General features: G+C 39.0%; 32 non-coding genes and 49 pseudogenes across 32 annotated transcripts; all 81 read left to right on the top strand.

The window, feature by feature from the left end:
• Positions 1-30,628: 30,628 nt before the first annotated feature.
• LOC128658378 (uncharacterized) lies at positions 30,629-30,747 on the top strand (annotated as a pseudogene).
• Positions 30,748-31,110: 363 nt separating this feature from the next.
• On the top strand, positions 31,111-31,229 carry LOC128658338 (uncharacterized; annotated as a pseudogene).
• Positions 31,230-31,594: 365 nt separating this feature from the next.
• Positions 31,595-31,713, top strand: LOC128658355 (uncharacterized; annotated as a pseudogene).
• Positions 31,714-32,073: 360 nt separating this feature from the next.
• On the top strand, positions 32,074-32,192 carry LOC128658436 (uncharacterized; annotated as a pseudogene).
• Positions 32,193-33,016: 824 nt separating this feature from the next.
• Positions 33,017-33,135, top strand: LOC128658376 (uncharacterized; annotated as a pseudogene).
• A 359-nt stretch (positions 33,136-33,494) lies between these two features.
• LOC128658391 (uncharacterized) lies at positions 33,495-33,613 on the top strand (annotated as a pseudogene).
• A 348-nt stretch (positions 33,614-33,961) lies between these two features.
• On the top strand, positions 33,962-34,080 carry LOC128658437 (uncharacterized; annotated as a pseudogene).
• Positions 34,081-34,432: 352 nt separating this feature from the next.
• LOC128658388 (uncharacterized) lies at positions 34,433-34,551 on the top strand (annotated as a pseudogene).
• A 357-nt stretch (positions 34,552-34,908) lies between these two features.
• Positions 34,909-35,027, top strand: LOC128658398 (uncharacterized; annotated as a pseudogene).
• A 359-nt stretch (positions 35,028-35,386) lies between these two features.
• Positions 35,387-35,505, top strand: LOC128658334 (uncharacterized; annotated as a pseudogene).
• A 360-nt stretch (positions 35,506-35,865) lies between these two features.
• Positions 35,866-35,984, top strand: LOC128658330 (uncharacterized; annotated as a pseudogene).
• A 369-nt stretch (positions 35,985-36,353) lies between these two features.
• LOC128658322 (uncharacterized) lies at positions 36,354-36,472 on the top strand (annotated as a pseudogene).
• Positions 36,473-36,831: 359 nt separating this feature from the next.
• LOC128658308 (5S ribosomal RNA) lies at positions 36,832-36,949 on the top strand. Its single transcript, XR_008402153.1, has one exon. It is a non-coding gene; the product is annotated as a 5S ribosomal RNA (ribosomal RNA).
• Positions 36,950-37,314: 365 nt separating this feature from the next.
• LOC128658515 (5S ribosomal RNA) lies at positions 37,315-37,433 on the top strand. Its single transcript, XR_008402204.1, has one exon. It is a non-coding gene; the product is annotated as a 5S ribosomal RNA (ribosomal RNA).
• Positions 37,434-40,414: 2,981 nt separating this feature from the next.
• LOC128658373 (uncharacterized) lies at positions 40,415-40,533 on the top strand (annotated as a pseudogene).
• Positions 40,534-40,895: 362 nt separating this feature from the next.
• Positions 40,896-41,014, top strand: LOC128658403 (uncharacterized; annotated as a pseudogene).
• Positions 41,015-41,378: 364 nt separating this feature from the next.
• On the top strand, positions 41,379-41,497 carry LOC128658299 (5S ribosomal RNA). The gene has a single exon (XR_008402144.1). It is a non-coding gene; the product is annotated as a 5S ribosomal RNA (ribosomal RNA).
• A 361-nt stretch (positions 41,498-41,858) lies between these two features.
• Positions 41,859-41,977, top strand: LOC128658414 (5S ribosomal RNA). Its single transcript, XR_008402164.1, has one exon. It is a non-coding gene; the product is annotated as a 5S ribosomal RNA (ribosomal RNA).
• Positions 41,978-42,337: 360 nt separating this feature from the next.
• LOC128658482 (5S ribosomal RNA) lies at positions 42,338-42,456 on the top strand. Its single transcript, XR_008402175.1, has one exon. It is a non-coding gene; the product is annotated as a 5S ribosomal RNA (ribosomal RNA).
• A 360-nt stretch (positions 42,457-42,816) lies between these two features.
• LOC128658487 (5S ribosomal RNA) lies at positions 42,817-42,935 on the top strand. Its single transcript, XR_008402180.1, has one exon. It is a non-coding gene; the product is annotated as a 5S ribosomal RNA (ribosomal RNA).
• Positions 42,936-43,295: 360 nt separating this feature from the next.
• On the top strand, positions 43,296-43,414 carry LOC128658493 (5S ribosomal RNA). The gene has a single exon (XR_008402186.1). It is a non-coding gene; the product is annotated as a 5S ribosomal RNA (ribosomal RNA).
• A 360-nt stretch (positions 43,415-43,774) lies between these two features.
• LOC128658600 (5S ribosomal RNA) lies at positions 43,775-43,893 on the top strand. The gene has a single exon (XR_008402272.1). It is a non-coding gene; the product is annotated as a 5S ribosomal RNA (ribosomal RNA).
• A 360-nt stretch (positions 43,894-44,253) lies between these two features.
• On the top strand, positions 44,254-44,372 carry LOC128658305 (5S ribosomal RNA). Its single transcript, XR_008402150.1, has one exon. It is a non-coding gene; the product is annotated as a 5S ribosomal RNA (ribosomal RNA).
• Positions 44,373-44,733: 361 nt separating this feature from the next.
• Positions 44,734-44,852, top strand: LOC128658316 (5S ribosomal RNA). The gene has a single exon (XR_008402155.1). It is a non-coding gene; the product is annotated as a 5S ribosomal RNA (ribosomal RNA).
• Positions 44,853-45,213: 361 nt separating this feature from the next.
• Positions 45,214-45,332, top strand: LOC128658328 (5S ribosomal RNA). Its single transcript, XR_008402156.1, has one exon. It is a non-coding gene; the product is annotated as a 5S ribosomal RNA (ribosomal RNA).
• A 360-nt stretch (positions 45,333-45,692) lies between these two features.
• LOC128658339 (5S ribosomal RNA) lies at positions 45,693-45,811 on the top strand. The gene has a single exon (XR_008402157.1). It is a non-coding gene; the product is annotated as a 5S ribosomal RNA (ribosomal RNA).
• A 361-nt stretch (positions 45,812-46,172) lies between these two features.
• LOC128658351 (5S ribosomal RNA) lies at positions 46,173-46,291 on the top strand. Its single transcript, XR_008402158.1, has one exon. It is a non-coding gene; the product is annotated as a 5S ribosomal RNA (ribosomal RNA).
• A 360-nt stretch (positions 46,292-46,651) lies between these two features.
• On the top strand, positions 46,652-46,770 carry LOC128658363 (5S ribosomal RNA). Its single transcript, XR_008402159.1, has one exon. It is a non-coding gene; the product is annotated as a 5S ribosomal RNA (ribosomal RNA).
• A 361-nt stretch (positions 46,771-47,131) lies between these two features.
• Positions 47,132-47,250, top strand: LOC128658374 (5S ribosomal RNA). The gene has a single exon (XR_008402160.1). It is a non-coding gene; the product is annotated as a 5S ribosomal RNA (ribosomal RNA).
• A 360-nt stretch (positions 47,251-47,610) lies between these two features.
• On the top strand, positions 47,611-47,729 carry LOC128658385 (5S ribosomal RNA). The gene has a single exon (XR_008402161.1). It is a non-coding gene; the product is annotated as a 5S ribosomal RNA (ribosomal RNA).
• Positions 47,730-48,089: 360 nt separating this feature from the next.
• LOC128658397 (5S ribosomal RNA) lies at positions 48,090-48,208 on the top strand. The gene has a single exon (XR_008402162.1). It is a non-coding gene; the product is annotated as a 5S ribosomal RNA (ribosomal RNA).
• Positions 48,209-48,568: 360 nt separating this feature from the next.
• LOC128658408 (5S ribosomal RNA) lies at positions 48,569-48,687 on the top strand. The gene has a single exon (XR_008402163.1). It is a non-coding gene; the product is annotated as a 5S ribosomal RNA (ribosomal RNA).
• A 360-nt stretch (positions 48,688-49,047) lies between these two features.
• Positions 49,048-49,166, top strand: LOC128658420 (5S ribosomal RNA). The gene has a single exon (XR_008402165.1). It is a non-coding gene; the product is annotated as a 5S ribosomal RNA (ribosomal RNA).
• A 360-nt stretch (positions 49,167-49,526) lies between these two features.
• On the top strand, positions 49,527-49,645 carry LOC128658431 (5S ribosomal RNA). The gene has a single exon (XR_008402166.1). It is a non-coding gene; the product is annotated as a 5S ribosomal RNA (ribosomal RNA).
• A 21,420-nt stretch (positions 49,646-71,065) lies between these two features.
• Positions 71,066-71,184, top strand: LOC128658396 (uncharacterized; annotated as a pseudogene).
• A 356-nt stretch (positions 71,185-71,540) lies between these two features.
• LOC128658389 (uncharacterized) lies at positions 71,541-71,659 on the top strand (annotated as a pseudogene).
• A 1,233-nt stretch (positions 71,660-72,892) lies between these two features.
• On the top strand, positions 72,893-73,011 carry LOC128658375 (uncharacterized; annotated as a pseudogene).
• Positions 73,012-73,363: 352 nt separating this feature from the next.
• On the top strand, positions 73,364-73,482 carry LOC128658473 (uncharacterized; annotated as a pseudogene).
• Positions 73,483-73,837: 355 nt separating this feature from the next.
• LOC128658463 (uncharacterized) lies at positions 73,838-73,946 on the top strand (annotated as a pseudogene).
• Positions 73,947-74,301: 355 nt separating this feature from the next.
• LOC128658357 (uncharacterized) lies at positions 74,302-74,420 on the top strand (annotated as a pseudogene).
• A 358-nt stretch (positions 74,421-74,778) lies between these two features.
• LOC128658348 (uncharacterized) lies at positions 74,779-74,897 on the top strand (annotated as a pseudogene).
• A 367-nt stretch (positions 74,898-75,264) lies between these two features.
• LOC128658358 (uncharacterized) lies at positions 75,265-75,383 on the top strand (annotated as a pseudogene).
• A 358-nt stretch (positions 75,384-75,741) lies between these two features.
• Positions 75,742-75,860, top strand: LOC128658550 (5S ribosomal RNA). The gene has a single exon (XR_008402230.1). It is a non-coding gene; the product is annotated as a 5S ribosomal RNA (ribosomal RNA).
• Positions 75,861-76,223: 363 nt separating this feature from the next.
• LOC128658490 (5S ribosomal RNA) lies at positions 76,224-76,342 on the top strand. Its single transcript, XR_008402183.1, has one exon. It is a non-coding gene; the product is annotated as a 5S ribosomal RNA (ribosomal RNA).
• A 355-nt stretch (positions 76,343-76,697) lies between these two features.
• Positions 76,698-76,816, top strand: LOC128658352 (uncharacterized; annotated as a pseudogene).
• Positions 76,817-77,175: 359 nt separating this feature from the next.
• On the top strand, positions 77,176-77,294 carry LOC128658319 (uncharacterized; annotated as a pseudogene).
• Positions 77,295-77,804: 510 nt separating this feature from the next.
• On the top strand, positions 77,805-77,923 carry LOC128658386 (uncharacterized; annotated as a pseudogene).
• A 358-nt stretch (positions 77,924-78,281) lies between these two features.
• Positions 78,282-78,400, top strand: LOC128658301 (5S ribosomal RNA). Its single transcript, XR_008402146.1, has one exon. It is a non-coding gene; the product is annotated as a 5S ribosomal RNA (ribosomal RNA).
• Positions 78,401-78,763: 363 nt separating this feature from the next.
• Positions 78,764-78,882, top strand: LOC128658488 (5S ribosomal RNA). The gene has a single exon (XR_008402181.1). It is a non-coding gene; the product is annotated as a 5S ribosomal RNA (ribosomal RNA).
• Positions 78,883-79,237: 355 nt separating this feature from the next.
• LOC128658428 (uncharacterized) lies at positions 79,238-79,356 on the top strand (annotated as a pseudogene).
• Positions 79,357-79,866: 510 nt separating this feature from the next.
• LOC128658356 (uncharacterized) lies at positions 79,867-79,985 on the top strand (annotated as a pseudogene).
• Positions 79,986-80,346: 361 nt separating this feature from the next.
• On the top strand, positions 80,347-80,465 carry LOC128658526 (5S ribosomal RNA). The gene has a single exon (XR_008402208.1). It is a non-coding gene; the product is annotated as a 5S ribosomal RNA (ribosomal RNA).
• Positions 80,466-89,001: 8,536 nt separating this feature from the next.
• On the top strand, positions 89,002-89,120 carry LOC128658538 (5S ribosomal RNA). Its single transcript, XR_008402219.1, has one exon. It is a non-coding gene; the product is annotated as a 5S ribosomal RNA (ribosomal RNA).
• Positions 89,121-89,953: 833 nt separating this feature from the next.
• LOC128658336 (uncharacterized) lies at positions 89,954-90,072 on the top strand (annotated as a pseudogene).
• A 360-nt stretch (positions 90,073-90,432) lies between these two features.
• Positions 90,433-90,551, top strand: LOC128658401 (uncharacterized; annotated as a pseudogene).
• Positions 90,552-90,914: 363 nt separating this feature from the next.
• Positions 90,915-91,033, top strand: LOC128658393 (uncharacterized; annotated as a pseudogene).
• Positions 91,034-91,406: 373 nt separating this feature from the next.
• Positions 91,407-91,525, top strand: LOC128658392 (uncharacterized; annotated as a pseudogene).
• A 359-nt stretch (positions 91,526-91,884) lies between these two features.
• Positions 91,885-92,003, top strand: LOC128658347 (uncharacterized; annotated as a pseudogene).
• Positions 92,004-92,367: 364 nt separating this feature from the next.
• Positions 92,368-92,486, top strand: LOC128658326 (uncharacterized; annotated as a pseudogene).
• Positions 92,487-92,841: 355 nt separating this feature from the next.
• Positions 92,842-92,960, top strand: LOC128658332 (uncharacterized; annotated as a pseudogene).
• An 18,564-nt stretch (positions 92,961-111,524) lies between these two features.
• On the top strand, positions 111,525-111,643 carry LOC128658454 (uncharacterized; annotated as a pseudogene).
• Positions 111,644-111,999: 356 nt separating this feature from the next.
• On the top strand, positions 112,000-112,118 carry LOC128658323 (uncharacterized; annotated as a pseudogene).
• Positions 112,119-113,769: 1,651 nt separating this feature from the next.
• On the top strand, positions 113,770-113,888 carry LOC128658404 (uncharacterized; annotated as a pseudogene).
• Positions 113,889-114,209: 321 nt separating this feature from the next.
• Positions 114,210-114,328, top strand: LOC128658366 (uncharacterized; annotated as a pseudogene).
• Positions 114,329-114,688: 360 nt separating this feature from the next.
• On the top strand, positions 114,689-114,797 carry LOC128658438 (uncharacterized; annotated as a pseudogene).
• An 817-nt stretch (positions 114,798-115,614) lies between these two features.
• Positions 115,615-115,723, top strand: LOC128658421 (uncharacterized; annotated as a pseudogene).
• An 840-nt stretch (positions 115,724-116,563) lies between these two features.
• On the top strand, positions 116,564-116,682 carry LOC128658443 (uncharacterized; annotated as a pseudogene).
• Positions 116,683-117,038: 356 nt separating this feature from the next.
• Positions 117,039-117,157, top strand: LOC128658387 (uncharacterized; annotated as a pseudogene).
• Positions 117,158-117,520: 363 nt separating this feature from the next.
• On the top strand, positions 117,521-117,639 carry LOC128658364 (uncharacterized; annotated as a pseudogene).
• Positions 117,640-117,999: 360 nt separating this feature from the next.
• LOC128658353 (uncharacterized) lies at positions 118,000-118,118 on the top strand (annotated as a pseudogene).
• A 320-nt stretch (positions 118,119-118,438) lies between these two features.
• Positions 118,439-118,557, top strand: LOC128658382 (uncharacterized; annotated as a pseudogene).
• Positions 118,558-119,362: 805 nt separating this feature from the next.
• Positions 119,363-119,481, top strand: LOC128658354 (uncharacterized; annotated as a pseudogene).
• Positions 119,482-119,801: 320 nt separating this feature from the next.
• Positions 119,802-119,920, top strand: LOC128658617 (5S ribosomal RNA). Its single transcript, XR_008402289.1, has one exon. It is a non-coding gene; the product is annotated as a 5S ribosomal RNA (ribosomal RNA).
• Positions 119,921-120,282: 362 nt separating this feature from the next.
• On the top strand, positions 120,283-120,401 carry LOC128658442 (5S ribosomal RNA). Its single transcript, XR_008402167.1, has one exon. It is a non-coding gene; the product is annotated as a 5S ribosomal RNA (ribosomal RNA).
• Positions 120,402-120,761: 360 nt separating this feature from the next.
• Positions 120,762-120,879, top strand: LOC128658311 (uncharacterized; annotated as a pseudogene).
• A 360-nt stretch (positions 120,880-121,239) lies between these two features.
• On the top strand, positions 121,240-121,358 carry LOC128658453 (5S ribosomal RNA). Its single transcript, XR_008402168.1, has one exon. It is a non-coding gene; the product is annotated as a 5S ribosomal RNA (ribosomal RNA).
• Positions 121,359-122,853: 1,495 nt separating this feature from the next.
• Positions 122,854-122,972, top strand: LOC128658572 (5S ribosomal RNA). The gene has a single exon (XR_008402247.1). It is a non-coding gene; the product is annotated as a 5S ribosomal RNA (ribosomal RNA).
• A 364-nt stretch (positions 122,973-123,336) lies between these two features.
• Positions 123,337-123,455, top strand: LOC128658464 (5S ribosomal RNA). Its single transcript, XR_008402169.1, has one exon. It is a non-coding gene; the product is annotated as a 5S ribosomal RNA (ribosomal RNA).
• Positions 123,456-123,816: 361 nt separating this feature from the next.
• LOC128658475 (5S ribosomal RNA) lies at positions 123,817-123,935 on the top strand. Its single transcript, XR_008402170.1, has one exon. It is a non-coding gene; the product is annotated as a 5S ribosomal RNA (ribosomal RNA).
• A 2,115-nt stretch (positions 123,936-126,050) lies between these two features.
• On the top strand, positions 126,051-126,168 carry LOC128658435 (uncharacterized; annotated as a pseudogene).
• Positions 126,169-126,523: 355 nt separating this feature from the next.
• On the top strand, positions 126,524-126,642 carry LOC128658451 (uncharacterized; annotated as a pseudogene).
• The last annotated feature ends 14,577 nt before the right edge of the window (positions 126,643-141,219 follow it).

A 141,219-nucleotide genomic window follows, 5' to 3' on the forward strand; every position in this document is an offset into this window, starting at 1 on the left:
CGCCACTTTAGACGGGAAATAATAGAAGTTAGACTGGAGTATTGTCAATAGATGTGAACTCTAGGGAAATGACAAGTAGAGAATTGTGCAAACATGTTAGGATTGTTCATCAAATGCTAAAAATGTGTTTCATTTATTAATATAGGTGATGCTCTGGGCATTGGGTCCTGTAGCGAGTCTTTGCCATCTGGTTTTTAAAGAGGACATCAGATGGTAAGTATAAATGTATGGACTGTTGCTGGCATGAATTGTACACAAATACATCATATGGCATACATTTTCTAAACTAGTATTTAGTTTACACATTACTTAAAATGTAAATACTCAGAAAGGGATCCTCTAGCATAACTATCCTCTAGCATGACTATGGTTCAATGTCACACATTAGAGGTTCATCCTGCTCAATATGACTCATCTTCACACTTGATAGAACATAACACAAGATGCTACACATGCTTAGTAAGCTAGTGACAGAAATTTATTCTGAAATGGGGGGTGGGAGAGGGGTACAGAACTGATTCACACACTTGTAGTAATTTTTATTAAACTTTTTCTGCCATTAGGGAGCTGACTTAATCTAAAGACTGAAAGGGAAGAATTAGAAGCCTGACAGTGAAGATTGCCCAGACTGACAATGGAAAAAGCCAAGATTGAAATTGAAGTATACCAATGGGATCTGCTGACCTTGAAAACCATACAAAGACATGTTCACATGGTAAGTGCCAACTATTTGATAGAATAAGGCTGTGGAGGCATCCTATTGGAGACACTTAGATTATTTTCTAATTTTTAGATGGTATTTCACAGTCCTCTATTTTGGAAATGATGAATAAGGCACCTATTGAAGATCAACTGTTTACCCCTGAATTGACTTTCAAAGACCATGCATTATCCAGGTTGGTGTACCAATGCATGCTAGTTAAGAATCACAGGAAGAATGTTGAATATTAGTAGCTTACATACATTAGTCATATTTAGTTCATAATTAGATATTTAGGGATCACAATCAGACACTTAGATGATTTTACTTTTTTAGATGGTATTTCACAGTCCTCTATTTTATGAACTGATGAATAAGACACCTATTGAAGATCAACTGTTTACCCCTGAATTGACTTTCAAAGACCATGCATTATCCAGGTTGGTGTACCAATGCATGCTAGTTAAGAATCACAGGAAGAATGTTGAATATTAGTAGCTTACATACATTAGTCATATTTAGTTCATAATTAGATATTTAGGGATCACAATCAGACACTTAGATGATTTTACTTTTTTAGATGGTATTTCACAGTCCTCTATTTTATGAACTGATGAATAAGACACCTATTGAAGATCAACTGTTTACCCCTGAATTGACTTTCAAAGACCATGCATTATCCAGGTTGGTGTACCAATGCATGCTAGTTAAGAATCACCGGAAGAATGTTGAATATTAGTAGCTTACATACATTAGTCATATTTAGTTCATAATTAGATATTTAGGGATCACAATCAGACACTTAGATGATTTTACTTTTTTAGATGGTATTTCACAGTCCTCTATTTTATGAACTGATGAATAAGACACCTATTGAAGATCAACTGTTTACCCCTGAATTGACTTTCAAAGACCATGCATTATCCAGGTTGGTGTACCAATGCATGCTAGTTAAGAATCACAGGAAGAATGTTGAATATTGGTAGCTTACATACATTAGTCATACTTATTTCATAATTAGATATTTAGGGATCACAATCAGAAAAAGGAATACATATTATAGTTGATATAGAGGTATTTGAATGCACATGAAATATTACATTTATGTTCAGCATACATATATATTATTGAAATGTGATATACATTATTATGTAGAATTAGAAATTCATATATTTAAATTTATTTTTTATTACACAATAGAATGGTGTATTTTTTTTTTTTATTTAATTAATAAATATCTTGATAAAATGTTGAACAAAGTTAGAGCATAGACACAAGATGATTGTAAATGTATTTTATGAATATTTGACAACGTGTGTATTAACTTTGTTAAATTTTTTTTTTTATTATTTCAGATTGTCATCTGATGACTTCCAGGAATATTTTTTTGTTTTTGTTTCAGAAACTTTTAATTTTTTAAATGGTAATAATAAACATTTTAGTATTAAATACACTCTTTTGAACAGATTATAATAAATATCCAGATAATCTGTCAATAAAAAACAATTTGACTCCCATGACTGGTAGTTGGCTATTTGACAAGCACATGCATAAGATCAAATAATGCATTAATTTTAGAAAATCCACTGATTCAGAGAATATTACATTAAACTATCTTTTTTTAAATTAATTGGGGAGTGAGATCCATCGATGCTTTTCTTTTGAAATTCTTAGATGTTAAAATAATTTCGGATATGTAGTCAAAATTTGACATAAATTATTTGTTTTCACTTTTAAGAAGGGGAAGTGGTTCAATTACATTAAAGTGACAGTGTTGTTGAATGTAAAATTAATTTTATAAGATCTTGTATCTTCCTTAGGTATCTCAAAACATTATTTTCTAAATTCTTTTAATTTTTACATTTATAAATGTTAGGTCATTTAACTTGATATTTTTCACAAGCTAGTTATTGGATGCCAGGTTAATCGATTGCATTTTCTAGTGGAGTCATTTAACTATAGTTATTAATATTATGTAGTTTTTAAAATCTTACCTCTTGGGTTAGACATCACATATCTATATATAATTTTTATTCCCCTTTAGTTTATTTTGACAATGTTAAATCAACATTCCAAATGTTTTGGTCCTTAAAGGGACATTCACAAAGTATATTCTGTATTGATTTTTCAATAATTCATAAAAGAATTGAAACATATTTAGAAAGTACTATAGAATTACATTCAGTCTTTAAATATACTTTTAAAAAAGATACATCAATGCACATATCTTAGTCAATTACATAAGGCATCTATGTGCAACCAACAATCAGCATCAAAATAGCCTATGTAGATATGTATTTAATCCAAGAATATATAATTACAATCTAATGATTGAATACCAAAACATATTAAGTTGTTCAAATATTATAATCTTATCCAAAATGCATACATAACATATAGCTTAATGTCCCTCTAAGCTGAAGACTCCGAAATACCTCCTTTACAATATATATTTCAGTCAGTGTGTAAAACAATCCAGAAGTTAATCTAAATTTGCTTTACTCATATGTTATACTAATTTAGCAAAAGGAAGGTGCTTAGGTTTCTGATTTTTCAAGCATTATTGTGAAATGTTTCTTTAAAGGGACATGAACTCAAAATATACTTAAAGGGAGACAGTTAAAAAATTAATGATTTATACATTCTAAATGAGTATTCTATTTTAAGCAACTTTAAAAATTGTCTCATATTATGAATGCTCCTTGTGATGTTGCTATCATTACTTTAAAAATAAGGCATTAAATAGATAATTTATTTGCTTCAGTACTCTGGACAGAACTTGGTTTTTTTGGTTGGATTAATTTATCCAACAATCATCAAGGACAACCCAGGTTTTTGGAAACAATTGTCCGTAATCTAAAATATCATTATTGATTTGCAAAGAAAGATAACAAGATAATTCTTAACCTTTGAGAATCGGATTAAATTATAAAGTTGTTTAACATTTCAAAATGTGGTTTGTGTGTATTCTTTTAAGAACATTGATCAATGGGTATATTTAGATATGCAATAGCATTGTATGAGATGAGTTTGATGTCTAATATAGTCAGAAATTAAACATATGTTCAATACATCATTTTTAACAGAATCCCCTTGATTCAATCAAGCATTTTTTTTGTTTAATGACTGCTCAATTCTTCACATTTTCAAGTTGATTATTCTTAAAATTCGCTACAGATGTGATTTAGTGCTATCCCAAATGTGTTCACTAATATATATCTATATCATTCATAGAGAGAGTTGGTGTGGGGAGCCCAGAGGAATCCAGCACTGACACAGAGCCGCCTTTGCGGTCTCCTGGTAAGTCCATTGACTCATTTATATGTCATTGAAGGTGTATTGGTAATCAATATTATGAGCATGATTCCGATGAAGCATAACATTTGAAACAAACATATAATTTACTCCTCTGATTATATATTAATTTTCTTGGAATATTGAAAGATTAATAATTAAAACTTTCTTAGTCTACACCTTTGTTATTCAGAAGATGTATAGCATATGTTTGTTTCCATGTTAATTTTTGACAACAGTCATCAAGTGATACACACATGAGAAATCTTAAATGTTCTATGTACTATGCTTTTATGAATTTAAAATTAATACAAACAATACATCAAAAATCTGAATCATTGAGAATAACAAATCTAATGTCCTTTGTATGCTCCATCAAAATGATGTAAATCATAACTTTGGGTGTGTATATCGTTAATGCAACATTGATGTGTGTCTTTGATCAACAGTAACATATGTTATAATATCTGATCTTAACGTGTACACAACATGTTATGTTTTACAGAGATTGATTTAACATGTGTGACGGAGGAGGAAGAGGCTGCCTTGGAGTCTGATGGTATGTGAAATATATCTATCATGTTTCCAACATGTTGCTTTATTGGAAATCATTTTATTGAAGACATTCAAAGTCTACAGCTTTTGCACTTTAAAAAGGAATATTATTTGTCTGTTCAAATACACTACTGCCCCCTTTCTATATCAGGCAGCATGAAAATATGCTTGGATGTTTTTTTTTTTTTTTAATTTATAATTCATGCCATCATTATGTCACATGCATATTCCAGGCCAAAACACAATAATAATGTTATAATTGTACAGACAGTCATTGATATTCATCTGAGTGCCTATATGCATACCATATCCTCATTTCATAATTGTTTAGAAATTCAAACACACTTCTAAGTATATTGAAAACATAATCAATTTGAAATGCGTTGATTTGATTTCATGATGTATGAGATGTTAATATATTTGGATTATTTTTTTCAGATGGATCCTCCACCTCTGGTCATCTGGTTTCCGCCCCTGCCCAGTCCCCTGCCCAGTCACAGACCCCTGCCCAGGCCCAGACCCCGACCACTGCCCAGGCCCAGACCCCTGCCCAGGCACAGACTCCTGCCCAGGCCCAGACCCCTGCCCAGGCCAAGACCCCTGCCGGCCCTTCCCATTTGTCATTTCCTGTCCCTCTCAAAAAACGCCCCTTCCCTGTCCCTCCCAAAACATGCCCCTTCAACCCCCTTCGCCGCTCTCCCCGTATTATGGCCCGTACAGCTGCCCAGACCCCAACTCACCACTCCCCAGCAGTACGGCCTACCCCGGAGCAGCAGCTCATCCCTCCCCAACCCAATCCCATCCCTCCCCCCTGTCTCAACCTTCATTGTCCTGGGTGTCGGATTGTCCTTCCCAGGCACAGCTGTAAGTATCATTCAAAATCCACATTATAAGATACTTAAAGGTACACTGAAGGCAAATTGTTTCTATTGTGATTCAAATAGAGCATGCAATGTTAATCAAATTTATAATTTACTACTCTTATGAATTATTCTTCATTCTCTTGCTATCTTTATTGAAACAAAGAAATGCCTAGAATTAATTTTAAATAGAAAATAATTGTGGACATCATTTCTTTATTGTTGAATGAATGTATCCATCAACCAGCAGGGACAACCAAAGTTGATAAACAAATATGGCCTGCCCTATAAACCTACATTCTTGCATTCAAAAACTAGCTAGAGAATTCTAACATTTAAATAATATGTGTAATTTTTTCATATTTGTAATGTCATGCTCTATCTGAATCAGTCAATTAAATATTTAGGTTCAGTGTCCCTTTAATTTGATATCACTACATATACCAATCACCACTACTTGGATCCAACAATTTATGTACAAATGTTGATACATGATCTCTTGTCTAACCCAGTGGGAATGTAATTTCTTCAGGTTGCTATGTTTACACAGCTTGTCCTCAACGCCAAAATGTTTAAGGATAGGTGTGCCTACCACAGTATAATTAAAATATTTAAATTGCTAATGTAAGTACAATGTAAATCCTTTAACAAGATTTGATACACTCAAGCTGTATAAGTGGATCATCGAAAACCAATTAAAGGGGACAACATGTTTGAGTAAACGGTCCCTTTAATGATTTCGGTCTGTCTGAATAACATATTTAATGTGTAAAGAATCAATTTAAACAAATTGATGTAAAGAATGATTTGTCTTTATGATGACAATGTATCTTTGCTTATTTTTTCGTCTATTGTGTAATTATCCTTAATATTTGATTTATTCTTTATTTTAGGCTGTGACTCAACATGGCTCATGCTAGAAGGTATAGCACGAGTAGAGCAGGCCGTGTTGAGGAACGCAGCTGTCCTGAGAGGGATGAACGACACCATGCAGGCCCAGCTCCGGGTTCAGGATTTGACTCTGCGGCAGATCATGCTATTAAATTCAAGGCCTGAATCTGGAGCTGGACATGCACAGGACGATGAAGAGGATGACCAGTAAGTGGAGGATCTGGAGATGCTCCAAGGGCGCAGATAAGAATCCTCCGTCCACATGTTGATGTTTTTGTTATTGTTGCCATTTGGCCTTTTTTTAAGTTTATTGTTGTGCCTGTTGCACTCTTTTACCTTGTCATATGTCTCCAATGGGGCTATGCTGGCCCTTGGCAACTCTCTTCATGGACTGTGATGCAATCTGTTACCTTGTCATATGTCTCCAATGGGGCTATGCTGGCCCTTGGCAACTCTCTTCATGGACTGTGATGCACTCTGTTACCTTGTCATATGTCTCCAATGGGGCTATGCTGGCCCTTGGATACTCTCTTCATGGACTGTGATGCACTCTGTTACCTTGTCATATGTCTCCAATGGGGCTATGCTGGCCCTTGGCAACTCTCTTCATGGACTGTGATGCACTCTGTTACCTTGTCATATGTCTCCAATGGGGCTATGCTGGCCCTTGGCAACTCTCTTCATGGACTGTGATGCACTCTGTTACCTTGTCATATATCTACAATGGGGCTATGCTGGCCCTTGGCAACTCTCTTCATGGACTGTGATGCACTCTGTTACCTTGTCATATGTCTCCAATGGGGCTATGCTGGCCCTTGGCAACTCTCTTCATGGACTGTGATGCACTCTGTTACCTTGTCATATGTCTCCAATGGGGCTATGCTGGCCCTTGGCAACTCTCTTCATGGACTGTGATGCACTTTGTTACCTTGTCATATGTCTCCAATGGGGCTATGCTGGCCCTTGGCAACTCTCTTCATGGACTGTGATGCACTCTGTTACCTTGTCATATGTCTCCAATGGGGCTATGCTGGCCCTTGGCAACTCTCTTCATGGACTGTGATGCACTCTGTTACCTTGTCATATGTCTCCAATGGGGCTATGCTGGCCCTTGGCAACTCTCTTCATGGACTGTGATGCACTCTGTTACCTTGTCATATGGCTCAAATATTCCTTATTTTTACAAGATTATTTATAAACGTTGTTGATGTTTTCTTACATACTAATAAAAGACATGTCATTGCACGATTCTTTGTCCTCATTATTCATTTTATTGATTGAAAGCTCTAGTTTATCTGGTTGATCCTTAAAGGGACCTACCAAAAATAATGGATTTTCAAGAATCATATATGTAATACAATTGTAAATGACTTTAAGATTAACATCTCCAATGTCATTTTATTATTTGTCTTTATATATTTTTCTCAAAGCTTTATCATTGCATGATTATGATTAGCATAGTAATTCTTTTATATATGTATATATAGATTGTTTTTTGTGTATATATGTATATTTCAATTTTCACATCCATGTGTGTATTTAGAAACTCTGCATGAATTAATGCACCTTTAACAAATGATCTGAGGATTGATACAATGATATAATCCCTGTAAAGTGTTCATTTTATTGAAATAGTATTGTCTCTGTGTATCCTCTTTTTTTAAAAAAAAAATCATGTCCCTTTAAGTGATGGTGAGCACAATTGTTAATGAATGTATTTCCATTTCTAAAGCGTTTTTGTCCTTTTTACATGAACAAGGACATATAATCTTATTAATAAACAATCTTATTGTAATGTTGACAGCACATGTATTTCATTTTCAATTCTATCTTATTGTAAAAGTGTAACCAAATAAATCTCTGTGTGTAATGCGCATATTTTAGATGATGAATATTTTTTACCAAATATGTTAACCAAATACTTCTCCCCCCATATATGGCTATAGGTAGGCTGACCATATTTCAACTTGAATAAATGACACGTTTAATCAATACATGTGTTATTATTGTTATTCCAAAACAATCTAAACATATCTTAAAACATCAATGGCATATGTATTTCTCATGTGTATCTTTTAAATGTTAAAGATATACACCATAGCTATAGTTCAAGGGACAGTCAAGTCCGAAAAGATGATTCATGATTTCGTGACATTCCTAGATAGCAATCTAGACACATACTAGTTACTAAAATATAAATACGTTTCTTAGTGATATGCCAAGCTGTCAACTGAGTCCTTGTATTGGCTGCGTTTTTTCAGCGATCTCGGATGCGCCATGTTGCTTAAGACGTCACCTGCCCGGCTGTCCAATGATTCCTTTTATTGGATGGCGTTTTGACGCGATCAAGGATGCGCCTTTTTTTTTTTGGCGTTCTAACGTGATCAAGAATGTGCCTTTTATTGGATGGCGTTCTTACGTGATCAAGGAAGCGCCATGTTAATTAAGATGTCACATGCAAAGGTAAAAAAACGTCTGATTGTATTACGTAGTCCCGCAATATTTGTTTGTGCACGTTAAACACGTTTGTGAATGAAGCCAATTTTAAAAACCTTGCGAATATGGATTATTTGCATCATGTTACATTGTTGACCCGTAGCTGATAAAGACCACCACATTCTCTTTTGCTGGATGTCTGGTTGAATAAACGAACGAAAGCAAAATGTTTACATGCATATGATATTTCGAGGCAAGTGCAAATCTCTATAGTCCATGTTTTTTAATATGTTTGTCAACAATATGTTCCTTTTTCTGAAAAATGACTGTTGTGTTTAATGTTAAAGATATCTAATTCATAAATATGCGCTATTGTGTTAGAATAAAGTAATCAATATGCATTTATCTTTATCATATGCTAAATATATGATGCCGACTTCTTCTAAATGTAATTTCGTCGTATATTTTATTAAAGGTTCATTAGGCACTCACATTATAAATCAAATTTTTTAATTTGGTCTCTAGTTAGATAGTCCATTGTTTAACAAATACACGTTTCATTTTGCTTTAGTTCAAATAAAATGTAAGTAATTTTCAGACTCCTCGCCAAGCCTCTAAGTTTCATGTGAGTACCATCTCCAGCTTTCTCCTCTTTTGTGTATGATGGTGTATTGTCTTGTTTTACGGTTGTAATGGGGGTTCATCTATATTTTCAATAGAGCTAACCTGATTTTCTTTGAAAGTGTTTAAAGCTTTGTAATATTGATATCAGTATATGTTAATCTTGTTGTTTCTAGTAGTGTCTATTACATACAGTTCTGTAAAAATATAGTATACTGTCCCTTTAATGCAAATGTTGATTTTTGTATCATGTATGAGTTCCACATTGGTTAATCTCCAAATATATTATTGTTAGCATATTTTCACCCCCCACTCCTAAAAGGACTTTAAACCATATTCATTGTTAAAACAAATGTCTTTCTAAAAATAAATTAACACAATAATGTCTCTTTAAGAAAATAGACTTTATTTAACACGTCAATATAAATCTGATTTCAATATTTATTGTTTGAACAAGTACATGTAGATATACCAACAATCTTAAAATATATGTTAGCATATGTAATTTTGTTAAAGGGACAGTTTAGAAAACAAATAATGTTTTGCATTATTCTAAAAGTCAATTTTGTAATATCAATGATATCAAATGTTTCTCACCAATTAATCATTTGTCTGTGTTTATTTTAATTTGCTAGCTAAACCTATGAGGTTCGTGTGCTCATTTCTTTGAGCTTGAAGAGTGCATGTAATCATTATACAATTTGACCACTAGAGGGCATTTGGATAGCATTTGTATATGTAAAACCTTGTGCTCATACAGCATATTATTTACCATGTATTGATCATTGATATCTAAAATGTTGTTATGTCAGAACAACAAATAAGTGGTCATTTTTCATAGTCATAGATACAAGGGTAAGCACATAAGTCACACGTATTTCTCCATGTTTTGTTGTTTCCAACTTGATAATGCGTAATACAGTGTTTTCTTTGTAATCAATAATTTTCTGACTGTCCCTTTAAGCTGTGTTATTGGCATTCAAACAGTAATATGCCATCATGGATAATTGTAATGGTAATTTTGTTTGCGATTCGGGAAACAGTTTGGACATCACATCACAGAAACCAATCAATATCATGAACAAGGATAGGTATGTGATGATGTGGTTTTCACACACTTATAGCCCACACTCTGCAAACAATCTGCCTCCATGGACCCGGTCCCATAGAAGTAGATTATATACAGAGTGTGGTCCACAAGTGTATGAAAACCACATCATCACATACCTATCCATTACACATTAAATAAAAAAAACATTAAACATGAAAACAAATACTTACTTCCTCTTCCTTCCCCTCTTCCCACAGGGCTGAGGCTCTGGGAGGGGCAACTGCCGACTCTGACGAGTTCTCCTTGGAGATGTTGTGGGAAGAGTGGAAGGAAGAGTACTGGGACGACCAAGGTGAGGAGGAGAAGATGGCTGAGGAGGAGAAGATGGCTGAGGAGGAGAAGATGGCTGAGGAGGAGGAGATGGCTCGGCAGGAGGAGATGTCCCGGCAGGAGAAGATGGCCCGGCAGGAGAAGATGGCCCGGCAGGAGAAGATGGCCCGGCAGGAGAAGATGGGCCGGCAGGAGAAGATGGCCCAGCAGCAGGAGGCCCAGCAGCAGGAGGCCCAGCAGCAGGAGGCGGACCAGGAGGCAGACCAGCATGCGCCTCCCGGAAAAAATTAAACATCTCTTGGTGTAGATTAATGATTCTGTTTTGCCCTTGTTCGATTCTATTAAGTATGTTTATTATTTGGTTTTGGCCTTCAATTATTTGGTTTTGTCCATCAAGAATTCGAGTTCGGCCTTCTATATTTTGTATCCGGGAGTTACGCATCTGGTCTATGTAGTCCAGTAGAACCCGCACCTCCGCTATTTCCTCTTGTTGTGCTTGGCGGGATACCCGTGCACGGCGGGGTGCCCGTGCACGGCGGTGTGCGGGTCCTTGAGGGGCCTCTGGTTTCGCGGCCTCCTCCTCTGCTTCCGGGGCCTCTTCATCTGCTTCCGTGCCCTCTTCGTCATGGGGGGCCTCTTCCCTCTGAAGTGGAAATTCCTCCCCACCACTCTCATCCCGGGGAGATGGAGAAGGCTGTATTTGTTGTGCTGCCTCCTCCCCAGACTCTGTATATTTAAAAAAAAAAATGTATATATTAGCATATTTCCAAATGAAGCTTTAAATGACTTAGCTTACGATACAATTACAAATGCAGAATCATTAATCCACTTTGAAATCTAACAATCAATACGATTTCCGCATTTTCTAAACCGTGTTTGTGATATCTCTGGTCAATCTGAATGTTTTAGCGTTTGTTTTCAGTCTGTTTAAATGCACACCTAACCTATAGCCTAGATACTGATGTAACCGCAAAGTAATTGTGAATGCGTGTAAACAGCGTAATAGCATTAATCTGATCCTTAAAGGGACATGAAACCCAATGTTTTATCTTTCATGATTTAGAAGCATACATTTATAATCAACTTTCTAATGTACTTTTCTTATCTAATTAGCTTCATTCTCTGGATATTTTTTGCTGAAAAGCATATCTAAATATGCTTAGATGCTGATTGTTAGCTGAATATAGCTGCCTCCTGTGATTGGTTCACTGTGTGCATGGCTATTTCTTCATTAAAATATATCTCAAGAATGATTCAAATTAGGTAATATAAGTACATTTGAATGTTTTGTCAAATTGTATTCTCTACCTCAATCATGAAAGTAAAGGTTTGCGTATAGTGTCCCTTGAAATACATTCGTATGTGAATTTATTCTTCAATGAGCTTACCGTCAGATGAGAATGGCAGGTTCCCGGTATCAATTCCTCCGATACCGACTACATCCACCTTGGAGATGCTGGGCCGCAACATTTCCTCCCATCGGCAGTACTCGATTTCCAGGGCAGGGCCGCCACCGGTTCCTGCGGAATGTCGGGCCTCCAGGCTTAACTTTTTCTTGAGATCCATCTTACAGTCCCGGTAGCAATGTTTTATAGAGTCCATATCTCTGTTCCGGCCACCCACTGCATTGACTGCATTCCTTATCTCATGCCAGAGCTTCCTCTTCTCAGTCAGGGTGGTCTTCTGGTGCTGCAGCCTCCTATACCTGGCCATATAGGCCTCTACGAGGGCCTCCTTCTCCTCCATCGAAAACCTTGCCTCCCTAGTCGCCTTGGCCTTCCCCTGTGACGATGCCCTCTGTTTCCTGGACTGTGAAGCCCTACTCTGTCCGCCACTGGGCCCAGCCACTTGTTCATCTTGAACCAAGTGGCTGGTTCCACCCACCGCTTCCACCCCCGCTTCCTGCCCCCCTTCCTGCCCCCCTTCCTGCCCTGTTCCTCTCCCCCTCCCTCTCCTCCCCCCTCTACCTCTCCCCTGCCTGCCCTCCATCTGTTCCCTAAACTAAACCCCAACTAATCAAACAAAAAGTGAGTGTGATGAAATGAAAGGGGGTCAAAATAAAGAACAAAAAGACAAAAAAAGTGCTGAAAGTGTGAGAGGGATCTAAAAAAACAAAGAGGGTAAGGAGTATTTAAATAAACCAAAAGAAGAAGAAGACTAAAAGGAGGATATGTAAACTAAATGTAACTAGGGGATGGGTATGGGATGGGTATGGGGTATGGGATAAGAGTAAATGGGATGAAAGGGAATGGGACTACAGGGAATGGGGTATGGAGTGTAGTATGAGGGGGTATGGGGTATGGAGTGTATGTAGTGTTATTGATAAGTGTATGTATGTATTGAATGTGTTTGCGTGTAAATGTGTTAAGTGTACAGAAGAATCACTCGCTCGCTAACTCACACTACTACTAATTCTCACTAACTCACACTCCCACTAACTCTCAATAACTCACACTACCACTAACTCACGCTCCCACTAACTGACTCACACTACCACTAACTCTCACTAACAACTCCCACTACCAATAACTCACTCACGCTCCCACTAACTCCCACTCACTCACGATAACACTAACAACTGACTCTCTCACACTAACACTAACTCACTCACAATAATGCACAAACTCTCTAATCTTAAACCTCCAATCTCCAAAGACCCACCAGCAACACAGTCAAAGAAGCCATGCTTGTGTGGTGCTTATATACCCTGTGTAAATGTTTAATGATGTACCAATTTCCGTTGTAAATTGTGTTCAGGTGTGCTTTATTAGCAATTAATATTAGTGCAATGTGTATTAGTTGTGTGAATTTGCGCATGCTCATTTGGAGTTAGTATTTGTGGAATGTGTAGAATGCGATGATGTCATAGTGCTCGTTTTCTATAACATTGTCCAATAGTATTCTGTTTAAATGTGAATTTGCGATGGTGTGTTATTAGTGAAGTGTTGTATATGTATGTTTGTCCTAATATATAGTGATATTGAATGTGATTATTTTGCTAGTGTATGTATATATTTTTTATTCCTTGTTGTTATTTTGCAAATTTCCGCATCTTACAGTATATGCGTATTCCCTGTATTAAATTTTATTAAAAATCCCCCCGCTTGTGAATGTGTAATGCTTCTGTGCTTTGTTGAGTGATTGTTGTTGTGACATTTGTGGCGTGTTATTGTTGGCATTATGTGGTATGCGTCATATGACCGGGCTGTACGTATTTCTCGCGAGATCGAGTGTTAGGTGAAAAAAGAGTTTTTTTTGCTTTTCCATTGATCTCTATGGGAGACTGTCTAACGTGGGCAGGATTCCGCGTGTGACATACACGCGTTAGGAGCATCGTTAGATGGTCTTTTTTGTACTCTAAATACCGGAGTCAAACAATGCCATGGGTTAGACATAAACCATGCGTAGCGTTAGCAGGCCATCTACCGCCAAACTCCAAATCTAGCCGTTAGTTTGGAAAACTATTGGGCAATAATGAAATAAAGAGATTTCTGAAGTCCAATACTTAGCTAGATTGTATTTGATTTGAGTAAAGTTGCTAAGCATGCATTAACATCATTGGAACCACTGTTAAAAGTTGTTTCCCATTTGAATTATTATCTTCTCAATCTAGGATTGCCTATATTTCATAAAGTAATGCTTTATTAATTCTTGCAATTACAGGGAAAAAAAAGCCTATTCCTTGAAAAACAGCTCTCCCTAATTTTTTTAGGACTAACCAGTTTGCATTTTCTTGAGCATAGAAACCTTGATGGGAAGCAAACAGGCTGATATCACATTTTGCACAAACTCTGTATACCAAGTCATTCTACACAATTCCTTATTCATAAAACTAAGTTCAAATCAGTCTTTATTGAGCTTAATTACTGACATTCTCTTGAGGTTTCCTTGTATTAATTCAAAATCAAATGATAGTGGAGGGCCCTCTAGTGGGCCTGTAACAACATTAAGGGATTACCAACTTGAAGTCTGGAGAAATGCTAAGCTGTGTTTGCTACAATGTTGCAGGTTGGGAGGCGGTGTTTGTTCTTACCTTTATAGGGTCCTGCAGCAGTGAGTTCAGCCTCTTTCGGTTTCCAGACTTCAAGGAGAAGGTTTTTGAAGTTTTGCTGTGAAGAGTGGAGCATGGAGAGATCCAAGAGGAAGTCTGTGCCTCCCAAGCGATACAGGGAGGTGGTGGAGCTGTCTGCCAGGAAGAAAGGACCTGCAAAACAGAGACAAGAGCCTGAGTCTCAGGATCTGGTACCCCCCACATCCCAAAAGTCCCCGCCAGCTAGGCGATTTAATAAGGGAAAGGGAAAGAAAGGGGTTGGGTTGTGGGAGCCAGGCCCTAGTTTGCAGACCCAGGGTAATATGGGCCAGGAGGTAGGCCCCAATTTAGAGCTGCAAGCCCCAGGGGCTGGAGAGGCAGCTTGTGAGGTGCAGGGAGGGCCAGTGGATGGCCATGAGGCCTTGCAGGGAGTTCCGGTCCAATTAGGCACAGGCATCTTGGGCCAGTGTGCGGCCTTGCTGCCGGCGGCCATGGCGGCGGTCCTGGCCCTTGCGCAATCTCTTTCAAGTACGGCCACTGTAGGCCTGGCGCAAGGCTCGGGTGCCGCCGTGGTGGCCGGCGGTGAGGCGGGGGGTGTGAGGCCTACTGTTAGGGTTGCAGAGTGCGCAGCGGTATCGGCTACCTCTGATGGCGGCTCACGTGAGAACTCCTCCTCCGAGAGTTCAGCTGAGGGGGAGGAGGTTAGCGGCCGCCATCTTGGGAGTGAGGAGACATGGTAGAGGACACCCTTGCGCGACCGGAGCTCCACAGGTAACTTGGGGAGGCTACAGGTCGTGGGAGGGTCATCAATGGGGCCAGCGGTGCTTGAGAGGGGGCACTTACCTCGCGCGACTGAGGTGGTGGGTCCGAGTTGTGCACGTAATGAGTGTGGCGCAGATGGGAGGCAGTCTGGTAGGCCCTGGTCTGGGGCGCATGCGCAAGCAGGGATGAATCCCGGTCGGGTGGAGAGGGGCTCCGATGTTGTGGTGAGAGTGGATGAGAGGCCTTGCATTAGTGCGCAGGCGCGCTCACATGAGTATGTTTGTGATGGGCGCAGGCCCACGGAGGTTGCGGCGAGAGTGAGTGGCATGGCTGGAGGGCATACAGGTAGGTCAGGCCGAGGTGCACAATCACTTGCAAGAGATGAGGAGGTTTTGATGCGAGGGCACACAGCCTCAATCGAGGGGGATAATAGGCCACTGGATGGGCCGGGTTATCAGTATGTTCCACAAGAGAGGTGATGGTAATCACGGGGGGGTGGGCCCATGCGGGGATAACCCCTGGTCATGTGCAGGCAAATCAGGTTATGTCTGGGGACCATTTGAGACAAGTTGGTATGGAGTGTGACAGGCAGTATGATAGGGTTCAGATCCAGAGAGGTGTGAACGAGGACACAATTAAGAGGGCAGTAGAAGCAGCGCTGTGTGAAGTAAATAGCGTTAGGCCCCTGCCTGGGTTTAGTGATCATGCCCGGGAAGGGGTAATACAGGAGCAGGTTATCAGGAGTGCTGTGGCTAGCGCTTTGGGCATGAATGCTGGAGCGAGACAAGGGGGTGAGAGGGCGGGTGCTTCTGTTGATGCACCTCCTGTTGAACGGAGTACTCCCCAAGTTGTTTTGTCCCAGCAGGTTCCTGACAGGATGGAAGCACCAATGGAATCTGGATCTACGAGCGCCCTGGTGGTGGCAGGGCCCAGCAGCAGTCAGATGGGTGTAACGCCGCAAGTACCAGCAGGAGCAGAGACGCCAGGAGACAATGAGTGCCATGCACCTGACACTATGCACACTGACACGGGGTCTTCCACGAGTGGGTCAGATTCCAATAGTGGGGAGGATCTTGGGTTAGTGGGTAAAGGACAGCGCAGAATGTTCAGGTGGATGAAGAAAATGGCGGCGGCTCAGGCTAAGGACAGGGCAGGTGTCAAAGGCCAGGCGATGGAGGTTCAAGGGGCGCAGGGGCTAGGGGGCGCTATGGCCCCGTCGGGCCCAGTGCCACGTAAAGTGGCGGTGCAAGGGGACACTTACCCCTGTTTAGTACACTCGCTTTACGGCTATCTTAAACAGAAGGTCATAAAGAAGATTCAGGAAGGTAAATACGTCAACGTGTTTGACCTCTCCCTGGATGCATATAGGGCGAAAGAAAGGGCATCTGATGGTTCAGGCCCGAAGAGGGTGTGCAGGCCGGAGACATACGAAGAATGGCTGAAATGCTTTCAGGTCTTGGCCGCGTGCTATGTGGACAGGTGGCCCTTGCAGGGGCACAACCTGTTTAAGTACCAGGATACCATTGAGGATATCCATACGAGGTTTAAGGAAGGCGCATGGCGGGAGTATGACATGGCCTTTAGAAGGAAAATGGTGGGTAACACCTTGCTACATTTTGGCACACAGGACATGCACTTGTGGTCCAAACTGGGTCTGGAGGGAGGTTCGCCCTCCCCCGTGGCGGCACGCCAAACACAGCAGCGTCAGGGCGTACGGCTCGGCAGGCGAGGTAGGGAATGTTGGAAGTTCCAAGACAAGCAGTGTGACAGGGGGAGCAGCTGCTCCTTTCATCACATCTGCAAATTCTGTGTGGGGCCCCACCCTCGAGCAGAGTGCGGGAGAAGGAGAGAGCAGGGCCAGACCAAACCCGCTCCTAAGTCTGGAATTACGGTCAAGGGCACCAACCCCGCTTAGGTTGCCGGCCATGCTGATATGGCTGGCAAATTACCCTGACCGGGAGGCAGCTGAACTGCTCAGGTCGGGGTTGGAGGGGGGGTTTCATATCCCAGTTACTGGGAGGGTTGTGGGCTCGATGGTACATAGAAACTTGAAAACAGCCTACGAATTCCTGCATGTGGTGAGGGAGAAGTTGGCTAAGGAAGTCGCTCTGGGCAGGGTATCCGGGCCATTCGCGGTTTGCCCATTGGAAGATCTGGTAATCTCACCATTGGGGGTCATGCCCAAAAATGAGGAGGGGAAGTTCAGGTTGATACATCACCTGTCTTTTCCTAAAGGAAGCTCGGTCAATGATGCAATCGACCCCGAGCTGAGTTCAGTCCATTATCAATCTTTTGATAAGGCACTGGACATTGTCAGGGCATGCAGGCCAGGTGCGCTGTTAGCGAAGCTCGACATCGAGTCAGCTTTTAGGCTGTTGCCCTTACACCCCTCAGCATTCAGACTGATGGGCATGAAGTTTGAGGGGGCGTATTATGTGGGCCGGTGCTTGCCGATGGGGTGCTCCCTGTCATGCTTGTTGTTCGAGTGCTTCAGCTTGTTCCTCCATTGGGTGGTATACAAGGCTTCAGGTGGGGGCGCATTGGCCCACTACCTAGATGATTTTCTATTGGTAGGTAGAGCAGGTTCCACGGATTGTGAACAGCTCATGGGCGTTATGCAGGATATGATGAAGCGTTTTGGCGTCCTGCTTGCAGACAATAAAACACAGGGGCCTTGCACGTGTCTCACCTTCCTGGGGATTGAAATAGACATGGTGCAGGAGATATGCAGGTTGCCGATGGAAAAGGTGACGCGTATGCTGGCTTTGGTACGTGCAGCCAGGGGACTGGACAAGTTCCCCATCAGGAACGTCCAGTCATTACTGGGCCTGCTGAATTTCATGGGACGAGTTATACCTATGGGAAGGGTTCTTAACCGTTGAATGGAGGGCCTTTTATAGGGCCCTACTGGTCACGTGAAATGGGCCCGTGTCACATCTGAAGTGAGAGAGGACCTGGCGGTCTGGGATAGTTTCCTGGAGAACTTTAACGGGGTGTGCTTATGGAGACGCCCTTCGGTATCTAACCAAGTGCTGAACCTGTTCACGGATGCAGCAGGCGGTTTCGGTTATAGGGCATACCTTGATGGGGAGTGGAGCGCAGCTCCATGGCCACGGAGTGGGTGGATTCAGGTTATGTAAAAAACCTGACACTATTGGAGCTATTCCCCATAGTCGTGGCAGTCGAAATTTGGGGTGATAGGTTGGCCAATAGATCAGTGGTGTTCTGGACGGACAACCTGAGTGTGGTGTACGCCATTAAAAGGTTGTCTGCGTCTTCACCAGCCGTAGTGTGTTACTTGAGGCACTTGGTGTTGCGATGTTTGCAGAGCAACATCCATTTCACCGCCAAACACGTCCCGGGAGTGCAGAACGTTATTGCTGATGCACTCTCTCGATTTAAATGGGGGCAGTTTAGGGAAGCAGCACCCATGGCGGCGGAGGAGGGTCTAACATGCCCATCTTCTCTTTGGCAGTTGTTGAAGATTGGGTGAGCATCTTGCCATTAGTTAAGGCATCTTTGGCGCCAAGGATGGGGTCGACGTACAGGAACCACTGGAACAGCTGGGAAGCTTTCTGTCTACAAAGGGGCATGCAGGTACAAAGGGCCACAAGGGTGCAGGTGTTAGACTGGTTAGCACAGCTGAGGCGTGAAGGGGTCAGTAGGGCAGGTGCAGCCGGGAGGCTATCGGTTGTAGCCTTCTTTAACAAAGCGATGGGTCAAGTGGACCACTCAGGAGCCTTCCTGGTTAGGAAGGTGTTGAAGGGGTGGGGAAGGATGGCCCCCCAGGCAAAGGACCGGAGGGAGCCCATCACTCAGGACAGGCTGAGGCTGCTAGCCTTAAGCGTGGTATCTGTGTGCAAGTCGGAATACGAGCAGCTGCTATTTAGGACAGCATTCGCCATGGCATTTGCGGGAGCTCTCCGTGTGGGTGAGCTGGTGACATCTGCTAAGGTGAGAGGCTCAGGGGGAGTGTGGTTGGAGCACGTCCGGGTGACGGAGTGGGGTCTCCTATTGTTTGTGCCAAGGTCAAAGACTGACCAAGAAGGCACAGGGGCTTGGTTGCCCCTTATAAGGCAGGATTGTGAGAACTGTTGTCCGGTGCATTGTGTGGAACAATACCTTACGGTGCGGCCATCAGGGGGCGAGCTGTTCTTTATACACGAGGATGGGTCGGCCTTGTCCGCGTTCCAATTCCGTAGGGTGCTCGCTAAGGCAGCAGAGAATGCGGGGTTGGACCCCAGCAGGATTGCTCCGCATTCTTTTTGAATAGGCGCAGCGACTAGTGCGGCACAGAAGTGCCTCCCCGCAGCGGAGATTAAGCGCCTGGGTAGATGGAAATCTACACAGTATAAAACATATATTAGACCAACGAAAGGGCAATGTTAAGTCGCATATTATGGCACAGGGAGTTTGTTGATGGGGTTTTATTGTTACGTTTGGCCAAGTAATGCGGGTTTATTGGTTCATGATGGTGTACTCTGTTTTACCATGTATTGTAAATGTGAAATCCCCTCCAGTTCGCGTGTGGATTGTAGGGCATTCATACATCCACTGGGCACACATCAGGACGCTGCGGTCGCCGGAGGGACAGCAGCTTGGATTCCCAACGTCCAAGGCAAGCTTCCGGTGGTTAGGGCGCAGGGGATTGTTATGGGCTGATTTGCCGGCGCTCTTGCAGGAGGCGCACAGATGGTGGGGGCGGCCTAATATTTTAGTGCTGCACCTCGGGGGGAATGATTTGGGGGCACTGCCCGCATTGATCATGATTAAAAGAATGTCAGCAGATGTGCATTGGGTGCACACGTGGTTGAAAGAGGTGACTTTGGGGTGGTCGAATGTGGTTGCTCGACTGCATTGGCGTCACTCAGAAGGCTGCATATAATGTGCGCAAAAAGGTCAACAGGGAGATGGGAAGGACGGTCACGGGCTTGGGGGGCTTCGTGATCAGGCATGAAAATATCACGGCCGACAAAAAGGACCTATTTAGGCCTGACGGAGTCCACCTGACGGACGTTGGGCTGGACATGTTCCTAAAGGACATCAGGGGAGCCTTATTGAGGGTTATTTAATCTAGTTTAGAAATGTTGATATTTGTAACCTGTTATTATTGTTGTTATTATTGTTGTTATTAAGTTAATAGGTGCCTGTTGGTTTTTGTTTGGCGGCAAGAGGTCGCTTGGCTCTTGTGGCGGGTGGTCAATGCCCTGGGGAGAGGGCATGAAGAGAGAAGAGTGACGGTCCAGAAAGAAGGGAGGGGTTATGCCCACCAGGCGCCGGCCTGGGGGTCCTCTCCCTTGCGAATGTGGGCCGAAGATCTCTCAACATCACAGCTCTCTCTGCGTGCCATTGGGCGTGTACAGCCGGGTGTCACGCTGCAGGTATCGGAAGGGGCCTTGACCATCTGCTAGTAGGGGCTAAGATAGGGAGAGATGCCGCCAACGATTTTTGATGACTACGAACTTGTTGCCAAGTTTTGATGTTAGGTTGATTAAGTGCCTAAGGGTAATTAGAGTAACGCTTAGGCACTAGTTAAAGCGTTTATTTAATAAACGTGGACCGTGACCAGTTCTTTCTCCCAACAATTGTGTGTGTTGTCTTATTTATATAGAGATAAGGCATTAGACAGTACGGAGGACGGAATAGGGGGTTTAGACCTTATGTGTTTCAGTATAACTGTCTTTTAAACAACTTGGTAATACATTTTGTAGAAAAAGTGAAGCAACCAGAATGAGTTCTATGTTCAAGAATATATGTGCCATGGTTTTCTTTGATAAATTTTAACTATGAGTACTCTGTGAATTTTCTATTTCAAACATAATCATTTTCTGTTCAATATCTGCTTTACTGAGCTTAAATGAGCTAAATACCTTACAATTTCATCCTTTCACAAGCTTTTTCATACTGCTTACAACTGCCACTTATGTAAACTGCAACATGAAACAAAATGAAAAAAAGTAATTTTTCAAGTGGTTTAGAACTAAACTATGATGTGCCATGGTTGTCTTTGGTAAATTTTAACTATGAGTAATCTGTGAACGTTCTATTTTAGGCATAATCATTTTCTGTTCAATATCTGCTTTACTGAGCTTAAATTAGCTAAATACCTCACAATTTCAACCTTTCACACACTTTTCATACTGCTTACAACGGCCCCTTATGTAAACTGCAACAAGTGGTTTAGAACTAAACTATGATGTTTTCTTTGATAAATTTTAACTATGAGTAATCTGTGAACGTTCTATTTCCAACATAATCATTTTTTGTCCAATATCCACTTTACTGGGCTTAAATAAGCTAAATACCTTACAATTTCATCCTTTCACACACTTTTTCATACTGCTTACAAATGCCCCTTATGTAAACTGCAACATGAAACAAAATGAAAAAAAGTACTTTTCCAAGTGGTTTAGAACTAAAATATCATGTTTAGTTCTAAACTTTTTAAAATTCTACCTATGTGTAAATTGTGAACTTTCTGCTTCAAATGTAAACATATTCCTTGCTCAATTGATGCATTTCTGAGCATAAATGAACTAATGTTCAGGAATATACAAACTGGTTAGTCCTATCAAAATTAGGGAGAGCTGTTTTTCAAGGAATAGGCTTTATTTCCCTGTAAATGCGAGAATTAATAAAGCATTACTTTATGAAATATAGGCAATCCTAGATTGAGAAGATAATAATTCAAATGGTAAACAACTTTTAACAGTGGTTCCAATGATATTATTGCATGCTGAGCAACTTTATTTAAATCAAATACAATCTAGCTAACTATTGGACTTCAGAAATCTCTTTATTTCATTGTTGCCCAATAGTTTTTCACACTGAAGATCTTACATTTGTTCTCACCATGTTATAGACCTTGAGTAACAATATTAAGGCTTAGAAAATTTGTACTTTTGCTTATGCTTTTTCATACTATTATTACTTTGTATAAAACTGCAATACCAAACACATTAGTACAATCTACTTTTCCATTTTGTTTAGTAATTAACTATTATGTGCCATACTTTCCTTTGCTAACATCAACCCCTATGCTAACTGTAAAACCTCCATCACAAATTTGCTCACTTCTTTGCTGAGATTTTCTCTACTGATCCAAACCAAGCTAAATTACTGGCATTCTCTTGTTGTTTCCTTGTAAAGTTAATATAGAATTCATAATACATCAAGCATGCAATACTCAAAGTGCTATGCAATTCAGTATATTGGTAAGAAGTTTTGCACAAGATGGAAAGCAAACAGGCTGATATCACATTTTGCTCAAACTGTGTAATACCAAGCCATTCTACATAATTCCCAACACTACTAGTATAGCGTATAGCACTGAAGTCTAAATACTAAATTCAAATCATTCTATATTAAGCTTAATTACTGACATTTTCTTGAGGTTTCCTTGTATTAATTCAAAATCAAATGTGTTTCAGTATAACTGTCTTTTAAACTCATTTTATTAGAAAAAATATAATCATTTACAGAAATAAAAGAAATATAACATACAATCCATTAAACAAAAACCCACACTCATGTCTGACCCTACACCTTACCTCAAAGTGCCTTAAAATAAATCCTTTGCAAACAAATTACTTTATATACTTAAACTACACCTCCACTTAACTTATCTACATACTTACCCTAAACCTAACACTATTCAAAAAGAAAAAAACTACTAAAACCATTTTTTCCATTTCTTAGATTTCCAGATACCTTCCGAGTCCACTTCACCAAGCTTCCATAAATCACAAAGAAAATACAAAAATAATTTCCTACGAACCATGCCCAGACATTCGTTTACTTCAACCACTTGCTTCTTAAAAAACAAAAAAATCCTCACATCCCATAAAGACTCTTTTACACAACATGCAATTAACCACAATAATCTTCTCTTAACTCTCTCCACACCACACAAACCAAACAAAATCATTTCAAAAGTAATCATCTGCATACCAGTCAAACCCATAATCAACTTAGACAAACCCTTTCAAACATTCTTTGCATACTCACAATCCCACAATACATGCACCACATCCTCAATCTTATTAGATCCATCTCTAGGACATATTTCTGAATTCAGCAACCATCTTCTCCTTTGAAACTCTCTTGTTGGTAAACAACCATGTACAGCCATCTACGCAACATCTTTCTGCCTATTAACCACTTCCCTACTACTTACACTCCTCCAAACTTCTACACTCTTACACTCAGTCAGGTCGCCTACCAGAACCACCTTTTCTTTTCCCATAATAATCATTCTCATTTTCTTCCTATCACACCATTCATCCATAGATACAGACATCAAATCATTCTTCCTAATACACAAGCTAATCCTTTCATAAAATCAAGGAACAAAAAAACTCACATGCTTACTATTATCTAACACACACAAACCAAACCGCCTCAAAACATTTCCAGCACGAAACCTCACAAAACATCCTGCCAAACAACTCTTACTACACAACCTCATAGAAAAACTTACATATTTCACTAACAAAAATATTTCTAAATTCATCAAATTCCTTCCTCCTTTCTCTTTAGCCCTCATAACTTTATCACGCTTCAATTTCTCCATCTTAGAATTCCAGAAAAAAACAAAAAACAAGCGCAGACCTCTCCTCGAAAACAACTCAGAAACAGGAAACACACAATTCAAATACAACAAAATATGGACTAACACAGCTTTAATAACTAAAACCTTTCCTTCCATACTCACACTACGTAATGACCATAATTCAGTTTTCCTTCGAACTTTCTCACAAACACTATGCCAACTTTCCTTTCCTTTCAAATCTTCATGAAATTTCACCCCCAAGACCTCAATTGCTTCATCAGTGACCGGCCAGCCACATAATTCTTTCTCCTTCCAACAACCAAAAAAATTACAAACACACTTGCTCCAATTAACCTTAAACCCACTCGACACACAAAAACATTCTACTTGAAGCTTAACCCTTCTCAAACTCTCCTGCGTCCTGCACACAACTGTAACATCATCCATGTAGCCTATCACTTTTAAACTCCTACCCCCACTCCCTGGCACATCCACACCCCTTATAATCTTATCATTTCTTAACTTCAATAACAATGGCTCAATCACAGATATAAAAATAAAAGGAGACAGGGGACTACCCTGCCTCACACCAGAATTAATGTCAATTACATCAGTCAAAAAGCCATTTGCAATAACCATACTCACAATTTCCTTATATAAACACTTAATCCACCCTAACATCTTCACAGGCATACCCATCCTATCTAACACTTCAAACATAAACTCATGCAACACACAATCAAATGCTTTTTCAAAATCTATGGTAGCCACTAGCCACTGCTACTGACTGCTTACATTCCTTAACATACCACAAAGCATCCCTCAAGCATACTAAACTTTCTGCAATCTGTCTACCTGGAACTGCACAACTTGTTGTTCCTCACCCACCAACTTCACAATAACATTCCTTATCCTATCTGCAACCACTTTTGCAACAATTTTATAATCAACATTCAACAACGATTTTGGTCTCCAATTACGCAAATCCTTCCTATCACATTTTTTTTTCATTTTTAAAGCAGTGAAGCATGCGTCATATTTACTGATAGTAGCAATATTCATTGAAAAAACTGTAGCTTGCAATTACTAAAAATTAGATGTCCATTGTATTAAAGATAATTATCTTTTGTAAAGACAGACAGGCAGGCAGGCAGAAAGAGGGGCAGGAAACTCTTTATCTATGTATATCTCTATATCTGTGTATACTTTTTGTAATGGGTTACCAAGGGATTCTGGGCCTGTACGGGCACTATTTATTAATTTATTTATATATTTGCCATCTAAATTTTAACCCCGTTTTAACTCTTCAATTTTTTACAGACTGTGAATGACAGCATGAGCAAGAACAAAAAGCGTTGGGAAGAATCACTCAGTGTCTACCTCCACACTGCCTTGAATGCACCCAATCCCGTCTGATCTCGGAAGTTAGGCAGGGCCAGGCCTGGTCAATACCTGTATGTGAGACCTCCTGGGAACACCAGGACCTAGATTTGGAGTTTTGTCGGTAACGAGCCGAAAAACTAAGGCCCGCGTTTTACTGGCCGCACCATAAAAATAACTCTGGTATCGAGAGTCCACATAAAGGCTGCGTTAGGCTCCAAAAAAGGAGCGTAGAGCATTTTTAACGCAGCTTCAACTCTCGATACCAGAGTTGCTTACGGACGCGGCCAGCCTAAAAAACGTGCTCGTGCACGATTCCCCCATAGGAAACAATGGGGCTGTTTGAGCTGAAAAAAAACCTAACACCTGCAAAAAAGCCGCGTTCAGCTCCTAACGCAGCCCCATTGTTTCCTATGGGGAAACACTTCCTACGTCTGCACCTAACACTCTAATATGTACCCCGAGTCTAAACACCCCTAGCCTTACACTTATTAACCCCTAATCTGCCGCCCCCGCTATCACTGACCCCTGCATATTATTATTAACCCCTAATCTGACGCTCTGTAAACCGCCGCTACTTACATTATCCCTATGTACCCCTAATCTGCTGCCCTAACATCGCCGACCCCTATATTATATTTATTAACCCCTAATCTGCCCCCCACAACGTCGCCTCCACCTGCCTACACTTATTAACCCCTAATCTGCCAAGCGGACCTGAGCGCTACTATAATAAATTTATTGACCCCTAATCCGCCTCACTAACCCTATCATAAATAGTATTAACCCCTAATCTGCCCTCCCTAACATCGCCGACACCTAACTTCAATTATTAACCCCTAATCTGCCGACCGGAGCTCACCGCTATTCTAATAAATGGATTAACCCCTAAAGCTAAGTCTAACCCTAATACTAACACCCCCCTAAATTAAATATAATTTAAATCTAACAAAATAAATTAACTCTTATTAAATAAATTATTCCTATTTAAAGATAAATACTTACCTGTAAAATAAATCCTAATATAGCTACAATATAAATTATATTTATATTATAGCTATTTTAGGATTTATATTTATTTTACAGGTAACTTTGTATTTATTTTAACCAGGTACAATAGCTATTAAATAGTTAAGAACTATTTAATAGCTACCTAGTTAAAATAATTACAAAATTACCTGTAAAATAAATCCTAACCTAAGTTACAAATAAACCTAACACTAGACTATCAATAAATTAATTAAATAAACTACCTACAATTAACCTAACACTACACTATCAATAAATTAATTAAATACAATTGCTACAAATAAATACAATTAAATAAGCTAGCTAAAGTACAAAAAAAAATAACTAAGTTACAAAAAATAAAAAAATATTTACAAACATAAGAAAAATATTACAACAATTTTAAACTAATTACACCTACTCTAAGCCCCCTAATAAAATAACAAAGACCCCCCAAAATAAAAAAATGCCCTACCCTATTCTAAATTACTACAGTTCAAAGCTCTTTTACCTTACCAGCCCTGAACAGGGCCCTTTGCGGGGCATGCCCCAAAGAATTCAGCTCTTTTGCCTGTAAAAAAAAACATACAATACCCCCCCCAACATTACAACCCACCACCCACATACCCCTAATCTAACCCAAACCCCCCTTAAATAAACCTAACACTAAGCCCCTGAAGATCTTCCTACCTTATCTTCACCCTGCCAGGTTCACCGATCCGTCCTGAAGAGCTCCTCCGATGTCCTGATCCAAGCCCAAGCGGGGGGCTGAAGAGGTCCATGATCCGGCTGAAGTCTTCATCCAAGCGGGAGCTGAAGAGGTCCATGATCCGGATGAAGTCTTCTATCAACGGCATCTTCGATTTTCTTTCTTCCGGATCCATCTTGCAGACCTCCGACGCGGAACATCCTCTTCTCCCGACGCCTACTAGCCGAATGACGGTTCCTTTAAGGGACGTCATCCAAGATGGCGTCCCTCAAATTCCGATTGGCTGATAGGATTCTATCAGCCAATCGGAATTAAGGTAGGAATATTCTGATTGGCTGATGGAATCAGCCAATCAGAATCAAGTTCAATCCGATTGGCTGATCCAATCAGCCAATCAGATTGAGCTTGCATTCTATTGGCTGTTCCGATCAGCCAATAGAATGCGAGCTCAATCTGATTGGCTGATTGGATCAGCCAATCGGATTGAACTTGATTCTGATTGGCTGATTCCATCAGCCAATCAGAATATTCCTACCTTAATTCCGATTGGCTGATAGAATCCTATCAGCCAATTGGAATTCGAGGGACGCCATCTTGGATGACGTCCCTTAAAGGAACCGTCATTCTGCAGTTGGACGTCGCCGGAAGAAGATGGGTCCGCGGTGGAGGTCTTCAGGATGGAGCCCATCGTCATCGGATGAAGATAGAAGATGCCGCTTGGATCAAGATGGTTGCCGGTCCGGATCGCCTCTTCTTCCCGGATAGGATGAAGACTTTGGAGCCTCTTCTGGACCTCTTCAGGCACCGGATGATGGATCGCCAACCCCCGCTTGGGTTGGATGAAGATTTTGGAGCCAGGACGGATCGGTGATACCTGGTGAGGTGAAGACAAGGTAGGATGATCTTCAGGGGCTTAGTGTTAGGTTTATTTAAGGGGGGTTTGGGTTAGATTAGGGGTATGTGGTTGGTGGGTTGTAATGTTGGGGGGGGGTATTGTATGGTTTTTTTTTACAGGCAAAAGAGCTGAACTTCTTGGGGCATGCCCCGCAAAGGGCCCTGTTCAGGGCTGGTAAGGTAAAAGAGCTTTTAACTTTAGTAATTTAGAATAGGGTAGGGCATTTTTTATTTTGGGGGGCTTTGTTGTTTTATTAGGGGGCTTAGAGTAGGTGTAATTAGTTTAAAAATGTTGTAATATTTTTCTTATGTTTGTAGATATCTTTTTTATTTTTTGTAACTTAGTTCTTTTTTATTTTTTGTACTTTAGCAAGTTTATTTAATTGTATTTATTTGTAGGAATTGTAATTAATTAATTTATTGATAGTGTAGTGTTAGGTTAATTGTAGGTAATTGTAGGTAGTTTATTTAATTAATTTATTGATAGTGTAGTGTTAGGTTTAATTGTAACTTAGGTTAGGATTTCTTTTACAGGTAAATTTGTAATTATTTTAACTATTTTAGCTATTAAATAGTTCTTAACTATTTAATAGGTATTGTACCTGGTTAAAATAAATACAAAGTTACCTGTAAAATAAATATAAATCCTAAAATAGCTATAATATAAATATAATTTATATTGTAGCTATATTAGGATTTATTTTACAGGTAAGTATTTATCTTTAAATAGGAATAATTTATTTAATAAGAGTTAATTTATTTCGTTAGATTTAAATTATATTTAACTTAGGGGGGTGTTAGTATTAGGGTTAGACTTAGCTTTAGGGGTTAATCCATTTATTAGAATAGCGGTGAGCTCCGGTCGGCAGATTAGGGGTTAATAATTGAAGTTAGGTGTCGGCGATGTGAGGGAGGGCAGATTAGGGGTTAATACTATTTATTATAGGTTTAGTGAGGCGGATTAGGGGTTAATAACTTTATTATAGTAGCGCTCAGGTCCGCTCGGCAGATTAGGGGTTAATAAGTGTAGGCAGGTGGAGGCGACGTTGTGGGGGGCAGATTAGGGGTTAATAAATATAATATAGGGGTCGGCGGTGTTAGGGGCAGCAGATTAGGGGTACATAGGGATAATGTAGCTGGCGGCGGCGTGCGGACGGCAGATTAGGGGTTAATAAGTGTAGGTAGCTGGCGGAGACGTTGTGGGGGGCAGATTAGGGGTTAATAAATATAATACAGGGGTCGGCGGTGTTAGGGGCAGCAGATTAGGGGTACATAAGGATAACGTAGGTGGCGGTCGGCAGATTAGGGGTTAAAAAAATTTAATCGAGTGGCGGCGATGTGGGGGGACCTCGGTTTAGGGGTACATAGGTAGTTTATGGGTGTTAGTGTACTTTAGAGTACAGTAGTTAAGAGCTTTATAAACCGGCGTTAGCCCAGAAAGCTCTTAACTACTGACTTTTTTCCTGCGGCTGGAGTTTTGTCGTTAGATGTCTAACGCTCACTTCAGAAACGACTCTAAATACCGGAGTTAGGAAGATCCCATTGAAAAGATAGGATACGCAATTGACGTAAGGGGATCTGCGGTATGGAAAAGTCGCGGCTGAAAAGTGAGCGTTAGAACCTATTTTGAGTGACTCTAAATACCGGCGGTAGCCTAAAACCAGCGTTAGGAGCCTCTAACACTGGTTTTCACGGCTACCGCCAAACTCCAAATCTAGGTCCAGGTGCGGTAGTTTTTTTTTTCCATTTTAAAAGCAGTGAAGCATGCGTCATATTTACTGATAGTAGCAATATTCATTGAAACAACTGTAGCTTACAATTACTAAAAATTAGATGTCTATTGTATTAAAGATAATTATCTTTTGTAAAGACAGACAGACAGGCAGGCAGAAAGAGGGGCAGGGAACTCTTTATCTATGTATACTTTTTGTCATGGGTCAGCAAGAGATTCTGGGCTTATACTGGCACTATTTATTAATTTATTTATATATTTGCCATCTAAATTTTAACCTCCGTTTTAACTCTTCAATTTTTTACAGACTGTGAATGACAGCATGAGCAAGAACAAAAAGCGTTGGGAAGAATCGCTCAGCGTCTACCGCAACACTGCCTTGAATGCACCCAATCCCGTCTGATCTCGGAAGTTAAGCAGGGCCAGGCCTGGTCAGTACCTGTATGGGAACAGCAGGTGCGGTAGTTTTTTTTTTTCATTTTTAAAGCAGTGAAGCATGCGTCATATTTACTGATAGTAGCAAGATTCATTGAAACAACTGTAGCTTGCAATCACTAAAAATTAAATGTCCATTGTATTAAAGATAATTATCTTTTGTAAAGACAGACAGGTAGGCTGGCAGGCAGAGGGGCAGGAAACTCTTTATCTATGTATACTTTTTGTCATGGGTCAGCAAGTGATTCTGGGCCTGTACTGTCACTATTTATTAATTTATTTATATATTTGCCATCTAAATTTTAACCCCGTTTTAACTCTTCAATTTTTTACAGACTGTGAATAACAGCATGAGCAAGAACAAAAAGCGTTGGGAAGAAGCACTAAGTGTCTACCACCATACTGCCTTGAATGCACCCGATCCCGTCTGATTTCGAAAGTTAAGCAGTGCCAGGCCTGGTCAGTACCTGGATGGGAGACCGCCTGGAAACACCAGGTGCGCTAGGCTTTTTTATTTTTCATTTTTAAAGCAGTGAAGCATGCGTCATATTCACTGATAGTAGCAATATTCATTGAAACAACTGTAGCTTGCAATTACTAAAAATTAGATGTCCATTGTATTAAAGATAATTATCTTTTGTAAAGACAGACAGACAGGCAGGCAGGCAGAAAGAGGGGCAGGGAACTCTTTATCTATGTATACTTTTTGTCATGGGTCAGCAAGTGATTCTGGGCCTGTACTGGCACTATTTATTAATTTATTTATATATTTGCCCTCTAAATTTTAACCCCGTTTTAACTCTTCAATGTTTTACAAGCTGTGAATGACAGCATGAGCAAGAACAAAAAGCGTTGGGATGAAAAGCTCAGCGTCTACCGCCACACTGCCTTGAATGCACCCCATCCCGTCTGATCTTGGAAATTAAGCAGGGCCAGGCCTGGTCAGTACCTGGATGGGAGACCGCCTGGGAACGCCAGGTGCGGTAGTTTTTTTTTTTTCATTTTTAAAGCAGTGAAGCATGCGTCATATTTACTGATAGTAGCAATATTCATTGAAACAACTGTAGCTTGCAATTACTAAAAATTAGATGTCCATTGTATTAAAGATAATTATCTTTTGTAAAGACAGACAGACAGGCAGGCAGGCAGGCACAAAGAGGGGCAGGGAACTCTTTATCTATGTATACTTTTTGTCATGGGTCAGCAAGTGATTCTGCGCCTGTACTGGCACTATTTATTAATTTATTTATATATTTGCCCTCTAAATTTTAACCCCGTTTTAACTCTTCAATTTTTTACAGACTATGAATGACAGCATGAGCAAGAACAAAAAGCGTTGGGAAGAAGTGCTAAGTGTCTACTGCCATACTGCCTTGAATGCACCCAATCCCGTCTGATCTCGGAAGTTAAGCAAAGCCAGGCCCGGTCAGTACCTGGATTGGAGACCGCCTGGGAACACCATGTGCGGTAGGCTTTTTTTTTCATTTTTAAAGCAGTGAAACATGCGTCATATTTACTGATAGTAGCAATATTCATTGAAACAACTGTAGCTTGCAATTACTAAAAATTAGATGTCCATTGTATTAAAGATAATTATCTTTTGTAAAGACAGACAGACAGGTAGGCAGGCAGAAAGAGGGGCAGGAAACTCTTTATCAATGTATACTTTTTGTCATAGGTCAGCAAGTGATTCTGGGCCTGTACTGGCACTATTTATTAATTTATTTATATATTTGCCATCTACATTTTAACCCCGTTTTAACTCTTCAATTTTTTACAGACTGTGAATGACAGCATGAGCAAGAACAAAAAGCGTTGGGAAGAAGAGCTAAGTGTCTACTGCCACACTTCCTTGAATGCACCCTATCCCGCCTGATCTCGGAAATTAAGCAGGGCCAGGCCTGGTCAGTACCTGGATCGGAGACCGCCTGGGAACACAGGGTGCGGTAGGCTTTTTTTTTCATTTTTAAAGCAGTGAAGCATGTGTCATATTTACTGATAGTAGCAATATTCATTGAAACAACTGTAGCTTGCAATTACTAAAAATTAGATGTCCATTGTATTAAAGATAATTATCTTTTGTAAAGACAGGCAGGCAGGCAGAAAGAGGGGCAGTGAACTCTTTATCTATGTATACTTTTTGTCATGGGTCAGCAAGTGATTCTGGGCCTGTACTGTCACTATTTATTAATTTATTTATATATTTGCCATCTAAATTTTAACCCCGTTTAAACTCTTCAATTTTTTACAGACTGTGAATGACAGCATGAGCAAGAACAAAAAGCGTTGGGAAGAAGCGCTAAGCGTCTACCGCCACACTGCCTTCAGTGCACTCAATCCCTTCTGATCTCGGAAGTTAAGCAGCGCTAGTCCTGGTCAGTACCTGCATGGGAGACTGCCTGGGTACACCAGGTGCAGTAGGCTATTTTTTTCATTTTTAAAGCAGTGAAGCATGCGTCATATTTACTGATAGTAGCAATATTCATTGAAAACAACTGTAGCTTGCAATTACTAAAAATTAGATGTCCATTGTATTAAAGATAATTATCTTTTGTAAAAACAGACAGACAGGCAGAAAGAGGGGCAGGGAACTCTTTATCTATGTATACTTTTTGTCATGGGTCAGCAAGTTATTCTGCGCCTGTACTGGCACTATTTATTAATTTATTTATATATTTGCCATCTAAATTTTAACCCCGTTTTAACTCTTCAATTTTTTACAGACTGTGAATGACAGCATGAGCAAGAACAAAAAGCGTTGGGAAGAATTGCTCAGTGTCTACCTCCACACTGCCTTGAATGCACCCAATCCCGTTTGATCTCGGAAGTTAGGCAGAGCCAGGCCTGGTCAGTACCTGTATGGGAGACCTCCTGGGAACACCAGGTGCGGTAGGCTTTTTTTTCCATTTTTAAAGCAGTGAAGCATGCATCATATTTACTGATAGTAGCAATATTCATTGAAACAACTGTAGCTTGCAATTACTAAAAATTAGATGTCCATTGTATTAAAGATAATTATCTTTTGTAAAGACAGACAGACAGGCAGGCAGGCAGAAAGAGGGGCAGGAACTGTTTATCTATGTATACTTTTTGTCATAGGTCAGCAAGTGATTCTGGGCCTGTACTGGCACTATTTATTAATTTATTTATATATTTGCCATCTAAATTTTAACCCTGCTTTAACTCTTCATTTTTTTACAGACTGTGAATGACAGCATGAGCAAGAACAAAAAGCGTTGGGAAGAAGTGCTAAGTGTCTACCACCACACTGCCTTGAATACACCCGATCCCGTCTGATCTTGTAAGTTCAGCAGGGCCAGGCCTGGTTACTAACTGGATGGGAGACCGCCTGGGAACACCAGGTGCGGTAGGCTTTTTTTTTTCATTTTTAAAGCAGTGAAGCATGCGTCATATTTACTGATAGTAGCAATATTTATTGAAACAACTGTAGCTTGCAATTACTAAAAATTAGATGTCCATTGTATTAAAGATAATTATCTTTTGTAAAGACAGACAGACAGGCAGGCAGGCAGAAAGAGGGGCAGGAACTCTTTATCTATGTATACTTTTTGTCATAGGTCAGCAAGTGATTCTGGGCCTGTACTGGCACTATTTATTAATTTATTTATATATTTGCCATCTACATTTTAACCCCGTTTTAACTCTTCAATTTTTTACAGACTGTGAGCAAGAACAAAAAGCGTTGGGAAGAAGAGCTAAGTGTCTACTGCCACACTTCCTTGAATGCACCCTATCCCGCCTGATCTCGGAAATTAAGCAGGGCCAGGCCTGGTCAGTACCTGGATCGGAGACCGCCTGGGAACACAGGGTGCGGTAGGCTTTTTTTTTCATTTTTAAAGCAGTGAAGCATGTGTCATATTTACTGATAGTAGCAATATTCATTGAAACAACTGTAGCTTGCAATTACTAAAAATTAGATGTCCATTGTATTAAAGATAATTATCTTTTGTAAAGACAGGCAGGCAGGCAGAAAGAGGGGCAGTGAACTCTTTATCTATGTATACTTTTTGTCATGGGTCAGCAAGTGATTCTGGGCCTGTACTGTCACTATTTATTAATTTATTTATATATTTGCCATCTAAATTTTAACCCCGTTTAAACTGTTCAATTTTTTACAGACTGTGAATGACAGCATGAGCAAGAACAAAAAGCGTTGGGAAGAAGCGCTAAGTGTCTACCGCCACACTGCCTTCAGTGCACTCAATCCCTTCTGATCTTGGAAGTTAAGCAGCGCTAGGCCTGGTCAGTACCTGCATGGGAGACTGCCTGGGAACACCAGGTGTGGTAGGCTTTTTTTTTCATTTTTAAAGCAGTGAAGCATGCGTCATATTTACTGATAGTAGCAATATTCGTTGTTAACAACTGTATCTTGCAATTACTAAAAATTAGATGTCCATTGTATTAAAGATAATTATCTTTTGTAAAGACAGACAGACAGGCAGGCAGAAAGAGGGGCAGGGAACTCTTTATCTATGTATACTTTTTGTCATGGGTCAGCAAGTGATTCTGGGCCTGTACTGGCACTATTTATTAATTTATTTATATATTTGCCATCTAAATTTTAACCCCGTTTTAACTCTTCAATTTTTTACAGACTGTGAATGACAGCATGAGCAAGAACAAAAAGCGTTGGGAAGAATCGCTCAGTGTCTACCTCCACACTGCCTTGAATGCACCCAATCCCGTTTGATCTCGGAAGTTAGGCAGAGCCAGGCCTGGTCAGTACCTGTATGGGAGACCTCCTGGGAACACCAGGTGCGGTAGTTTTTTTTTTCCATTTTTAAAGCAGTGAAGCATGCATCATATTTACTGATAGTAGCAATATTCATTGAAACAACTGTAGCTTGCAATTACTAAAAATTAGATGTCCATTGTATTAAAGATAATTATCTTTTGTAAAGACAGACAGACAGGCAGGCAGGCAGAAAGAGGGGCAGGAACTGTTTATCTATGTATACTTTTTGTCATAGGTCAGCAAGTGATTCTGGGCCTGTACTGGCACTATTTATTAATTTATTTATATATTTGCCATCTAAATTTTAACCCTGCTTTAACTCTTCATTTTTTTACAGACTGTGAATGACAGCATGAGCAAGAACAAAAAGCGTTGGGAAGAAGTGCTAAGTGTCTACCACCACACTGCCTTGAATACACCCGATCCCGTCTGATCTCGGAAGTTAAGCAGCGCCAGGCCTGGTTACTAACTGGATGGGAGACCGCCTGGGAACACCAGGTGCGGTAGGCTTTTTTTTTCATTTTTAAAGCAGTGAAGCATGCGTCATATTTACTGATATTAGCAATATTTATTGAAACAACTGTAGCTTGCAATTACTAAAAATTAGATGTCCATTGTATTAAAGATAATTATCTTTTGTAAAGACAGACAGACAGGCAGGCAGGCAGAAAGAGGGGCAGGGAACTCTTTATCTATGTATACTTTTTGTCATGGGTCAGCAAGTGATTCTGGGCCTGTACTGGCACTATTTATTAATTTATTTATATATTCGCCATCTAAATTTTAACCCCGTTTTAACTCTTCAATTTTTTACAGACTGTGAATGACAGCATGAGCAAGAACAAAAAGCGTTGGGAAGAAGCACTAAGTGACTACCGCCACACTGCCTTGAATGCACCCGATCCCGTCTGATCTCGGAAGTTAAGCAGGACCTGGCCTGGTTAGTACCTGGATGGGAGACCACCTGGGAACTTCAGCTGCGGTAGGCTTTTTTTTTTCATTTTTAAAGCAGTGAAGCATGCGTCATATTTACTGATATTAGCAATATTCATTGAAACAACTGTAGCTTGCAATTACTAAAAATTAGATGTCCATTGTATTAAAGATAAATATCTTTTGTAAAGACAGACAGACAGGCAGGCAGGTAGGCAGGCAGAAAGAGGGGCAGGAAACTCTTTATCTATGTATACTTTTTGTCATAGGTCAGCAAGTGATTCTGGGCCTGTACTGGCACTATTTATTAATTTATTTATATATTTGCCATCTAAATTTTAACCCCGTTTTAACTCTTCAATTTTTTACAGACTGTGAATGACAGCATGAGCAAGAACAAAAAGCGTTGGGAAGAAGTGCTAAGTGTCTACCGCCACACTGCCTTGAATGCACCCAATCCCGTCTGATCTCGGAAGTTAAGAAGGGCCAGGCCTGGTCAGTAACTGGATGGGAGACCGCCTGGGAACACCAGGTGCGGTAGGCTTTTTTTTTTCATTTTTAAAGCAGTGAAGCATGCGTCATATTTACTGATAGTAGCAATATTCATTGAAACAACTGTAGCTTGCAATTACTAAAAATTAGATGTCCATTGTATTAAAGATAATTATCTTTTGTAAAAGACAGACAGGCAGGCAGGCAGAAAGAGGGGCAGGAAACTCTTTATCTATGTATACTTTTTGTCATAGGGTCAGCAAGTGATTCTGGGCCTGTACTGGCACTATTTATTAATTTATTTATATATTTGCTATCTAAATTTTAACCCCGTTTTAACTCTTCAATTTTTTACAGACTGTGAATGACAGCATGAGCAAGAACAAAAAGCGTTGGGAAGAAGCGCTAAGTGTCTACCGCCACACTGCCTTGAATGCACCCGATCCAGTCTGATCTCGGAAGTTAAGCAGGGCCAGGCCTGGTCAGTACCTGGATGGAGACCGCCTGGGAACACCAGGTGCGGTAGGCTTTTTTTTTTCATTTTTAAAGCAGTGAAGCATGCGTCATATTTACTGATAGTAGCAATATTCATTGAAACAACTGTAGCTTGCAATTACTAAAAATTAGATGTCCATTGTATTAAAGATAATTATCTTTTGTAAAGACAGACAGACAGGCAGGCAGGTAGGCAGGCAGAGGGGCAGGAAACTCTTTATCTATGTATAGTTTTTGTCATGGGTCAGCAAGTGATTCTGGGCCTGTACTGGCACTATTTATTAATTTATTTATATATTTGCCATCTAAATTTTAACCCCGTTTTAACTCTTCAATTTTTTACAGACTGTGAATGACAGCATGAGCAAGAACAAAAAGCGTTGGGAAGAAGCACTAAGTGTCTACCGCCACACTGCCTTGAATGCACCCGATCCCGTCTGATCTCGGAAGTTAAGCAGGGCCAGGCCTGGTCAGTACCTGTATGGGAGATCGCCTGGGAACATCAGGTGCGGTAGGCTTTTTTTTTCATTTTTAAAGCAGTGAAGCATGCGTCATATTTACTGATAGTAGCAATATTCATTGAAACAACTGTAGCTTGCAATTACTAAAAATTAGATGTCCATTGTATTAAAGATAATTATCTTTTGTAAAGACAGACAGACAGGCAGGCAGGCAGAAAGAGGGGCAGGGAACTCTTTATCTATGTATACTTTTTGTCATGGGTCAGCAAGTTATTCTGGGCCTGTACTGGCACTATTTATTAATTTATTTATATATTTGCCATCTAAATTTTTTTTTTTTTTTTTTTTAAAGTTTTTATTGAGGTTGTTCCAAAAACCAGGACAGCTTATGCAAAATAATATCGTACAGAACATGCATGAATGGTACATTTCACATATACTACTTCCATCAAAATAAGTAAGATCTGTAGCATAGGCTATACTATGGAAGAGTCAGGAACCTCTTTTCTATAAGTATATGATAAAATAGATTAACAAGATATATTTCAAGCAACAATAACAATACATATACTGAGCAGGATGAGTTTCCTCACTTAGTATTTAAGTACCCTCTGTATTTACTTTAGGAGAGGAAAGTGGGAACTATGAGTGGACCTGTAAAAATGTAGTGAATGAACACTTATGCTGTTAAATAATATCAACATTAGGGGGGTCCTTTCTAGAATTAAATAATGTAGTAAGATATGTAGGTATAATGCAATGATCGGTAGATATAGAAACATACATGGTAAATAGAATGCAATAATCAATATATACATCTAAACATATATGGTAAACAGCAACTAGTAACCAAGAGGTCACTATTTTAATATTTAGAAAACACAGTAGAATATATAGGTATGGTGCAGTATATAAAACATGGTGGCTCAGAATAGGATGGCAATTAGTATGTCGAACAATAGATACAGTAAGGGCGCCATTCCTGTACTAACACAATATGATGTATAGATATGGTATAATATTTATTATGCGGTATGGGTAAGATAAACCGCGTAGAGAATTTTCCCAGATTGGGAGACTTATTGTGGGGGGTGGTGGGGGGGGGGGGGAGGTGGGAATTAGAATACAGTAGATAATTAAATGGTAAATATGTTCCATATAATGGTATCCATAAGTTTAGTAAACATAATGAGGATACTGAAGAAGAAAAGGGTAGCCTTGTTTATCAGCAGTAATGTCTTGCTAAACTCTCAAGTACAGGTAGGGGCTTGCACCTAGCTAAACTGAAGGGGAAGAGGGCTTTACTGCCTCGGCCGCTGGCAGCCCAACCCCCATATAGTAATATCACTAATGTTATCCTAAGGGCTTGGCATAGGAGTGAAGCAGAAAATTAAGCTTGGTGACCTATGCACTGCCAGAAGCAATATTGAGAGAAAACAGGGTGCGTATACAGGAAATTTACTCAGCTAACTAGTATGAATGGTCAGTCCTGCTGACCTAATTAGATAATAGATATTATGATGAGAAGCTGCATATTTCATGAACATCCCTGAGAGTGCAAAAGCAAGGAATCAGTGTAGCTAAGACAAAATGCAATATAACATCCAAGATAATCATATAACATAGCATCTAGATTCCACCAGCATTCTGGTAGGTGCACCTAAAACAGTAGACACATATGATTACATAAAGCTGGTCCCTATATATACTATAGAGTAGGATGGCCCTGTGTTAGAAAGTCACCCATGGGTGGACAAGGTAACCTGAGAAGTGATGTGTTATGAAATATAAAATACTGTAAACATGCAATATTGAGTACCAGAACCTGCATATAAGGTAAGAGCCTTTACAAAACATCACTACTAAAGTAGAGAAAAAAAAACGTTACATTACAAGTATCTCTCACTAAACCATAATAGCAATCACAACATTAACAAAAAGGTATAGTGGCATAAATGCTTAAATCAGGTAAGGGGTTGATAGGACATGTCTAGGCATCATTGGAGCAGTCTCATGTAGCCAGGCTGGGTGAGAGAAGTCACTATGATGAGAAGTGCCAAGATGGGGATTTCCTTACCCCACACCGGACCGAAAAGCTGGATAGAGTCTCCGGGTCACCATGTTGAGGCTATGGATCGTAGCAAATGGGTTATACCGGGTAAGGCAGTCCGGAGGGGAGAGAGGTTCAAGCAGGAGGTGGGAATGTCCATCCCTGTCTGCACATTGGTGCGCCGAGTGTTGTAGGAGAGGCTTTGGGGCACAATGTAGATCATACAGACCCGGTGTCAAGATGGGCAAGTTGGCATCATGCCACTTAGGGGTTCTGTCTATGCGGCAAAACAACAAGGCTGGGTAAAGCGCTCTAGATGCGGTCACACTAACCTGAGGTAAAGCTCCTAGAGTATCGTGAGCAGTCCCCAAACCTTCGGCTGGCATGTGATCACACTGGGCCTCTTTGTCATCAGGGTTGAGCGGTTGAATAGTGCGGTCTATGTTCCGTGTCACTGACTGCTTAGGCTCTGATAAAAAATGGCGTCCGGTTATAGCACTGCACCTCTCCAAGAAGACGTGTATTTGTAACATAATGCGATCTGCTTCCTCCATTCTTATGTAGATTAGTGACCTCTCGTCCCAAGGCTACCAAGTAGCAAGTTTGCAGGCTGTTACTGACAGCTAGAGGTATTAGGCAGACCACGAGGTAGATTCTGCAAATGGCGTGTCCTAGGTTGCACGCTTCAGGGTTCTGGAGGCTGGTATTTGTGGTAATGCTCCCCTTCAGTAAAGTTATTGATGGTAGCAGAGGCTTCACAACCTCCTTGGCAGTGAAATAGTTGAGTATTTGAGCACAGACAGTCGCAAATTTTATGTTTTATAAATCTTATAGATAGAGCTGCAGAGAAGTGCGACCGTCTGGCTTCACAGCTGGCTCCGCCCCCCCCGCCATCTAAATTTTAACCCCGTTTTAACTCTTCAATTTTTTACAGACTGTGAATGACAGCATGAGCAAGAACAAAAAGCGTTGGGAAGAATCACTCAGTGTCTACCTCCACACTGCCTTGAATGCACCCAATCCCGTCTGATCTCGGAAGTTAGGCAGGTCCAGGCCTGGTCAGTACCTGTATGGGAGACCTCCTGGGAACACCAGGTGCGGTAGGCTTTTTTTTTTCCATTTTTAAAAGCAGTGAAGCAAGCATCATATTTACTGATAGTAGCAATATTAATTGAAACAACTGTAGCTTGCAATTACTAAAAATTAGATGTCCATTGTATTAAAGATAATTATCTTTTGTAAAGACAGACAGACAGGCAGGCAGGCAGAAAGAGGGGCAGGAACTCTTTATCTATGTATACTTTTTGTCATAGGTCAGCAAGTGATTCTGGGCCTGTACTGGCACTATTTATTAATTTATTTATATATTTGCCATCTAAATTTTAACCCTGTTTTAACTCTTCAATTTTTTACAGACTGTGAATGACAGCATGAGCAAGAACAAAAAGCGTTGGGAAGAAGCGCTAAAGGTCTACTGCCATACTGCCTTGAATGCACCCGATCAAGTCTGATCTTGTATGTTAAGCAGGGCCAGGCCTGGTTACTAACTGGATGGGAGACCGCCTGGGAACACCAGGTGCGGTAGGCTTTTTTTTTCTTTTTTAAAGCAGTGAAGCATGCGTCATATTTACTGATATTAGCAATATTCATTGAAACAACTGTAGCTTGCAATTACTAAAAATTAGATGTCCATTGTATTAAAGATAATTATCTTTTGTAAAGACAGACAGACATGCAGGCAGGTAGGCAGGCAGAGGGGCAGGAAACTCTTTATCTATGTATACTTTATGTCATGGGTCAGCAAGTGATTCTGGGCCTGTACTGGCGCTATTTATTAATTTATTTATATATTTGCCATCTAAATTTTAACCCCGTTTTAACTTTTCAATTTTTTACAGACTGTGAATGACAGCATGAGCAAGAACAAAAAGCGTTGGGAAGAAGCATTAAGTGTCTACCGCCACACTGCCTTGAATGCACCCGATCCCGTCTGATCTCGGAAGTTAAGCAGGGCCAGGCCTGGTCAGTACCTGGATGGGAGACCGCCTGGGAACACCAGGTGCGGTAGGCTTTTTTTTTTCATTTTTAAAGCAGTGAAGCATGCGTCATATTTACTGATAGTAGCAATATTCATTGAAACAACTGTAGCTTGCAATTACTAAAAATTAGATGTCCATTGTATTAAAGATAATTATCTTTTGTAAAGACAGACAGACAGGCAGGCAGGCAGAAAGAGGGGCAGGAAACTCTTTATCTATGTATAGTTTTTGTCATGGGTCAGCAAGTGATTCTGGGCCTGTACTGGCACTATTTATTAATTTATTTATATATTTGCCATCTAAATTTTAACCCCGTTTTAACTCTTCAATTTTTTACAGACTGTGAATGACAGCATGAGCAAGAACAAAAAGCTTTGGGAAGAAGCGCTAAGTGTCTACCGCCACACTGCCTTGAATGCACCCGATCCCGTCTGATCTCGGAAGTTAAGCAGGGCCAGGCCTGGTCAGTACCTGGATGGGAGACCGCCTGGGAACACCAGGTGCGGTAGGCTTTTTTTTTCATTTTTAAAGCAGTGAAGCATGCGTCATATTTACTGATAGTAGCAATATTCATTGAAACAACTGTAGCTTGCAATTACTAAAAATTAGATGTCCATTGTATTAAAGATAATTATCTTTTGTAAAGACAGACAGACAGGCAGGCAGGCAGAAAGAGGGGCAGGAAACTCTTTATCTATGTATACCTTTTGTCATGGGTCAGCAAGTGATTCTGGGCCTGTACTGGCACTATTTATTAATTTATTTATATATTTGCCATCTAAATTTTAACCCCGTTTTAACTCTTCAATTTTTTACAGACTGTGAATGACAGCATGAGCAAGAACAAAAAGCGTTGGGAAGAAGCGCTAAGTGTCTACCGCCACACTGCCTTGAATGCACCCGATCCCGTCTGATCTCGGAAGTTAAGCAGGGCCAGGCCTGGTCAGTACCTGGATGGGAGACCGCCTGGGAACACCAGGTGCGGTAGGCTTTTTTTTTCATTTTTAAAGCAGTGAAGCATGCGTCATATTTACTGATAGTAGCAATATTCATTGAAACAACTGTAGCTTGCAATTACTAAAAATTAGATGTCCATTGTATTAAAGATAATTATCTTTTGTAAAGACAGACAGACAGGCAGGCAGGCAGAAAAAGGGGCAGGAAACTCTTTATCTATGTATACTTTTTGTCATGGGTCAGCAAGTGATTCTGGGCCTGTACTGGCACTATTTATTAATTTATTTATATATTTGCCATCTAAATTTTAACCCCGTTTTAACTCTTCAATTTTTTACAGACTGTGAATGACAGCATGAGCAAGAACAAAAAGCTTTGGGAAGAAGCGCTAAGTGTCTACCGCCACACTGCCTTGAATGCACCCGATCCCGTCTGATCTCGGAAATTAAGCAGGGCCAGGCCTGGTCAGTACCTGGATGGGAGACCGCCTGGGAACACCAGGTGCGGTAGGCTTTTTTTTTCATTTTTAAAGCAGTGAAGCATGCGTCATATTTACTGATAGTAGCAATATTCATTGAAACAACTGTAGCTTGCAATTACTAAAAATTAGATGTCCATTGTATTAAAGATAATTATCTTTTGTAAAGACAGACAGACAGGTAGGCAGGCAGAAAAAGGGGCAGGAAACTCTTTATCTATGTATAGTTTTTGTCATGGGTCAGCAAGTGATTCTGGGCCTGTACTGGCACTATTTATTAATTTATTTATATATTTGCCATCTAAATTTTAACCCCATTTTAACTCTTCAATTTTTTACAGACTGTGAATGACAGCATGAGCAAGAACAAAAAGCTTTGGGAAGAAGCGCTAAGTGTCTACCGCCACACTGCCTTGAATGCACCCGATCCCGTCTGATCTCGGAAGTTAAGCAGGGCCAGGCCTGGTCAGTACCTGGATGGGAGACCGCCTGGGAACACCAGGTGCGGTAGGCTTTTTTTTTCATTTTTAAAGCAGTGAAGCATGCGTCATATTTACTGATAGTAGCAATATTCATTGAAACAACTGTAGCTTGCAATTACTAAAAATTAGATGTCCATTGTATTAAAGATAATTATCTTTTGTAAAGACAGACAGACAGGCAGGCAGGCAGAAAAAGGGGCAGGAAACTCTTTATCTATGTATAGTTTTTGTCATGGGTCAGCAAGTGATTCTGGGCCTGTACTGGCACTATTTATTAATTTATTTATATATTTGCCATCTAAATTTTAACCCCGTTTTAACTCTTCAATTTTTTACAGACTGTGAATGACAGCATGAGCAAGAACAAAAAGCTTTGGGAAGAAGCGCTAAGTGTCTACCGCCACACTGCCTTGAATGCACCCGATCCCGTCTGATCTCGGAAGTTAAGCAGGGCCAGGCCTGGTCAGTACCTGGATGGGAGACCGCCTGGGAACACCAGGTGCGGTAGGCTTTTTTTTTCATTTTTAAAGCAGTGAAGCATGCGTCATATTTACTGATAGTAGCAATATTCATTGAAACAACTGTAGCTTGCAATTACTAAAAATTAGATGTCCATTGTATTAAAGATAATTATCTTTTGTAAAGACAGACAGGCAGGCAGGCAGGCAGAAAAAGGGGCAGGAAACTCTTTATCTATGTATAGTTTTTGTCATGGGTCAGCAAGTGATTCTGGGCCTGTACTGGCGCTATTTATTAATTTATTTATATATTTGCCATCTAAATTTTAACCCCGTTTTAACTCTTCAATTTTTTACAGACTGTGAATGACAGCATGAGCAAGAACAAAAAGCTTTGGGAAGAAGCGCTAAGTGTCTACCGCCACACTGCCTTGAATGCACCCGATCCCGTCTGATCTCGGAAGTTAAGCAGGGCCAGGCCTGGTCAGTACCTGGATGGGAGACCGCCTGGGAACACCAGGTGCGGTAGGCTTTTTTTTTTCATTTTTAAAGCAGTGAAGCATGCGTCATATTTACTGATAGTAGCAATATTCATTGAAACAACTGTAGCTTGCAATTACTAAAAATTAGATGTCCATTGTATTAAAGATAATTATCTTTTGTAAAGACAGACAGACAGGCAGGCAGGCAGAAAAAGGGGCAGGAAACTCTTTATCTATGTATAGTTTTTGTCATGGGTCAGCAAGTGATTCTGGGCCTGTACTGGCACTATTTATTAATTTATTTATATATTTGCCATCTAAATTTTAACCCCGTTTTAACTCTTCAATTTTTTACAGACTGTGAATGACAGCATGAGCAAGAACAAAAAGCTTTGGGAAGAAGCGCTAAGTGTCTACCGCCACACTGCCTTGAATGCACCCGATCCCGTCTGATCTCGGAAGTTAAGCAGGGCCAGGCCTGGTCAGTACCTGGATGGGAGACCGCCTGGGAACACCAGGTGCGGTAGGCTTTTTTTTTTCATTTTTAAAGCAGTGAAGCATGCGTCATATTTACTGATAGTAGCAATATTCATTGAAACAACTGTAGCTTGCAATTACTAAAAATTAGATGTCCATTGTATTAAAGATAATTATCTTTTGTAAAGACAGACAGACAGGTAGGCAGGCAGAAAAAGGGGCAGGAAACTCTTTATCTATGTATAGTTTTTGTCATGGGTCAGCAAGTGATTCTGGGCCTGTACTGGCGCTATTTATTAATTTATTTATATATTTGCCATCTAAATTTTAACCCCGTTTTAACTCTTCAATTTTTTACAGACTGTGAATGACAGCATGAGCAAGAACAAAAAGCTTTGGGAAGAAGCGCTAAGTGTCTACCGCCACACTGCCTTGAATGCACCCGATCCCGTCTGATCTCGGAAGTTAAGCAGGGCCAGGCCTGGTCAGTACCTGGATGGGAGACCGCCTGGGAACACCAGGTGCGGTAGGCTTTTTTTTTCATTTTTAAAGCAGTGAAGCATGCGTCATATTTACTGATAGTAGCAATATTCATTGAAACAACTGTAGCTTGCAATTACTAAAAATTAGATGTCCATTGTATTAAAGATAATTATCTTTTGTAAAGACAGACAGACAGGTAGGCAGGCAGAAAAAGGGGCAGGAAACTCTTTATCTATGTATAGTTTTTGTCATGGGTCAGCAAGTGATTCTGGGCCTGTACTGGCACTATTTATTAATTTATTTATATATTTGCCATCTAAATTTTAACCCCGTTTTAACTCTTCAATTTTTTACAGACTGTGAATGACAGCATGAGCAAGAACAAAAAGCTTTGGGAAGAAGCGCTAAGTGTCTACCGCCACACTGCCTTGAATGCACCCGATCCCGTCTGATCTCGGAAGTTAAGCAGGGCCAGGCCTGGTCAGTACCTGGATGGGAGACCGCCTGGGAACACCAGGTGCGGTAGGCTTTTTTTTTTCATTTTTAAAGCAGTGAAGCATGCGTCATATTTACTGATAGTAGCAATATTCATTGAAACAACTGTAGCTTGCAATTACTAAAAATTAGATGTCCATTGTATTAAAGATAATTATCTTTTGTAAAGACAGACAGACAGGCAGGCAGGCAGAAAAAGGGGCAGGAAACTCTTTATCTATGTATAGTTTTTGTCATGGGTCAGCAAGTGATTCTGGGCCTGTACTGGCGCTATTTATTAATTTATTTATATATTTGCCATCTAAATTTTAACCCCATTTTAACTCTTCAATTTTTTACAGACTGTGAATGACAGCATGAGCAAGAACAAAAAGCTTTGGGAAGAAGCGCTAAGTGTCTACCGCCACACTGCCTTGAATGCACCCGATCCCGTCTGATCTCGGAAGTTAAGCAGGGCCAGGCCTGGTCAGTACCTGGATGGGAGACCGCCTGGGAACACCAGGTGCGGTAGGCTTTTTTTTTCATTTTTAAAGCAGTGAAGCATGCGTCATATTTACTGATAGTAGCAATATTCATTGAAACAACTGTAGCTTGCAATTACTAAAAATTAGATGTCCATTGTATTAAAGATAATTATCTTTTGTAAAGACAGACAGACAGGCAGGCAGGCAGAAAAAGGGGCAGGAAACTCTTTATCTATGTATAGTTTTTGTCATGGGTCAGCAAGTGATTCTGGGCCTGTACTGGCGCTATTTATTAATTTATTTATATATTTGCCATCTAAATTTTAACCCCGTTTTAACTCTTCAATTTTTTACAGACTGTGAATGACAGCATGAGCAAGAACAAAAAGCTTTGGGAAGAAGCGCTAAGTGTCTACCGCCACACTGCCTTGAATGCACCCGATCCCGTCTGATCTCGGAAGTTAAGCAGGGCCAGGCCTGGTCAGTACCTGGATGGGAGACCGCCTGGGAACACCAGGTGCGGTAGGCTTTTTTTTTTCATTTTTAAAGCAGTGAAGCATGCGTCATATTTACTGATAGTAGCAATATTCATTGAAACAACTGTAGCTTGCAATTACTAAAAATTAGATGTCCATTGTATTAAAGATAATTATCTTTTGTAAAGACAGACAGACAGGCAGGCAGGCAGAAAAAGGGGCAGGAAACTCTTTATCTATGTATAGTTTTTGTCATGGGTCAGCAAGTGATTCTGGGCCTGTACTGGCGCTATTTATTAATTTATTTATATATTTGCCATCTAAATTTTAACCCCGTTTTAACTCTTCAATTTTTTACAGACTGTGAATGACAGCATGAGCAAGAACAAAAAGCTTTGGGAAGAAGCGCTAAGTGTCTACCGCCACACTGCCTTGAATGCACCCGATCCCGTCTGATCTCGGAAGTTAAGCAGGGCCAGGCCTGGTCAGTACCTGGATGGGAGACCGCCTGGGAACACCAGGTGCGGTAGGCTTTTTTTTTCATTTTTAAAGCAGTGAAGCATGCGTCATATTTACTGATAGTAGCAATATTCATTGAAACAACTGTAGCTTGCAATTACTAAAAATTAGATGTCCATTGTATTAAAGATAATTATCTTTTGTAAAGACAGACAGACAGGCAGGCAGGCAGAAAAAGGGGCAGGAAACTCTTTATCTATGTATAGTTTTTGTCATGGGTCAGCAAGTGATTCTGGGCCTGTACTGGCGCTATTTATTAATTTATTTATATATTTGCCATCTAAATTTTAACCCCGTTTTAACTCTTCAATTTTTTACAGACTGTGAATGACAGCATGAGCAAGAACAAAAAGCTTTGGGAAGAAGCGCTAAGTGTCTACCGCCACACTGCCTTGAATGCACCCGATCCCGTCTGATCTCGGAAGTTAAGCAGGGCCAGGCCTGGTCAGTACCTGGATGGGAGACCGCCTGGGAACACCAGGTGCGGTAGGCTTTTTTTTTCATTTTTAAAGCAGTGAAGCATGCGTCATATTTACTGATAGTAGCAATATTCATTGAAACAACTGTAGCTTGCAATTACTAAAAATTAGATGTCCATTGTATTAAAGATAATTATCTTTTGTAAAGACAGACAGACAGGCAGGCAGGCAGAAAAAGGGGCAGGAAACTCTTTATCTATGTATAGTTTTTGTCATGGGTCAGCAAGTGATTCTGGGCCTGTACTGGCGCTATTTATTAATTTATTTATATATTTGCCATCTAAATTTTAACCCCGTTTTAACTCTTCAATTTTTTACAGACTGTGAATGACAGCATGAGCAAGAACAAAAAGCTTTGGGAAGAAGCGCTAAGTGTCTACCGCCACACTGCCTTGAATGCACCCGATCCCGTCTGATCTCGGAAGTTAAGCAGGGCCAGGCCTGGTCAGTACCTGGATGGGAGACCGCCTGGGAACACCAGGTGCGGTAGGCTTTTTTTTTCATTTTTAAAGCAGTGAAGCATGCGTCATATTTACTGATAGTAGCAATATTCATTGAAACAACTGTAGCTTGCAATTACTAAAAATTAGATGTCCATTGTATTAAAGATAATTATCTTTTGTAAAGACAGACAGGCAGGCAGGCAGGCAGAAAAAGGGGCAGGAAACTCTTTATCTATGTATAGTTTTTGTCATGGGTCAGCAAGTGATTCTGGGCCTGTACTGGCGCTATTTATTAATTTATTTATATATTTGCCATCTAAATTTTAACCCCATTTTAACTCTTCAATTTTTTACAGACTGTGAATGACAGCATGAGCAAGAACAAAAAGCTTTGGGAAGAAGCGCTAAGTGTCTACCGCCACACTGCCTTGAATGCACCCGATCCCGTCTGATCTCGGAAGTTAAGCAGGGCCAGGCCTGGTCAGTACCTGGATGGGAGACCGCCTGGGAACACCAGGTGCGGTAGGCTTTTTTTTTCATTTTTAAAGCAGTGAAGCATGCGTCATATTTACTGATAGTAGCAATATTCATTGAAACAACTGTAGCTTGCAATTACTAAAAATTAGATGTCCATTGTATTAAAGATAATTATCTTTTGTAAAGACAGACAGACAGGCAGGCAGGCAGAAAAAGGGGCAGGAAACTCTTTATCTATGTATAGTTTTTGTCATGGGTCAGCAAGTGATTCTGGGCCTGTACTGGCGCTATTTATTAATTTATTTATATATTTGCCATCTAAATTTTAACCCCGTTTTAACTCTTCAATTTTTTACAGACTGTGAATGACAGCATGAGCAAGAACAAAAAGCTTTGGGAAGAAGCGCTAAGTGTCTACCGCCACACTGCCTTGAATGCACCCGATCCCGTCTGATCTCGGAAGTTAAGCAGGGCCAGGCCTGGTCAGTACCTGGATGGGAGACCGCCTGGGAACACCAGGTGCGGTAGGCTTTTTTTTTCATTTTTAAAGCAGTGAAGCATGCGTCATATTTACTGATAGTAGCAATATTCATTGAAACAACTGTAGCTTGCAATTACTAAAAATTAGATGTCCATTGTATTAAAGATAATTATCTTTTGTAAAGACAGACAGACAGGTAGGCAGGCAGAAAAAGGGGCAGGAAACTCTTTATCTATGTATAGTTTTTGTCATGGGTCAGCAAGTGATTCTGGGCCTGTACTGGCGCTATTTATTAATTTATTTATATATTTGCCATCTAAATTTTAACCCCGTTTTAACTCTTCAATTTTTTACAGACTGTGAATGACAGCATGAGCAAGAACAAAAAGCTTTGGGAAGAAGCGCTAAGTGTCTACCGCCACACTGCCTTGAATGCACCCGATCCCGTCTGATCTCGGAAGTTAAGCAGGGCCAGGCCTGGTCAGTACCTGGATGGGAGACCGCCTGGGAACACCAGGTGCGGTAGGCTTTTTTTTTTCATTTTTAAAGCAGTGAAGCATGCGTCATATTTACTGATAGTAGCAATATTCATTGAAACAACTGTAGCTTGCAATTACTAAAAATTAGATGTCCATTGTATTAAAGATAATTATCTTTTGTAAAGACAGACAGACAGGCAGGCAGGCAGAAAAAGGGGCAGGAAACTCTTTATCTATGTATAGTTTTTGTCATGGGTCAGCAAGTGATTCTGGGCCTGTACTGTCACTATTTATTAATTTATTTATATATTTGCCATCTAAATTTGAACCCCTTTTTAACTCTTCAATTTTTTACAGACTGTGACCCAGATAGCAAGGATAACTTGCCACAAACTTGTAGCTAACTTTGGCTGTAAGTCGGTATAACTTGCTGCAAGTTTTCACTGGCAAGTGTGTTTACTTGCATCATAATTGCAGCAAAAGTTCTAGTTGACACTTTTTCAACTTGCAGCATGTTTGCCTGGCAAGTCTCTAGCAAGAGAATTTCTGGCAAGTCAACTGCAAGAGCTCTGAAAGTTTGTTGCCAATTCCTGGCAAGTCAACTGCAAGGGCTCTGTAAGTGTCTAGTCAATTTCTGGCAAGTCAACTGCAAGAGCTCTGCAAGTGTCTAGTCAATTTCTGGCAAGTTAACAGCAAGAGTTCTGCAAGTTAATTACAAATTTCTGACAAGTCAATAGCAAGAGCTCTGCAAGTCTGCTGCAAATTTCTGACAAGTCAACAGCAATAGCCCTTCAAGTCTACTGAAAAAGCTCTGCAAGTCTGTTACAAATCTCTAGCAAGTCAACAGCAAGAATACTGCAAATCTTTAGCCTATCTCTGGCACATATATCACAATTAAGAGCAGTGTCTGCCACAAGAGCACTACAAATTTACTATTATTTACGTCAATCATATTTACAAATTAATAATAAAATGTTTTTTCCTGCAAAAGTTTATCTATGTAAGTTGTTTGTATGAATTTAATTGATCTTAAAGTTGTATCCATGCATTATCTGAGGTAATATATATTCATATATAAAACTAATATTATGACAGGTAATATATTAAAAGGGACACTAAACCCACATTTTTTCTTTCATGATTCAGACAAAGCATGTAATTTTAAGCAATTTTCTAATTTACTCCTATTATCAATTTTTTCTGTTTTCTTCCTATTTTTATTCGAAAAAGCAGGAAAGTAAGTTCAAGAGTCGGACCATTTTTGGTTCAGCACAAGGGTAGCGCTTGCTGATTGGTGGCTAAATGTAGCTACCAATCAGCAAGCGCTACCCAGGTGCTAAAATAAAAATGGGCCGGCTCCTGATCTTATATTTCTGCTTTTTCAAATAAAGATATCAAGAGAACGAAGAAAAATTGATAATAGAAGTACATTAGAAAATTGCTTAAAATTGCATGCTCTATCTGAATCATAAAAGCAAAACAATGGGTTTAGTATCCCTTTAAGTTGAATACTTGATGTATTCTTATATTAGAGTTATATTATAACACTAATATCATTATCTCAGGTACAGTATGGCCCCTTTTTACAGCACACCCCTTTAAGGCATTCCACTTATAAATCAGTCTTCAGTTCTGCCCATGACTATTATGTTTCATATTCTTACCTCCCTTTCAGTGTTTTTTTGGCCATGAGTTTAATTATTTTCTTTATGAATATTTGTTTTACAGATATCTCCATTTCTGTGCAGTTATAAAAAAAATATTATTGTATATAACTAACTGCAATTGTTACCAGAAGTTAAACTAAGAAAATCATATTTATTTTTTATTGATTTCATACTTTTACTGATTTTAATAAAATTAGCCTTTGCCTGTCTGGTAAATATGATCTGTTAACCTCAATACTGTATGAAGATAAAAATATTCACACAAAAATCAGTAAAAACAACAGCATTGACTCTTACAAAAGTAATTTAAACTTTTATTAGGCTTCAAATGTTCGAGGTATTAAAACATTTTAAATATGACATTGTAATAAACCAGAGAATAACTTATAGTATAGGCCTAGGGTACAAGTATAATGCTGATGCACAATAAAGTTGACAGAACAACAAAAATATAAGCTGATGTCCATCTGTATCTGTTCTATGATCTTGAATTTTGCACCGGCCTGTAAAAATAAAAACAAATATTACATAAACATGGGCATTCTGTGCTAATTGCTTATTCTACAGCAGAACTTTAATTTGTAGAACTAAAAGTAAATCTGACAAAAAAAAAAAAAAACCACGCCTTTATTTCAACTTTAAGGTTGTGATGAATACTAAAAAAAATTGTATTTTTAACTGCCATAAATTCTCATGTCAATGGAATTTTCATCTAGATATTAACATATTTGGCCACGGTCCTTATCAAACACATTTTTTGTCACTACCTGCTAATGGGATGCTTAGAACCTCTACTTTAACCCCTTAAAGACCAGCAACGTACCCTGTACATGCCTCATCTTTGAATGGGGAAGTGCTATTAAATGTGCGGACTCGCCGCCAGTGTTGAGGCCACGCTATTTACGATTACAAGAAGGGAGGGTAAAATAGCGCAGTGCCGCCACTTGTGGCAGGACACATGCTATTTTAAAAATAAATAACCCTTAATGAGCGGCAACATACATGGTACATTTCAGACGTTAAGGGGTTGCTATATTGAGACTTTTTTTCCTTAAGATATTAATATTTTACTTCTCTAGAAATCAATGTGGACTATTTGATACCCTACATTGTAATTTAAATTTTTGGTTCTGTTCCTAAACTTTTGGAGATAAGAGGGAAAGTCACAGTGTGCAGTTTATTTCCTTTTCAAGTATGTTTTTTTTCTTTTACAAAATATAAAGTAATGTGCTATCTAGATTTGCCATATTCTAAATCTTCATATCCCCACTTCCCTTCCCAAAGGAAAATGATATAGCAGAGTAGCATTTAGTAAGACAGTATTCTATTTACTTCTGTGATACTCCCATGCTATGTGAGGTGCTTGCTTATTTAAAGGGACATTTTAATTTATAAAAAAATACAAATTGTACCATTTTTATTTTTTAATAAAATAAATGCACTAGGTAGTATTTTGGGTGTGTGATAATTGCTGCATCGCTGCGCTACTTACCCCCTTCGTTGCACTTAGATTCTGAGCTCGCATAACATTACACTTTAGTTGTAATACCAGCTAATATTAGCGGGCGCTGGTATTACTCAGTGGAGCAACAATATTGCTTGCGCGCAAGCAATATTTAGCACTCCACTTGTAATCTTGCTCTTAGTGTTTACACTAAGAGCAAGATTACAAGTGGAGTGCTAAATATTGCTTGCGCGCAAGCAATATTGTTGCTCCACTGAGTAATACCAGCGCCCGCTAATATTAGCTGGTATTACAACTAAAGTGTAATGTTATGCGAGCTCAGAATCTAAGTGCAGCGAAGGGGGTAAGTAGCGCAGCGATGCAGCAATTATCACACACCCAAAATACTACCTAGTGCATTTATTTTATTAAAAAATAAAAATGGTACAATTTGTATTTTTTTATAAAATACACTACACTGTATTCTGGGGGCATTTGTGTCATATTTATAAAATTAACCAGAGATCTGATCTCTGGTTAATTTTATAAGCGCTAGTTGCTTCCACAAGCATACAGTAGCAATAACCAGACACTTTTAATGGCTGGTTATTTATTGTGTGCCCGCAAACGGGCAAATTTGCCCACTTGCTGGCATGCGATAAATTAGCGCTCCACTTGTAATCTAGCCCTAAATAAATGCTAGATAGAATGAAGCATTGAAAGAAAAGATTAGTCTGAGAATAACATGTAGATGTATTTTTTAAAGTTTTATTTGGTGTTTAAATATTAGCAAAATAAGTGTAAAGTTTTAGGCCTAGATTTGGAGTTTGGCGTTAGCCGTGAAAACCAGCGTTAGAGGCTCCTAACGCTGGTTTTAGGCTACCTCCGGTATTTGGAGTCACTCAAAATAGGGTCTAACGCTCACTTTTCAGCCGCGACTTTTCCATACCGCAGATCCCCTTACGTCAATTGCGTATCCTATCTTTTCAATGGGATTTTTATAACTCCGGTATTTAGAGTCGTGTCTGAAGTGAGCGTTAGACATCTAACGACAAAACTCCAGCCGCAGGAAAAAAGTCAGTAGTTAAGAGCTTTCTGGGCTAACGCCGGTTTATAAAGCTCTTAACTACTGTGCTCTAAAGTACACTAACACCCATAAACTACCTATGTACCCCTAAACCGAGGTCCCCCCACATCGCCGCCACTCGATTAAAATTTTTTAACCCCTAATCTGCTGACCGCCACCTACGTTATACTTATGTACCCCTAATCTGCTGCCCCTAACACCGCCGACCCCTGTATTATATTTATTAACCCCTAACCTGCCCCCCACAACGTCGCCTCCACCTACCTACACTTATTAACCCCTAATCTGCCGACCGCAAAGCGCAGCCACCTATGTTATCCTTATGTACCCCTAATCTGCTGCCCCTAACACCGCCGACCCCTGTATTATATTTATTAACCCCTAACCTGCCCCCCACAACGTCGCCTCCACCTACCTACACTTATTAACCCCTAATCTGCCGACCGCAAAGCGCAGCCACCTATGTTATCCTTATGTACCCCTAATCTGCTGCCCCTAACACCGCCGACCCCTATATTATATTTATTAACCCCTAATCTGCCCCCCACGACGTCGCAGCCAGCTACCTACAATAATTAACCCCTAATCTGCCGACCAGAGCTCACCGCTATTCTAATAAATGTATTAACCCCTAAAGCTAAGTCTAACCCTAACACTAACACCCCCCTAAATTAAATATAATTTTAATCTAACAAAATTAATTAACTCTTATTAAATAAATTATTCCTAATTAAAGATAAATACTTACCTGTAAAATAAATCCTAATATAGCTACAATATAAATTATAATTATATTATAGCTATTTTAGGATTTATATTTATTTTACAGGTAACTTTGTATTTATTTTAACCAGGTACAATAGCTATTAAATAGTTAAGAACTATTTAATAGCTAAAATAGTTAAAATAATTACAAAATTACCTGTAAAATAAATCCTAACCTAAGTTACAATTAAACCTAACACTACACTATCAATAAATTAATTAAATAAACTACCTACAATTACCTACAATTAACCTAACACTACACTATCAATAAATTAATTAAATACAATTCCTACAAATAAATACAATTAAATAAACTAGCTAAAGTACAAAAAAAAAAAAAGAACTAAGTTACAAAAAATAAAAAAATATTTACAAACATAAGAAAAATATTACAACAATTTTAAACTAATTACACCTACTCTAAGCCCCCTAATAAAATAACAAAGACCCCCAAAATAAAAAAATGCCCTACCCTATTCTAAATTACTAAAGTTCAAAGCTCTTTTACCTTACCAGCCCTGAACAGGGCCCTTTGCGGGGCATGCCCCAAAGAATTCAGCTCTTTTGCCTGTAAAAAAAAAACATACAATACCCCCCCCACATTTACAACCCACCACCCACATACCCCTAATCTAACCCAAACCCCCCTTAAATAAACCTAACACTAAGCCCCTGAAGATCTTCCTACCTTATCTTCACCATACCAGGTTCACCAATCCGTCCTGAAGAGCTCCTCCGATGTCCTGATCCAAGCCCAAGCGGGGGGCTGAAGAGGTCCATAATCCGGCTGAAGTCTTCATCCAAGCGGGAGCTGAAGAGGTCCATGATCCGGATGAAGTCTTCATCCAAGCGGGAGCTGAAGAGGTCCATGATCCGGATGAAGTCTTCTATCAACGGCATCTTCAATCTTCTTTCTTCGGGAGCCATCATCTTCCATCCGACGCGGAACATCCTCTTCTCCCGACGCCTACTAGCCGAATGACGGTTCCTTTAAGGGACGTCTTCCAAGATGGCGTCCCTCGAATTCCGATTGGCTGATATGATTCTATCAGCCAATCGGAATTAAGGTAGGAATATTCTGATTGGCTGATGGAATCAGCCAATCAGAATCAAGTTCAATCCGATAGGCTGATCCAATCAGATTGAGCTCGCATTCTATTGGCTGATCGGAACAGCCAATAGAATGCGAGCTCAATCTGATTGGCTGATTCCATCAGCCAATCAGAATATTCCTACCTTAATTCCGATTGGCTGATAGAATCCTATCAGCCAATCGGAATTCAAGGGACGCCATCTTGGATGACGTCCCTTAAAGGAACCGTCATTCAGGTAGTAGGCATCGGGAGAAGAGGATGTTCCGCGTCGGAGGTCTGCAAGATGGATCCGGAAGAAAGAAAATTGAAGATGCCGTTGATAGAAGACTTCATCCGGATCATGGACCTCTTCAGCTCCCGCTTGGATGAAGACTTCAGCCGGATCATGGACCTCTTCAGCCCCCCGCTTGGGCTTGGATCAGGACATCGGAGGAGCTCTTCAGGACGGATCGGTGAACCTGGTATGGTGAAGATAAGGTAGGAAGATCTTCAGGGGCTTAGTGTTAAGTTTATTTAAGGGGGGTTTGGGTTAGATTAGGGGTATGTGGGTGGTGGGTTGCAATGTTGGGGGGGGGGTATTGTATGGTTTTTTTTTTACAGGCAAAAGAGCTGAATTCTTTGGGGCATGCCCCACAAAGAGCCCTGTTCAGGGCTGGTAAGGTAAAAGAGCTTTGAACTGTAGTAATTTAGAATAGGGTAGGGCATTTTTTATTTTGGGGGTCTTTGTTATTTTATTAGGGGGCTTAGAGTAGGTGTAATTAGTTTAAAATTGTTGTAATATTTTTCTTATGTTTGTAAATATTTTTTTATTTTTTTGTAACGAAGTTCTTTTTTATTTTTTGTACTTTAGTTAGTTTATTTCATTGTAGTTAATTGTAGGAATTGTATTTAATTTATTTATTGATAGTGTAGTGTTAGGTTTAATTGTAGGTAATTGTAGGTATTTTATTTAATTAATTTAATGATAGTATAGTGTTAGGTTTAATTGTAACTTAGGTTAGGATTTATTTTACAGGTAATTTTGTAATTATTTTAACTAGGTAGCTATTAAATAGTTCTTAACTATTTAATAGCTATTGTACCTGGTTAAAATAATTACAAAGTTTCCTGTCAAATAAATATTAATCCTAAAATAGCTATAATATAATTATAATTTATATTGTAGCTATATTAGGATTTATTTTACAGGTAAGTATTTAGCTTTAAATAGGAATAATTTATTTAATAGGAAATAATTAATTTCGTTAGATGTAAATTATATTTAACTTAGGGGGGTGTTAGTGTTAGGGTTAGACTTAGCTTTAGGGGTTAATACATTTATTAGAATAGCGGTGAGCTCCAGTCGGCAGATTAGGGGTTAATAATTGAAGTTAGGTGTCGGCGATGTTAGGGAGGGCAGATTAGGGGTTAATACTATTTATTATAGGGTTAGTGAGGCGGATTAGGGGTTAATAACTTTATTATAGTAGCACTCAGGTCCGGTCGGCAGATTAGGGGTTAATAAGTGTAGGCAGGTGGAGGCGACGTTGTGGGGGGCAGATTAGGGGTTAATAAATATAATATAGGGGTCGGCGATGTTAGGGCAGCAGATTAGGGGTACATAGGGATAATGTAAGTAGCTGCGGTTTACGGAGCGGCAGATTAGGGGTTAATAATAATATGCAGGGGTCAGCGATAGCGGGGGCGGCAGATTAGGGGTTAATAAGTGTAAGGTTAGGGGTTTTTAGACTCGGGGTACATGTTAGGGTGTTAGGTGCAGACGTAGGAAGTGTTTCCGCATAGCAAACAATGGGGCTGCGTTAGGAGCTGAACGCGACTTTTTTGCAGGTGTTAGGTTTTTTTTCAGCTCAAACAGCCCCATTGTTTCCTATGGGAGAATCGTGCACGAGCACGTTTTTGAGGCTGGCCGCTTGCGTAAGCAACTCTGGTATCGAGAGTTGAAGCTGCGTTAAAAATGCTCTACGCTCCTTTTTTGGAGCCTAACGCAGCCTTTATGTGGACTCTCAATACCAGAGTTATTTTTATGGTGCGGCCAGAAAAAAGCCGGCGTTAGATTTTCGGGTCGTTACCGACAAAACTCCAAATCTAGCCGTAAGTTTCTATAAAACAATGGGAGCTGCCATGTTGTAACCTAGGTAACCTTCTCTGCTGTGGCCAAATAGAGACAGTTATAAATTTGTCACTAGAGTGTGCAGCCAATGGCTGTGTGGAATATAACAGTGTTCTGCACTTCCATTTCTAACAGGAGCTGAAAAGCTCACAATTTCAGAATATAATTACAGGAAAAGGGGACAAAATAAATAATGAAAGTATATATATATATATATATATATATATATATATATATATATATATATATATATATATATATATATATATATATATACACACAAACACACACATATATACACACAGTTTATCATTTTATGTTACCATCTCAAGGTGTTTATTGTCCCTTTAAAAGTCCTTAATAGTCAAAAAAATTACATCCTTTAATGTAAATTTAAGACTATTGACCCTGCACTACTGTGCGATTAACCCACACAAAGGCTTTAAGCACACAGTGGAAGTACTGATTGGTACCTGCAGAGCACTGCTGGTCCAGAGCAAAAACCGCCAACTGCTGCTTATCTAATCAGAAATACTAGTTAAATGACTAGCGCTCAAGATTGGATCAGCAGCACTTCCACTCGGGATCAGCAGTGCTCTGTGGTTCCAAGCGGTAATTCTACTGTGTGTTTAACCCCTTTGTGGGTTAGTGCAGGGTTGATGGTCTTAAAATGAATTAAAACGAATTAGAGCATGTATTTTTTTTTACTAATATGGCCTTTTAAAGAAATATATATTGTTTTACCTTAAGTTGTATGTTGCTGAAGCACTGAAAATTGTAAAGGGAGTTTCATTTATTGTTCTTGTGACAGGGGCATGCCTTTGTTTGAAGAATGTTTCTTTTTAGACAAGATTTATAATTCATTAACATTTTAATTGATATTAGTTGATAATGCAATAAAAATCCTGTCACAAAGAAGCACACCTATCAAAATGGAACATTCCTTTCAAAGGGTCAGCTTTATCCAAGCACAGAGAAAACTCCAACATGGCTGCTCTATTTGTGATCATGGGAGGATCAGGGAAGTGAATAAAACACTCCCCTGCTGTATCACATCCATATAAGCATGTTGTATAAACAGAAACAAATACTCCCCTGCTGTATCACATCCATATAAGCATGTTGTATAAACGGAAATAAAACACTCCCCTGCTGGATCACATCCATATAAGCATGTTGTAAAAATAGAAACAAACACTCCCCTGCTGGATCACATCCATATAAGCATGCTGTATAAACAGAAATAAACACTCCCCTGCTGGATCACATCCATATAAGCATGTTGTATAAACAGAAACAAACACTCCCTTGCTGGATCACATCCATATAAGCATGTTGTATAAAACAGAAATAAAACACTCCCCTGCTGTATCACATCCATATAAGCATGTTGTATAAAACAGAAAAGCAAACACTCCCCTGCTGTATCACATCCATATAAGCATGCTGTATAAACAGAAACAAACACTCCCCTGCTGTAACACATCCATAAGCATGTTGTATAAACAGAAACAAACACTCCCCTGCTTTATCACAACCATATAAGAATGTTATATAAAAACAGAAATAAAACACTCCCCTGCTGTATCACATCCATATAAGCACGTTGTATAAACAGAAATAAAACACTACCCCTGCTGTATCACATCCATATAAGCATGTTGTATAAACAGAAACAAACACTCCCCTGCTGGATAACATCCATATAAACATGTTGGATAAAACAGAAATAAAACACTCCCCTGCTGTATCACATCCATATAAGCATGTTATATAAAACAGAAATAAAACACTCCCCTGCTTTATCACATCCATATAAGCATGTTATATTAAACAGAAATAAAACACTCCCCTGCTGTATCACATCCATATATGCATGTTGTATAAACAAAAAACAATTTAAAAAGAAATGACTCAGTGGGGTGATTTAAACAATAAAAAAAAATGTAACTGCTTACCTGTGACCACAAACAATTCTTGTGTGGGATTGATTAAGCTATCTCCTATGCATCTTCTCCTTTCATGGTCAGTAATGTCTTTATAGACCCTTTGACATGTTTCGGTAATAGAAAACAGTATCAAATAAAGGAGTATAAAGTTAGATATGCAAATTAATTTAGATAAAGTCTGCTGTTACATGGGCATGATGCACTTTGTGATTATAACGTGAATTATTTTGTAATTATAACGTGAATTATTTAATTATACATAATAAAACAACTTTGCATTATACTTTCATTATTTTGCCCGCTTTGCCTATAATGTAACAGTTTATGCAAAACTTTTCCAGTGGCCAAATTTCACCACCATTTTTTACATCCTTATTTGGAGGAGCTAATCCTGATGTACTTTATGTGACAGTCACTCTAGTCATATCATACTGTCAGTACGCTTTTCCTCATTTTATGTATGTTATCACAAAGTCACATCATACTGTCAGTATGCCTTTCCTTGTTCTATGTTAGCACAAAGTCCATGCTAAAGCCAAATAAAAAGATATACAGACTATTGTTAATCAATTGAGGTCTGAAGCCTGCATTACCAATTTTCAGCATAGTAAAAACCCATATTATTCAGAGTTAAAGGAACATGAAACCCATCATTTTTCTTTCATGATTAAAATAGAGCAGGGTTCTTCAAACCACTGGTTGGGACCCATTACTGAGTCACAACACCATGTGTACTGGGTCCCAACTTGTGTGTGTGCTGTAGGAGTGTGTGTGGTGTATTGTATGAGATTGTGTGCGTTATATGAGAGAGTGTGTGGTATGTATGTTGTATGAGTGTGTGAGTGTATGCGTGTAATATGAAAGTGTGTGTGTATGTGTGTGTGTGTTGTAAGAGTGTATGGGGTGACTGTGTGTTGTATGAGAGTGTGTGTGGTATGTGTGTTACATGAAAATGTGTGTTGTATGCGAGTGTGTTTGTGTGTGTTGTATGAGTGTGTGGTGTGTGTGTTTTATAAGAGTGTGTGTTATTACGTTTTACAATGCTTTCAAATTTGACTACAATCAGGAATAAAGCATGCACATATTTTAGATTATTTGCCAAAAATTGCAGCTATCATGTTGTTTATTTCTTACGAAATTATTTCAAGACCAAGTATAAAAATTGGGTCCCAAAGGTATGTGGTATCATGGCAATGGGTCTGGGGGGGGGGGAAGTTTGAAGAACCCTGAAATAGAGCATACAATTTTAAACAACTTTCCACTTTACATCTATTATTTAATTTGCTTAATTCTCTTGATATCCTTTTTTGAAGAAGCAGCAATGCACTACTGGGAGCTAGTAAATGCATTGGGTGAGCCAATAACGTGAAGTATACATGTGCAGCTACCAATCAGCAGCTACTGAACATACTTAGGTATCCTTTTCTGTAAAGAATACCAAGAGAACAAAACAAATTAGATAATAGAAGTAAATTGGATAATTGTTTAACCCCTTGAGTGCTAACGACGGCTCTGAGCCATTGCAGAGTTTCCCACTCTGGTGCTAACAACGGCTCAGAGCCGTCGCTAGCACTGTCCCACCTTGATGGAGATTTTGGGGCTCCCACCCTGGCGATCGGGACCGCATAGTGACAGGCATCGCCGGGGCTTCACGTTATGCGTGGTGACGTCATCGTGCAATTTTATTTAACATTAAAAATGTTAAATGTAGGAGCAGGGAGCATGCTGTTAGATCGCCTAACCTTTCCAACAGTGTAAGTCTTGAGGATCTGAAAGAAAAAAAAAGTTAAAAAAATATAAAAAAACAAAAAAAGCTTAGCACCCAGGTGGGAAAGTGCTTATCACTCAAAGGGTTAAAATTTCATGCTCTATACTGAATCATGAAAGACAGAAAATCCTTGGGTTTCATGCCCCTTTAAATTACAGTAAATCGTGCAAAATAAAAAATATATTGCAAAGTTGCATAACTAAACATTTTATATTGTGATCCCAATGTGTGTTATGCCCCTTTAAATCATATATGTCTATATGTGTGTACATATATATTAAAGTGATGGTAAATCCTAGCGTTTGTGATTTACCATTGGAACAAATAAAGGGGACTTTCATTCATGAAAGCTCCTTTTTTGTTTGCAGCATTAGCCGCACTGAGCTGCTAAGGCAACCTACGGCAGAACGGTATTTGGCTGAGAGGTGACGTTTCCACCTCTTAGCCAATAGCCTTGCGGGAAATTATATACACACACACATGCACACACACACATACATCTTTAGCAATGTATGTGTCTCAATTTCAAAACCATTTGCCTGCCTTTTTTTTCTAGCACCCGAGATCTAATATCTTTTGAACCCTTAAAAGGTTTTTTTGTGCAATATTTTTTATTAGACAATGTTAATATGAGTGTAACTGTACTTTGTAATGTATTTTTGAATTGTTTTTTGCAACTTTTTTGTTTCTGAAAACAGTTAAGTTGAGATTGTGGTGAGGATTGAAGCTTTTTGTTGCCTTCAAATCAATAGTGTTTTTAGTTTCTGTACACTTTACAAGCTTAAGACTATGAGAAAAACTTGTCCATCACTAAAGACATATTCTGTCAAGGTATGCCACCAATATTGTGACTAAATAACCTAGGATTATAAAGATAAAGAAGTGGTCCATAAGAGATTCCAGAATCTGACCAATTATGTTCAAAAGATGCGCAGTAGTTCTGACAGTAGCCTACCTAAAGAGGATAAAGCTGAATTAGAGAACTTACCAGTTAGTTTCAAAAGAAGGAAAACTCTGAGCAACAATAATCATATTTTCAAAGTCTGCCATTATATTTAATATCGTCTCCTTCAGGTACATTTTTGAGGGCTGTGGCTGCCAATGTTTCCTCCATTTGATCCAGTCTGCCAGAAATGTCCACCATAAACTGCAGAAAAAAACTAAAAGGGAATCAGTGTTATTTAGTCAAACTATTATGCACTCACTAAAGATGTAGAGGTGTGGTTGATAAGTGCTCTCCATCTGACCCTATCAGTAAGAGATTATTTTTTCCCCCTATGATTAGAATGAAAATTAATGCAAACAACCAATATGACCTACTGCAACAAAAAAGCATTGTTCTTTGCTTAGGGTTTACAGTCTCCACAACAGTTTAGTGCATTTTTTTTTAGAATTGGTCTTAATTTAAAGGGACAGTATACACCAATTTTCATATAACTGCATGTAATACTATAAGGAATAATATTCACAGATTCTGACCTAAAATTCCAGTATAAAACCTTTAAAAAAACTTACTTAGAAGCTACCAGTTTAGCACTGTTGAAAAGAGTTGGAGGGGGACACCCACTGAATTAAACTGGAAAGCAAAAAGAGCAGACCCCCCCTCCCCTGCATATGAAAAGACCCTTTACACAAACAGGAGCAAGCTGGAGTAGGTAGACAACAGTCTACTTCTGAAATTTTGGGGCTTGGTTTGGAGTCTAACAATCAGCACAATGTTATTTAATTAAAAAAAATCTGTACGGGCTATATATATATATATATATATATATATATATATACATGCTCAAAAAACAAAGTATTGCAGTATGCAGTAATACCTTTTTTTATTGGACTAACATAATATTTAAAAGACAAGCTTTCGAGAGTTTTCCTCTCTTCCTCAGGTCTTTAGACCTGAGGAAGAGAGGAAAACTCTCGAAAGCTTGTCTTTTAAATATTTTGTTAGTTCAATAAAAAAGGTATCACTGCATACTGCAATACTTTGTTTTTTGAGCATCTATCTACTGGACTAACACGGCTACTCCAATCTTCACTATATACATACATATATACGTACATATATATATATATCGTCTAAAAAACATTTATGCAAAGAAAATCTTGTGTATAATGTCCCTTTAAGGTAAAATAGATGACTATTAAAACCAAAAGATAATTATGTAATCTAATGCAAGTAATGCAGTGAAATTTATAATCTCAAATGTGTACATAGAAGCCTAAATAGATTTACAGATTTTAAATATTTATACAGATAAAAGTTTGTTTCAGTTCATTTGTTTTTCTTAGACAAAATGCAATGTTAAAAGTCTCTCTTTACTGGACAAAATAAATTATTTTTTTAAACAGTAAGGGCTAGATCACAAGCCATGAGTAAACTTAAAGGTACAGCAAATGGTAGGAAAAAAGCCTTTTTTTATTTTCTTTTTTAAATGCCTAATTTTTCTCTGTAAAAAGATACCCCTATTGTGAAGAGTCTTCTTCAGCGCAGCTGCTTTTTCAAACAGTGTATCACAGATTCACTGTCTAATCACAGCAAGCCCAATCATGCCGTTGAAGTACATGTGCCGCACTCGGTAAAGCTTTTTTTTTTTTTAAAAGCAGCTGTACTGAAGAAAACTGTTTCACAGTAGAGATACGTTTCTATTTTTTTTAAAAAAGGCTATCCTCAGCTTACACTTTTTTCTAGCAGTTACTATCTACCTTTAAGCTTGTGCTGCAGTAAACTTACCATCTCCATAGACTTGAAAAAAGTCAGTAAATTTACTATAGCATGAATCAAGTTTACTCATGACCCAGCTGAGCAATGGTAACCCTAGACCACTGGTTTTAAAACCTGTCCTCAGACCTCCCTAAAAGTCCACTTTTTGTGGATATCTGAACTGGAGCACAGGTGAAATAATCAGCTAATTAGTAAACATGGTTAGTAAACATTAGTAAACATGGTTAGTTTACCAGCTCTCACCCAAGGTAATCCTGAAAATCTGGCCTTTTGGGGAGGCCTGGGGACAGGTTTGAAAACCACTGCCCTAGATCAAAATAAATGGCAACTGATATTAAAGGGACTGTTAACAAGGATTATTTTTTAGGGAAAAGGGTTTTTAATCTCAGTTTCTTGCTGCAAGTCTTTTAATTTCGGTTAAAGATTTTGATAGGCATCACAGTAGAAAATTTTCAAAAAGTAAATTAAAACATTTGCAGCAAGAAAATTAGATTAAAATCACTAATTACCTAAAAATATTTACTATATTTTTTAATGCATAAAATACATTAAATACAACACCCTAACAGCTCACTTGCATATGAATAATACTTTTGCAATTTAGGGCCAAATTAAACGAGCAAGGGTTACATTATTAACCCTTCAGCATCTACATAGCAGGACATAGTCATTCTAAACTGCACAAATACTGTAACCCACAGCAAGAACAATACAAAATATTAACCCCTGCCAGGCTTCTGAACAGCATGAAGTCACACGCAGATGCAGTTTGTTAGCTAATGTCTGTATATTTCATACACTTAACAGTAAAATCTCTCATTTTCTAAAAGAGTTTTCTAATGTCTGTATATTACAAAAATGCTCATTTTCAAACAAAAAAATAAAGATGCACATTTCAATTGTATTTGGATTATCCCTTTAACATTTAAATCTAGTTGTGTTTGTATGTTCTGTGTAATGCAGTAGCAGGTGGCTTACTAATGCTACTAAACAAATCATTAGTGTATAATTATATGTTACACATGTGTGTGTGTGCAGCTAGTGAGTTACTCTGGTTTATATGTCTAATCTAATGGCTGATCTTACCTGATTGCACATGGCTTGTCTTGTCTGCAGCACACAGAAAGTTCATGGTAGTGAGACAGTGAGTGCAGTCAAATGCTGCAGCGCCCTCTGTGGTGGTAAGACCACACTGCACACAATATTATATGCTAAACACAGTCTAATGTAAACTGTAGCTAAAAGCTAGTAGTATGGGTGACACATGAACTTTAATTTAATTTATTCCAGAACACAACAAATATACAATGCCTCGCTATAAAACTATGTATTATTTAGCTTTAGAGTAAGAATTTAAAATACAAGTTAGCCAAAATGTGCATCATTGCATTTCTATTTTGAATAGAAGCATTTTTCCAATACACATGCATTAGCAAAAATGCTCTAGAAAAAATATATCACTGTTTAAATTTACCTTTCCTAATAGGAGCATATAAACACTAATTTTAAAAAGTGTATCTGCGAAGAGAGCCAGCGGTTGTGTACATGACACATGCTGAGTAATTTCCCACGCAATAACAGCTCTGAGCACATGTAGTGTATTTAAGTATGCTTCACATGCACGCTGTTTATTTTGTGTACTTAAAGGGACAAACTACTCCAGAATTTGTATTGTTTTAAAAGATAGATAATCCCTTTATTACCCATTCCCCAGTTTTGCACAACCAACAGTTATATTAATATACTTTTTACCTTTGTGATTGCCTTGTATTTAAGCCTCTGCAGACTTCCCCCTTATTTCAGTTCTTTTGACACTTGTATTTTAGCCAATCAGCACTGGCTCATAAATAACTACACAGGAGTGAGCACAATGTTATCTATATGACACACATGAACTAGCAGGGTCTAACTGTAAAAAACTGTCAAAATGCACCAAGATAAGAGGCGGTTCAATGGTTTAGAAATTAGCATATGTGTCTACCTAGGTTTAGCTTTCAACAAAGAATAACAATTGAACAAAGCCAATTTGATGATAAAAGTAAATGGGAAAGTTGTTTAAAATTACATGCCCTATCTAGTTTTGACTAGACTGTACCTTTAAGTATGCTTTGCATGCATGCTCACAGTAAAAGTTCTTACAAAAGGCACAATAAATGACCATTTTTGGTAATAGGTTTACCTACCTTAGTTTAGTAGATGTCATTGTTTGTTTATTAATCTCATTTTCTTGCTGCATGTGTTTTCATTTCTTTTTTTTCACTTTTTGAAAGCTTCTCCTTTGATGCCGAATAAAATCTTTAACCCTCCCATTTCAGCTGTTTCTTCAGATGTGTGCACATAGGAACGTTTGGCTGCAAATAGAAGCCTTAGTATGTTGCTCCAGGGCACTAAGATAACAGCAGCTGTCCCTTTAATAACCAATTTTTCAATATTTAAAGGGGCAGATAAAAAAAAAACATGTTGGTGGAAAGGATTATTTCATTAATATTAAAAAGATATGTGTCCGTCATGAATCCTCACCTTTTTAATATATTTCGCGAGAATTTTAATTGAAAGCTGACTCCTGTACTATCCCTCTCTGAAGACCATTATGCAAAGCCTGTCACTGAAGGCTATTTACATACCCCTTAAGTGTGTGCCCTGCTCTTTTGCTACCTGTTTATGAGTATTATGACTGCGCATACACAGCGTTCATCACTTTACGCAGAACAGCAAGCAATAGTAGCGATTGTGCCGATCCGGATTTCTTTTTCACCAACAAGTAACTCACGTTACGAGAGACTGAGCATTTTGAATGGGAGATTTCACAACCACAGCCTATACATATTGATTCAGCTTGATAAATGTACTGCAGCTATTTGTCAGATACAGGAAGTCCAAATTATATGGGGTGGTGAGGAGAAGCATTGAACATTAGGTAGAAGCGAGTTGCAGATAATAAAGTTGATTACCAGAGTAGTATTTGATTTGGACTTTCCAGTATTGATTTTCCCCCACAAAAAAAAAGTGTTTTTTTATTTAATTTTTTAAATATACTTTTACCCACTTTAACTCAGTACTTATTATAATGTATTACTGGGAACTTGCAGACAAGGTCTCCTGCCTTTTCTACAAACACTTATATTGTGTGTCCCATTGTTTTTTTTGTTTTTCTCTTGTGTCGATATGTACAAAAATGTGCCTAGCAGTGCTGATTGTGGCTCATCATCCTGTCTTAAAAGCACATGGGGAACTTAAAAATAAAAAAAACATTTGAAGGGCACAATTTTAACTCTCAGAATAATAATAATAATAGTTTGTGAAATGGGTACACGGGGTTACAGCCCAGGTTATTCAGTCAACACCACTAGGGGAACAACACATTTTTTGATGTCCATTTGTTTTATATAACTTTTATTAAAGATCAATGATTCCTGGTTGTTCTAATGTCTAGTGGGTGGGGATGGATGATGGATGCCCTGATATGTCTCCAGGGAAATTAAACCCAATTTTTTTCTTTCATGATTCAGATATAGCATGCGATTTAAAAAGAACTTTCCAATTTCTTTCTTTCATCTAATGTGTTTTGTTCTCTTGGTATCCCTTGTTGAAAAGCATACCTCGGTAGGCTCAGGAGCTGCTGATTGGTGGCTGCACAAATATGCCTCATGTAATTGGCTCACCCAATGTGTTAACTAGCTCCCAGTAATGATTGATTTTCTTCAACAAAGGATACCAAGAGAATAAAGCAAAATAGATCATAGAAGAAAATTTGGAAAGTTTTTTAAAATTGTATTCTCTTTCTCAATCATGAAAACATTTTTTTAGGTTTCATGTTTTATTGCTTTAATGATTTTGTAAGATATAGGCAAACAGAACAAATGGGTGTAGGTGAAATGATAAAGCTATATATTGTACAGCTGGTGGATGGTGGGCTAAGATAGCAAGATTACTACTTTTTCTATTTATTATTGTAAGGATGGTGATTACAGACAATTTACCTTGCTACCACATATTGGGCCAGATTACAAGTGGTGCGTTAAATATTTATTTTGTTCACTTGTAAACACAGCTGAAAGTAAACTTTTAACACGGGCAAGTTAGCGCTTGTAAATTTACAAGTTGAAAGTAAATTATTTGAACATGAGTAAAACCTGATGCATGCTAACTTCAGGACTTTGGATATTATGATCCCGTTAACTTCTTCTCCATATAGTTTTCAAAAGAGCGTGCTTTCAAAAAAATACTTATTTGCGCACTAACCCAACACTGTGTAAGACCTACAGATTTATAGCTGAAGTAAGTTAAAGCACCTTTTCATATACCATGTACCTTTTAACCCTTATAAAAAAAAATTGTAGTAATATTTAAATTAATCATTTTATCAGGTAGTGTATATATGGGTGTAACACTTTATTTTAATGTACTTATGTTGTATTTGGTGCACATTTTTTTAAAAACCCTAACAGTTTGCGCTCAGGGTGCGATTTACTAATGTGCGGGCGGACATGATCCGCTGTAGCGTATCATGTCCGCCGCACATCGATAGTGAAATGCTGGTGCAATGCCACCCTCTGCACATTCGTGGCCGATTTGCCGCTAGCAGGGGGTGTCAATCAACCCGATCGTATCCGATCGGGCTGATTGCTGTCCGCCACCTCAGAGGTGGCAGATGAGTTAAGGAGCAGCGGTCATAAGACCACTGCTTCTTAACTCCTGTTTCCGGCGAGCCCAAGGGCTCGCGCGGAAACAGATGCATACAGGTGTTGATAAATCGACCCCTAGATCTTCACTCGCACAAACTTGACAAATTCAGTGCATTTTCATGATTAGGTGTCTGCTCCCCACCCTGATCCCTGACTATAATAGTCCAAACTGGACTGGAGTCCAGATGAGTAAAAAAGAGAAGTGACCTTTTATAACGATGTGTTTTATTAAAGTGAAAGTAATATTGTTAAACAGAGTTGACTTATCGGATGATAAAAAAACCTGCCAGCATAGAGATAGAAGAAATTCAGAAAAAAATATTGACAATGATTCCCTTGAATATATTTTAGTTTCTAATTCAGAATGATTATTATGGCCCTTTGTTACATAATAAATATTTTGTTTGCAGCTTTTCAAAGGGTAAATAGTAAAATTAATTGTTTCATTATATATTATGTTATATAACATATTTTAATATATGTTGAAATAATTCCTAAAGGTGCTAAAAGTGACATAGCTAGTATAAAAAGATGAGTCAAAGAAATTATTACTTCTGCGGTATGACTTCAATGTAAGTATAATCAAAGCAAAGTATCTTCAAATCAATAAATATGTAAAATCAAGGAATAGTGAAATATTAGGTACCAAAATTAAATTTATGTAGGGGAAACATAAAGGGCAAGATTAAGGGACATATTTATCAATGTGCGAGCGGATATGATATGAAGTAGCGTATCATGTCCGCCACACATCTTGTGAACTGCTGGTGCAATGCCGCCCCCTGCAGATTGGCCGCTAGCAGGGGGTGTCAATCAACCCGATTGTATTCGATTTTGGTTGATTTCTGTCCACCGCCTCAGAACAGACAAGTTATGGAGCAACGGAGCTTGATAAATATGCCCCTAAGAGAGGAGCACAATTTTGCACTCCCGCAAGCGTGTTATCTGTGCTCAATTTTTTACTATTGTGCACCCAGTTGTGTACTTATTACAGGTTGGAAGTAACAATTTTGCGCTCTTGTTGTCACATCCTCATGCAGAAAAAAAGGCTTTGCAAATTTGTGAGTGTAGGATCGTATTCCCCCTAGGCTTTAATGGAGCCTTATTTTGAACAACAAAAAAAAATAACAGCTGCCAACTTGCGCAAACATGAGTGCAGAATTGCAATTGAGACATCTCATATTTTTTAACTTTGTAATGCAATATTTTTATGCAATAATTTTTATCAGACAGTGTTAATATGAATGTAACTGTACTGTTACATATGTTTTTGATGTGTATCATACAACTATTTAGTCGAGTGTAACAGTTAACCAGAGCTCTGAAGTCACATTAACACAACAAGCCTAAATCGTGATTGCAGTCTTGCGTTTGCATTTACTTTCAACTTGCAAAATGAATGGTCTTATCTGCGTGCCCAAAAGGGTGCAAATTTGCACATTAATTCATACGCAAAATATAGTGTGCCATTTGTAATCTGGCAGAAAATTTGCAGCTAATTTGTAAAGCAAATCTATTCTGAAGACTTTTTACGCAGACTTGCAACAAAAGTGCAGTAAACTTTTGAAGCTTGCAAAGTTTAGCAAGAGTTTAGCAATTCCTTTGCAATTTTAACAGAAAAAAAAAACACAAGCAATACACAATTGTGGCAAACGCAGCAAATTTATAAAGCAAGTCTATTCTGAAGACTTTCTACGCAGACTTGCAACAAATGTGCTGCAAACTTTTGAAGCTTGGCAAGTCTAGCAAGAGTTTAGCAATTCATTTGCAATTTTAACAGAAAAAAAACCACATGCTATACACAATTGTGGCAAACTTGCAGCAAATGTACAAAGCAAGTCTATTCTGAAGACTTTATACACAGACTTGCAACAAATGTGAAGCAAACTTTTGAAGCTTGGCAAGTCTAGTAAGAGTTTAGCAATTCATTTGCAATTTTTACAGAAAAAAAACAAATGCTATACACAATTGTGGCATACTTGCTGGAAATTTACAAAGCAAGTCTATTCCAGAGACTTTCAATAAAGACTTGCAACAATTATACAGTAAACTTTTGAAGCTTGGCAAGTCTAGCAAGAGTTTAACAATTCATTTTCAAACTTGCAGCAAAAATACATGCTATCTGGGGAATGACAGCATGAGAAAGAACAAAAAGCGTTGGGAAGAAGCACTAAGTTTCTACCGCCACTCTGCCTTGAATGTACCTGATCCCATCTGATCTTGGAAGTTAAGCAGGGCCATGTCCAGGCAGTACCTGGATGGGGGACCGCCTGGGAACACCAGGTGCGGTAGGCTTTTTTTTTCATTTTTATAGCAGTGAAGCATGCGTCATATTTACTGATAGTAGCAATATTCATTGAAACAACTGTAGCTTGCAATTACTAAAAATTAGATGTCCATTGTATTAAAGATAATTATCTTTTGTAAAGACAGACAGACAGGCAGGCAGAAAGAGGGGCAGGAAACTCTTTATTTATGTATACTTTTTGTCATAGGTCAGCAAGTGATTCTGGGCCTGTACTGGCACTATTTATTAATTTATTTATATATTTGCCATCTAAATTTTAACCCCATTTTAACTCTTCAATTTTTTACAAACTTTGAATGACAGCATGAGCAAGAACAAAAAGCGTTGGGAAGAAGCCCTAAATGTCTACCGCCACACTGCCTTGAATGCACCCGATCCCGTCTGATCTTGGAAGTTAAGCAGGGCCAGGCCTGGTCAGTACCTGGATGGGAGACTGCCTGGCAACACCACTTGCGGTAGGCTTTTTTTTCATTTTTAAAGCAGTGAAGCATGCGTCATATTTACTGATAGTAGCAATATTCATTGAAATAACTGTAGCTTGCAATTACTAAAAATTAGATTTCTATTGTATTAAAGATAATTATCTTTTGTAAAGACAGACAGACAGGCAGGCAGGCAGAAAGAGGGGCAGGAAACTCTTTATCTATGTATACTTTTTGTCATAGGTCAGCAAGTGATTCTGGGCCTGTATTGGCACTATTTATTAATTTATTTATATATTTGCCATCTAAATTTTAACCCCGTTTTAACTCTTCAAGTGTCTTCCGCCACACCCGATCCCGTCTGATCTCAGAAGTTAAGCAGGGCCAGGCCTGGTCAGTACCTGGATGGGAGACCGCCTGGGAACACCAGGTGCGGTAGGCTTTTTTTTTTCATTTTTAAAGCAGTAAAGCATGCGTCATATTTACTGATAGTAGCAATATTCATTGAAACAACTGTAGCTTGCAATTACTAAAAATTAGATGTCCATTGTATTAAAGATAATTATCTTTTGTAAAGACAGACAGACAGGCAGGCAGTCAGGCAGAAAGAGGGGCAGGAAACTCTTTATCTATGTATACATTTTGTCATAGGTCAGCAAGTGATTCTGGGCCTGTACTGGCACTATTTATTAATTTATTTATATATTTGCCATCTAAATTTTAACCCCGTTTTAACTCTTCAATTTTTTACAGACTGTGAATGACAGCATGATCAAGAACAAAAAGCATTGGGTAGAAGCGCTAAGTGTCTATCGCCACACTTCCTTGAGTGCACCTGATCTCGGAAGTTAAGCAGGACTAGGCCTGGTCAATACCTGGATGGGAGACTGCCTGGGAACACCAGGTGCATTATGTTTTGTTTTCGTTTTTAAAGCAGTGAAGCATGCGTCATATTTACTGATAGTAGCAATATTCATTGAAACAACTGTAGCTTGCAATTACTAAAAATTAGATGTCCATTGTATTAAAGATAATTATCTTTTGTAAAGACAGACAGACAGGCAGGCAGAAAGAGGGGCAGGAAACTCTTTATCTATGTATACTTTTTGTCATAGGTCAGCAAGTGATTCTGGGCCTGTACTGGCACTATTTATTAAATTATTTATATATTTGCCATCTAAATTTTAACCCCGTTTTAACTCTTCAATTTTTTACAGACTGTGAATGACAGCATGAGCAAGAACAAAAAGCGTTGGGAAGAAGCACGCTAAGTGTCTACTGCCACACTGGCTTGAATGCACCCGATCCCGTCTGATCTCAGAAGTTAAGCAGGGCCAGGACTGGTCAGTACCTGGATGGGGGACCACCTGGGAACATCAGGTGCGGTAGAGTTTTTCATTTTTAAAGCATTGAAGCATGCGTCATATTTACTGATAGTAGCAATATTCATTGAAACAACTGTAGCTTGCAATTGCTAAAAATTAGATGTCCATTGTATTAAAGATAATTATCTTTTGTAAAGACAGACAGACAGGCAGGCAGAAAGAGGGACAGGAAACTCTTTATCTATGTATACTTTTTGTCATGGGTCAGCAAGTGATTCTGGGCCTGTACTGGCACTATTTATTAATTTATTTATATATTTGCCATCTAAATTTTAACCCCGTTTTAACTCTTCAATTTTTTACAGACTGTGAATGACAGCATGAGCAAGAACAAAAAGCGTTGGGAAGAAATGCTAAGTATCTACCGCCACACTGCATTGAATGCACCCTATCCTGTCTGATTTCGGAAGTTAAGCAGGGCCAGCGCTGGTCAGTACCTGGATGGGAGACCGCCTGGGAACACCATGTGCGGTAGGCTTTTTTTTCATTTTTAAAGCAGTGAAGCATGCGTCATATTTACTGATAGTAGCAATATTCATTGAAACAACTGTAGCTTGCAATTACTAAAAATTAGATGTCCATTGTATTAAAAATATTTATCTTTTGTGAAGACAGACAGACAGGCAGGCAGTAAGAGGGGCAGGAATCTATTTATCTATGTATACTTTTTGTCATGGGTCAGCAAGTGATTCTGGGCCTGTATTGTCACTATTTATTAATTTATTTATATATTTGCCATCTAAATTTTAACCCCGTTTTAACTCTTCAATTTTTTACAGACTGTGAATGACAGCATGAGCAAGAACAAAAAGCGTTGGGAAGAAGCGCTAAGTGTCTACAGCCACACTGCATTGAATGCACCTGATCTCGGAAATTAAGCAGTGCCAGGCCCGGTCAGTACCTGTATGGGAGACCACCTGGGAACACCAGGTGCAGTAGCCTTTTTTTTCATTTTTAAAGCATTGAAGCATGCGTCATATTTACTGATAGTAGCAATATTCATTGAAACAACTGTAGCTTGCAATTACTAAAAATTAGATGTCCATTGTATTAAAGATAATTATCTTTTGTAAAGACAGACAGACAGGCAGGCAGAAAGAGGGACAGGAAACTCTTTATCTATGTATACTTTTTGTCATGGGTCAGCAAGTGATTCTGGGCCTGTACTGGCACTATTTATTAATTTATTTATATATTTGCCATCTAAATTTTAACCCCGTTTTAACTCTTCAATTTTTTACAGACTGTGAATGACAGCATGAGCAAGAATAAAAAGCGTTGGGAAGAAGCACTAAGTGGCTACTGCCACACTGCCATGAATGCACCCAATCCCGTCTGATCTCAGAAGTTAAGCAGAGCTAGGCCTGGTCAGTACCTGGATGGGAGACCGCCTGGGAACATCAGGTGCAGTAGGCTTTTTTTTTTCATTTTTAAAGCAGTGAAGCATGCGTCATATTTACTGATAGTAGCAATATTCATTGAAACAACTGTAGCTTGCAATTACTAAAAATTAGATGTCCATTGTATTAAAGATAATTATCTTTTGTAAAGATAGACAAGCAGGCAGGCAGAAAGGGGGTTAGGAAACTCTTTATCTATGTATACTTTTTGTCATGGGTAGGCAAGTGATTCTGGGCCTGTACTGGCACTATTTATTAATTTATTTATATATTTGCCATCTAAATTTTAACCCCGTTTTTAACGCTTCAATTTTTTACAGACTGTGAATGACAGCATGAGCAAGAACAAAAAGCGTTGGGAAGAAGCACTAAGTGTCTACCGCCACACTGCCTTGAATGCACCCGATCCTGTCTGATCTCAGAAGTTAAGCAGGGCCAGGCTTGGTCAGTACCTGGATGGGAGACAGCCTGGGAACACCAGGTGCGGTAGGCTTTTTTTTCATTTTTAAAGCAGTGAAGCATGCGTCATATTTACTGATAGTAGCAATATTCATTGAAACAACTGTAGCTTGCAATTACTAAAAATTAGATGTCCATTGTATTAAAGATAATTATATTTTGTATAGACAGACAGACAGGCAGGCAGGCAGGCAGGCAGAAAGAGGGTCAGGAAACTCTTTATCTATGTATACTTTTTATCATGGGTAGGCAAGTAATTCTGGGCCTGTACTGGCACTATTTATTAATTTATTTATATATTTGCCATCTAAATTTTAACCCCGTTTTAACTCTTCAATTTTTTACAGACTGTGAATGACAGCATGAGCAAGAATAAAAAGCGTTGGGAAGAAGCACTAAGTGGCTACTGCCACACTGCCATGAATGCACCCAATCCCGTCTGATCTCAGAAGTTAAGCAGAGCTAGGCCTGGTCAGTACCTGGATGGGAGACCGCCTGGGAACATCAGGTGCAGTAGGCTTTTTTTTTTCATTTTTAAAGCAGTGAAGCATGCGTCATATTTACTGATAGTAGCAATATTCATTGAAACAACTGTAGCTTGCAATTACTAAAAATTAGATGTCCATTGTATTAAAGATAATTATCTTTTGTAAAGATAGACAAGCAGGCAGGCAGAAAGGGGGTTAGGAAACTCTTTATCTATGTATACTTTTTGTCATGGGTAGGCAAGTGATTCTGGGCCTGTACTGGCACTATTTATTAATTTATTTATATATTTGCCATCTAAATTTTAACCCCGTTTTTAACTCTTCAATTTTTTACAGACTGTGAATGACAGCATGAGCAAGAACAAAAAGCGTTGGGAAGAAGCACTAAGTGTCTACCGCCACACTGCCTTGAATGCACCCGATCCTGTCTGATCTCAGAAGTTAAGCAGGGCCAGGCCTGGTCAGTACCTGGATGGGAGACCGCCTGGGAACACCAGGTGCGGTAGGCTTTTTTTTCATTTTTAAAGCAGTGAAGCATGCGTCATATTTACTGATAGTAGCAATATTCATTGAAACAACTGTAGCTTGCAATTACTAAAAATTAGATGTCCATTGTATTAAAGATAATTATCTTTTGTAAAGACAGACAGACAGGCAGGCAGGCAGGCAGAAAGAGGGTCAGGAAACTCTTTATCTATGTATACTTTTTGTCATGGGTAGGCAAGTAATTCTGGGCCTGTACTGGCACTATTTATTAATTTATTTATATATTTGCCATCTAAATTTTAACCCCGTTTTAACTCTTCAATTTTTTACAGACTGTGAATGACAGCATGAGCAAGAACAAAAAGCATTGGGAAGAAGTGCTAAGTGTCTACCGCCACACTGCCTTGAATGCACCCGATCCCGTCTGATCTCGGAAGTTAAGCAGGGCCAGGCCTGGTCAGTACCTGGATTGGAGACCGCCTGGGAACACCAGGTGCGGTAGGCTTTTTTTTCATTTTTAAAGCAGTGAAGCATGCGTCATATTTACTGATAGTAGCAATATTCATTGAAACAACTGTAGCTTGCAATTACTAAAAATTAGATGTCCATTGTATTAAAGATAATTATCTTTTGTAAAGACAGACAGGCAGGCAGGCAGAAAGAGGGGCAGGAAACTCTTTATCTATGTATACTTTTTGTCATGGGTCAGCAAGTGATTCTGGGCCTGTACTGGCACTATTTATTAATTTATTTATATATTTGCCATCTAAATATTAACCCCGTTTTAATTCTTCAATTTTTTACAGACTGTGAATGACAGCATGAGCAAGAACAAAAAGCGTTGGGAAGAAATGCTAAGTGTCTACCGCCACTCTGCATTGAATGCACCCTATCCGGTCTGATCTCGGAAGTTAAGCAGGGCCAGGCCTGGTCAGTACCTGGATGGGAGACCGCCTGGGAACACCAGGTGCGGTAGGCTTTTTTTTCATTTTTAAAGCAGTGAAGCATGCGTCATATTTACTGATAGTAGCAATATTCATTGAAACAACTGTAGCTTGCAATTACTAAAAATTAGATGTCCATTGTATTAAAGATAATTATCTTTTGTAAAGACAGACAGACAGGAAGGCAGGCAGAAAGAGGGGCAGGAAACTCTTTATCTATGTATACTTTTTGTCATGGGTAGGCAAGTGATTCTGGGCCTGTACTGGCACTATTTATTAATTTATTTATATATTTGCCATCTAAATTTTAACCCCATTTTAACTCTTCAATTTTTTACAGACTGTGAATGACAGCATGAGCAAGAACAAAAAGCGTTGGGAAGAAGCACTAAGTGTCTACCACCACACTGCCTTCAATGCACCCGATCCCGTCTGATCTTGGAAGTTAAGCAGGGCTAGTCCTGGTCAGTATCTGGATGGGAGACCGCCTGGGAACACCAGGTGTGGTAGGCTTTTTTTTCATTTTTAAAGCAGTGAAGCATGCGTCATATTTACTGATAGTAGCAATATTCATTGAAACAACTGTAGCTTGCAATTACTAAAAATTAGATGTCCATTGTATTAACGATAATTATCTTTTGTAAAGACAGACAGATAGGCAGGCAGGCAGAAAGAGGGGCAGGAAACTCTATATCTATGTATACTTTTTGTCATAGGTCAGCAAGTGATTCTGGGACTGTACTGGCACTATTTATTAAATTATTTATATATTTGCCATCTAAATTTTAACCCCGTTTTAACTCTTCAATTTTTTACAGACTGTGAATGACAGCATGAGCAAGAACAAAAAGCGTTGGGAAGAAGCACGCTAAGTGTCTACTGCCACACTGTACTGGCACTATTTATTAATTTATTTATAAATTTGCCATATAAATTTTAACCCCGTTTTAACTCTTCAATTTTTTACAGACTGTGAATGACAGCATGAGCAAGAACAAAAAGCGTTGGGAAGAAGCAATAATTGTCTTCCGCCACACTGCCTTGAATGCATCCGATTCCGTCTGATCTCGGAAGTTAAGCAGGGCTAGGTCTGGTCAGGACCTGGATGGGAGACCGCCTGGGAACATCAGGTGCAGTAGGCTTTTTTTTTTCATTTTTAAAGCAGTGAAGCATGCGTCATATTTACTGATAGTAGCAATATTCATTGAAACAACTGTAGCTTGCAATTACTAAAAATTAGATGTCCATTGTATTAAAGATAATTATCTTTTGTAAAGATAGACAAGCAGGCAGGCAGAAAGGGGGTTAGGAAACTCTTTATCTATGTATACTTTTTGTCATGGGTAGGCAAGTGATTCTGGGCCTGTACTGGCACTATTTATTAATTTATTTATATATTTGCCATCTAAATTTTAACCCCGTTTTTAACTCTTCAATTTTTTACAGACTGTGAATGACAGCATGAGCAAGAACAAAAAGCGTTGGGAAGAAGCACTAAGTGTCTACCGCCACACTGCCTTGAATGCACCCGATCCTGTCTGATCTCAGAAGTTAAGCAGGGCCAGGCTTGGTCAGTACCTGGATGGGAGACCGCCTGGGAACACCAGGTGCGGTAGGCTTTTTTTTCATTTTTAAAGCAGTGAAGCATGCGTCATATTTACTGATAGTAGCAATATTCATTGAAACAACTGTAGCTTGCAATTACTAAAAATTAGATGTCCATTGTATTAAAGATAATTATCTTTTGTATAGACAGACAGACAGGCAGGCAGGCAGGCAGAAAGAGGGTCAGGAAACTCTTTATCTATGTATACTTTTTGTCATGGGTAGGCAAGTAATTCTGGGCCTGTACTGGTACTATTTATTAATTTATTTATATATTTGCCATCTAAATTTTAACCCCGTTTTAACTCTTCAATTTTTTACAGACTGTGAATTACAGCATGAGCAAGAACAAAAAGCATTGGGAAGAAGTGCTAAGTTTCTACCGCCACCCTGCCTTGAATGCACCCGATCCCGTCTGATCTCGGAAGTTAAGCAGGGCCAGGCCTGGTCAGTACCTGGATGGGAGACCGCCTGGGAACACCAGGTGCGGTAGGCTTTTTTTTCATTTTTAAAGCAGTGAAGCATGCGTCATATTTACTGATAGTAGCAATATTCATTGAAACAACTGTAGCTTGCAATTACTAAAAATTAGATGTCCATTGTATTAAAGATAATTATCTTTTATAAAGACAGACAGGCAGGCAGGCAGAAAGAGGGGCAGGAAACTCTTTATCTATGTATACTTTTTGTCATGGGTAGGCAAGTGATTCTGGGCCTGTACTGGCACTATTTATTAATTTATTTATATATTTGCCATCTAAATATTAACCCCGTTTTAATTCTTCAATTTTTTACAGACTGTGAATGACAGCATGAGCAAGAACAAAAAGCGTTGGGAAGAAATGCTAAGTGTCTACCGCCACTCTGCATTGAATGCACCCTATCCGGTCTGATCTCGGAAGTTAAGCAGGGCCAGCGCTGGTCAGTACCTGGATGGGAGACCGCCTGGGAACACCAGGTGCGGTAGGCTTTTTTTTCATTTTTAAAGCAGTGAAGCATGCGTCATATTTACTGATAGTAGCAATATTCATTGAAACAACTGTAGCTTGCAATTACTAAAAATTAGATGTCCATTGTATTAAAGATAATTATCTTTTGTAAAGACAGACAGACAGGAAGGCAGGCAGAAAGAGGGGCAGGAAACTCTTTATCTATGTATACTTTTTGTCATGGGTAGGCAAGTGATTCTGGGCCTGTACTGGCACTATTTATTAATTTATTTATATATTTGCCATCTAAATTTTAACCCCATTTTAACTCTTCAATTTTTTACAGACTGTGAATGACAGCATGAGCAAGAACAAAAAGCGTTGGGAAGAAGCACGCTAAGTGTCTACTGCCACACTGTACTGGCACTATTTATTAATTTATTTATAAATTTGCCATATAAATTTTAACCCCGTTTTAACTCTTCAATTTTTTACAGACTGTGAATGACAGCATGAGCAAGAACAAAAAGCGTTGGGAAGAAGCAATAATTGTCTTCCGCCACACTGCCTTGAATGCATCCGATTCCGTCTGATCTCGGAAGTTAAGCAGGGCTAGGTCTGGTCAGGACCTGGATGGGAGACCGCCTGGGAACACCAGGTGCGGTAGGCTTTTTATTTTCATTTTTAAAGCAGTGAAGCATGCGTCATATTTACTGATAATAGCAATATTCATTGAAACAACTGTAGCTTGCAATTACTAAAAATTAGATGTCCATTGTATTAAAGATAATTATCTTTTGTAAAGACAGACAGGCAGGCAGGCAGGCAGAAAGAGGGGCAGGAAACTCTTTATCTATGTATACTTTTTGTCATGGGTAGGCAAGTGATTCTGGGCATGTACTAGCACTATTTATTAATTTATTTATATATTTGCCATCTAAATTTTAACCCTGTTTTAACTCTTCAATTTTTTACAGACTGTGAATGACAGCATGAGCAAGAACAAAAAGCGTTGGGAAGAAGTGCAAAGTGTCTACTGCCACACTGCCTTGAATGCACCCGATCCCGTCTGAGCTCGGAAGTTAAGCAGGGCCTGGCCTGGTTAGTACCTGGATGGGAGACCATCTGGGAACACCAGGTGTGGTAGGCTTTTTTTTTCATTTTAAAGCAGTGAAGCATGCATCATATTTACTGATAGTAGCAATATTCATTGAAACAACTGTAGCTTGCAATTACTAAAAATTAGATGTCCATTGTATTAAAGATAATTATCTTTTGTAAAGACAGACAGACAGGCAGGCAGGCAGGCAGAAAGAGGGGCAGGAAACACTTTATCTATGTATACTTTTTGTCATGGGTAGGCAAGTGATTCTGGGCCTGTACTGGCACTATTTATTAATTTATTTATATATTTGCCATCTAAATTTTAACCCTGTTTTAACTCTTCAATTTTTTACAGACTGTGAATGACAGCATGAGCAAGAACAAAAAGCGTTGGGAAGAAGCGCTAAGTGTCTACTACCACACTGCCTTGAATGCACCCGATCCCGTCTGATCTCGGAGGTTAAGCAGGGCCAGGCCTGGTCACTACCTGGTGTAGGGTTACTTCTTTTGTTCCTTAGCTCTGCTCTGGCTGATAAGGGTGCGGCACACGTTTTTCTTCAGGGCCCTGGGGTGACCACTGAAATCACACACACATGCAACTGAGTGTTTTCACAAAAGTCCCGTTTATTTGAAGAACACACAAAGAATTTATAGTGATGTATACGTCATACATGAGGTCACAGGAAATATATAAAAAACATAGTTAACTTTACATCTGCATAAGGGGCCCACAGGAAATAAGAATGTTGTTATAGCACATAACAGAATATGCTCATATAACCATTTGTAGAGAGGAACTTATATTAGAAACATATGTTACAACTTATACAAAAAGAAACTTGTGGAATGCTGCTTTATAAACATTTGATACAAGATTTAAAGTTACCCTCAATATGCTTAATATGTGAGATTCATATTACCCATATAACATAATATATATAATATATATATACACACATATATATATATATATCTATATATATATCTATATATACACATATACACACATATATATATATATATACATATACATATACATACATACACACATTTATATATATACACATACATATACATACATACACACACATACATATATACATATACATATACATACATACACACATATACCCATCATTCCCCTCTTTGATCACATCGTGATCACATAACCTGTAATGTTCCTACAATATAAACTATCTAGGTCTACCTCTAATTAAATTTTGCAGTTGAACTTTTTCTGCATCTTGTATCATACCTGATATTTTCTTTCGTAAAGTACAAGACATGTAACAGTTAAACAATGTTAATAATAGTAAACAAATAAGTGTAAAGTGTTCAACATCTTCAGGTAGGTAATAACATGCCGTTATTAATACTATTGGGATATACACAAAGATCAATATCCCCATTAGGAAAAGGAAGATCTTGCAGAAATGTCTTGGATCCATGATTGAGATCGTCATCCTGGTCTTTGTGAGGAGTGATCGATACCTTATCACCCACTTCTCCTTTGTGAGGGGTGACCGATAGCTTTTCACCCGCTTCTCCTCTCTTTGGACAGAGTTTCACTCGTGAAGCGTGTATCCAGATGTCCTTGTCGTCAGTCAGTACGGCAGTCCTGGTTCCAGCGATCACATTGACTGGCTTGCTGAACGGGAAACCTCCTTTCTTTGCTTTATTCAGCTGGCGAATGCAGACCAGATCTCCAGGCTTGAAAGGATGGGTTGGTTCCTGTGAGGGAAGAGGTAAACGGGAAGACACATCACCATAGATGCCATTCAATTTATCAATCAATTGTTTTACATATTGTTCCTTAATACAATCTAAATCACCATTTTTAATGATAAGTGGGCCTTTTACCCATGGAGTCGGGAATGGTCTACCCATTAGGACCTCAAATGGAGACAACCTGGTTGTCCTATTTGGGGTCATTCTGATTTCTGCTAAAATCGCAGGTAAATAGTTTTGCCATTTAACCCATGTACCTGCTGTTGCCTTTAAAAGTTTTTCCTTGATATTGCGATTCATTCTTTCTACAATCCCTGAGCTTTGAGGATGGTAGGGAATGTGAAAGTTCCAATTAATCTGTAACCATTCTACTAACTCATGTGTGATTTTACTAATGAACGCTGGACCGTTATCAGAATTAATCTGAAGCGGACAACCAAATCTGGGAATTATTTCAGTGGCTAAAATTTTAGCGACTGTTTTTGCATCTTCCCTCTGGGTAACAAAAGCTTCTGGCCACTTAGAAAATTGGTCAATTATTACAAGCAGATATAATTGTTTAGTGCCAGTTTTTGGAATATGTGTAAAATCAATTTGTAGATGTGTGAATGGGGCTGTAGGTGGGGGTAAGTGGTCATGCTGGGCTTTATTGGGGATGGTTGCATTGGTCTGTAAGCAATATACACATCTATTAATATATGCCTTGCAATGATCACCTATACCTCTAATGTAAAAAGATTGCTTCAACAAGTTAGTTGTTGGTTTTATACCTAGGTGTCCAACACCATGGGCTTGTGATATAAAGAGTGGTGCACTGCTTTCCGGTATGCCCACCTTCCCCTCTTTAGAAAACAAACCATTCTCATCTAAAGCTAACCCATTAGTAGACCAGAAAGATATGTCACTAGGAGTGGCATGTCCCTGGAGTTCAAGAAGCATATGGTCTGTAGGACATGAAGGTGGGGCTAAAACAGCATACATACGGATGGTGGATCCGGGTGTATGAGAAACATAAGCAGCCTCTTTAGCAATTTTATCTGCAAGAGCATTACCCAAGGAAATAGGGTCAGACTTGTATGTATGTGCACGGCAATGTATGATCGCTATGTCCTTTGGGAGCTGTATGGCCTCTAAAAGGTCATTAATCAGGTCTGTATGAGAGATGGTCTTGCCATCTGCTGAAACAAAACCACGTTGTTTCCATATCATACCAAAATCGTGCACAACCCCAAAAGCATAGCGAGAGTCAGTGTAAATGTTAACAGATTTATTTTCAAACAATTTACATGCTTTTGTAAGTGCTATTAATTCTGCAGCTTGTGCAGAAGGATAAGGAATGGGGCCTGCATCTAGAACAATGTCTGGTAGTTGCACAACGACATAGCCTGTCTTATAAATACCATCACTAGGTCGGGAACAAGAACCACCAACAAACACATTATCAGCACGGTCAAAAGGTTTATCCATCAAGTCAGGTCTTGGTGTGGTAATGTGGTGTATTACCTCTATACAATCATGATCTGTTGGAAAGTCTGGTAATCCTGTAAGTAAGGCACTAAGTATTTGAGTTGGCCCTGAGGATACACTACTATATTTAATAGTCAGATTTGTATTATTCAGTAATATACATTCATAACCAGAAAGTCTTTGAGAAGTCATGTGTTGGGTAGTGACATTTTTTACAAGATGTAAAACTTGGTGACTAGTGTGTAGTACTATTGGATGGCCTAATGTGATTGTTTCAACCATCTCTACAGCCATGGCGCAAGCTGCCAATGCTCGGAGACATGCCGGCATCCCTTGTACCGGTATTGGAACTACTTTGGAAAAGAAAGCTACGGGACGCATATTGCCTCCACCATGCTCTTGGGCACAGACAGCAGCCATGGTTTTACAATTGTCCCTCGCATACAAGTGAAATGGTTTACAATAATCAGGTAGTCCTAAAGCAGGGGCACTAATAATGCTAGTCTTCAGAGCTATGTAGGATTTAGTCATGTCTGTGGTCCATTGTATATGTTCAGGGCTATCCCCTTTTGTGGCTTGCCTTAGAATGGAATCATGATGGGAGCACTCAGGAATCCATTGTCTGCAATAATTAATCATACCTAGAAAGGTGAGCATGTCCTTTCTAGTAACTGGCTTTGGGATCTGTTGAATCGCTTGGATTCGTTTGGGACTAATGGACCGGTGGCCTTGGGAAAGCACAAAACCAAGGTAATCCACTTTTGTCACTCCTACTTGTAGCTTATGTTTTGCTATTTTATGACCTTCAGCAGCAAGGTGTTTTAACAGACTTATTGTATCTACTGTATTAGCCTCCTGGTTAGGACTACACAACAGTAGGTCATCGATGTACTGAAGGAGGACGGAACCTTGGCTGGGAGTCCATGACCGCAAGATACGTTGGAGCACCAGCGAGTAGACCGCAGGTGAGGCCACATAGCCTTGAGGGGGGCGTGTCCAGGTAAGCTGACGCCCATCATAATAAAAAGCCATAAGTAGCTGTGTCTCAGGGTCCAATCGGACTGAAAAAAATGCGTTAGCTAAATCAATGACTGTAAATATACAGGCGTCATGTGGAATGGCTGTGAGTAAGGTTGTAACATCCGGGACTATTGGGGCAATTGGGATTACTATTTCATTAATTGCCCTTAGGTCTTGTACTAACCTATATTCATTGTCTTTCTTTGGGATCGGATTTATGGGGGTATTATAGGGAGAAACTACTGGACGGAGGATTCCTTGTTTAAGGAATTCCTCTATCATGGGTCTTATCCCTTCTTTCTTTTCTCTAGACAATGGATATTGTTTAATAAACACTGGAGTAGTATTAGGTTTTAATCTGGCTTTATATGGGGTACACTGAACTAAACCAACGTCAAGTTTTGAAGATGCCCATACAGAGGATGGGACATCTGTCAATATGTCATTAAAAAAACACATGTTAGTGGACCCTAGACTCACGTCTAACCCACCCTGTCTAGTGACAGCTACTTTCAAACCAAGGGGACCCATAAGATCACGAACCAAAATGGGTGCGAAATGGGTGCAAAAGTTGTTGGCCAGTACAGGGTACCCTAACTTCAAGTGGCGGTGTGATGCGAGTCTGAGTCAGCACTCCATTAATCCCTAAAGAAGGTTCAGATTTTCCAGTAATGCCATCATACATATCTGAGCATAAGGCAGAGCATGTAGCTCCTGTGTCTACTAGAAATGGTAGGGGTTCTCCCTCTACTTCTAGGACTAAGTACGGTTGCTCATGATAACTTGTTGACACCACTGGAAAAATTGGAGTGCTACCTTCTAGGCACCCCTATGGCCATTGTATGTTGTGTTTGGGTGCCTCCATGGGTGCAGGGGCTATGTAAGGCTGTCTGTTATACTGTTGGGGATTGTAAGGGGGGCCAGAATTATTAGGGGGTTTTGGGCATTCATTTTTCCAATGTCCCTGTTCCCCACAGTTAAAACAATGTGTTCTGTTTGAAGTATAATTCCCTCTAGCTCTTCCTCTAGCTCTTCCTCTAGCTCTCCCTCTACCTCTCACATACATTCTATTACTCCCTGTATTATCCCTTTCCCTGGCCTGGAATGGATCACAATGTTGTAAACTCTGCTTTTGATAAAAAGCAGCGTTTTTTCCCTCTAATTTCCTGATGTCAAAACAACCTGCCCCTTCTTTTTCATGAATTATTTTCAAGAATTCTGCTGGAGTCAACTCTGGCCAATCAGAGACAAGTTGTTTCACCAACAAAGAAAGCTGAGGTTGCATATTACTAATGCAAGTCTGGACCTTCAGAGAGCCCATTGCATCTCCTGATTCCATTCCAGCCTCTTCCTTCCAGCATTTATAAAAACGCTTAACAAATTCTACTACTGTTTCCTTTGTATTCTGTTTGCACGCTAGTGCAATTGACATACTTTGTTTATCCTTCCATATTCTATGCATTTCTATACTTAATTCTGTCCACATTTCATCAAGTCCTTCACGTGTGTTTAGGGCATAGTTAATTGTTGGATCTCGACTCAATTTACTAATACTCTTTACATTACCCCACTCCCAACCTGACTCAGGGTCATAGTCTAGAAGTGCATCAATAATAATTCTTATATCTGTCTGTGTCATGTTTTGTCCTTGTAACATTCTTTTTAAATACATAATACAAGCTGATGGATGTTGACGGGGGTTTGGGGCTCCCTTGGTAATTTCCCTTAATTCACCCGGGGACAAAGGTTTAATAATTAATTGGTCTCCCACAGTAAGAAATGGCATACTAGCTTCTGGTACAGCTGCCTCCTCCTCCTCTACTTCTTCATTCCCTCTTTTATATTGTGGGGTTATTGTAGGGGGGTAGGAAGGTGTTACTGGTTCAACCTTAATCGGGGGTTTGGGCATAATTGGGGGTTTAGTGACCTGGTATCGGGGAGTTACAGAAGGTCCTGGCAAGGTCCATTCCTGGGGTACCTGAGCAGAGGCAATAGCAATAGTCTCTAGATCTATGTCACTAGGGGATGGGAGGCTAGGATATAGTCTGTTATATGATGGCAAAGGTAGGTGAGGGGCATTATATGGGGCAGGGGGGGGTGAATATGGTTTCTGTTTTTGCTTCTCACTTTTACCCTTCTTTTTATTCCCATCTATATCAATATATCGCCAGTATGGAGCAACAGTCAGCCAATTTTCCCCACCCTTTTTCATATAATCCATATTCCATCTTGGATCACCATTATACCATGGAAATGCCTCTTCATCACCTAGACACAACCCTTTTACCATATTCATATGAAATTTATCATTATCCCCCTCTCTGGGGAATGGATCAGAGCTTCTCATAGCTTCTGTCCAATCTGCTATATTTTCCCACATAATCTTTACATTTTTCTCCTTGCATAGGTGATGGAAATTGTTTAGACTGGGATTTGCCCATTCTCAACTCCTAACGTATCTTTTAAAACATTTACAACAAAATATAATACAACACAAAAAAATAAATAAATAATAAAAAATAATAAAAATAAAAAAATACAATACCTTTACCTTTAAGAGCAATTAATTATTGAATCTTTTTGCAAAAAAACACATTAACTAGAATGGTTGTACTCCGTTACCAGTTATTGTGCTTAATGCTTAAGTTTACAACAAGAGAAAGAAAAAAAAAATATCACTATGCTGATCCTTTCAGTAGTTTCTGGCATTAATTATCTCTAGGTCAAAGGTCACCCTTCACCAGAAAAAATGTAGCCTTTTACTAACATTTAGAAACAGCAATACATATTAACAACAGTTTACTTTCTTAATACAATATACAATAAGCAGTATTTTACTTCCTTAACACTTTATACAAATAAACAGTATTTTGCCATACAGCATATTTAAAAACAAGCAGCATAAGAATTCATATAAACAATGCAGTATTTATCTTATAACTTTAAAGCAATGTTAGCCTACAGCAATATTTCAAAAGCAAGCAGCAAGAAAATGTGTGGTTTAACCCTTCAGCCAGACTTTATATAATCTGATTTCTACCAAAGAAATTTTATTCCCTTTTAATTTTTTTATTTTTTTTTAAATCAAAGATTTGATTAGAATCTACCAAAGATTCATATATATATTTAACCTGATTTTTACCAAAAAAATCTACTATTCCTCTTTTAGAATCTACCAAAGATTCACATATATATATTCCCCAACTATTCCTATGTAGAATGAAACTTAAGGGGTCTTGTGGTAAGAGAAAAAAGGTCAGAATAAAAAGACTCTTTGTTCAGCTTACCTTCCGAGAGTTCCCTGTTTCATCCCACTTCTGACGCCAGTTTTGTAGGGTTACTTCTTTTGTTCCTTAGCTCTACTCTGGCTGATAAGGGTGCGGCACACGTTTTCTTCAGGGCCCTGGGGTGACCACTGAAATCACACACACATGCAACTGAGTGTTTTCACAAAAGTCCCGTTTATTTGAAGAACACACAAAGAATTTATAGTGATGTATACGTCATACATGAGGTCACAGGAAATATATAAATAACGTAGTTAACTTCACATCTGCATAAGGGGCCCACAGGAAATAAGAATGATGTTATAGCACATAACAGAATATGCTCATATAACCATTTGTAGAGAGGAACTTATATTAGAGACATATGTTACAACTTATACAAAAAGAAACTTGTGGAATGCTGCTTTATAAACATTTGATACAAGATTTAAAGTTACCCTCAATATGCTTAATATGTGAGATTCAAATTACCCATATAACATAATATATATAATATATATATATACACACACACATATATATATATATATATATATATATATATATATACACATATACACACATATATATATATATACATATACATACATACACACATATATATATATACACATACATATACATACATACACACACATACATATATACATATACATACATACACACATATACCCATCACCTGGATGGGAGACTGCCCGGGAACACCAGGTGCGGTAGGCTTTTTTTTTCATTTTTAAAGCAGTAAAGCATGCGTCATTTTTACTGATAGTTGCAATATTCATTGAAACAACTGTAGCTTGCAATTACTAAAAATTAGATGTCCATTGTATTAAAGATAATTATCTTTTGTAAAGACAGACAGACAGGGAGGCAGGCAGAAAGAGGGGCAGGAAACTCTATATCTATGTATACTTTTTGTCATAGGTCAGCAAGTGTTTCTGGGTCTGTACTGGCACTATTTATTAATTTTTTTATATATTTGCCATCTAAATTTTAACCCCGGTTTAACTCTTCAATTTTTTACAGACTGTCAATGACAGCATGAGGAAGAACAAAAAGCGTTGGGAAGAAGCACTAATTGTCTACAGCCACACTGCCTTGTTTGCACCCGATCCCCTCTGATCTCGGAAGTTAAGCAGGGTCGGGCCTGGTCAGTACCTGGATGGCAGACCGCCTGGGAACACCAGGTGCTGTAGGCTTTTTTTTTTTCATTTTTAAAGCAGTGAAGCATGCGTCATATTTACTGATAGTAACAATATTCATTGAAACAACTGTAGCTTGCAATACTAAAAATTAGATGTCCATTGTGTTAAAGATAATTATCTTTTGTAAAGACAGACAGACAGGCAGGCAGGCAGAAAGAGGGGCAGGAAACTCTTTATCTATGTATACTTTTTGTCATGGGTAGGCAAGTAATTCTGGGCCTGTACTGGCACTATTTATTAATTTATTTATATATTTGCCATCTAAATTTTAACCCCGTTTTAACTTTTCAATTTTTTACAGACTGTGAATGACAGCATGAGCAAGAACAAAAAGCGTTGCGAAGAGTTGCTAAGTGTCTACCGCCACACTGCCTTGGATGCACCTGATCTCGGAAGTTAAGCAGGGCCTGCTCTAGTCAGTACCTAGATGGGAGACCGCCTGGGAACTCCAGGTCCGGTAGCCTTTTTTTTTCATTTTTAAAGCAGCGAAGCATGCGTCATATTTACTGATAGTAGCAATATTCATTGAAACAACTGTAGCTTCCAATTACTAAAAATTAGATGTCCATTGTATTAAAGATAATTATCTTTTGTAAAGACAGACAGACAGGCAGGTAGGCAGGCAGAAAGAGGTGCAGGAAACTCTTTATCTATGTATACTTTTTGTCATGGGTAGGCAAGTGATTCTGGGCCTGTACTGGCACTATTTATTAATTTATTTATATATTTGCCATCTAAATTTTAACCCCATTTAACTCTTCAATTTTTTACAGACTGTGAATGACAGCATGAGCAAGAACAAAAAGCGTTGGGAAGAAGCGCTAAGTGTCTACCACCACACTGCCTTTAATGCACCTAATCCCGTCTGATCTCGGAAGTTAAGCAGGGCTAGGCCTGGTCAGTACCTGGATGGGAGACAGCCTGGGAACACCAGGTGTGGTAGGCTTTTTTTTTCATTTTTAAAGCAGTGAAGCATGCGTCATATTTACTGATATTAGCAATATTCATTGAAACAACTGTAGCTTGCAATTACTAAAAATTAGATGTCCATTGTATTAAAGATAATTATCTTTTGTAAAGACAGACAGACAGGCAGGCAGGCAGAAAGAGGGGCAGGAAACTCTTTATCTATGTATACTTTTTGTCATGGGTAGGCAAGTGATTCTGGGCCTGTACTGGCACTATTTATTAATTTATTTATATATTTGCCATCTAAATTTTAACCCCGTTTTAACTTTTCAATTTTTTACAGACTGTGAATGACAGCATGAGCAAGAACAAAAAGCGTTGGGAAGTAGCACTAAGTGCCTACTGCCACACTGCCTTGATTGCACCTGATCCCGTCTGATCTTGGAAGTTAAGCAGAGCCTGGCCTAGTCAGTACCTAGATGGGAGACCGCCTGGGAACACCAGGTCCGGTAGGCTTTTTTTTTATTTTTAAAGCAGTGAAGCATGCATCATATTTACTGATTGTAGCAATATTCATTGAATCAACTGTAGCTTGCAATTACTAAAAATTAGATGTCCATTGTATTAAAGATAATTATCTTTTGTAAAGACAGACAGACAGGTAGGCAGGCAGGCAGAAAGAGGGGCAGGAAACTCTTTATCTATGTATACTTTTTGTCATGGGTAGGCAAGTGATTCTGGGCCTGTACTGGCACTATTTATTAATTTATTTATATATTTGCCATCTAAATTTTAACCCCGTTTTAACTCTTCAATTTTTTACAGACTGTGAATGACAGCATGAGCAAGAAAAAAAAGCGTTGGGAAGAAGTAATAATTCTCTGCCGCCACACTGCCTTGAATGCATCCGATTCCGTCTGATCTCGGAAGTTAAGCAGGGCTAGGTCTGGTCAGGACCTGGATGGGAGACCGTCTGGGAACACCAGGTGTGGTAGGCTTTTTTTTTTCATTTTAAAGCAGTGAAGCATGCATCATATTTACTGATAGTAGCAATATTCATTGAAACAACTGTAGCTTGCAATTACTAAAAATTAGATGTCCATTGTATTAAAGATAATTATCTTTTGTAAAGACAGACAGATAGGCAGGCAGGCAGAAAGAGGGGCAGGAAACTCTTTATCTATGTATACTTTTTGTCATGGGTAGGCAAGTGATTCTGGGCCTGTACTGGCACTATTTATTAATTTATTTATATATTTGCCATCTAAATTTGAACCCCGTTTAAACTCTTCAATTATTTACAGACTGTGAATGACAGCATGAGCAAGAACAAAAAGCGTTGGGAAGAAGCGCTGGGAAGAAGCACTAAGTGTCTACTACCTCACTGCCTTTAATGCACCCGATCCCGTCTGATCTCGGAAGTTAAGCAGGGCCAGGCCTGGTCACTACCTGTATGGGAGACTGCCTGGGAACACCAGGTGCGGTAGGGTTTTTTTTTCATTTTTAAAGCAGTAAAGCATGCGTCATATTTACTGATAGTAGCAATATTCATTGAAACAACTGTAGCTTGCAATTACTAAAAATTAGATGTCCATTGTATTAAAGATAATTATCTTTTGTAAAGACAGACAGACAGGCAGGCAGGCAGAAAGAGGGGCAGGAAACTCTATATCTATGTATACATTTGTCATAGGTCAGCAAGTGATTCTGGGTCTGTACTGGCACTATTTATTAATTTTTTTATATATTTGCCATCTAAATTTTAACCCAGTTTTAACTCTTCAATTTTTTACAGACTGTGAATTACAGCATGAGCAAGAACAAAAAGCGTTGGGAAGAAGCACTAATTGTCTACAGCCACACTCCCTTGTTTGCACCCGATCCCCTCTGATCTCGGAAGTTAAGCTGGGCCGGGCCTGGTCAGTACCTGGATGGCAGACCGCCTGGGAACACCAGGTGCGGTAGGCTTTTTTTTTTATTTTTAAAGCAGTGAAGCATGCTTCATATTTACTGATTGTAGCAATATTCATTGAATCAACTGTAGCTTGCAATTACTAAAAATTAGATGTCCATTGTATTAAAGATAATTATCTTTTGTAAAGACAGACAGACAGGCAGGTAGGCAGGCAGAAAGAGGGGCAGGAAACTCTTTATCTATGTTTACTTTTTGTCATGGGTAGGCAAGTGATTCTGGGCCTGTACTGGCACTATTTATTAATTTATTTATATATTTGCCATCTAAATTTTAACCCCGTTTTAACTCTTCAATTTTTTACAGACTGTGAATGACAGCATGAGCAAGAACAAAAAGCGTTGGGAAGAAGTGCTAAGTGTCTACCACCACACTGCCTTGAATGCACCCGATTCCGTCTGATCTCGGAAGTTAAGCAGGGCTTGGCCTGGTCAGTACTTGGGTGGGAGACAGCCTTGGAACACCAGGTGTGGTAGGCTTTTTTTTCATTTTTAAAGCAGTGAAGCATGCGTCATATTTACTGATAGTAGCAATATTCATTGAAACAACTGTAGCTTGCAATTACTAAAAATTAGATGTCCATTGTATTAAAGATAATTATCTTTTGTAAAGACAGACAGACAGGCAGGCAGAAAGAGGGTCAGGAAACTCTTTATCTATGTATACTTTTTGTCATTGGTAGGCAAGTGATTCTGGGCCTGTACTGGCACTATTTATTAATTTATTTATATATTTGCCATCTAAATTTTAACCCCGTTTTAACTCTTCAATTTTTTACAGACTGTGAATGACAGCATGAGCAAGAACAAAAATCGTTGGGAAGAAGCACTAACTGTCTACCACCACACTACCTTGAATGCACCCGACATTGTCTGATCTCGGAAGTTAAGCAGGGCCAGGCCTGGTCAGTACTTGGATGGGAGACCGCCTGGGAACACCAGGTGTGGTAGGCTTTTTTTTTTCATTTTTAAAGCAGTGATGCATGCGTCATATTTACTGATAGTAGCAATATTCATTGAAACAACTGTAGCTTGCAATTACTAAAAATTAGATGTCCATTGTATTAAAGATAATTATCTTGGAGGGGGGCGGAGCCAACTGCCGACATAGCTGGCAGCATTCAACTAGAGCTCTATACGGAGTTTCATAAATAGATTAAATTAAAAGGTGTGAAAGTGCCCAGAAAACCTAATTCATTACATTTACAACTAGATAGGTTGCTGGTAACGTTATTAGAAGTGGAAACTCTCTGCCATAACAGCGGAGTTTGGTGCTAGAGGAGAAGGTGATTTTGGGTGCGAGAGCGCCTACAGCATGTAAGACATCCGGTTCTGAGCTTCTTTTTACTTCTCATCTCTGGTGGCCGAGAGAAGAAGCAAGCCTGATAGTGACAGGTCATTGACAGATACGGAGACCAGGACCGCACTGTTGGTGAGTTCTGCAAGTGACCGGCCGGTCAGAAGATTTGACACCGACACGAGTCAGCGCTCTTGCCACTGAGCCCTACACTACTACACTTTGGTGTTATTTCTGCTCCGGAGGGTCGGGGATCCGCTCCGGAGCCTTGCTAGCTTCTTCACTTAGGGGATTGGCACACAGCACAGCGCATCTCGTGTGAAAGATCCCCGACCCTCCGGAGCCTTATCTGACACACGCAGCTGAACAACTCTCAGTAAGTAGCTGCAGATCCATTATAGCTGCAAGATAGCAGTTTTACTCTGTCAATGCTGATTTTCTATTATTTAACTCTGCCTGAATTCATCTGAAAGTGACAACAATACACACATTGTTATCTTGGCTCCCTGCCACACACTCTCCAAGCAGTGGCACGAAACCACCATTTTGACTGCCTTCATTTCTGAATGCTGTTGTGGGAAGCTCAGGCTTGCCTTAAGAACAACACCTCCTATTATATCACTTCACACAATTAGAGATTAAATGAGAGTAGCTTACCCCTCTTGAGTTAATTAGATTATTACATATGCGATAGTGTGTCATATACAGATACGTCTCAGTGTCAATAAATAGAGTCGCTGCTGATTCACTGACCATGTGGAGGACTGCATAGAATATGGTCACTTTGTCAATGCTGCAACAATAAATTACAAATTTACAAGTAACAGTTTGCAAGTTTCCCATTTGCAAGTTTCCCATCTATATTGGATATTACCTAACCCATAAGAAGCATCTACATATTCTCTTACACTCACATTGCAGAGGTGGCAATACTATTGCATCTTTCCATTGTTATAATCCCTACTTAGTAGAGGAAATAAAATCTACAAGATTAAGTTGGAATACAACAATTGAATTGCCTCTTAGTCTATTTCTACAGACATTGTCTTGATCTCCAGCATCCTTTTGCTTTTTGTTTAGGAAATTTGACATCTGTCTTCAGAAGATATAAATGGCTCTTTGTTTTATGGAATTACTCTATTGCTTCTACAGTGCATAAACTCACTCCAGGAACATACCTCAGAGTACATAATAATAAGAGACCCTCTCCTTACATATGGACCTATCACAACAACTGCACTAACTTTTCAAGATATATACACCTTTAGAGGAATTGGTAAACCCATTCAGTACTTAGAACTGGCAATATCAATATAGACTTATATGTAAGACTTGGCAACATCTGATCTCACTATCACATATCCAGTAACCACAGGCTGCTGCGCCAGCCTTATTGTCCTCAGAATCACGAGCTGAGGTGGAGTGTAATTTTTGCCTTAACCTGTCATTGCTTCCCCAGGACTCCAGAGAATTGTTTTGCAGTTGATTGGTAATAGTCCACTATTGTAAACATATTCTACTCTCAGGAAATTTGCATTTGTATCTTCCCTTTCCCGCCAGCCCTGAGCAGGCGTGTCATACCCTCTCTCCCTGCCCCAGATCGTCGTAGAGCGACAACTCCCCTGGGAGAGGACCACATTAGGTCCTTAATAACTGAAACCAGACAACCTATATATAGTATTGGATTGGTATTTACCATTTATATTGAGTATATCTGAATACATTGCTACTGTTAAGTTAAATAGATACAGGTCCTACCTCATTGCTTTTCTTTCAGGTACATTTGTTCCCTTCCTAGGCCTGGTACAGTGAAAATGTGCTAAATCATTAATTAGAAGGTGGTTTGGGACCCCAATTTGAACACGACACACAAGGGTTTCTGGTCTAGCAGCTTACATAAATATTAATACATTTGTTTTCACCCACCATAATGTCTCACTCCAATAGGAAAAAACACAGACAAGCAGATGCTCCCAAGAGAACGGTAGCAGACCACTTTCATAGTAAATTTACTGCCGAGAGGGACTTATCAGATGATGACTCAAGAGATTCTCCCACGAGACAAGAAGAAGAAAGTATGACACATCCCTCTGGACCTAGAACCTCGGATAACAACGAAACATCATCTCTTAGAGAACTTATCAATTCTCTATCAGCCAAAATGGATACTCATCATACTTCTATGAAACTGGAACTCAAGTCATCAGTAGCTGAACTTAAAAGGGACATAGCCACACTTGGTGAAAGATCAGATATCTTAGAGCGTAAACATGAAGATCTTGCTACAGATCATTCAAATCTTCTATCATACACTCAAACTCTAGCAGAGCTAATATCTGAACTGGAGGGTAAATTAGCGGATCTTGAGGATAGATCCCGGCGCAACAATGTTCGCCTCAGAGGAATACCCGAGAGTATTACAGCGACCGAACTTCCTCAATATCTGATGACTATGTTTGTTGCTCTGCTGAATAGTCCTCAAGACACCGACTACAGGATTGATAGGGCTCACAGAGCCTTGAGAGCACGTAATGCTAACCAGGCACAACCTAGAGATGTCATTGTCCGGCTACACTATTACGACTTTAAAGAAAAAATCCTGAAAGCGGCCTTCCTTAACAAAGAACTGCCTGAACCATACAAAGAGATCCTGTTTTTCCCGGACCTTTCCATGCATACGCTTGCTAAAAGAAGATCTTTTTTTCCAGTCACTCAGTGTTTACGCAAACACTCCATAAAATACAGGTGGGGTTTTCCAGTAAAACTCTTTTTCCAATTTGATGGCAACACATATACGATCTTTTCCCTCAAACAAGGGATGGAGGTAATGGGGAAAGTAGACCTCCTTTAGAAATCCCCCTCGGCTCTGTCTTCTAACCTTGACCCACAGATAGGTCCAAGAAAAGATCCTGCACAAGGTTCCTCTTCTCAAGCTCATCCTCCTCTGCTTAGGGCCTCGGCCCTGGAGTGGGCTCCAAAACCCAGACGCTCACCTCCCCCTCCTAAAAGGAGAACTCTATCTGACCAGGAACCCTCTTGAAGTGGTAGATGGACCCAACCTTGGTATGTCCTACATATAGTTGAGAATGTTAATAATACGGTTTCTCTCCTTTCTATGCTCTTTAAGATACTATTCGTTAGTAATAGTGATTTAGCATCACCAGGTTGTAATATGTACATCTGATGTTCAGTAACTTATATGGAATATAGAAGGTTGACAAGTAGTCTTAGTCACGTTGATTAAGCTATACTATTATCGTTTCATCTCAAAGATTTACAATGTTGAAATATTACTATGTTAAAATATGTTTAATGTTTATCTAATTTATTATGATATGTCCAGGTAAAGACTAAGGAGGGTTATTTAAAGGTTTGGTATGTTACCCCTCCCTCTTATTATCACCCTAGAGGTAGACATACTAATTATAAATGGGTACTTAATGAAAGTTTATGGAAAGACTCAAGAAGTTGATATATATCAGGTGAAACATTAGAGATCTTATTTTCTTCTCTAGCCTAACACTAACAGCTGATATTTGGAAAGGTAACTGTTTGTAATATGTGTAAGATATATGCAGGCTAGATGCCTATTCAGAAAACTCAGGTGTGTAGATGCTCTATGACTATTTCTCTTTTGAGCACAATGGAGCTTGCTTACGACTCCATATCAGATAGATAGGCGAAACCTTCTAGCACATACAGGTTATTCTTCCTACTATGCAATACATTTCTGTCTCCCTACCTGGGTGATATAGTAAGTTCAGCAGTACACGCACCAGAGAGAATAAGTTTATCTCAAATAGTTGTCTAATTCTCAACCCTTTAGAGATGGGGTCCCACCCCCTCCACCTTCTTCTATTTTCTTTTCTGTACTATCCTAACATAAATCTCAAGTAATACACTCCGTAGTTAGTTTCAAACCAATTAATCGGCAGCGTTGATTATCATCTTTTTTTTTTATGGTCTTCCGCCCCCCCCCTACTGGCAGTATTTAATAGACCATAACTGTTAATACTACTATTTTTACTGCACACTCATACACTCTCAGTATTTCATCATTATAGCTACATAGATCTATTATATATCTTTAAAGCGGTGCTTATCCGCTGACATACCCCTAATTCCCCCCCTTTTCTGCTATATATTGAGTTCTTTGTATCAAGACCTACTGTTATTAAAACCAAAAAAGTAAGAAAGAAAGAGAGGAGGGAGAAAAAGGAGTGGGAAGGATAAAACAAGGATAATAGAGAGGAAAGGAAAAGTAAGAGAAAGCTAATAAGTAAACTGTTAAATCACATCTCCAGCTAGTCAGTTCCCCCCTCCCTCTCCTCAGTCCCTTCCCCCCCCCTCCCCTTTTTTTTTTTTTGTTGTTGTTTGTGTTCTCCTCAAGCAAACATACATCTTCAAGTGCTCACACATAATGTACAGGGTCTCAACTCTCCTACAAAACAAAGTCTTCTTGGTAAACACCTGAGAGAGACTAGAGTAGATGTAGCCTTCTTGCAGGAGACCCATTGGACCGGTTCACGCAAAATACCATTCTCGATTAAAAATTTATCAATATGGAGGGGCGGAGCCGGGCGCATCCAAGATGGACGTGTAATTCCGAGCTCCGTTGATGTTACAGCACAGATAACTATAACTAGGGGGTTCGTGCCTAAAATATTCCTGCAAACTGGTGTAGCCTTCAGCCAGAGTTTATCACACCTGCACCGGAGCTCTTTTGCAATCTTCAAAGACGCCCTTGACCGCGATCACAGCAGTTGGGAACTCCCGGTGCGGTCCGCCAGCCTACGCTATCTTTCAGTGCACTGTACAGGAGGCCGACCGCAGTATCGAGTGGACAGTATCTCTTCCCTACCATCTAAACAGGATATTGCGGACATAGTCCGGGGGTGCGTGAGAGAGGAACTAGCAGATCTGAAACAAGATGTTCATGCCCTAGGCTTCAGGGTAGAAGCATTGGAAGATGGCAATGACACTATTAGAGAGGAATGTGACCAACTACAGTTAAAATATGACCGTCAACAACACTCTATAGATCTGTTGTATGACAAAGTGGATGACTTAGAGAACAGGAGCCGCAGGAAAAACCTGCGTATTCGCAGCATTCCTGAGTCTGTGTTACCAAAAGACTTACCTACCTATCTACCAGCTCTGTTTAATCATTTGAGAGGGTCTAACTCTAACGAAGACATACTTTGGGACAGGGCCCACAGAGCATTGCGCCCGAAACCACCAGATTCTGCTCCTCCAAGGGACATAATTATTAAATTCAAGAACTTTCGTGAAAAAGAAGAAGTACTGGGCCTCTCGAGGAAGAATCAGCCGATTAGATTCAGGGGCAATGTGTTGCAGTTTTATGCGGATCTGTCCCAGAGAACACTTCAACAAAGGAGAGAATTCAGTCCTCTAACACAGCTCCTCAGGCTAAAAAGGATCCCCTATAGATGGGGTTTCCCAACTCAACTTTTGGTCATCCATGAAGATAGGAGGCATATATGTAGAGACATCTCGGAAATAGGAGCCTTTTGTAAGATCCTAAATATAGAGCCTCCTCAAGTTCTGCAAGATGAAGAGGTCCCGCCACCCTCACAGGACAAGACTCCGTCTGCCAACACTTTACAGAAATGGCATCAAGCGGGTTCTTCACAGAAAAGACCTCCTTCACCCCAGCAATCCCAGACCCCTAAGACCCAAAGGACAATACAACCTAGGTCACCAAGGTTGAAAGCTGGACGCTGATCCCTAGAACTACTACTGACTTCTTCTAAGTATGCCTTGGAATGTGTATGGTAATGGTTCATTAATAGATTTGCAGATTGAGGGCCTGTAAATTGTATTGTTATTTTCTTTGGCATATTTATGTTTACCATTTTCTGCACTTTGATGTTTGAGATATTTGGTTCCACCATGTTGCATTGTTAATAGTTTAAGTAAAATTTATGCATAGACCCCCACCATCATTATTATCATCATCATCACCATTATCACTACTATTACCAATTACATTTAAATGTGTATAAATGTGCTGTCGTCATATACCCTCCAATTTCTTTTTTCAGGATAGTGGAAGTGTGGGCAGGGGCAGCCTCTAGGGCTGTGCCTGCGCTCGGGCCCACTACAGACCCAGTCGGTCTGGTCCTGAGGTGTTTAACTGTTTTTCTTGTTCTACTGTTCATTGTTATGTTATGTTGCACTTATGGCTATGTATTCATTCCTCATAAACAAACCCTACATCTACTATGCTATTTACACGTCTATTATGAATTCGAAGGCCCGTAGATTAACATTGATCACGCAAAATGTTAAGGGGTTCAACTCTCCCAATAAACGTTATAAAGCACTGTCAGATATGGCCAAGAAGGGGGCAGACATCCTTTTTTTACAGGATACCCATTTTAAAAAACACAAGGAGCCAGTATATCTTGGGTCACAATTTACTCAACACTATCACAGCTCAGCTGACGTTAAAAAAAGGGGAGTTAGTATTCTCCTACACAAAAATATACCATTTACACTTCAAAAACTTGACAGAGACACAGACGGTAGATATGTAGGAATATCGGGGCTACTGTATGGTATACAAGTAACTTTTTTAAATATCTATGCTCCTAACTCCAAACATATCCCTTTCTTTAAATCACTCTTCCGTAAATATCTGGACTTAGCACAGGGGTTGGTTTTCTTGGGAGGTGACTTTAACTTTCCAATGGAACCATACCTAGACACTTCTAACGCAAAATCGCTGTCCTCTAAAAAAACTGCCAACTTTCTTTGGAAGGCCCTTAAAGACAATAATCTGTACGATGTATGGAGATTTGTGTACCCTGACAAAAAGGACTATACCTTTTTTTCCCCTCCAAACCTTTCCTATAGCAGAATAGACTATATTATGACCAATCAGGAAGGTCTCTCACTAGTTCACACCTCTAAAATAACGCCATGCTCTTGGTCAGACCACTCTACAGTGGAAGTGAAAATTAAATGGCCTGACACCCGACAAGCCCCTAATATTTGGAGATTAGATGATTCCCTCCTTAATAACCCCCTAAATTTAGAAAAGATAACTAAATCCCTGACTGAGTACTTTGAGAAAAACATGCATTCTGTAGACAGTCCATTCACCCTGTGGGAAGCTCATAAATGTACAATCCGGGGAGAATTCATTGAACTGAAGTCCCGCATTAGAAAAATAGCCACACAACTATACAACTCCCTCACCACTAAATTGACTCAAGCTGAATATGCCCACAAAAAAGACCCCACCAATAACCATATTTTAACAGACATAAAAAACATCCGCGATCAACTCAATGACTTCTTGTCCATTGAACAACAAAAAACCCATCTGCGAATTAAACAATTATTTTTCTATGAAGGAAACAGGGCAGGCAAATTTTTAGCTAGAACACTCAAACGGAAAAAACTAAAGGCATATATTCATCACCTTAAGTTATCAGACAATACTAAGGTTCAGACAACCCCTAAGATTTTGCAACAATTCCATAATTATTACCATACTTTATATAATATCGATAGAAACACAGAGGCAGATAGAGAGGAAAGCGATATACGGAAATACTTAGATTCCTGTAATCTCCCACAGTTTACTGACGACCAAATCGAGACTTTGAAGTCACAAATAAAGCCCTCGGAAATAGCTTCAGCTATTAAAAATTTGAATGCAGGTAAATGCCCCGGTCCCGATGGGCTGACGACCAGATATTATCAAACTTTTCAATCAATTCTACTCCCCCATTTATTAAATACCTTCAATCATGCAGAACACACTGGATCCTTCCCTAAGTCTATGTTGGAAGCCCACATAACAGTTCTTCCTAAACCGGGAAAATCCCCTGATTGCGCATCTCACTTTAGACCCATATCACTACTGAATGTGGCGCAAAAATTTACGCCAAAATCTTAGCTCACCGTTTGAATAAAGTCCTTCCATCATTGATAGGTATCAACCAGGCTGGGTTCACTCCAGGCCGAGAGGCCCGAGATAACACTACTAAAATAATTACCCTGATAGAATATGCATCCACACACCACCTACCTTCTATATTTGCATCTATGGATGCAGAAAAAGCCTTCGATAGGCTACATTGGGCTTTCCTTCGGCTAACATTAGACAAATTTGGATTCCCAGACGCATACATTACTAAGATATTTGCTCTCTATAGTCGCCCTAGCGCCAAAGTAGTACTAAATAATGCTCTCTCCTCTTCATTCCCGATAAGTAACGGTACAAGACAGGGGTGCCCACTTTCGCCACTACTATTTGTACTGGCTATGGAGATTTTGGCTACTAGAATCAGACAAAATACGAATATTAAAGGTATATGCATAGGTTCACAGGAATACAAAGTCACACTTTATGCTGACGATGTGTTCCTTACATTGTCATCACCATGCAGCTCTATACAAGCTGTAATGGAAGAACTCACTTACTATGGATCATATTCAAATTTTAAAGTAAATGTCAACAAATCAGAATTCCTAAGTATTGGCCTCTCCCAAGATGATATCCACACCATAGTACTAGCCCATAAATTTAAATACCAAAAAATTTCTACTAAATATTTAGGGATTAATCTAACTAGCAAACCACACCTTTTGGCCCCACTTAACTATCAGCCCCTTATCAAAAGTATACAGCAAGAGCTGAACTCCTGGCAAAATAAAACCCTCTCTTGGATAGGAAGGATACATGCAGTCAAAATGTCGATACTGCCAAAAATACTCTACATTTTCCAAACACTCCCTATATACATTCCAGATTCGCAAATAAACACACTACAAAAGATTCTTAATTCGTTTATCTGGAACAATAAACGACAGAGGATAGCTAAAACTACGATGTATCGTTCAAAAGAAAACGGTGGGTTGGGGGTACCCTGCTTGCAATTTTACAGATGGGCGGTGTTTCTTACCCGAATAGCCGACTGGAGCAAAAATTTACAAAGTAAAGAATGGGTGTCCTTAGAACACGCTATAGCAGGAGCAACACAGCTGGGAAGCTATTGCTGGATCACCCCTCAGAATAGACGACTTGCCCAGGACACTTCCAAGTTAACACTAGAGACATATAAACTGTGGGACAAACATTTTACGAAAATATCACTTATATCCTCCCCCACATCGCCACTCACCCCCTTACTGCACAATCCAAGTCTACCTCTTCGAGTCCCCAGCTCCCCAACTGTAGTCACAACATTATGCAAATCTACACTGTGTTATCATGTATTACACAATAAGACAGTGAAACCTAGATCAGACCTTCAAGAATATCAAGATGGGGTATTTGGACAATGGTTTAGCTATCATCAACTCACCCATTTTATCACTAGCCACAAAGAGAAAGAAAACATCTTAAGGCCCCTTACTGCTTTTGAAAATATGTGTTACATGGAATTTCCTAAAAAAGGCTTACTATCTCTGACATACAAATTACTATTGACACACCACTCTAGAACACTCCCCTCGTACACAGCTAGGTGGGAGGAGGACCTGCAGCTCCACTTATCACAGGAGGAATGGCTTCAGATATTTCAAAACATGAACAGATACACCTCCTCAGTATCAATACGTGAAATGAATGTTAAGCTTCAATGTCGATGGTACCTCACACCCTCTAGGCTAGCTACAATATTTAAGGGCACCTCACCCGTCTGCTGGAGGCAATGTGAGCAACCGGGCACTTTTGCGCACATATGGTGGCTATGTCCCAAGATACACTCCTTTTGGGTAGCAATCATAGAAGAAATCAAAAAGATTCTTGGCATTACACTACCTTTAGACCCGGTGACAATATTATTTAATAAATTCCCAAAAGTTAGATGCAAACTCAGACTCCAACTACTATATATACTGATCAACAGTGCCAAAAGATTGATCCCACAACACTGGAAACAAACAGACCCCCCCACAGTGGAGAAATGGAGATCCTTAGTATCCACCACTATATTACTAGAAAAGTACCATTTTGTGATATCTAAAAGGTTAGATGATTATTTGTCCATTTCCTTTTTGTGGGAAGAGTACAGGTCATTACATAACCCGTAGTATTACCTTCACCCCGATCACAGCCATGCCTTCTTAGTATAGTTTGATTCTCACCCAGGAAAGGAATGTTATTTGACGTAGTAAAATGATATATATAACTGTTTTAAGTGATTTGATATTATGGCTTGAGGAATGACATTGTGAACTTAATGTTTAGGAAAATGCTTATGAGTGCACAAGTTTTGCCTTATGTTCTTTTCTTTCCCTTTATTTTGGTACCCTGTTTCCCTTTATTTTTTCTTTTATTATTTTTTCTTCCTGGACTGTGTACCAGGATCATACCTGCTATGTAAAGCAATCAACAGACTGATGTAATGCTATCGATGTTGTATCTATTTATCACTCAATAAAAATTTATAAAAAAAAATAAAAATTTTTTTTTTATCAATATGGGGAGAGGCCTCGCACTCCTCCAAAACTAGGGGAGTGGCAATACTAATCAAAGCAGATATAAGAGTAGAAGTCTTATATAAGGAATCTGATCCAGGTGCTAGATATACGATTCTTATATGTAAATTGAACGACCATGTGTATACTTTAGCCTGTCTCTATGCTCCAAACTCCAAACAGATCCCTTTTTTGAAAAAATTCTTAAAACTCCTTTTCAGGATTAAACAAGGCACGTTAATTTTGGGTGGGGACTTTAATCTAATTTGGGATCCGATGATTGATAGAAAGAGTTCAAAGCAACTCAGGTCTGACAGGTCGATATCCTCTTCAGCAATGGCGTTTAGGTCATTAATGACACAATATAATCTTTATGACGCATGGCGCTCCTACCACACAATAGACCAGGACTTTACCTATTACTCTAAATCACACACTATGTTCTCTAGAATTGACTACATCTTTGTAGAAGCCACCTCCCTAGATGAAATCACTAGCATCAAGATAGGCGCGATAGCTTGGTCTGATCATGACCCAGTAGTAGCCTCATTTTCAAACCCGGTGAGAGCCCCTAGAAGTAAATGGAAATACCCAAACTGGTTAGTTGCGATTCCCAAGATAAGAGAAGAAATGGAGACTGAGCTAAAGGAGTTTCTTCAGATAAATGACAACGGACAGAGTAAAGCTCAAATATTTTGGGCCTCCTTAAAAGCCTACACTAGAGGCTGCTTGATCAAAAAAGCTGCTTATCATAAAAAGGACACAGGTAGATCATTGGCAGAACTTACTTGTTTATATAGACTCCAACGAGCAGAACAGAAACGAAACCACACTCAGTCAGGTGCTATATCATTAGAAACCATCAAAAGGGAACTACTTACCTTGGAATTAAGTAAAGTACAAAAAACCCTCAGTCAATTTAAACAAAAATTCTATTACCATAGCAATAAAGCCAATATCCTACTTGCTGCAAAACTTAGAGGCAGGCAGGCCCAGAGAATTATTCCCTCAATCACATATAATAACAGATTAGCGATAGCTCCAAAAGATATTGGAGAGATATTTAAATTGTACTATACTAGCTTATATAATATACAGGAAGAGTCGGTTCCATACACCCTATCTATCCCAGAGATCCGGGAATTTCTATCTGAGTTAGGATTACCAAGAATAGACGATAAAGCCTCAGATATTCTAGGCGCAACTATTACGGTTGAGGAAGTGATACAAGTAGTAGGACAATTAAAAAATGACAAGGCCCCAGGACCGGATGGCTTCACGGGAAAGTTTTTTAAAACTTTTGGCGTCCTTCTTTATCCTATCCTAGCTAGGACCTTTAATGAATTTATGGCCACAGGCCTTGAGGAATTTTTATTAGCTGAAATTATAACCATTCTAACATAGTAACATAGTAACATAGTAGATAAGGTTGAAAAAAGACTGAAGTCCATCGAGTTCAACCTATACAAATCTAAAATACTTACAAAAAGCTCCAGTTAAGCTTAAATAACCCCATTAAAATGTGACCCATTTAATACTAGCAATCATATCCATGAATTTTGTTTATATACAGAAATTTATCCAGACTATTTTTAAAGGAATCTATGGTATTTGCATTCACTACCTCCTTTGGTAAAGAGTTCCACAATTTTATTGCTCTTACAGTGAAAAAACGTTTCCGTTGCAGGAGATTAAATCTCCTTTCCTCCAACCTTAAATTATGACCTCTTGTCAGAACCAATTTTCTTGGAATAAAAAGAGCTTCTGCCATCTCTGTATATGGGCCTTGAATATATTTATATAAAGTAATCATGTCACCTCTCAAGCGCCTTTTTTCTAAAGAGAACAGACCCAGTTTGGCTAGCCTCTCCTCATAGGTTAATTTCTCCAATCCCCTTATTAGCTTTGTGGCCCTTCTCTGAACTTTTTCTAGTTCTGCAATATCTTTTTTAGCAATCGGTCCCCAGAACTGCACTCCAAACTCAAGGTGAGGTCTTACCAGGGCTTTATATAATGACAGAATTATGCTTTCCTCCCTTGAATCAATGCCTCTTTTAATACATGCTAGTATCTTATTAGCCTTTGAAGCCGCTGCCCTGCATTGTGCACTCATCTTTAGCTTGTTATCTATTACTACTCCCAAATCCCTTTCCTCCTGTGTTTGGCTAAGTCTTGTCCCATTTAAAAAATACGTAGCCTGCTTATTTTTACTTCCAAAATGTAGAACCTTACATTTTTCCGTATTAAATCTCATTTTCCATTCACTTGCCCATAGCTCTAATTTTAGCAAATCCCTTTGTAAAGAGAGTTCGTCCTGCTCTGACCTAATGACCTTACTTAACTTAGTATCATCTGCAAAAATAGAGATGTCGCTATTTAATCCTTGCTCCAAGTCATTTATAAAAATATTAAAAAGAACAGGGCCCAGTACTGATCCCTGGGGGACGCCACTGATTACCTTTGTCCAATCTGAGTATGATCCATTTACTACTACTCGTTGCTCCCTATCTTTTATCCAGTTATTTATCCATGAGCTAACATTTTCAGCTATTCCCAGTCCCTTAATTTTGTGCATTAATCTCTCACGTGGCACTGTATCAAATGCCTTTGCAAAATCTAAGTATATCACATCAACTGATTCCCCTTTATCTATATTTTTACTTACTTCCTCGTAGAATCTAATTAGATTAGTTTGACATGATCTATTTCTCCTAAAGCCATGCTGATTAGAACTCATAATCTTGTTTACACAAATATGCTCATCAATATAATCCCTTATAATCCCTTCAAATATCTTCCCCACTATTGATGTCAGACTAACTGGTCTATAGCTTCCTGGATCATCCCTGCTTCCCTTTTTGAAGAGTGGCACCACATCATCTTTACGCCAATCCTGGGGTACCATGCCTGAGGATAATGAGTCTTGAAAAATTAAGAGTAAAGGTTTGTCTATAACAGTGCTAAGTTCACTTAACACCCTTGGGTGTATTCCATCTGGGCCTGGAGTTTTATTTACCTTAATATTTTTTAGTTTTTTCCTGATATCCTCTAAACAAAACCCAGTTAGTGGTATGGACTGGCATGTTCTATTCTGTTCCAAAGTATCATTCACTGGTTCCTCTCTTGTGTATACTGATGAAAAAAACTGGTTTAGTACCTCAGCCTTCTCCCTGTCATTATTTATCATGCTACCCTCCACACATTTTAATGTACCTATAATCCTTCTTAGATTTTTTGCTATTTATGTACTTAAAGAACCTTTTAGGGTTAGACTTAGAATCCTTGGCAATTAATTTTTCATTTTCAATTTTGGCTAATTTGATTGCTTTTTTGCATGCTTTGTTACATTCCTTATAAATATTGTATGCTGAGTCTGTACTATTTTCTTTTAATAATTTAAATGCCCTACGTTTTTTCCTAATTTCTCTTAACACATTTTTATTTAGCCATAACGGCTTAGTTTTTTTATTTTTATTTTTATAACCATATGGTATGTATTGATATGTATATTTATTCAACAAATTTTTAAATATTATCCATTTATCCTCTGTATTTTTATTAGAAAATACATTGTCCCAATTTATATTATTTAATGATTTCCTTAAATCATTGAATTTTGCTTTCTTGAAATTAAAAGTCTTAGTTAAGCCTTTAAAACACTGCATATGAAAAGAGATTTCAAATGTGACCATGTTATGATCACTGTTACCCAAATGTTCTTTAACTTCTATGTTTGATATTATATCTGTATTGTTTGATAGCACTAAATCCAATATAGCTTTACTCCTAGTTGGCTCCTCTATTAATTGTGACAAGAAGTTATCCCTGAGAACATTTAAAAATCTATCCCCCTTAGCTGAATTACTAGTTTCATTGGCCCAGTTTATATCAGGGTAGTTAAAATATCCCATAATTACAGCACTGTTATTAGCAGCCTTACCTATTTGGATAAGTAGTTGAGTTTCCTCCGGGTCACTAATGTTGGGAGGCTTGTAGCATGTTCCTAGTAAATTTTTTTAGGATTTTTCCCCCCACTCTTTATTTCAACCCACAGGGTCTCTACATTGTCACTTGTATCATAAATATCTTCCCTTATTGTAGGTTTAAGGTCAGGTTTAATATACATGCAAATTCCTCCACCCCTTTTATTATTCCTGTCCCTCCTAAATAATGTATACCCCTCTAAGTTAACTGCCCAGTCATGTGAATCATCCCACCAAGTTTCAGTTATACTGATAACATCATAGTCCTCTTCTAAAGCCCGATAAAGATCCCCAATTGTGCCAAAGCTACAGACCCATTTCATTGATTGATATAGATACTAAGCTATATTCTAAAATTCTTGCTAATAGACTTTCTAGAATAATAGGTGAGATTGTTCACATAGATCAAGTAGGTTTCATACCTCACCGAGAAGGCGTCGTATTTTGTCCACCTTGTTTGAAGCCAAAGCCCAGGAGATCCCTTTCCTGGCCCTGTCTCTGGATGCCGAAAAGGCTTTCGACAGGGTCAGGTGGGATTATCTTTGGGAAGTACTTCGGATCTTCGGACTCCCACCTGCTTTTATAAAAGCAACCCGTGTCCTATATTCCCATCCGCAAGCCATAGTTAGTGGACCGGGTTTTAAATCGGAACCATTTCATATTCTAAATGGGACCAGACAAAGGTGCCCCCTGTCTCCTCTCTTATTTGCCCTCTCCATTGAGCCCTTAGCTCAGGCCATAAGAATAACCAAAGATATTAGTGGAATACAGATAGGAAAGTCCTGTCATAAAATAGCTCTTTTTGCTGATGATATTACGCTACTACTCACCTCACCCACTATTTCTGTACCATCATTATTCAAAACGATTGAGAGATTCTCACAATGCAGCTTTTATAAATTAAATCTGACCAAAACAGAGGCTTTGTATAGACAAAGCCTCTGTTTTGGTCAGATTTAATTTATAAAAGCTGCATTGTGAGAATCTCCCTACCCCCGCAACTATACAGCCTAAAAAAGAAATATGCCTTTAATTGGTCTCCCACATTTATCAAACATTTAGGTATTTATCTAAGCCCCTGTCTAGAGGACGTGATTTCCAGAAATTTTTCTGATCGCCTGTCGGAATTTAAGAAACTACTGGAGAGTTGGGAATTTAGGGAATTCTCGTGGACAGGTAGGATAGCTGCTATTAAAATGTCTCTGCTCCCTAAATTGACATACCTGTTTAGATGCATTCCTTTGTCTGTTCCTAGGCCCCTACTGAACAAGTATCAAAGTATCATTAATGCCTATATCTGGATGGGCAAAAGACCTAGAATAGCATCCTCAATCATTCAACGACCTATTTTAAGGGGCGGTCTAGCATCCCCAAGTGCGGCGAGGCTCGCTCACATTCTAGGCTGACATCACAATGCGGCGAGGCTCGCTCACATTCTAGGCTGGAGCATCAAAGATAATTTTTACAGGTGGCAAGAGATCGAACAATCCGTACTTCCCAAGGGAATCTCTTTGTCGGACCTACCGTGGATCCCAACACATATGAGACAAACATTGAAAATATATCACCCACTATTGATTGATTGATGCTTTAAAACTGTGGGATCAAAAAAAGAATGTAATATCCATTTCCCCGCACCCTTCGCCAGCCTATAGTATCCGAAGTGTCCTGATCACTCTTTCCCAGACCCATATTAGGGCCTGGGGCGAGACAGCAGAACTTCCAATTGAGGCCCTTCTAAATAGAGGTTCTCCAATCTCTTTTGAGGAAGCTAAACTGAAGTTTTTTCTTCCTAACTCCCTACATTTTGAATTCCTCAGACTAGTTAGTTTCTTGAGATCATGGGGCCTCACAGGACAGATGGTGAGGGAAATGACTAAATGGGAATATAGATGATATGCCCATAAAACATCTAAGAGAACTCTCTCATTTAACTATAACCTTCTATTATCCCCGACAGACCCAATCAAACTAAACCAATTTAGAGCATGGGAAAGAGAGTTTGGGGTAGATATAGAGATAGACACTTGGTTGAAATAGATAGGTAGATCCAAAAGATATCTACACTGTGCAACACTATGGGAGCTGTACTATAAAATGGTCACTAGATGGCACCTTGTCCCGGTCTCTCTAAATAAATACTATAGGTCTTCTTCGCCCCTCTGCTGGAGAAATTGTGGTAATCTGGGTACTCATATCCATATCTGGTGGGAGTGCCCTAGAATCACAGGATTATGGAGAAGTGTTTCGCAGCTACTTAATGATATGGGATTGTACATCCCTCTACACCCGTCCATGGGTCTCCTGCATCAGGGCAATCTAGAGTGCTCGGAACATGATAGAGCTTTGATTATATATGTCCTAGTAGCCACAAAATTAGCTATAGCTCAGGAATGGAAACAGCCTTTCCCCCCAATCGTTGAAGAAAGTAAAAGATATTGTTGAATACATTAAAAACATGGAGAAATATGTATATAGCTCAATGAATAAACTAGACACTTACTTCATGATCTGGAGTCGGTGGATAGAGTTAGAAGCTAGAACTTAGAGGTAACTGCCATATATCTTCCTGCCTCCCACATTCCCCACTAAAGAAACAGGGAATCGATGAGAAACCTTACTCCCCCCACCTTTTTTTTCCCCCTCCTCCTCCTCCCCCCCTCTACTTCTCTGTAGATTACAATTCCTATCCTCTCCCACATATGCATATCCTCCCTAGGCAAAGTAATAGAATACTAGTCAATAAAGAAAGGTTAAACTAATTTGTCTGTATTAATACATTCTATTATATATTTAGGTCAACATGTAACTACAAGGTTCTCTTGGAAGGTGTCATGACACGAGAGACTGGAATAACAGTTACAATTATTATGTCGCTATTAAAAATATATAAAAAGTTGGTTTTTCGGTAATATATTAATGGCTAAAAGATGTGAAACTGTTTTGAATTGTCTTGCAGTACAGTTATTATTTGTAAATGTAATATACTATTCTTGTGCCATATGTTTTGATTGTTATTACAAAAAACCATCAATAAAAAACTATATTTAAAAAAAAAAAAAAAAAAAGATAATTATCTTTTGTAAAGACAGACAGGCAGGCAGGCAGGCAGAAAGAGGGGCAGGAAACTCTTTATCTATGTATACTTTTTGTCATGGGTAGGCAAGTGATTCTGGGCCTGTACTGGCACTATTTATTAATTTATTTATATATTTGCCATCTAAATTTTAACCCCGTTTTAACTTTTCAATTTTTTACAGACTGTGAATGACAGCATGAGCAAGAACAAAAAGCATCAGGAAGAAGCGCTAAGTGTCTATCGCCACACTTCCTTGAATGCATCTGATCTCGGAAGTTAAGCAGGGCCAGGCCTGTTCAGTGACTGGATGGGAGACCACCTGGGAACACCAGGTGCAGTAGGCTTTTTTTTTCATTTTTAAAGCAGTGAAGCATGCATCATATTTACTGATAGTAGCAATATTCATTGAAACAACTGTAGCTTGCAATTACTAAAAATTAGATGTCCATTGTATTAAAGATAATTATCTTTTGTAAAGACAGACAGGCAGAAAGAGGAGCAGGAAACTCTTTATCTATGCGTCATATTTACTGATTTTGTCATAGGTCAGCAAGTGATTCTGGGCCTGTACTGGCACTATTTATTAATTTTTTTATATATTTGCCATCTAAATTTTAACCCCGTTTTAACTCTTCAAATTTTTACAGACTGTGAATGACAGCATGAGCAAGAACAAAAAGCGTTGGGAAGAAGTGCTAAGTGTGTACTGCCACACTTCCTTGAATGCACCTGATCCCGTCTGATCTTGGAAGTTAAGCAGTGCCAAGCCTGTCCAGTACCTGGATGGGAGACCGCCTGGGAGCACCCTGTGCGGTAGGCTTGTTTTTTCATTTTTAAAGCAGTGAAGCATGCGTCATATTTACTGATAGTAGCAATATTCATTGAAACAACTGTAGCTTGCAATTACTAAAAATTAGATGTCAATTGTATTAAAAATAATTATCTTTTGTAAAGACAGGCAGACAGGCAGGCAGAAAGAGGGGCAGGGAACTCTTTATCTATGTATACTTTTTGTCATGGGTCAGCATGTGATTCTGGGCCTGTACTGGCACTATTTATTAATTTATTTATATATTTGCCATCTAAATTTTAACCCCGTTTTAACTCTTCAATTTTTTCCAGACTGTGAATGACAGCATGAGCAAGAACAAAAAGCGTTGGGAAGAAGCGCTAAGTGTCTACCGCCACGCTGCCTTGAATGCACCTGATCCCGTCTGATCTCGGAAGTTAGGCAGGGCCAGGCCTGGTCAGTACCTGGATGGGAGACCGCCTGGGAACACAAGGTGCGGTAGACTTTTTTTTTCATTTTTAAAGCAGTGAAGCATGCGTCATATTTACTGATAGTACCAATATTCATTGAAACAACTGTAGCTTGCAATTACTAAAAATTAGATGTCCATTGTATTAAAGATAATTATCTTTTGCCAGACAGACAGGCAGGCAGGCAGAAAGAGGGGCACGGAACTTTTTATCTATGTATACTTTTTGTCATTGGTCAGCAAGTGATTCTGGGCCTGTACTGGCACTATTTATTAATTTATTTATATATTTGCCATCTAAATTTTAACCCCGTTTTAACTTTTCAATTTTTTACAGACTGTGAATGACAGCATGAGCAAGAACAAAAAGCGTTGGGAAGATGCGCTAAGTGTCTACCGCCACACTGTCTTGAATGCACCTGATCTTGGAAGTTAAGCAGGGCCAGGCCTGGTCAGAACCTGGATGGGATACCCCCTGGGAACACCAGGTACGGTAGGCTTTTTTTTTCATTTTTAAAGCAGTGAAGCATGCATCATATTTACTGATAGTAGCAATATTCATTGAAACAACTGTAGCTTGCAATTACTAAAAATTAGATGTCCATTGTATTTTTTTATATATTTGCCATCTAAATTTTAACCCCGTTTTAACTCTTCAAATTTTTACAGACTGTGAATGACAGCATGAGCAAGAACAAAAAGCGTTGGGAAGAAGTGCTAAGTGTGTACTGCCACACTTCCTTGAATGCACCTGATTCCGTCTGATCTTGGAAGTTAAGCAGTGCCAGGCCTGTCCAGTACCTGGATCGGAGACCGCTTTGGAGCACCATGTGCGGTAGGCTTGTTTTTTCATTTTTAAAGCAGTGAAGCATGCGTCATATTTACTGATAGTAGCAATATTCATTGAAACAACTGTAGCTTGCAATTACTAAAAATTAGATGTCCATTGTATTAAAAATAATTATCTTTTGTAAAGACAGACAGACAGGCAGGCAGGCAGGCAGAAAGAGGGGCACGGAACTTTTTATCTATGTATACTTTTTGTCATTGGTCAGCAAGTGATTCTGGGCCTGTACTGGCACTATTTATTAATTTATTTATATATTTGCCATCTAAATTTTAACCCCGTTTTAACTCTTCAAATTTTTTACAGACTGTGAATGACAGCATGAGCAAGAACAAAAAGCGTTGGGAAGAAGCAATAAGTGTCTACAGCCGCACTGCCTTGAATGCACCTGATCCCGTCTGATCTTGGAAGTTAAGAAGGGCCAGGGCTGGTCAGAACCTGGATGGGAGACTGCCTGGGAACACCAGGTGCGGTAGGATTTTTTTTTTCATTTTTAAAACAGTGAGGCATGCGTCATATTTACTGATAGTAGCAATATTCATTGAAACAACTGTAGCTTGCAATTACTAAAAATTAGATGTCCATTGTATTAAAGATAATTATCTTTTGTAAAGACAGACAGACAGGCAGGCAGGCAGAAAGAGGGGCAGGAAACTCTTTATCTATGTATACTTTTTGTCATGGGTAGGCAAGTGATTCTGGGCCTGTACTGGCACTATTTATTAATTTATTTATATATTTGCCATCTAAATTTTAACCCTGTTTTAACTCTTCAATTTTTTACAGACTGTGAATGACAGCATGAGCAAGAACAAAAAGCGTTGGGAAGAAGCGCTAAGTGTCTACTACCACACTGCCTTGAATGCACCCGATACTGTCTGATCTCGGAAGTTGAGCAGGGCCAGGCCTGGTCAGTACCTGGATGGGAGACCGCCTGGGAACACCAGGTGCGTTAGGCTTTTTTTTTCATTTTTAAAGCAGTGAAGCATGCGTCATATTTACTGATAGTGGCAATATTCATTGAAACAACTGTAGCTTGCAATTACTAAAAATTAGATAATTATCTTTTGTAAAGACAGACAGGCAGGCAGGCAGACAGAAAGAGGGGAAGGAAACTCTTTAACTATGTATACTTTTTGTCATGGGTAGACAAGTGATTCTGGGCCTGTACTGGCACTATTTATTAATTTATTTTAACCCCGTTTTAACTCTTCAATTTTTTACAGACTGTGAATGACAGCATGAGCAAGAACAAAAAGCGTTGGGAAGAAGTGCTAAGTGTCTACCACCACACTGCATTGAATGCACCCGATACCGTCTGATCTCGGAAGTTAAGCAGGGCCAGGCCTGGTCAGTACCTGGATGGGGGACTGCCTGGGAACACCAGATGTGGTAGGCTTTTTTTTTCATTTTTAAAGCAGTAAAGCATGCGTCATATTTACTGATAGTAGCAATATTCATTGAAACAACTGTAGCTTGCAATTACTAAAAATTAGATGTCCATTGTATTAAAGATAATTATCTTTTGTAAAGACAGACAGACAGGCAGGCAGGCAGAAAGAGGGTCAGGAAACTCTTTATCTATGTATACTTTTTGTCATGGGTAGGCAAGTAATTCTGGGCCTGTACTGGCACTATTTATTAATTTATTTATATATTTGCCATCTAAATTTTAACCCTGTTTTAACTCTTCAATTTTTTACAGACTGTGAATGACAGCATGAGCAAGAACAAAAAGCATTGGGAAGAAGAGCTAAGTGTCTACCGCCACACTGCCTTGAATGCACCTGATCTCGGAAGTTAAGCAGGGCCAGGCCTGGTCAGTACCTGGATGGGAGACAGCCTGGGAACACCAGGTGCAGTAGGCTTTTTTATTCATTTTTAAAGCAGTGAAGCATGCATCATATTTACTGATAGTAGCAATATTCATTGAAACAACTGTAGCTTGCAATTACTAAAAATTAGATGTCCATTGTATTAAAGATAATTATCTTTTGTAAAGACAGACAGACAGGCAGGCAGGCAGAAAGAGGGGCAGGAAACTCTTTATCTATGTATACTTTTTGTCATGGGTAGGCAAGTGATTCTGGGCCTGTACTGGCACTATTTATTAATTTATTTATATATTTGCCATCTAAATTTTAACCCCGTTTTAACTCTTCAATTTTTTACAGACTGTGAATGACAGCATGAGCAAGAACATAAAGCGTTGGGAAGAAGCACTAAGTGAATACCGCCACACTGCCTTGAATGCACCCGATCTCGGAAGTTAAGCAGGGCCATGCCTGGTCAGTACCTGGATGGGAGACCACCTGGGAACACCAGTTGCAGTAAGCTTTTTTTTTTTCATTTTCAAAGCAGTGAAGCATGCGTCATAGTTACTGATAGTAGCAATATTCATTGAAACAACTGTAGCTTGCAATTACTAAAAATTAGATAATTATCTTTTGTAAAGACAGACAGGCAGGCAGGCAGGCAGACAGAAAGAGGGACAGGAAACTCTTTATCTATGTATACTTTTTGTCATGGGTAGGCAAGTGATTCTGGGCCTGTACTGGCACTATTTATTAATTTATTTATATATTTGCCATCTAAATTTTAACCCCGTTTTAACTCTTCAATTTTTTACAGACTGTGAATGACAGCATGAGCAAGAACAAAAAGCGTTGGGAAGAAACGCTAAGTGTCTACCACCACACTGCCTTGAATGCACCTGATCTCGGAAGTTAAGCAGGGCCAGACCTGGTCAGTACCTGGATGGGAGACCGCCTGGGAACACCAGATGTGGTAGGCTTTTTTTTTCATTTTTAAAGCAGTGAAGCATGCATCATATTTACTGATAGTAGCAATATTCATTGAAACAACTGTAGCTTGCAATTACTAAAAATTAGATGTCCATTGTATTAAAGATAATTATCTTTTGTAAAGACAGACAGACAGGCAGGCAGGCAGAAAGAGGGGCAGGAAACTCTTTATCTATGTATACTTTTTGTCATGGGTAGGCAAGTGATTCTGGGCCTGTACTGGCACTATTTATTAATTTATTTATATATTTGCCATCTAAATTTTAACCCCGTTTTAACTTTTCAATTTTTTACAGACTGTGAATGACAGCATGAGCAAGAACAAAAAGCATCGGGAAGAAGCGCTAAGTGTCTATCGCCACACTTCCTTAAATGCATCTGATTTCGGAAGTTAAGCAGGGCCAGGCCTGTTCAGTGACTGGATGGGAGACCACCTGGGAACACCAGGTGCAGTAGGCTTTTTTTTTCATTTTTAAAGCAGTGAAGCATGCATCATATTTACTGATAGTAGCAATATTCATTGAAACAACTGTAGCTTGCAATTACTAAAAATTAGATGTCCATTGTATTAAAGATAATTATCTTTTGTAAAGACAGACAGGCAGGCAGGCAGGCAGAACGAGGGGCAGGAAACTCTTTATCTATGCGTCATATTTACTGATTTTGTCATAGGTCAGCAAGTGATTCAGGGCCTGTACTGGCACTATTTATTAATTTTTTTTTATATATTTGCCATCTAAATTTTAACCCTGTTTTAACTCTTCAAATTTTTACAGACTGTCAATGACAGCATGAGCAAGAACAAAAAGCGTTGGGAAGAAGTGCTAAGTGTCTACTGCCACACTTCCTTGAATGCACCTGATCCCATCTGATCTTGGAAGTTAAGCAGTGCCAGGCCTGTCCAGTACCTGGATGAAAGACCGCCTAGGAACACCGTGTGCGGTAGGCTTGTTTTTTCATTTTTAAAGCAGTGAAGCATGCGTCATATTTACTGATAGTAGCAATATTCATTGAAACAACTGTAGCTTGCAATTACTAAAAATTAGATGTCCATTGTATTAAAAATAATTATCTTTTGTAAAGACAGACAGACAGGCAGGCAGAAAGAGGGGCAGGGAACTCTTTATCTATGTATACTTTTTGTCATGGGTCAGCATGTGATTCTGGGCCTGTACTGGCACTATTTATTAATTTTTTAATATATTTGCCATCTAAATTTTAACCCCGTTTTAACTCTTCAATTTTTTCCAGACTGTGAATGACAGCATGAGCAAGAACAAAAAGCGTTGGGAAGAAGCACTAAGTGTCTACCGCCACGCTGCCTTGAATGCACCTGATCCCGTCTGATCCCGGAAGTTAGGCAGGACCAGGCCTGGTCAGTACCTGGATGGGAGACCGCCTGGGAACACAAGGTGCGGTAGACTTTTTTTTCATTTTTAAAGCAGTGAAGCATGCGTCATATTTACTGATTGTACCAATATTCATTGAAACAACTGTAGCTTGCAATTACTAAAAATTAGATGTACATTGTATTAAAGATAATTATCGTTTGTAAAGACAGACAGACAGACAGGCAGGCAGGCAGAAAGAGGGGCACAGAACTCTTTATCTATGTATACTTTTTGTCATTGGTCAGCAAGTGATTCTGGGCCTGTACTGGCACTATTTATTAATTTATTTATATATTTGCCATCTAAATTTTAACCCCGTTTTAACTTTTCAATTTTTTACAGACTGTGAATGACAGCATGAGCAAGAACAAAAAGCGTTGGGAAGAAGCGCTAGGTGTCTACCGCCACACTGCCTTGAATGCACCTGATCCCCTCTGATCTTGGAAGTTAAGCAGGGCCAGGCCTGGTCAGAACCTGGATGGGAGACCGCCTGGGAACACCAGGTGCGGTAGGATTTTTTTTTCATTTTTAAAGCAGTGAGGCATGCGTCATATTTACTGATAGTAGCAATATTCATTGAAACAACTGTAGCTTGCAATTACTAAAAATTAGATGTCCATTGTATTAAAGATAATTATCTTTTGTAAAGACAGACAGACAGGCAGGCAGGCAGAAAGAGGGGCAGGAAACTCTTTATCAATGTATACTTTATGTCATGGGTAGGCAAGTGATTCTGGGCCTGTACTGGCACTATTTATTAATTTATTTATATATTTGCCATCTAAATTTTAACCCTGTTTTAACTCTTCAATTTTTTACAGACTGTGAATGACAGCATGAGCAAGAACAAAAAGCGTTGGGAAGAAAAGCTAAGTGTCTACCGCCACACTGCCTTGAATGCACCCGATCCTGTCTGATCTCGGAAGTTGAGCAGGGCCAGTCCTGGTCAGTACCTGGATGGGAGACCGCCTGGGAACACCAGGTGCGTTAGGCTTTTTTTTTCATTTTTAAAGCAGTGAAGCATGCGTCATATTTACTGATAGTGGCAATATTCATTGAAACAACTGTAGCTTGCAATTACAAAAATTAGATAATTATCTTTTGTAAAGACAGACAGGCAGGCAGGCAGACGGAAAGAGGGGAAGGAAACTCTTTAACTATGTATACTTTTTGTCATGGGTAGACAAGTGATTCTGGGTCTGTACTGGCACTATTTATTAATTTATTTTAACCCTGTTTTAACTCCTCAATTTTTTACAGACTGTGAATGACAGCATGAGCAAGAACAAAAAGCGTTGGGAAGAAGTGCTACGTGTCTACCACCACACTGCATTGAATGCACCCGATACCGTCTGATCTCGGAAGTTAAGCAGGGCCAGGCCTAGTCAGTACCTGGATGGGGGACTGCCTGGGAACACCAGATGTGGTAGGCTTTTTTTTTTCATTTTTAAAGCAGTAAAGCATGCGTCATAACTGTAGCTTGCAATTACTAAAAATTAGATGTCCATTGTATTAAAGATAATTATCTTTTGTAAAGACAGACAGACAGGCAGGCAGGCAGGCAGAAAGAGGGGCAGGAAACTCTTTATCTATGTATACTTTTCGTCATGGGTAGGCAAGTAATTCTGGGCCTGTACTGGCACTATTTATTAATTTATTTATATATTTGCCATCTAAATTTTAACACTGTTTTAACTCTTCAAGTTTTTTACAGACTGTGAATGACAGCATGAGCAAGAACAAAAAGCGTTGGGAAGAAGAGCTAAGTGTCTACCGCCACACTGCCTTGAATGCATCTGATCTCGGAAGTTAAGCAGGGCCTGGCCTGGTCAGTACCTGGATGGGAGACAGCCTGGGAACACCAGGTGCAGTAGGCTTTTTTTTTCATTTTTAAAGCAGTGAAGCATGCATCATATTTACTGATAGTAGCAATATTCATTGAAACAACTGTAGCTTGCAATTACTAAAAATTAGATGTCCATTGTATTAAAGATAATTATCTTTTGTAAAGAGAGACAGACAGGCAGGCAGGCAGAAAGAGGGGCAGGAAACTCTTTATCTATGTATACTTTTTGTCATGGGTAGGCAAGTGATTCTGGGCCTGTACTGGCACTATTTATTAATTTATTTATATATTTGCCATCTAAATTTTAACCCACGTTTTAACTCTTCAATTTTTTACAGACTGTGAATGACAGCATGAGCAAGAACAAAAAGCGTTGGGAAGAAAAGCTAAGTGTCTACCGCCACACTGCCTTGAATGCACCCGATCCTGTCTGATCTCGGAAGTTGAGCAGGGCCAGTCCTGGTCAGTACCTGGATGGGAGACCGCCTGGGAACACCAGGTGCGTTAGGCTTTTTTTTTCATTTTTAAAGCAGTGAAGCATGCGTCATATTTACTGATAGTGGCAATATTCATTGAAACAACTGTAGCTTGCAATTACAAAAATTAGATAATTATCTTTTGTAAAGACAGACAGGCAGGCAGGCAGACGGAAAGAGGGGAAGGAAACTCTTTAACTATGTATACTTTTTGTCATGGGTAGACAAGTGATTCTGGGTCTGTACTGGCACTATTTATTAATTTATTTTAACCCTGTTTTAACTCCTCAATTTTTTACAGACTGTGAATGACAGCATGAGCAAGAACAAAAAGCGTTGGGAAGAAGTGCTAAGTGTCTACCACCACACTGCTCTGAATGCACCCGATACCGTCTGATCTCGGAAGTTAAGCAGGGCCAGGCCTGGTCAGTACCTGGATGGGAGACCGCCTGGGAACACCAGGTGCGGTAGGCTTTTTTTTTTCATTTTTAAAGCAGTGAAGCATGCGTCATATTTACTGATAGTAGCAATATTCATTGAAACAACTGTAGCTTGCAATTACTAAAAATTAGATGTCCATTGTATTAAAGATAATTATCTTTTGTAAAGACAGACAGACAGGCAGGCAGGCAGAAAAAAGGGGCAGGAAACTCTTTATCTATGTATAGTTTTTGTCATGGGTCAGCAAGTGATTCTGGGCCTGTACTGGCACTATTTATTAATTTATTTATATATTTGCCATCTAAATTTTAACCCCGTTTTAACTCTTCAATTTTTTACAGACTGTGAATGACAGCATGAGCAAGAACAAAAAGCTTTGGGAAGAAGCGCTAAGTGTCTACCGCCACACTGCCTTGAATGCACCCGATCCCGTCTGATCTCGGAAGTTAAGCAGGGCCAGGCCTGGTCAGTACCTGGATGGGAGACCGCCTGGGAACACCAGGTGCGGTAGGCTTTTTTTTTCATTTTTAAAGCAGTGAAGCATGCGTCATATTTACTGATAGTAGCAATATTCATTGAAACAACTGTAGCTTGCAATTACTAAAAATTAGATGTCCATTGTATTAAAGATAATTATCTTTTGTAAAGACAGACAGACAGGCAGGCAGGCAGAAAGAGGGGCAGGAAACTCTTTATCTATGTATACTTTTTGTCATGGGTCAGCAAGTGATTCTGGGCCTGTACTGGCACTATTTATTAATTTATTTATATATTTGCCATCTAAATTTTAACCCCGTTTTAACTCTTCAATTTTTTACAGACTGTGAATGACAGCATGAGCAAGAACAAAAAGCGTTGGGAAGAAGCACTAAGTGTCTACCGCCACACTGCCTTGAATGCACCCGATCCGTCTGATCTCGGAAGTTAAGCAGTGCCAGGCCTGGTCAGTACCTGGATGGGAGACCGCCTGGGAACACCAGGTGCGGTAGGCTTTTTTTTTTCATTTTAAAGCAGTGAAGCATGCGTCATATTTACTGATAGTAGCAATATTCATTGAAACAACTGTAGCTTGCAATTACTAAAAATTAGATGTCCATTGTATTAAAGATAATTATCTTTTGTAAAGACAGACAGGCAGGCAGGCAGGCAGAAAGAGGGGCAGGAAACTCTTTATCTATGTATAGTTTTTGTCATGGGTCAGCAAGTGATTCTGGGCCTGTACTGGCACTATTTATTAATTTATTTATATATTTGCCATCTAAATTTTAACCCCGTTTTAACTCTTCAATTTTTTACAGACTGTGAATGACAGCATGAGCAAGAACAAAAAGCTTTGGGAAGAAGCGCTAAGTGTCTACCGCCACACTGCCTTGAATGCACCCGATCCCGTCTGATCTCGGAAGTTAAGCAGGGCCAGGCCTGGTCAGTACCTGGATGGGAGACCGCCTGGGAACACCAGGTGCGGTAGGCTTTTTTTTTCATTTTTAAAGCAGTGAAGCATGCGTCATATTTACTGATAGTAGCAATATTCATTGAAACAACTGTAGCTTGCAATTACTAAAAATTAGATGTCCATTGTATTAAAGATAATTATCTTTTGTAAAGACAGACAGACAGGCAGGCAGGCAGAAAGAGGGGCAGGAAACTCTTTATCTATGTATACTTTTTGTCATGGGTCAGCAAGTGATTCTGGGCCTGTACTGGCACTATTTATTAATTTATTTATATATTTGCCATCTAAATTTTAACCCCGTTTTAACTCTTCAATTTTTTACAGACTGTGAATGACAGCATGAGCAAGAACAAAAAGCTTCGGGAAGAAGCGCTAAGTGTCTATCGCCACACTGCCTTGAATGCCCATCTGATCTCGGAAGTTAAGCAGGGCCAGGCCTGGTACTGACCTGGATGGGAGACCGCCTGGGAACACCAGGTGCAGTAGGCTTTTTTTTTCATTTTTAAAGCAGTGAAGCATGCATCATATTTACTGATAGTAGCAATATTCATTGAAACAACTGTAGCTTGCAATTACTAAAAATTAGATGTCCATTGTATTAAAGATAATTATCTTTTGTAAAGACAGACAGGCAGGCAGGCAGGCAGGCAGAAAGAGGGGCAGGAAACTCTTTATCTATGCGTCATATTTACTGATTTTGTCATAGGTCAGCAAGTGATTCTGGGCCTGTACTGGCACTATTTATTAATTTTTTTTATATATTTGCCATCTAAATTTTAACCCCGTTTTAACTCTTCAAATTTTTACAGACTGTGAATGACAGCATGAGCAAGAACAAAAAGCGTTGGGAAGACGTGCTAAGTGTGTACTGCCACACTTCCTTGAATGCACCTGATCTTGGAAGTTAAGCAGTGCAAGGCCTGTCCAGTAACTGGATGGGAGACCGCCTGGGAACACCATGTGCGGTAGGCTTGTTTTTTCATTTTTAAAGCAGTGAAGCATGTGTCATATTTACTGATAGTAGCAATATTCATTGAAACAACTGTAGCTTGCAATTACTAAAAATTAGATGTCCATTGTATTAAAAATAATTATCTTTTGTAAAGACAGACAGACAGGCAGGCAGAAAGAGGGGCAGGGAACTCTTTATCTATGTATACTTTTTGTCATGGGTCAGCATGTGCGTTAGGCTTTTTTTTTCATTTTTAAAGCAGTGAAGCATGCGTCATATTTACTGATAGTGGCAATATTCATTGAAACAACTGTAGCTTGCAATTACTAAAAATTAGATAATTATCTTTTGTAAAGACAGACAGGCAGGCAGGCAGACAGAAAGAGGGGAAGGAAACTCTTTAACTATGTATACTTTTTGTCATGGGTAGACAAGTGATTCTGGGCCTGTACTGGCACTATTTATTAATTTATTTTAACCCCGTTTTAACTCTTCAATTTTTTACAGACTGTGAATGACAGCATGAGCAAGAACAAAAAGCGTTGGGAAGAAGCGTTAAGTGTCTACCGCCACACTGTCTTGAATGCACCTGATCCCGTCTGATCTCGGAAGTTAAGCAGAGCCAGGCCTGGTCAGTACCTGGATGGGAGACCGCCTGGGAACACCAGGTGCGGTAGGCTTTTTTTTTCATTTTTAAAGCAGTGAAGCATGCGTCATATTTACTGATAGTAGCAATATTCATTGAAACAACTGTAGCTTGCAATTACTAAAAATTAGATGTCCATTGTATTAAAGATAATTATCTTTTGTAAAGACAGACAGACAGACAGGCAGGCAGGCAGAAAGAGGGGCAGGAAACTCTTTATCTATGTATAGTTTTTGTCATGGGTCAGCAAGTGATTCTGGGCCTGTACTGGCACTATTTATTAATTTATTTATATATTTGCCATCTAAATTTTAACCCCGTTTTAACTCTTCAATTTTTTACAGACTGTGAATGACAGCATGAGCAAGAACAAAAAGCTTTGGGAAGAAGCGCTAAGTGTCTACCGCCACACTGCCTTGAATGCACCCGATCCCGTCTGATCTCGGAAGTTAAGCAGGGCCAGGCCTGGTCAGTACCTGGATGGGAGACCGCCTGGGAACACCAGGTGCGGTAGGCTTTTTTTTTTCATTTTTAAAGCAGTGAAGCATGCGTCATATTTACTGATAGTAGCAATATTCATTGAAACAACTGTAGCTTGCAATTACTAAAAATTAGATGTCCATTGTATTAAAGATAATTATCTTTTGTAAAGACAGACAGACAGGCAGGCAGGCAGAAAGAGGGGCAGGAAACTCTTTATCTATGTATAGTTTTTGTCATGGGTCAGCAAGTGATTCTGGGCCTGTACTGGCACTATTTATTAATTTATTTATATATTTGCCATCTAAATTTTAACCCCGTTTTAACTCTTCAATTTTTTACAGACTGTGAATGACAGCATGAGCAAGAACAAAAAGCTTTGGGAAGAAGCGCTAAGTGTCTACCGCCACACTGCCTTGAATGCACCCGATCCCGTCTGATCTCGGAAGTTAAGCAGGGCCAGGCCTGGTCAGTACCTGGATGGGAGACCGCCTGGGAACACCAGGTGCGGTAGGCTTTTTTTTTCATTTTTAAAGCAGTGAAGCATGCCTCATATTTACTGATAGTAGCAATATTCATTGAAACAACTGTAGCTTGCAATTACTAAAAATTAGATGTCCATTGTATTAAAGATAATTATCTTTTGTAAAGACAGACAGACAGGCAGGCAGGCAGAAAGAGGGGCAGGGAACTCTTTATCTATGTATTCTTTTTGTCATGGGTCAGCAAGTGATTCTGGGCCTGTACTGGCACTATTTATTAATTTATTTATATATTTGCCATCTAAATTTTAACCCCGTTTTAACTCTTCAATTTTTTACAGACTGTGAATGACAGCATGAGCAAGAAGAGCCTAGGGAGAGAAAACTGTTCCCTAATTGTTTCCCAAGGAAGCATCTGTAAATCCACATCAACTAATTGATGTGCATATTCTAACCCCTTAACCTGCCACTCGAGGAAACATTTCTGGTCCACGCCGGGCGGGAACTGAGGATTCCCCCTAATAGGTAGGAATTCGGAGAAGGAAGAGTCAATTCCAAGCAATTTAATAGGCTATCCTAGACCAAGCTGTGATTACACTCCTGAAAGAGATCAATGAAGAAACCTCCAACGGGAGAGACTGCGGAGCACAGTGAATAAGGGCTTTCAGAGACCAAGGTGCAACAAAATAAGATTCAATACCAGTAGTAGTAACCAACTCGGACCCGGAGATCCAGTCAAAGGCAATCTTTCCCAACGTGGCATAATTATATAGCCTGATATTGGGCAGCGCCAATCCTGCACTCGTATATTTTTGTGCAAGCCAGTTTTCTCTCCCTAGGCTGCATCGGTTTGCATACTTCCAGGTTCAACATTTTGTAAATGCTCAGAAATGGCAGGCAGGCCGAAGAAGTGAGTGGTCTGAGATCATGACTTGTATCAGAAAATTCATCCTCGGGGATGCATCAATCTCGCTTCTTTACGATATCATGCTGACTAAGCAAGGGATGTTGGAGGAAGATAAACTGATCAATTTTTGGCTACCACATATCAGCCCTATAGATTTTGAGGAGCTAAGTAATAGTCTTGTAAGAGTGGCGAAACTCCCGTTGCCTACTAGTTGGAAAGAATCCCATTTAAAATTATTAAATAATGCCTATTTTTCTCCGGCCTCTATGGCCAAATATTTCCCTAATAAAAATTTCCAATGTGAACATTGCGCGTACATCCGGGCGGATCTGTGCCACATGTTATGGACTTGTCCTAAGATATCCCAACTATGGTTGAAGATTCAGTTCTGGTATAATAGGATCTTTTCAGGTGCTATTATCTTCTCGTTTGAAGATATAGTCCTGCTCCTCCCGGAAAGAAAAGGAGGGGAAAGGAGGCGTATTCTGAACACAATTATACTAACAGTGAGGTTTAATATCTTAAAAAAATGGATAATGAAGAGTCCTCCTACTCTTACACAAGTCTTAAGGGACATCCAAGCCCAGATTATTTTTGAATCCTTTCATTTACAGTTTGCATCTGAGAGAAAAATTAAAGAATTTCTGGTGGGCTGGGCCCCAATTATTAAGACATATTCTAGTGGCGTCCAGAGACAGATATTGAGACCCTTCGTGGCCTCAATAAGTTTTGCAGAACTGGTCCTAGATGGGGTATTTCCAGACTCCTGGATCAGAAATAGGGTTGCGGTAGAATAACCTTGTTCAAGACTCAATACTTAAGTTTCGGGGTAGTTCTCCTGGGTTCTTGGCAGAGGAGCGGGGGACCAGATCTCTCCCCTTTTCGATGATTTCCTCCCCCTTTTTTTTGTTTTTGTTTTTTTTGTTTTTGTTTTGTTTTGTTTTGTTTCTTTTACTCCTATTTTTATGTATATAGGGTGGAAAATTAGCCATTTTTTTTGTACTCTATGCTGGAGTTGGGTCCAGAAACATTATTAATTATATAGGATTGCTAATGTTGTACCTGTGTTGTTGTACTACTGATTTATAGTGGTCCTGCGAGACCTTGCTGGTCCTGCCGTGTGAGAATATATGTTAATTCATCGTGTTTCTGTATTGTTATTTTTCAATGGCTAAGACTAATAAAGATATTTAAAAAAAAAAAAAAGAACAAGAACAAAAAGCATTGGGAAGAAACGCTAAGTGTCTACCGCCACGCTGCCTTGAATGCACCCGATCCAGTCTGATTTCGAAAGTTAAGCAAGGCCAGGCCCAGTCAGTACCTAGATGGGAGACCGCCTGGGAATACCAGGTGCGAAGGCTTTTTTTTTCATTTTTAAAGCAGTGAAGCATGCGTCATATTTACTGATAGAAGCAATATTCATTGAAACAACTGTAGCTTGCAATTACTAAAAATTTGATGTCCATTGTATTAAAGATAATTATCTTTTGTAAAGACAGACAGACAGGTAGGCAGGCAGGCAGAAAGAGGGGCAGGGAACTCTTTATCTATGTATACTTTTTGTCATGGTGATTCTGGGCCTGTACTGGCACTATTTATTAATTTATATATATATTTGCCATCTAAATTTTAACCCCGTTTTAACTCTTCAATTTTTTACAGACTGTGAATGACAGCATGAGCAAGAACAAAAAGCATTGGGAAGAAGCCCTAAGAGTCTACCGCCACACTGCCTTGAATGCACCCGATCCCGTCTCATCTCGGAAGTTAAGCAGGGCCATGTTCGGTCAGTACCTGGATGGTAGACCGTCTGGGAACACTAGGTGGGGTAGGCTTTTTTTTTCATTTTTAAAGCAGTGAAGCATGCGTCATATTTACTGATAGTAGCAATTTTCATTGAAACAACTGTAGCTTGCAATTACTAAAAATTATATGTCCATTGTATTAAAGATAATTATCTTTTGTAAAGAAGCAGAAAGAGGGGCAGGAAACTCTTTATCTATGTTTACTTTTTGTCATGGGTCAGCAAGTGATTCTGGGCCTGTACTGGCATTATATTTATAAATAATGTATTTATATATTTGCCATCTAAATTTTAACCCCGTTTAAACTCTTCAATTTTTTTACAGACTGTGAATGACAGCATGAGCAAGAACAAAAAGCGTTGGGAAGAAGCGCTAAGTGTCTACCGCAATACTGCCTTGAATGCACCTGATCCCGTCTGATCTCGGAAGTTAAGCAGGGCCAGGCCTAGTCAGTACCTGGATGGGAGACCGCTTTTTTTTTTCATTTGTGAAGCATGCGTCATATTTACTGATAGTAGCAATATTCATTGAAACAACTGTATCTTGCAATTACTAAAAATTAGATGTCCATTGTATTTAAATGGAAATTCGGCACATTCATTTTCTGGGCCTTTGTCCTCTTTGAGACATTATAGCAGCCCAGAAATGAAAATAACCCCATCATGGCATACCATTTACAAAAGTAGACACCCCACGGTATTCCAAAAGGCCATGTCACATTTTTTTGTAAGGCCCCTTAGTCACAACACCTGGCCAAATGTAGTGGTCATTTTTGTTGTATGCGTTTTTTACACAAACACTGCAGTTTGGCTGTTTCTGTCATCAAGCTTTTATGTTTTGCTGCTATAAAATACAGATATGAGTACAACAGTACCCCCATGTACAGATTTTATGTGGTTTACAGAAGTTACAGGGCCAAATATGGGGTCTGCCCATTTCAGTTTTCATGCGTGGAAGTTTGGCACCTTGATTTTCTGAACCTATGTCCTCTTTGACAAATTATAGAAGCCCAGGAATGAAAATTACCCCATCATGACTGTACACTACATTTGGCCAGATGTTATGCCTAAGGGGCTTCACAAAAAGATGTGACATGGCCCTTTTGGAATACCCTGTGGTGTCTTCTTTTGAAAATGGTATTCCATGTCACATTTTTTTGTGAAGCCCCTTAGGCATTACATCTGGCCAAATGTAGTGCTCATATTTTTTGTATGCGTTTTTTGCACAAACACTGCACTTTGGCTGTTTCTGTCATCAACCTTTTATGTTTTGCTGCTATAAAACACACATATTTGTTTATGTCAATCTCCTATGAGTAAAACAGTACCCCCCCATGTACAGGTTTTATGGGGTCTACAGAAGTTACAGGGCCAAATATGGGGTCTGCCCATTTCAGTCTTTATGCATTGAAATTTGGCACCTTAATTTTCTGTGCCTATGTCCTCTTTGAGACATTATAGCAGCCCAGTTCAGCATATGCACACTACTCGGTTTTCAATCAATTTGAACCTTAAACCTAACAGACTAACGTAAACAGCAAAAGAAAACACAGGAGAAGGGGGAAAAAAAAAGGAAATATTCCCATACTCTCTCCCCCCCCCCCCGACCCCCGATCACCCAGCCTCAAAGGAGATGTTGTCTCCAGAATTCGGGGTATCTATCTGATAGTATTAGCTGCAAAAAATCCGCTGACTTATGAAAATGGCTTAGTATCTGCAGCTGAACCTCTCTAGGCTGAACTAGAATTATTTTATCCCATTTTGCTAGATAATTTTTTATTTTTTTTTCTTCGAATATTACTGGATCAAATTGTTCTACTAATATTTGATATTGGATATTGCGTGTAACAGAGGCTATAGTGGGGACACTTTTATTCTTCCACATCCCTAAAATCATTTGTCTGACCAAGATAATTACTGTATTAATCAAAGCTTTATTTGGAATCTGATCATGGACCAGAAAAAAGATATATAACAGGTTAAGTATTATTTTGGCAGACAGAAATCTGTTTAGCCAGTATTCCACTTTTTTTCCATAATTTTGTAATTTTTGGGCAGGCATAAAAAACATGGAATAGATCAGCAGAGGTAAATTTACATCTATAGCAAGCACTATCACCTTTCCATTTACCCAATCTACTAGGAGTCAAATAGGCTCTATTCAACAGCTTCAAATGGGATTCTCTCAGGGACTCAGTTTTTCTAAACAATTTGCATACACACCAGTACAAGAGTGAGAAACCTAAAAAAGCAGGGTATACTTTCTTACCCTGTTGAAACTTTTTTGGAAATACTCTGTCAATCTCAGGAAAATCTAATTTCCAGATGCATAGAAGACTATTAACTCTTGCCTCTGCATCCTTGGATGAGAGTAGTCTATACATAGGTGAAATAGAATGGTCGCCCCTAGAAAATCTACTGGCGATGGTGTCTAGTGGGCCCAGAGACCAGGCATCTCCTTCTGAGACTTTCTGATTATAATAAAAATGTCTGGCCTGTAAATAGGCAAAAAAGGATCTCCTATCTAAGTTAAATTCTCTGGTTAAAGATTCAAAAGTTTTTATATCGTTAGAGAGCGGATCCACCATTTGAATCAAGAAATTCAAATTATTTGCTGACCATTTTCTAAAAGCCGAGAATGTACAACCACTTTCAAAATCCGGATTTCCTCTAATAGGTAAATATTTAGAAAAAGTATGTTTAATCTCTAGTAGCTTGCAGATTTTATGCCATGCTATAATTATAGCATGGCATAAAATCTGCAAGCTACTAGAGATTAAAATACATAATTACATTATGGATAGTATTATTTAATGTAAAATCCCTTATCTTTGAATGATGAGAGAGGTGTAATAGTGCTTTAAGAGTATAAGGGGTTTTCTTCTATCTCGGAGCTAGTGACATAGTTGGCTGAAGTTAGACAGTCTAAGGCAATTCTAGCAAAACATGCCAAATTATAATTTACCAGATTCGGGAAAGCAAAACCACCCATTTCTTTTGGGTGCTTTCGTCTTGATAGTGCAATACAAGGTTTTTTAGAGGCCCAGAGAAAACGGGAGCAGCCTGCATTGAATTTATGAATATCCACCTTGCGTAAAAAAGTAGGAACATTCTGTATTACATATAAAATTTTTGGGAGAGTTCGCATTTTAATTAGTGCTATCCTTGCCGAGAGTGAAAGAGGCAGTCTACTCCACTTCTGCATCTCAGTAAGACATTTCCTCCAAATATGAGAAAAGTTTATATCTTACCATTGTTCTGGGTTTCTGGAAAGATTTATTCCTAAATATTTGATATATTTATAAACAAATAGACTGGCGAACCAGTCTTAGGAGCGTGGTGTCTGTATGAATTTTAGCAAAATAATTATATTGCTAATGGTACTAATGTAGCTGGAATAGTTCATAAATCACAAAAGTTCATAGAAGCCATAATGCAGGGGTCCGCTCTGCGTATTTATACCCGTAGCCGGCAATCTGTGATTCTGAATATGAAGTCAAAACCAGCAATACCAGTGCGCTTAAATAAAATCTTAGCTTTTAGAAACTAGCGGTATGTTCACTCACCCACCAAAGATGAAAACGTGAAGAGTCTGCAATCAATTTCGAGCTGTAGTTGGAATAAGCCGGTATCCTAAGGTAGCATACATGCACAAACCGCAAAAGCCTTTCTTCCTGTGCTAGCTCCGTGTGGCGTACCACGTGCTCAGGACCTGGCCAATCCACTTACTCTTGGTGACGTCACCGTCAGCTGGGGACTTGGTAGCCAATCAGATGGTACAGTCCTTCTCCGTGTCGAGCAACTTGTATTCAATTCACAAGATGATATCCTCGATGACGTCACCATCAGCTGGGGGACTCCGTGTCCAATCAGATGGTACGGTCCCGTTGTTGAAAACTTCTTCCTTTTAAGAGTTTTATATTCGTATCTTGAAGGCACTCTTTGTATAATGGGGGTTGGTGATACAATACCGCTGTTCACAGCCAAATGATATTCTGGGCGCAAGTCCTGGAGGAGGTTATTACTTGGTATCCCATAAATTTGAAAAGTTCTTGTTCTGGGCAAGAGAAGTGGATTCCCCACAATCCACAAAATATAAGACAAAAAAGTATATCCAGAACAAGAGTTTGAAAATCAGTTGTAGCTTTATTCCTTAAAATTGTATGATGACCACATACAGCAACACAGGGTTAGTGAAGACAAAACTTCTGACCGGTTTCGGTCGTATTGACCGTAATCATAGAATAACACCTGTTGGGAGGTGCACCCTTTTAAGTCTAACACTATATGTTGATTGGTTAAAAACAACAAGACTTCAGAATTTAACCCTAAACATACCATAATAACATTCTGTGTAGATAGTTAACACTTAGTGAGTAAACAAATAGATGAAGATAAATAATACAAATAATAGTTAACAATTAACATAAAAACTGTATATTTAGGATGCCAATGACTTTAGAAATTGAACAAAGCAGAGCAAAAAAACACATTATAAAAGACTGGACACGTTATATGAAATAACTACATCTTAAATGTATATATATGTATGCATACATGCACACGCACACAAGTGCATGTACATACATACACACAAACATACACATTCATACATACCCTTATATATGCATACACCTGTATATGCCTGTATATAGCTAGATGGAATCAAGCCCTCTCTGATTGTTCTCTTACACTGATATCTTTAATAATTGAATACAAGGATACATTGTTGTGTGATGTTAAAAGTAAGATTACCAATATTGAGAATGAAATGTCAAGATTTTCTAATTGTGATATTTATGCTAAATTTGAACAGATTTTCAAAAACACCATAGAAGAATCTAAAAAATTGGTTATACAGACAAAGCACACAAAATTTATTAGGGATCAAAAGGATTACTCCCTGGGTACTGTATATGTTTGGAGACGTAAACAGAGAAGTAAATCTTGGTTTAACCAAGAAGAGGATGACAATCAAACACCTAAAAATAAGAGTAATAAAAATAGAAATAAGAGAAGGCGTTACAATAGACGCAATAAACAATCAGGAAATGAGGGAAACTCGAATCCTACAGAAAGTGCCAAAAAGGTCACTTTTTCGGACTCTGAGAATGAATGTAGTGATGAGGATAGATTTGCATCGAGTTTTGAATATGTTTCAGGGGACGATGCGAATTCTAGTAACGAAAGAGATGAGGTCCCAGACATGCCAGCAGCAATATGTGTACCAACCACCACACAAAAAGGTATTCTTAAGGGACACTCAGACCAAGGGACTAGACCCAAAACTAATGGCACCACAATTAATCAAATCCAAACACATAAATCCACCCCTCAGGTTTTTCGCGAGGACCCCAAACAATTTCAGGGAGGGGGAAACAGGGAAGTTATAGACCCAATAAAGACAAAGAAAGGACAGACAGAACAGAAGAGATACACTTTGAGAGGGAAAAATGCCAAAGTAAAGAAATACCAATAAATATGGTTATCAATATTTCCAACTACACACTATCTGATTTGGAAACTAGAGTACTTAATTTAGGCCTTGGTTTTGTTCCATCAAGAAAATTCAATCTTTTTCAAACCATACTTGATCTCAATAAATTAATAAGGGAATTAACATTAATTAAGTTCTTTAAGACTAACAATGAGTCCAATGTTGATAATTTGGTTCTTCCTCAGCAACAAATTGCATTAAACCCACAACTCTCTTTTGCTGACACTTGCACTCTTATTGATTTAGAAGATCTAAGTAGTATTAATCAAAGGGATGAGGCCTTACAAGTTAGCAAGGTTAGATCTAAAATGAAGAACAAATCAACTTTTTACCCAACTAAAACTAGAGGTAAAATACTAGAAGTTTTCCATGAAAGAGTGGTAGATGACTTAACAGATTTATCTAACTCTGTAAATAAGAATGCCTCTAACTTGTCCATAAAAGAAAGAGAAGCATTGTTAAAGCTACAAAACAACAAAGATATTGTGATCAGGCAGTCAGATAAAGGCGGGAGTGTGGTTGTAATGGATCAATCACACTATGTGGCAGAGGCCATGAGGCAACTTAATGACAGTGACACTTATATGGTCTTGTCTAATAATCCTACCAAACAGTATACCAGAGAACTGTCTCTTCTTTTGGATGAGGTGGTGGAGGAGGGTCTCATGGATCAGGACACAGCCAATTTTTGTCTGGTTACTGATCCTGTGACACCCATCTTCCACCACCTCCCAAAGGTTCATAAGAGTCTTACTAATATCAAGGGGAGACCCATAGTGGCAGGTATTGGCTCTCTTTTAGAGCCATTGTCCAAATGAGTTGATGACTTGTTACAACCCATGGTGACTCTATTACCTAGTTACATTAGAGATACATCACATGCCTTACAGAGGTTGGAGCCAGTGGTTTGGAGGGAGGAGTACAGTTGGTTGACAATTGATGTCGTATCACTGTACTCCTCGATTCCCCATACACAAGGTCTCCAAGCTATTGAATTTTATTTGAACCTTTTCTCTGATTTATCATTTGAATCCAAAGTTTTGGTAGTCAGGATTGTGAAATTTTTATTGGAACATAATTTTTTTATGTTCCAAGGACGTTACTACCTCCAGAGGCGTGGCACCGCTATGGGGGCAAAGTTTGCCCCCTCATATGCCAACCTTTTTATGGGTTGGTGGGAGCGGTGCCATGTCTATGGAGGTAGTACCTCTGGATTTAATCACATTGTTTTGTACGTCCGCTTCATTGATGATTTGCTTATTGTTTGGTCTTCGGACCAACAATCAGCAAAAGAATTTGTTGAGCTACTAAATATCAATGAGGTGGGAATACAGTTCACATGTGAGTGGCAGAAAGAAACTGTTAATTTCCTGGATGTTACCCTTATTGGAGATATCCAGGAAGGCAGGGTCAACTCAGCCCTCTATCGGAAACCTATCTCAGGCAACAATCTCCTTCATGCCCGCAGTTGCCATCCACGGCACGTTTTTAAAGGAATTGCTAAAAGTCAGTTCCTGCGGGCAAGAAGGAATTGTACGAAAGAAGATACTTTCCAGAGAGAGAGCAGAGATCTGAAATCAAGAATGCTCAAGAGGGGTTATCCCAGCAAAGTAATTGATAAGGCCTTCTTTGAAATTAAAGATGGAATAGAAACACATGAGTCACAAAAACAAACACAAAAACAAAAACAACACCAGTGTGATACAAAAAAACAATTGAGATTCATTACGTCATATTCCAATCAATATGATGAAGTATGTCGCATTATTAAAAACAACTTACCCATTCTTATGGGAGACAAACAACTGAAAGATTAAATAAAACAAGGGTGCATGTTTGTACCAAAACAAAATGTGACAATAGGGAATATTTTGGCTCCCAGTATGTTACAAACAGCAGGTACCTCTGACTCATCTTGGTTAAAACATAATGGCACCTTTAAATGTGGAAGAAAAGTATGTACCTCCTGTGATCACATCAATATTTCTCCCACATTTAGATCCCATGTAACGGGTGAGGAGTTCCAAACTAGGGGATGCATAAATTGTAGGAGCAAATTTGTCATTTACATCATAGAATGCACCCAATGTAGGAGGCAATATACAGGTAGGACTACTAGGGAGGTAGGCAAACGTATAAAAGAACACCTGTCTTATATCTCTAGCAAAAAAACATGTTCGGCTCTTTCCACTCATTTTATTGATGATGAGGATGTCACAACTTTCAAATGGCAGGCCATTGAACAAATTGGCACACCACCAAGGGGTGGAGATAAGTTGTCCATCCTAAGCAAACAAGAAATCTATTGGATTTTTAAAACAAAGTGTCTTTTGCCTAATGGGTATAACTCAGAGTATGATGTTATTAACTACTGGCAAAAATAAACCATTATAATAGAATACCGTTCATTATTTCTACCCCACTGCAATTAAGTTGTTCTACTTATTGCAGTAAAGGATACTAAAATATGGCGAGTTATAAGACACCTAAGTTAAACTACATATACTTAATTAATTTTTATTTTCCCCAATGGTTCTGACATTCATTCAACTGTCGCTCTTTTGCATAAGATATTACATATCCTTATCCACAAATTTGTTCAGTTATTACATGACTGACAGATCCCTTTTTCTTGATTTGTTAAAGTTAATTTTATTTGATAGTGATCTGTTTGTGGATAATATATGCCCTATGACCCAAAATTTAAATTAGGTTTAATATTTTATTAGGCATATAGTATGGATCTTATGTGTAGAATAGATAGCAACATTGTATGCAAGCATATACAGGTGTATGCATATATAAGGGTATGTATGAATGTGTATGTTTGTGTGTATGTATGTACATGCACTTGTGTGCGTGTGCATGTATGCATACATATATATACATTTAAGATGTAGTTATTTCATATAACGTGTCCAGTCTTTTATAATGTGTTTTTTTGCTCTGCTTTGTTCAATTTCTAAAGTCATTGGCATCCCAAATATACATAATGTGTATATATGTTTATAATATTCGAGATCTAAGTTTTTATGTTAATTGTTAACTATTATTTGTATTATTTATCTTCATCTATTTGTTTACTCACTAAGTGTTAACTATCTACACAGAATGTTATTATGGTATGTATAGGGTTAAATTCTGAAGTCTTGTTGTTTTTAACCAATCAACATATAGTGTTAGACTTAAAAGGGTGCACCTCCCAACAGGTGTTATTCTATGATTACGGTCAATACGACCGAAACCGGTCAGAAGTTTTGTCTTCACTAACCCTGTGTTGCTGTATGTGGTCATCATACAATTTTAAGGAATAAAGCTACAACTGATTTTCAAACTCTTGTTCTGGATATACTTTTTTGTCTTATTTGATATATTTGTCTGATATCTTAAAGGGATTCTCTAAAAGGCTGTTCTTATTCTTTATAATCCATAAAATCTCCGACTTGGATAGATTAATTCTGTACCCAGTGAATTTGCTAAACTTCGCTAGGACATCTACTAAGACTGGGATATTTTTGATTGAATTTCTTATATAGAATAAGATATCATCCGCATATAATGATAATGTCACCTTATGCTGTTTTATCTTGATACCCTCCAGTATTTCTCTACTCTTTATGGCTAAGGGCTCAATAGCTAAGTTGAATAATAGCGGTGAAAGGGGGCACCCCTGTCTTGTAACTTTACACAAAGTTATGGGAGGAGAAAGTATATTATTTATACTAAGATATGAAATGGGAATCTGATAAAGTAAGGAGATATACGTATAAAAATGTCCTGAGAAGCCGAAATTCTTTAGTGTTGTTAGTAAGTGATCCCATAGGACAGAGTCAAAAGCTTTTTCTGCATCAATTGTTAATATAGCAAAATCTTGCTTTACGTCTGACCCTGTCCTATGGGATGCAAGAATACATTCAATAATCGTCATAGCTTTTCTTATATTTTTCTGCACTGTTCTGCCTAATATAAATCCAGTTTGATCTGGACATCTCCTACGATCTTTTTAAGAGGCTAATATATTTGCTAAAATTTTGTAATCGCAATTAAGAAGTGAAATATATGAGTCCATTGATTTAGGGTCCTTATCTTTCTTTAATATGTGTGATATTAGATGCAGAAAAAGTTTGAGATGGTTTGAGATGGAGTAGAAAATAGTTATTAAATAACTTAGTCAAGGTGGGGACGATCTCTTCTGAAAGCATTTTATAGAATTCAATAAGTAACTGATCAGGACCTGGAGCCTTCCCTTGAGCCGCCTCTTTAATAGCCTTTGAAATCTCATCTACTGTAATCTCTTTATTCATTATATTCAGCTGAGCTGCGGATATTTTAGGTATCCTAATATCTTTCCAGAATCTGCTTTTCGCCTCCTGATTCACTTCTAGTGGAGAATAAAGTTTTTGAAAAAATAGGTAAAATTGCCTGATAATATCATTTGGAGTATTATATTTATGTCCCTCGGAAGAGATTGACCCAATATAATTATTTTTCCTCTTACTTTTGGAGATATTTGCCAGCATTTTTGATGTTTTATATATATTTTTAAGATCTTCTTGTAACTGGTTTTGAGTTAGGAATATCTCCCTTTCTTTTTTTGCCTTCTGATAGATAGCCCAATTACCCCTGTCAGGATTATCAATATATTTTATAAATTTATTTTTGAGATAATTTGTTAATTGTAATTCCCTTGCTCTTATCTTTCTCTTCCTTTTAACCATGTATGCTTTTATTTCACCTCTGAGAAAGGCCTTTGCGGCCTCCCAGAAAATTTCTGTTCTATGGAAGTATTCCTTATTTAAAAAGACATAGTCCCTCATTTTGGATCAACCAATTTCTGAACTGAATATTTGAGTGTAAGAAGCAAGGGAAAAAGAATTTACCGCATAGGCTCTCTCTTTTATTTCACAGCTGGATAGACAAAGAGATAATGGCATGATCTGATAAGATTATATTTTTAATATCTGTCTTAATTTCTAGCTGTAATAGCTTTTCCGTCACCAAGAACATATCCATTCTTGAGAATGTGCAAAATGTCTTAGATTCACATGTAAACATTTTCTCATCAGGGTGTTGGGTCCTCCATATATCCCTAAGTTTGAGACCTTTCAGAAAGGAAGTCAAAATGTTAGCTTCCTTCCTAGATCTATAAGTACCACTAGTAAGGACTATCCAACTGGGGAACACACACGCTGTTAAAATCCCTGCCTAATGTCGTTATACGTTATGCAATCTGTATGCACCAAATGAATGTCAATCAGATTTTTGGGACGAGTTGTATCTAAAACTAATCAATTCAGTAGATTCACAACTAATCAGTGAATCTACTCTATTGTAGACATATAATGCCCTTGCTGAACAAAAGGCAGGATAGTCCTTACAGTTACCATTTTGAATGTTGGTATCCTTACATAACGATTCAATATTTTTAGATCCAGAACTGGTCTGAAGGAATTCTCCTTCTTTGGTACAATGAAGAGATTCGAATAAAACCCCAGCCCCTGTTCCAGAACTGGAACTGGCATAATTACCCCAGCCAACTCTAGATCTGAAACACATTTCAGAAATGCTTGAGCTTTCACTGGGTTTACTGGGACACGGGAAAGAAAAAATCTCTTTGCAGGAGGTCTTATCTTGAAACCAATTCTGTACCCTTCTGAAGCAATGTTCTGAATCCAAAGATTGTGAACAGAATTGATCCAAATTTCTTTGAAAAAACGTAATCTGCCCCCTACCAGCTGGGCTGGAATGAGGGCCGCACCTTCATGTGGACTTAGAAGCTGGCTTTGCTTTTCTAGAAGGCTTTGATTTATTCCAGACTGGAGATGGTTTCCAAACTGAAACTGCTCCTGAGGATGAAGGATCAGGCTTTTGTTCTTTGTTGAAACGAAAGGAACGAAAACGATTATTAGCCCTGTTTTTACCCTTAGATTTTTTATCCTGTGGTAAAAAAGTTCCTTTCCCACCAGTAACAGTTGAGATAATAGAATCCAACTGAGAACCAAATAATTTATTACCCTGGAAAGAAAGGGAAAGCAGAGTCGATTTAGAAGACATATCAGCATTCCAAGTTTTAAGCCATAAAGCTCTTCTAGCTAAAATAGCTAGAGACATAAACCTGACATCAACTCTGATAATATAAAAAATGGCATCACAGATAAAATTATTAGCATGTTGAAGAAGAAGAATAATATTATGAGAATCATGATCTGTTACTTGTTGCGCTAAAGTTTCCAACCAAAAAGTTGAAGCTGCAGCAACATCAGCCAATGATATAGCAGGTCTAAGAAGATTACCTGAACACAGATAAGCTTTTCTTAGAAAGGATTCAATTTTCCTATCTAAAGGATCCTTAAACGAAGTACCATCTGCCGTAGGAATAGTAGTACGTTTAGCAAGGGTAGAAATAGCCCCATCAACTTTAGGGATTTTGTCCCAAAACTCTAATCTGTCGGACGTTACCGGATATAATTGCTTAAAACGTTTAGAAGGAGTAAATGAATTACCCAAATTATTCCATTCTCTGGAAATTACTTCAGAAATAGCACCAGGAACAGGAAAAACTTCTGGAATAACCACAGGAGATTTAAAGACCTTGTCTAAACGTTTAGATTTAGTATCAAGAGGACCAGAATCCTCAATTTCTAATGCAATTAGGACTTCTTTAAGTAAAGAACGGATAAATTCCATTTTAAATAAATATGACGATTTATCAGCATCAACCTCTGAGACAGAATCCTCTGTATCAGAAGAATCATTAGAATCAGAATGATGATGTTCATTTAAAAATTCATCTGCATAAAGAGAAGTTTTAAAAGACTTTTTATGTTTACCAGAAGGAGAAATAACAGACATAGCCTTCTTAATGGATTCAGAAACAAAATCTCTTATGTTATCAGGAACACTCTGAACATTAGATGTTGATGGAACTGCAACAGGTAATGGTACTTTACTAAAGGAAATATTTTCTGCATTAACAAGTTTGTCATGACATTTAATACAAACAACAGCTGGAGGAACAACTACCAAAAGTTTACAGCAGATACACTTAGCTTTGGTAGTTCCAGCACCAGGCAGCGATTTTCCAGTAGTATCTTCTGACTCAGTTGCAACGTGGGACATCTTGCAATATGTAATAGAAAAAACAACATATAAAGCAAAATTGATCAAATTCCTTAAATGACTGTTTCAGGAATGGGAAAAAATGCCAGTGAAAAAGCTTCTAGCAACCAGAAGCAATAAATAATGAGACTTAAATAAAGTGGAGACAAAATTGACGCCCACATTATTTGGCGCCTAAATGCTATTAGCGCCAAAAATGACGCCACATCCGGAACGCCGACATTTTTGGTGCAAAAAATGTCAAAAATGACGCAACTTCCGGCGACACGTATGACGCCGGAAACAGAAATTTTTTTTCGCGCCAAGAAAGTCCGCGCCAAGAATCTGCATATTCCGATTCATCCAGGTCACTATCAGTTTCTGAGATTCTCTTTCCTGGACAAGCATTACCAGTTTGTGGCTCTGCCGTTTGGCCTAGCTACAGCTCCAAGAATTTTTACAAAGGTTCTCGGTGCCCTTCTGTCTGTAATCAGAGAACAGGGTATTGTGGTATTTCCTTATTTGGACGATATCTTGGTACTTGCTCAGTCTTCACATTTAGCAGAATCTCATACGAATCGACTTGTGTTGTTTCTTCAAGATCATGGTTGGAGGATCAATTCACTAAAAAGTTCATTGATTCCTCAGTCACGGGTAACCTTTTTGGGTTTCTAGATAGATTCAGTGTCCATGACTCTGTCTTTGACAGACAAGAGACGTCTAAAATTGATTTCAGCTTGTCGAAACCTTCAGTCACAATCATTCACTTCGGTAGCCTTATGCATGGAAATTCTAGGTCTTATGACTGCTGCATCGGACGTGATCCCCTTTGCTCGTTTTCACATGCAACCTCTTCAGCTCTGTATGCTGAACCAATGGTGCAGGGATTACACAAAGATATCTCAATTAATATCTTTAAAACCGATTGTACGACACTCTCTGACGTGGTGGACAGATCACCATCGTTTAGTTCAGGGGGCTTCTTTTGTTCTTCCGACCTGGACTGTAATTTCAACAGATGCAAGTCTTACAGGTTGGGGAGCTGTGTGGGGGTCTCTGACGGCACAAGGGGTTTGGGAATCTCAGGAGGTGAGATTACCGATCAATATTTTGGAACTCCGTGCAATTTTCAGAGCTCTTCAGTCTTGGCCTCTTCTGAAGAGAGAATCGTTCATTTGTTTTCAGACAGACAATGTCACAACTGTGGCATACATCAATCATCAGGGGGGACTCACAGTCCTTTGGCTATGAAAGAAGTATCTCGAATTCTGGTTTGGGCGGAATCCAGCTCCTGTCTAATCTCTGCGGTTCATATCCCAGGTATAGACAATTGGGAAGCGGATTATCTCAGTCGCCAAACGTTGCATCCGGGCGAATGGTCTCTTCACCCAGAGGTATTTCTTCAGATTGTTCAAATGTGGGAACTTCCAGAAATAGATCTGATGGCTTCTCATCTAAACAAGAAACTTCCCAGGTATCTGTCCAGATCCCGGGATCCTCAGGCGGAGGCAGTGGATGCATTATCACTTCCTTGGAAGTATCATCCTGCCTATATCTTTCCGCCTCTAGTTCTTCTTCCAAAAGTAATCTCCAAGATTCTGAAGGAATGCTCGTTTGTTCTGCTGGTAGCTCCAGCATGGCCTCACAGGTTTTGGTATGCGGATCTTGTCCGGATGGCCTCTTGCCGACCGTGGACTCTTCCGTTAAGACCAGACCTTCTGTCGCAAGGTCCTTTTTTCCATCAGGATCTCAAATCCTTAAATTTAAAGGTATGGAGATTGAACGCTTGATTCTTGGTCAAAGAGGTTTCTCTGACTCTGTGATTAATACTATGTTACAGGCTCGTAAATCTGTATCTAGAGAGATATATTATAGAGTCTGGAAGACTTATATTTCTTGGTGTCTTTCTCATCATTTTTCCTGGCATTCTTTTAGAATTCCGAGAATTTTACAGTTTCTTCAGGATGGTTTAGATAAAGGTTTGTCCACAAGTTCCTTGAAAGGACAAATCTC

Source organism: Bombina bombina, chromosome 4 (assembly GCF_027579735.1).
Source record: "Bombina bombina isolate aBomBom1 chromosome 4, aBomBom1.pri, whole genome shotgun sequence".
Lineage (NCBI taxonomy): Eukaryota > Metazoa > Chordata > Amphibia > Anura > Bombinatoridae > Bombina > Bombina bombina.